The 144,179-nt window shown below is 44.1% G+C and overlaps 6 long non-coding RNA genes and 1 pseudogene across 10 annotated transcripts; 2 read left to right on the top strand and 5 right to left on the bottom strand.

Moving 5' to 3' along the window:
* Positions 1 to 22,731: 22,731 nt before the first annotated feature.
* Gm33968 lies at positions 22,732 to 27,610 on the bottom strand. Of its 3 annotated transcripts, none has more exons than XR_378871.4 (3): positions 27,484 to 27,610; positions 23,941 to 24,032; positions 22,732 to 22,910 (listed from the first exon to the last, which is right to left on the bottom strand). It is a non-coding gene; the product is annotated as a predicted gene, 33968 (long non-coding RNA). The 3 variants fall into 3 exon arrangements; XR_870324.2 differs by lacking the exon at positions 27,484 to 27,610 and adding an exon at positions 24,660 to 25,279; XR_870323.2 differs by lacking the exon at positions 27,484 to 27,610 and adding an exon at positions 24,664 to 25,279.
* A 12,763-nt stretch (positions 27,611 to 40,373) lies between these two features.
* On the bottom strand, positions 40,374 to 46,520 carry Gm8268 (annotated as a pseudogene).
* Positions 46,521 to 55,430: 8,910 nt separating this feature from the next.
* Gm40489 lies at positions 55,431 to 59,116 on the bottom strand. Its single transcript, XR_870325.1, has 3 exons — positions 59,079 to 59,116; positions 58,328 to 58,405; positions 55,431 to 55,575 (listed from the first exon to the last, which is right to left on the bottom strand). It is a non-coding gene; the product is annotated as a predicted gene, 40489 (long non-coding RNA).
* An 859-nt stretch (positions 59,117 to 59,975) lies between these two features.
* Gm46038 lies at positions 59,976 to 91,163 on the bottom strand. The gene is made up of 3 exons (XR_001778545.1): positions 91,098 to 91,163; positions 90,262 to 90,364; positions 59,976 to 60,602 (listed from the first exon to the last, which is right to left on the bottom strand). It is a non-coding gene; the product is annotated as a predicted gene, 46038 (long non-coding RNA).
* Gm39160 lies at positions 75,082 to 85,399 on the top strand. 2 transcript variants are annotated; one of them, XR_870327.1, is made up of 4 exons: positions 75,082 to 75,108; positions 75,567 to 75,904; positions 84,858 to 85,035; positions 85,202 to 85,399. It is a non-coding gene; the product is annotated as a predicted gene, 39160 (long non-coding RNA). The 2 variants fall into 2 exon arrangements; XR_870328.1 differs by lacking the exons at positions 84,858 to 85,035; positions 85,202 to 85,399 and adding an exon at positions 79,911 to 79,964.
* Positions 91,164 to 92,244: 1,081 nt separating the features above from the next.
* Gm39159 lies at positions 92,245 to 107,339 on the bottom strand. 2 transcript variants are annotated; one of them, XR_870322.2, is made up of 3 exons: positions 105,080 to 106,373; positions 93,137 to 95,175; positions 92,245 to 92,822 (listed from the first exon to the last, which is right to left on the bottom strand). It is a non-coding gene; the product is annotated as a predicted gene, 39159 (long non-coding RNA). The 2 variants fall into 2 exon arrangements; XR_870321.2 differs by lacking the exon at positions 92,245 to 92,822 and adding an exon at positions 107,019 to 107,339 and having other exon boundaries at positions 94,452 to 95,175; positions 105,080 to 105,241.
* A 3,877-nt stretch (positions 107,340 to 111,216) lies between these two features.
* Positions 111,217 to 128,877, top strand: Gm33910. The gene is made up of 5 exons (XR_378870.3): positions 111,217 to 111,310; positions 117,794 to 117,889; positions 119,576 to 119,708; positions 126,097 to 126,144; positions 128,587 to 128,877. It is a non-coding gene; the product is annotated as a predicted gene, 33910 (long non-coding RNA).
* The last annotated feature ends 15,302 nt before the right edge of the window (positions 128,878 to 144,179 follow it).

Raw genomic sequence — 144,179 nt, 5'->3', positions numbered from 1 at the left:
TTTTTCAAAAGGACACACCAAGAAAGAGGCTGGGTTCCTGTTTCATCTGAAACCTAGAACTGTATGCAGATATGTGTTTCTGGCTGTCTATGCATTGTGTCTCACAGCTATGAGACATTAGGTCTGGTTGTAACATACTGAGGTCATACACTGAGGTCACTGCATCAGGCACAGGTCTGCACCACTGTCTTTCTTAGAGTTTCTGTAGCTGTGATAAAGCATCCATGCCCAAAAGCAACTAGGGAGGTCCCTGTTCTATAGTTCAGGAAGGCAAGCCCTAGAGATCGGAATGGGTGGCGAATGAGCACTGTTCCACCTTTTATTATTCCATATCCACGTAGACCTTTTTCCATAACTAGAGTTTTAAATAACAGCAGTAGCAAGAGTGTGGTTCTGCCTAACACAATCCTCCCTTGTCCATATGAAAGTGTCCTTCCCCTCTTCCCAAGTCTAATTGGGCACATGCAGCTCTGGGTGATGTTCACCCTTCCCATACAACAGTCAGAATACTGCTCATAGCCCAGTGATCCAAGGCCTAAAGGCAGTGGGAAAAAGGCATAAGAGGCCAGGAGATGCATATTCTTTCTCAAACATGTATCTTGTGGAAAGGAAGGATAAAACAGGCGGCTCCTGCCGTCACATTCTGACCAGGCAAAGCACGAGAAGGCATAGGAGCAGGAGGATCGGCAGGCGGGGCCACCGGTGATATCCCGCAGATATTAGGAGTGGACATGCCTCTGTAGAAAGCCCCAGAGCAGTCACCAAAAATCAAAGGGGACAAGGTGTGTAAGACCGCCCCGCCTGAGAGTCCAAGAGGCTCTAGGAAGACTCTGCAGGGAGCTAGATCCCTGCACTGTTAGGAGAAGAGCCCGCAAACTCATGCTGAAAGTCACAAAACAGCTAGTGCATGCGCTCTCTCATACGTGGAGAAAAATACGCATGCTACTGTGGAGATTGGCAGGAAAACGAAGAAAGGTCTTTGTGGAGGGCACGGGAAGGTAATAGAACACAGGCAGCAAGTAAAAAAAAAAAAAAAAAAAAAAAAAAAAAACGGAAGCAGGGCGAGTGGGGGTGGGGTGGAACAAGGAGAGGCAGGGGAATGGGGAGGAGGCTAAAATGCCAATCGAAACCTAATACACTGTAAGCCTAGGTAAAAATCACAAATAAGGGCTGGCAATTTTTGTCAGTTGTTTTCTTCATTTTAGTCACCCTCACCGGGATGGGGCGACATCTCATTATATTTCTAATTCATGTTTCACTGATTTTTAAGGAAGCTGAACTTCTTAAAGTTTTATTGCCCGTTTTAACTTTCTTTTGAAGCTGGGAACTTCAACTTGAAGTAAAACTGCTAGAAGAAAGCACAGTCATTGCCAGGTGTGGCAGCTTATGTCTTGAATCTCAGAACCAGAGGCAAGTGGATCTCTTAAGAATTCAAGGCCAGCCTAGACTACATAGTGAGTTTCAGAACAGCTAAGGCTACATAATGAGAACCTGTCTCAAGGAAAGGAAGAAAGAAAGAGAGAGAGAGAGAGAGAGAGAGAGAGAGAGAGAGAGAGAGAGAGAGAGAGAGAGAGAGAGAGAGAGAGAGAGAAAGGGAGGGAGGGAGGGAGGAAGGAAGGAAGGAAGGAAGGAAGGAAGGAAGGAAGGAAGGAAGGAAAACAAAAAAGAAAGGAAATATAGGCAATGCTCTATAAGACACAGGCACAGGAAAGGGCTCAGTGAGATAAACACACACACATATATGTCTATGTGTGTGTGTTTATACCTATATGTCTATGTACATATACCTATCTATCTACCTATCTATCTGTCCATCCATCTATGTATGTATATATATGTATGTATGTATGTATGTTGTCTTCCCAGATGGGTGTAACTCTGGATCAGGGTCTTTTCTCCTACCTTGATATATACATATATACATATATACATATGTACGTATGTACGTATGTACGTATGTACGTATGTACGTATGTACGTATGTACGTATGTACGTATGTACGTATGTACGTATGTACGTATATACTTATATACGTATATACATATATACATATATACATATATACATATATGCACATATGCACATATGCACATATGCACATATACACACATACACACATACATACATACATACATACATACATACATACATACATACATACATACATATATATATCTCAAGGTAGGAGAAAGACCCTGATCCAGAGTTACACCCATCTGGGAAGGCAACAGGTCATAATGAGGTCTGGCAGTTTGCACTGACATCTACTCTGTTCCAGAGGCTACAAGAACCTCCCAGGCCCAGAGAAGCTGGGTGATTCTCTCTAGCTCACACAGGCAGTGAATGAGTAGCCAGTACCTCTCAATGTGATGCAGCACAGCAGACAGCAATGGAGTAACTTCTAGGGAGTAATGCCTACACTGGCTTCCCTCTCTGGCCAAGACAAGAGCTTCTGTCTGAGTACAATGAAGTCATTTGATTTCCTCGTGCCTTCCAGGAGGCAAATTCTCCTTTCCTGTCATCTGCCTCTCAGCTGAACTTTCCTGGCTAGCAGCAAAGTAACAAAAAAGGATTTTTCTCTTAGAAATGTATCTTAAGTGCTGTGTGGTAGCCTGGATAACTAAGTGGAGGGCAGGAGACCTGACTTCATCTCTTGGCTTGCTAGTGACTACTTCGGCCAGTGACTACTGGGTTTTGAGCAAGCTACTTCATTCCCCCCCCCCCCGGGGGGAGGGGGCATTGGCTTCATCTGCAAAATGATAGTGTTCCCTTGGCTCTGCTGTTTCCCAGCTGAACCCTGGAATCCTGGAATGCTAAGGAAACCTGGTTTAAGCCGCCTGAGGGACAGTTAAGGAGAAGATCAAAGGGCTAGATGTAGTTCCTCGCTATAGCTTAGTTTTACATATTGGGGTTCCCAAGCTATAAAAAATCTTAAACCATCTAAAGAATTATCTAGACCCTGATAATCTGTGATTCCAAGAAACTGGTTGATGGTTCTAAAGATAGCCTATGCCCGCATGCCTCAAATGAATATAATTTTAGTTGGACTAAAAATAAAAAATGCTAGTTTGCTCTCTCTCTCTCTCTCTCTCTCTCTCTCTCTCTCTCTCTCTCTCTCTCTCTCTCCCTCCCTCCCTCCCTCCCTCCCTCCCTCCCTCCCTCCCTTCCTTCCTTCCTTCCCCTCATAACAGCTTAGAGAGAGTGGATTGACTGAGGAAAAATATTTTGTGAATAGGGAATTATGTGGCTTTTCTGCCAAGATTTATTACGTAAAGATGATTTGTCCTCAGCAGCCCCAGCCCCAGTGTGAAGCTTTACTGCATGTACATCTGCCTTAATGCTGTATGTTCTGAGGTTCTGATAGGCTGGGCTCACACACAGTCCTTCGTGAAGCTTATTAGACCTTGCAAGGAAGTCGGTGGGGAAGATGAAATTAATATTTCTTATTGACACCTCTAGAATCTTAGGAAGTTACTAACCCATAAGAAAAATGCCTGTTACTGTGACAGCAAAGGCTAGCTACATTACAAATACAATTTTAGAGGAGTTCCCTAAGCAAGTGGATCTACCCATTGTTGGTCCAGAACAGCTGTTAAAAGCTCTGGTAATATAAGAACTGTAAGGAAGCTGACATTCTCAAGCTACATTGCTTGATATCACTGGAAAATGGTTTCCAGGGCTCAGACATTTGGACTAATAAAATATAAGGGATGAAAGGAATAGAAAATTCAGATAATTGAAGTTTTTCTTCTTGTTGTTTGTAGATCAATGAGCACCCAGGAAGGTCCCATTAGGACTGTCTTCAAGTGAGGAAAGAGGTGGTTTCTGGTGAATTAGATCCTTCATCGTTATGTCTTTTGTTCCTGCAGAAATAAGGGATGAGTTGTGCACGTGTCCTTTTCAAGGTGAATGGCTAAAGAAAAGAAGGAGAAGGAGGGGGAAGGGAGGAGGGGAAGAGGAGGGGGGGGGAGGAGGAGGGAGAAGGAGGACGAGGAGGAGGTGGAGAACATGTGGAGAAATATGAGCTGGTAGAATTACTATTAGAACATCACATCTATACAAGATTGGGTGTTTAAAAAAAAATAACCTTTCCCTGTGTGTGGTGTGAAGAGGTACTGAGCCTTAGTCAGGTGTGATAGCTCAAGCCTGAAACCCAGATTTGTGTAGGAGAGGGCTAAGACAAGAGATTGCCATGAGTTTGGGTTTAACCAGGGATCCACTGAGCCTCCACCTTTCCTCTCTCCAGACAGTGCTGAAGGAACCAGACATCCCTACTGCTTGGCTTGTATATTCTGACACTCACCATGCTACCCCCTCTTTGAATGGTCCATTTGTTCTTTGAGGCACCAGTTATACTGATGCCTGTATATTCTAGGCTATTTGGAGAACTTTCTGGTGCATTCTCAAGTTTGATTTTTCATTTGTTTCTTGTCTCCTGGGCTGGGTATGGGACCCAGAGCCTTAGGCTTACAAGGGACGTATCCCACCAGTGAGCTACCCTCTCTACCTCAGTTTCTGGGTACCTATCCCAATTTGGTTGAGAATTGAAGAATCTACATATTAAAGAATTATGGAATAATAAATGGGTCTCCCCAACTATTATATCTTCCCTAAATTTACTATATAAAATCTTAGAAACAAGCAATAATAAATGACTCCACATTCTTTGATGTTTGATTTTTCCTTTCTCTATGTTAATTTTCTTTTTGACCCATTTCCTATTTGACTTTGAGCATAAAGAGAGCCATGTTGTTAGAATAATGCTCTCCCATGTCCCAGCCCTGACCACTAGCAAGTTTCTACAAGGCAAGAGGGATTAGAAACAGTTACACATTCTCTTCTCTCTTTCCCATTGATGGACCCATCATGTGGGTTGACCTTGAGTTAACCTTGACCTGACCACTTTCAGCCTTATTTTCCCACCTGCAGAGAGGGGTAGATAAGGGAGTCTTAAATCTTCACCAGTCCCATGTTCTCAGGACGCTTCCCTCAGCTTAAAGAATCTGAACTTACATGTACTGCCAATGGCTTTTGTCTCTGTATGCTCTCTTCGGTGGCTGCCTAGTCATTTTCTAGATACCTGAAGCGGAAAGGTAGGGTTTCCTGTGGGTTTCATGTCAGTTGCTCTCTGGGCCATTTTCACTCTGCTTTTTCCAGGATTCGGTCTCTGAGCCATCCCTCAAACACAAGTATTGTTTTTTGTCCTGAGAGGCTTGCAACCCACACAGAGTATTCTGATTAAAAATGTGCATTTTGAGAAAAATGTGAAGTTACACCCTCATGCAGTGGAAGAAAGGATCTCTGTTAAGTCCCCACAGGCAGGAGAATGAATCTCCTGTTAGATTGTCCATTCCACCAGTCCTTCCTCTGCCAGGGGCTAGCCCAATACCCAGTTCTCTGAGGAAGGCAGTGAAGGGTATGGAGTTGGCAATTGTGAGGCCAAAAGCTTCTTACTTTTGGCAATTTAACTCTTTCTTTAACTCTTTGCTATTCTGTGGCCAAAAGCCACTGGGTTCTGGCAATTTCTCCCCTGATAGCAGCAGGGGATTAAGTAAAGAGGCTTAGTTACCTGGGCTCTTTTCTCCCTGGCTCAAGGGCCCCTTGCTGGCCAGGCAAGATGCTCAGAATTCATTAACTCTTTGTGAGACAGAGAGAAAAGAAAAGGAAGAAAAGAAGAAAGTGAGGCACACACACACACAAACACACACACACACACACACACACACACACACACACACACACACAGGTACTGGTTGGGCCTAATCATCTGTTTCATCAATTTCACAAGTGCACATGCAAGGTTTTTTGTTTGTTTGTTTGTTTTTTGTTTTCTTTTTTTATTGGGTATTTCTTTCATTTACATTTCCAATGCTATCCCAAAAGTCCCCCACACGCTCCCCCACCCACTCCCACTTCCCCACCCACCCACTCCCACTTCTTGGCCCTGTCGTTCCCCTGTACTGAGGCATATAAAGTTTGCATGACCAATGGGCCACATGCAAGATTTTATATATACACATATACCTACATATGTATGTGTGTGTATGTATGTGTGTATATATATATATATATATATATAGAGAGAGAGAGAGAGAGAGAGAGAGAGAGAGAGAGAGAAATATATCCCTACATAAATTTGGTAGATGGAGCAAAGCCCCAAAAGTCACTCTTTATTTCTTCTCTCAGCCTTTTTAAACCTTCTACCTCATAGATAATATGTTACACAAAAGTGGAATTACAGAAGGATGTCGAAAGTAAGTTCAAAGCAGTGTTTCATTCCATAAGCTCATTACAAGTTCAAAACAACAATTTCACATAACCTTACTTTATCATAGTGCACACCTGTGGCTTCATCCTTGGACCTGTCCTAAAATGAATGTTTTTCCTTGATCACAATTTGTTCCAAGACTCTTCTTATTATAATTTATGAAAGCTCATTGTATTCCTTATTATGTAACCTTTACTTATCATTTTATAAAGAAGGAGCACATTCTATTCTTGATTCTAACTTTATTATGTCTTTTTATCAAAACAACTAAAACCATATCCTTAACTTTTTTTTCCTAAAATTATTTGAATCAAGTAAGGAGTGCCACAAAGTCATTAATTCATCTTAACAGCATTAACTCAGGAAAGTTCATCTTCATGTTGCTCTGTAGGAAATTTGCCCAATAGGCTGAGCTGATGCCCAGGAATCATTAAGCTGTATAATAGTGGCAGGAAAGGCATGCGAGCAGAAAGAAGCAATCTGGAATGAAGTCTCTGGGGCTGTGCTTTTCCAGAGTACACCTAACACAGCCATGCAAAAATGGACCTAACCATTTATGGTGAATCTCCAGGAAGCTAACTTGGTTATCTTAGCCTTTCCTAGATGGTTACTGTCATTCCTCCAAACTTCAGAATCCACGCTGAGCAGAGGAACTTCAATTCAATTCAATTCAATTCAATTCAATTCAATTCAATTCAATTCAATTCAATTCAATTCAATTCAATTCAATTCAATTCAATTCAATTCATTCAACTCAACTCAACTCAACTCAACTCAACTCAACTCAACTCAACTCAACTCAACTCAACAGAGGAGCCCTATGGTCACAAGAACAGACCTTTACCTACCACCTGTTAGAAACTTCAAAGGGGAATTCACTCAATTCAGCAAACATGTTTAAAGGACCTATTATATGTCTTGTCTGATGCTCAGTGTCATGAAGGATCGATAAGTAGTGTATGGTAAACTCTTAATGAATCAGATGTGATTTGGATCAGGTTTCTAGAGTATACAAACGCCAGGACCTATTTGAACTCAGAATCTTCATCTGAAAAACAAACGTAGCTGGTTTATGATGACTTTGAGAAGTAAGGCATGCACTGCACCTGAGCAATGCCTGATTCCAGTCAGCCCTGAATAACTGATAGGTACTATAATGATCAAAAGTGGAAGATGACATTCATTCAATGGTCCTTAATCAAGAGCCTTTCATATCCCAGACTCTGTTTTAGGACACTGGAAGTTCATTGCTAAACAGGCATTGTACTGGCTGGTTTTGTGTGTCAACATGACACAAGCTGGAGTTATCACAGAAAAAGGAGCTTCAGGTGAAGAAATGCCTCCATGAGATCCAGCTGTAAGGCATTTTCTCAATTAGTGATCAAGTGGGGAGGGCCGATTGTGGGTGGTGCCATCCCTGGGCTGGTAGTCTTGGTTCTATAAGAGAGCAGGCTGAGCAAGCCAGTAAAGAACATCCCTCCATGGCCTCTGCATCAGCTCCTGCTCTTTGACCTGCTTGAGTTCCAGTCCTGACTTCCTTTGGTGATGAGCAGCAGTGTGGAAGTGTAAGCTGAATAAACCCTTTCCTCCCCAACTTGCTTCTTGGTCATGATGTTTGTGCAGGAATAGAAACCCTGACTAAGACAGGCATCAACACTGTTCTCACCAAACTTGTCTCATGGGAGATACAGTCTGTATAAGATAAAGAAACCTAGAAATATACAGGGCCAAGTTATGGTAGGTGCTATGAAGGAAATAGACAGTGTCTGCATGTGCTTGTGAAGTTCATGTGGTCACAACCATGTGGGTTTGTAGAAAAAGAAATACGTGTGTGTGTGTGTGTGTGTGTGTGTGTGTGTGTGTGTGTGTGAGAGAGAGAGAGAGAGAGAGAGAGAGAGGGGGGGGCAGAGGCCCAGGGGAGGGAAATACTCACCAACAGGAAACTTGGGTTTTGTTACATTATTGACTCACAGTATTTTAATGGTTGAACATTTATCTAGAAATGTCTGCCCCACATCTTTTCCCTTACAGCCAGGTAAACAGAGGCATGGAGAAACGAGTTGCCTCCAAGCATAAAATCAAATAAGGAGAGTATACTCTTCAGAATGCCAAGGTTTTGTTTTTCTGTTATAGCTTCATATTTCTTCTAACATCTGTCAGAATACCTAGGATTTTTCTAATTACATAACATCAATGTGCCTTTTTCTTTTACCACCAAGGAAAAGGAGGTTTAAGGTTGAAGAACCTATGAGAATCCTACACATTTTAAGCGGTTTGAACTGGAGCCAGCTCCCACTTCCTCATCCACACTTTGCCTTTGAATGCTCCCCATTGCACGTGGATTATGTTGCAATCACATTTTCATAAAATTCTCCCGGGAGAGCCTAGAGTCCAGGGTTGGCTCAGCAAGCTTAATGATCCAGCTGTTAGACCCCACCATACACTGTATATAACATAGACCTCTGTGCCAGGTTTGCCAGGCTACTCATCCATAGCAAGCCAGCAGGGGCTCTCGCTAGGGACCTGGATGCTGTCAACAACACTTGGACATGACACAGAAAGCAGTAAGGCTCCAGCTAACTCTGAGGGAAGCAGATGTTCTAGATGGACACAGCAGGGGCTTGAATGAATCTGGGTTTGAATTTCCATTCTACTGCTTGTTAAAAATCTGTTAATTCTGGCTAGTAAAGTTTTTGTGAAGAGGAGGAGGAGGAGAAGACACTTTCCCTTAGAAGCACACATGTAACACTCTGAGATAGGCAATGTTTCCAAACATGAATTTCAACCTCTTTTCTTCCCCGAGGGAAGACGGTACAAGCAGAAGAGGTTTAATAGGGCAGTGGGCTGCATCAGAGAATTTCCTAGAGAAGGTATTTGTCATAGATGAAATGTCCCTCCCGTCTCCCAAGCTGGGAAATACAACCTCCCCTATGCTTCCAGTTAGTAATCATTATCTGTGGTAATTTGAATGAGTCCATTCCCCACATGCTTTGGTATTTGGCAATACTGTTTTGAGTGACTTAGAAAGTGTGCCCTCACCAGAAGTCATCAGCAGGGGTGGAGTTTAGAAGTTTCAAAACCTTGTGATGCTCCCAGTTTGCTCTCTCTGCTTTCTTCTTGGGGCTCAAGGTGTGAGTTCTCAGCTCTGTGCGTTCACTCCGCCATCATGTCTAACCTCAAACACTTTCTTCTATACATTGCCTTGGCCATAGTGCTTTATCATAGGAATAGAAAAGTAGCACACCAACTTTGCTGTAGTAATTAATATCAATAATTCCATGGTGTTTATGGACTGGGTACTTGCTGACTGGCATCATCCCTTAGTGTATGGTCGTGGTTTCTTTAGTAGACAAATGAATGGGTTTATATCTACAGACCTAGGGCGCTTAGAGTTCTCAAAGGTTCTCCTCCCTGTCTACACTGTTCTCCTTGAGATTTTTGGCAACCATTCTGTAAGTGTCACCTCAGTCATTATTTCCTTTTGGCTTATGAGACCTTTCCTGACCTAATGAGTAACATGGAGAGCTCTTCCCTGTTGGGAAACCATTGCACTATCAATAGCTAGAGCTGGAAACTTCTGGAAGGGCAGAAACCATGCCTCATTCAACTTTGTACTTCCATTACCCATAACACTGGTCTACAGTAAAGGAAAAAAAGTAAAAAGGAAAGGAGGTGTGGTATTTGAATAAAAATGCTCCCCCCCCCATAGGCCCAAAGAGGATAGCACAATAAGGAGGTGTGGCCTTGTTGGAGTGGGTATGACCTCATTGGAGTGGGTGTGGTCTTGTTGGAGTAGGTGTGGCCTTGTTGGAGTAGGTGTGGCCTTGTTCGACAAGTGTGTCACTGGGGTGGGGGTGGGCTTTGAGATTTCATATGCTTAAGCCAGGCCTGGTGGCTCACTGTCTCTTCTTATTGCGTGAGGATCCAGAAATAGTACTCTCAGCCCCTTTCAAGCACCATGTCTGCCTGTACTCTGCCATGTTTCCCGCCATATTGACAATGGACTAAATCTCTGAATTGTAAGCCAGCCCCAGTGAAATGTTTTCTTTTATAAGGATTGCCATGGTCATAATGTCTCTTCATAGACATTCATAGACATAGGTTCAATAAAACCTTACTAAGACAGAGGGAGAAGGAAAGAAGAAGATAATGGGGAGGAAGAAAGGAAGAACAGAAGAGGGAGAGACAGGGGTCAGGGGGAGAAGCAAGGAAGAAGCTGTTACTACTTAATTAGTCAATGCTAGTATTAACTTTCCTCAATTTTGGTCCCTGGCCCTAGTTCTCATTGCCCCATCATGGGAAGATCAATTTGAGTTCAGATTCAAAAACAAAATGACCATTTTGAGGTGTTAGAGGAGACAGGTATGTGCCCTGCTCAACCTTGAGCAGGCTAAATAGACCTTAAGTGTTTGTCATACTTGGTCTTCCACCGGTTAGCAAATCTAGGGAGGAGTCTTCCAACCTTGCACCTGCAATTTCGTACAGGAGCAGACTGGCTGCTGAGCTTGCTTTACAATGTAATCCAGCTGAAACAGGATGGCTCTGTGGGCTCTCCCTATATAAACGCAGTGCTAAACATTAAACTTTGAGCCTTGATCCAGTTTTCCTCCTCACCAGCTTCCTCATGTCCTGTGTCTCCCCGTTGCTCCCTGCTCAGCCTCTCCCAATGCCTTTGTGGCCTTAACTACTCAGATGAAGACCAGCAGAGATACTCCCACCCCTAGTCACCAGTCAGTATGTGCCAGGGTTCCTAGGGATTGGTTGTGATCCCTTTGGCAGAAAACACAGATATTTACATTACAGTTCATAGCAGTAGCAAAATGACAGTCATGAAGCAGCAACAAAATAACTTTATGGTTGGGGGTCAGCACAACATGAGAGACTGCATTAAAGGGTCAGGGCATTAGGAAGGGTTGAGAACCACTGGTCTACAACATGACTTCCCTAAACACCTTATTATCAGCATTACTTCCTCTGTTACATCATTCCTGACCCATCCCATCCTGAAGGTCAGAACCAAAATGAGGCTGGGGGAGGCAGGAGAGGTGACTGGAACATAAGCTTTAAGCAGCAGCACTCACCCTCCAAGGTTGCTCCTAGGCACCTGACTCCCTCAGCTGTGCCTTCATCCTGATGGGGTGACTTCCTAAATCTGCCTGAGATGCAAAAGCTCTCTACACTAGAGTTTTCCAATTGTTTTTAATATTTGGAAGGGACCTCAGGATGATATATAGAAAACCCTATTGCTGAGAGAGAAAATTCATAGGGAAGAGGTTTTTTTTTTTTTTCTTCTTCATCTCAAGCACAGCCAGTTTTATGGCCAGTGATTAATCCCTTTATGAAAAAATAGCAATTTGAACATTGGCAAGAGTAATTACACCTTTTCTTTGTGTGGTAGTTGAGCATTTCCTGCTGTAATAATTCAGGTGAGTGCCTCATTTGGGGAAGCAGAGATGTCAGCACACCATTAGTTTCCTGTGCTTTGGCCCATTTGTTTCCTCATGAACTCCATCGGGGGTCTGCTACCCATGATTCATGGCACACATCAACTTAGGTTCTACAGGGCATCACCAAGAAGGGCCTCCGCACAGAATACATTTCTCAACTTGGTGACAACTCAGTGACCCAGAGACTTGGTCACAAGGGTCTTTAGCTGTTTCTCTCTTCTAAGATTTTCAAGGCCATTGTATCTGGAAATATAAAGTATGGTAAAGGAAAAAATTCTCTGTACCAAGGATCAGACCTCTTGGATCCTTATTCCTGCCTTGGTGTTTAATTTTTCTAAACTTGACTTTTTATCTCCTCATCAATACAAGAGGAGACTGGCTGAGAGTTATACCCATAAAGAACACACATCAACTAGAAAATTCCATGGACCCTCTTGACATGAGCATCAGGCTAGCTCTCCTGGCTTTGTTTTCTGAAAGATTTTTCACAATAGCAGTGATAGTCTAATTCACATCCAGGTGCCACACTGTGTGCTAAGACACTCAGGGTACATGAAAACCTTCTGTGTTTTAGTCTCTTGACCCCAACTCTTAGGACCTCTCCCTTCCTGCTCCACGGCATATCCCCTCCCCAAATCTGCACACCAGCTTCCCCTCTGCTGGGGCTGCTAACTCAAGCATGTTCAGAGGAGGCTTCTCCACCAATCCCTTAGCACCGTTTCCCTCCCACTAAGGCTTCTGACTCATCGGTGCACTGTAACATGTGGCATCCCAGTCAAGATAAAACTGTAAATTGTTTCTCTCAGTTTGTCCCTTCAGGGTACCAGAACTGTGATGGCAGCTGAAATTGGATTGTTCACAGGTCAGAGAACTCTTGATTTGACCTGGAAGTGTTCTTTAACTTGGACTTTTAACTCTGCTTGTGTATATTCACATATAAATGTATGAAATTACATACATACATGTATATATACATATATGTGTGTATATACATGTATGTATATGTGTATATATGTATAGATTTATATTCATATAAAATATGATATATCTATGCATATGTATTTATATTCATATACGAATATGGGATTATATATGTACATGTCTACAATAAGCCTAGCTAATGTTTACAATAATATCATTCTGTGGCTACAATTGCTCTACTTGTATCTGACTATTATCACTAAGCTTTGGGAGTTTTATTCTGAAGACTATGTTCAGAATGCTTTTCTCTGATGTCAGCTCTTCCAACTGCTTCTGGGGCAACAACATAGGGAAGGGTTGACTGGGTGCCAGTGGCAATGCCAATTAGCTCCTAGCAGTGTCTTCAGAGTCCTGTTTGGAAGCAGAGCAAAGCAGTCTTGTGCAGGAGAAAGTGCTAGGGAAGGAGCGACGAGTCCTGGGTAAGCGAGGAGCTACAGGGTCTGCGTGCTACTTGCATGTCCCCTTCAGGTGACATCTTGGCAGTCATTTCACACCACACAAGGCACAGTATGATACTCAACTATTGTCTGTGACACACGGAAGTCCCAGAGCATACAGTAATTCAGCAGTGACCACTGAATTAAAGAATACACTACTATGACCTTAATGCTGGAGCCCCCCTTCCACAGGATTCTGTAGTAAACGAGTTTACAATGAGTTTAAATTTTTAGTGAGGATGCAAGAGGTTTCACTGGACTCCTAACATTGACAGCACGGCAAGTAAAAGGAAACAGAGAGCCCGTGTAACCTGCTGCACCGTTAGGAAGCAAATAGCTTCACATAGGAAGTTAAGGCCAAGGCCCTGTTAGTTCCTATACTGACATCCACGTCATTCTGACTAAAAAAAAAAAAAAAAAAAAAAAAAAACTGGCAGGATCTCACTAATATGGAATGCACACACACACACACACACACACACACACACACACACACACATATTTTCCTGTGTTGGACACTCTACTTTCCAAATTTATGTAAATACAGCAGGACATGAGCTCCTTGGTAGGTAGTTGGGCCGTGAGCCTTCATGAATGTGTTGAACCATTCATAGACTAGTGGATTATCAAAGGAATGGCTTTGTTATGGAGCAAACTCATCTGCTCTAAGAGTATTTCTGTTGACTCTCTTGTGTTCTCATTTTTGTCACTGTCCCATGCCCTCCTTTACTAACTGCCAGTTCTTTTGAATTAAGATTTTAATCCAGTCTTGTGTCCCATGTAACTATGCTGATCACAGCCTTGTGGGCCTTTGGGGTTTAGACTGCATAATACAGTCTTTGGCTCCGCCCTCTTCCCCTGCAGAAACCTGGAGGGTAAATGACTTGTCACTGTAAAAATGACAGGGAAAGCTGTCTATCGATACTTAGCTCAAGGTCTCCACGTTTTTTGGCAGTGTATAATGTATATATGTTTGGACAAATGAATGCAGGCTGATAACGTTGTCAAGCACTTGGGGCTATGAAAGAGGGAACAGATGTGAGGGCCAAGGTTAGAGAAGTCTGGAAGCTTCCCACAGGAGTCAGAACTGGAATGTGCCGGAAGGTGTGTTAAGATCGACCTGGACAACCCTAGGGAATCAATCTGAATTGATTCAGATTCAGCCATCTGAATGGGGAACATTCTGTTGCTCAAATGAAAGTGATTTCTTTGAGTAATTATGGTGCCTCGGATTGGAGACACTACGGATAAATCTGCTTTAAATAGCAACTTTTAACTATCTCAATGAGCAGTCAAGAGAAGCTTAGTCACCACAGCCACCAACTGTTGTCACATACCTCAAGTGCATTTATGTGTACAGAAAACTCACAGCCAGTCTCTTAAGTGTACAGACTCTAACTAGCCGTCACCCGGGCTTTTGGACTTGAACATGGTGTGGAGGAAAATATGCTTTTTCTCTCTACATTAGATTTTTGTTATTGTACATTATGGGGACTTGTAGATGTAAAGTGACAAACACTGGTATGCCATTAAGATGATAGCCATAAAGAGAGACCAAGGAGTCAGCATTGGACAGTTAAATGTTAGTTACTTCTCTGGTTATTGTAGGGGCTGCTGCAGAGGAATAGAACCAGGTGCTTTGGACCAATATCATGGGGCTCAGATCTGGCATGGGGCAGAGAGGAAATACGGCAGAGAGCGATGTCTGGAAGACTCTGAAATTTAGAAAGATAAGGCAGAACCTGACAAACCATTGAATGGAGATGCTCAGATGTTTTCTCTCTTGGGGAAAGATCCACTTATCCAGTGCACCCTTCTGTGAGTGACAGCTCCCTGCTCTATACTCCATCGGCTAGTTTTGACCCTTAGGGGTTCATGTAAGCAGAAGTGGTGGCCATAGCAACTGCCTCCACCATGAGGTGTGCGAACAGCAACATCAACATCACAACTCTTCATTCCGAACTCTGAGCAGAGGTGGGGCTCTGTGTAGTGCAATTTCCAGCTGATGCTGTTGCTTTGTGTCTTAGGGTTAGACTGAGCTCAACATACACAGCTCACACCCACACATGCATTAGCGCTGAGAAAGAGGGCTAGTAGGTGCCCTTTCTGTGCAAAGGATACACATTCTAAGACCCCAGTGGATGCCTGAAACCATTGCTAGTACAAAGGTGTGTTGTATTATGTGTGTGTGTGATATTATATATATTACAAATGTCATATATGCATGGCAAGAGAAAAAAACAGGAGACACAGAACCATAAGCTGTCTCCTTTTTCTATATATATCTTTGATAAAATTCAAATTATAAATTAGGCACAATGACAACCCAATTACAATAACAAGGGACTAGAACAGTCCCAACCATTACTTTAATAAGAGTGATGCTTTTGTGGTCTCTCTCAATATCTTTTATTGAACCGAACTCGACTTCCATCTAGTAATGGTGCAAGGAGGCCTTAAAAGGGAGCTTCACAGCTTTTCTTTAGCATAACCGTTACTTGCACTATGGTTCTGGTGTTTTGGAACCCTCCTAACTACTAAGGATTTCCTGAAACTATGCCCAACGATAGTGTGATCGTCGAACCAATACCCAGTGACTACTAACTGAATAGTGGGCAGCAAGCGTATAAGCATTGTGGATGTGCTAAAGCAAAGAGACGACTCAGGTAGAACAACACAGGTGAGATATCTTCTCACTGTGAGGAGCGGGTGTGGCGGCAGTCCCAAAGGCGCCAGGGACTGCAGCTAAGTCGTATGACTTGCACCTGACTTCCTCATATAAACCACAAACATCTTGAGAGCTGCACAGGTGTACCAGGATACTGGTGAATCCATTTTGATGGAGATATGCCCCTGCTGCCCTGATTAGCTGAAGCTGCATGCCTGGTGAGGTGGCGTGGCCTGCTGTGCGTGGATGGGAACTGAGAGTATAAAAGAGTGAGAGGCCCAGGGTTCGGGGGAGATATAAACAAGGGAGATATAGAGAAAGAAGAAACAGGACTGAATAAACGTGTGCAGAAGGATCCTGTTGCAGCGTCATTCTTCCTGGCCAGTTGGGCTCGCGCAAGATCTCACCACTCAAAATGGTACGCAATTCAAAACAGATTATTTCCAGAGGTTTCTGTTTCATATTTTCAGACTGTGGTTGATCTCAGGTAACTGGAACAAACAAACAAACAAAGCAAACAAACAGAAACTGGGAAAAACATGAAAAAATGAACTGCAATTGATTGATTGGTCAGAGAATGGCTGAATATTTCATGCACTGAGAGAGTTCCCAGTAGTCTCCATCCTTGCCCGGCAGGAGTCCTCAGCTGCCTCCAACCTCCTAAGTGGATTCAGGTTGAGTTTCCTACAATTCTGACTCCTGAAGTGTCAGCTGAAGTGGGTGGAGCCAACACTGGCACTCTTTCTATTCTGTAGAAGCCTGACCATGAACACAGAAGCATTGGTAGTAGCCACTGTGAACTTAAGCCTCAGAAAGACATGCAGAGGACAGAGTCCATACCTAAGTGGCTTGTTGAAAACAAAGGCAGGAAGTGCTCAGACAGCCCGGACCCAGCTCTGACACACTCCATTCTGACATGCAGCATTCTGTGCATGCTGCCAAAAACTCGGCAGGGAGGAGGTGGGCAGAGGCCATGGAGGTTTTGTTGCAGTCTTCCAATATTCTTGGCTATAAAAGTAATGTGACCACACGATTCTTGCTCATTTCGGAGTAAAGCGCTCATAAAAAAAGTAAATTGTGAACATAAAACTGGTAAATTGGAAAATGGCCATCTGTCCTGGGAACACGCTAAAGAGGCAGTTTCCTCTAGCAAGAGACCATGTTGGGCTGCTCTATGCTGCTACAGTACCATGCCTGACCGACACATCGCTTAGGCCCAGCTGGAGAAGGGGTTCCTGAATGGGCATGTGGGAGCCTTAGGAATGAGGCTGGACGTGATCACTGTGATTTGCAGCAAATTATCAATATCCACATGGACTCCTCTCTGTTCAAAATGGGAATAATGATCCTTAATGTCGACAAAGACTGGTGAAGGGTTTTATGACTGGGGAGACAAAACTACAAGGCTGAATTTCATTTGTGATTACCATTGTTGTTATTGGCACCTGTCTTGTCTGTCTTCCTTTCTTCTTCCTTTCTTCCTTTCTTCCTTTCTTCCTTTCTTCCTTTCTTCCTTTCTTCCTTCCTTCCTTCCTTCCTTCCTTCCTTCCTTCCTTCCTTCCTCCTCCTCCTCCTCCTTCCCCTCCTCCTTATGAGGCAGAGTTTCTCTTTGTAGCCCTAGCTGTCCTGGAACTCACTCTGTAGACCAAACTAGTCTCAACCTCAGAAATGCTCTAGACTTTGGCTCAGGTAAGACCCTTGATTCCTTTGGTCCATGACACATGAGCGTACTTGAGCTAAAGACTGTTCAGTGCTCTGTTTTCTCAGGTATCTTAGGAGACAGAGGTGCTAAAAAGAAATTGGTAGATTGGTTCATGAGTCCTTTGGGTCCTCCACTGTGATTTCAGCCAGAGTGAGACAGGGGTCCTGGGTGCAGCTCTCAGTACTTTCATGGGACCTGCAAAGGCAGTGAACCCAAGCTCAGCCCAACTCTCACCAAGAAAGGAAACCTGCTCCCTGAGCCCGGCTTCCCTGAGTACCAGAGAAATGAATGACGGTTCCTTGTGACTCATTCTGAGTCAGACGGGGAAGGAAAACAAGGCCATCAAAGTTCAGCTTTCAAATGTGTAAAGATTTGGCCGTTTGATTTGTGACCAAGCTTGATCTGAAGAAGTAGAAGGGAAACTGTGAATGCTCCCTTCCCTTAGTTTATCTAAGCTCTTCGGGGGTAGGCTGGCTAGAGGCTCTAAGACAGTGGTTGTCAGCCTGTGGGTCAAAATGCCTTTAGCAAATTTCTATTTCCAAAATATTTACATTACAATTCATAACAGTAGCAAATTACAGTCATGAAGTAGCAATGAAAATAATGTTATGATGGGGGCCACAACAGCATGAGGAACTGCATTAAAGGGTCGCAGCACTAGGAAGGTTGAGAGGTGGGGGGGGGAGATCTTCCTGCAGAACCAGATGCTCACAGCCATCCTTAGTCAAGCAACACCTAGCCTGGTCCCACCTCTTTCCAGCAAGCATGATTGTCCTCTTCATCCGAGTGTCTTTGTTGCATTGAATCTTACCTACCCTGGTCTCTTTGGGGAGAACATGCTCTGCTGTACATTTATAGATCTCCTAGGTGTTCACAGGTTAGCATTTCTTCTAGGTTCTGCCCAGCAGTTACCTAGCAACAGCCTGGCTTGCCTTAAAAGGACTGTTTGGCCTCTCTCTCTGACCACCCCCTCCTGCCTCTCTCTGGCATCCCTGCCCACATCTTTCCACTTATTGACAGCCTGCCTCTTCTCTCCTCTCTCCCTTTCTCCTCTGTCTCTTTCTCTGTCTCTGTCTTTCTCTCCCTCCCTCTCTCTTCCTCTTTCTCTCTCTCCTCCTCCTCCTCCTCCTCTTTCTTCTTCCTCTTCCTCTTCCTCTTCCTCTTCCTCTTCCTCTTCCTCTTCCTCTTCTTCTTCTTCTTCTTCTTCTTCTTCTTCTTCTTCTTCTTCTTCTTCTTCTTCTTCTTCTTCTTCTTCTTCTTCCCCTCTCTCTGCCTCTACTCTCTTCTCACCCCCACTCCCTCTTTCTCATGTACCCAAATAAACTTCATCTTATACTAGACTGTCATATAGCTGACACCTCACTCAAATGGGCCCGCTAAGGCATCCCCTCCCACCACATCATAAAGGGTTTTACAAAATACATCACTAGGGACATCATAAAAAGTATCCAAAGCACGTGTCTTGACCAATGGAATTTACACTCTCACAGTGGAAGTCTGAAATCCAGGGGCTAGCAAACCCATGCTCCTTCTGAAGGTTCTGGGGAAAGGTGTGTGGGCCAGATCTTTTACTTCTCCATTGTAATAGCCTCAGATGTTCCTTGTCTCATGGAAAGTCGCTATCTCCCTGAGTCATTTCCTGGCATCTCTCCTCTAAGTATGTATTTTACTATATCCAAATTTCACTGTTTCTGAAGAATATCCCTCACATTGGGATTGGTTGGGATTTGTCCTAATCTACTCTTGTAACTGGATTACCTCCACAAAGACCCTATTTCCAAATAAGGTCACACTTCAAGTCACAGGTGCTAGCTTTTGGGGGCAGGTATGAGTTTGTACATGTGTGTGTGTGTATGGGGGTTGTCATAACTGAACCCATAGTGGAATATGAACTTTGATGACCACAGGTGGGACTCAGAGCTCCCTCCTGCCGATTCTCACGTACGTCCATATTCTCTCGAAGGAATTAAGTCATCTGGGCTTCATAGTATTTCTCTAGAAAGCAGGTATTTCTCTCACCATGCAAACTGGAAGTGATACATTTAGCACTGAGCACTGCAGAGATGGATCTGTTTGGGCTCAGAAAGGTCCTGAAGTCTGGGTGTGTTTTCACACTAAAACAGGAAGCTGAGTGTTCCTCTATCGGTGTCTGATGGGCTGAGCCTGTGGATGGTGTAAATAGTACTCAGGGGACAACTCTAAGCAGTGTGTCCTTTCCATGTTCCCACCCAGTGATGCCATCAGGACCTGCCTGGGTTGGGGCTGGCCCCTCAGGTGGCCGTGACTGAATGGAGTCCTAACCCTGACACCTGACATTGAGTCACATGGTGACTCGATGGTGACAATGGCATCCTATTTCTGCCATCTATTATATTTCGCTGGATTTAACTAACAAATATCTGCCTCAAATAACACTCCCTGTGACTGGAAAACCCTTATTTGCTCTTCTGCTACAAAGCCACCCAATCTGTTACAGATTTAAGACATGACCTATATGAACAAGTCATTAAACATAACACTACAGTTTATGTTAAAGGTAATTCATACTCAGTAGAGAAAATGGAAGCTGAATACTGTTATTTTATTTTCATCTGCATTTCTAAAAAATAAGCTTGATGTGAATCTGATATTCACTGGTACTTCCTACTTGCCTGGGTCCCACACCCACGTTGGCACACTTCATTCCTATAGAACTGCCGCCATCTCTGTGTATTCTGTCCATTCTGTGGATGGGTAAATACAGCCACGGGGAGGTTTGGATGCAGACCTGTCTCTGCACGTGTCAGTTTAACATCCATTTCTAAGTTCACCTCTTCAAAAACCTTTCCCTGATAAACTCTGGATCTAATGGATCTCCTTTCAAAGATCGTTTTACTTGAAGGCACTCTTTCTGTAACTTGTAAAACAAAACAAGAACAAACAAAAAAAAAACACAGATGTTTTTAAAATGTTATTTAAACACATGTGCTCATGCCCTCACCTCAAGTTAAACATATGAAGTAAGGAGTACCACTACATTTACAATACACAACACATTTACGTTTATAATAGCATAATGTTAATGGCAGGATGACTTTACCTGGGAAATCTTTATCTTGGAACACACACATCTGATTTCTCTGCATTGCTTTTGCAGTTGGAACTTTTTATGGATTGATTATCAATCTACTTCTCCAATCACAGGCTTGATTTGTCATACTATGGGCAGGGTGAGGGCTGAGCTTCTCAGGGATAGGGCAGAACTCTAGTCACATATAACTGTGAACCTGTGTCTTAGTCAGGGTTTCTATTCCTATACAAACATCATGACCAAGAAGCAAGTTGGGGGGGAAAGGGTTCATTCAGTTTACACTTCCATACTGCTGTTCATCACCACGGAAGTCAGGACTGGAACTCGAGCAGGTCAGGAAGCAGGAGCTGATGCAGAGGCCATGAAGGGATGTTCTTTACTGGCTTGCTTCTCCTGGTTTGCTCAGCCTGCTCTCTTATAAGACTACCAGCCCAGAGATGGTCCCACACACAAGGGGCCTTTCCCCCTTGATCACTAATTGAGAAAATGCCTTACAGTTGAATCTCATGGAGGCATTTCCTCAACTGAAGCTCCTTTCTCTGTGATAACCCCAGCTGTGTCAAGTTGACACAAAACTAGCCAGTACAACCTGTCATTGTGTTCAAGGAAAGGGGACGGATGGAGTCAAATTCCTCTATGGCAGAGGTTGGGCCATCTGGGATGAACTGACTCTGGTTTTGACTTCACCTCGCCTCATGAGGGATGCAGAGATCATGAGCAACAGGCCTCTTGGTTTCTGGTGCTCTCTCTTTCACACACACACAGGAGATGCTCACGGATTGCCAGTGGTGGATTGCAGTGAGTATTCGCTGAACTTCCTTATGAGATCACAATGCTTGGTTTCTCATGGCTATGATAGACTACCTGGCAGAAACACTGCTAGGAGGGAAGGTTTATTTTCACTAGCAAATTCAGGGGGGAGAGTCCATCGTGGCAGGAAAGCATTGCCCAAGCATGGGATGGGGATATGGCTACTGCTTTTCAAATGACAACCACACCAGGAAGCAGAGGACATGGCAGGGACGAGTCAAGGATACCATATCCCCAAGGACTCACCTCCAATGACTTACTTTAGCCAGGAAGCCCTATCTTCTAAAGGTTCTGCAGTCTCTCAAGTCAATATCACTAGATGGGGATCAAGTATCCAATCACAGGAGCCTATGGGGTACACTTCATTTCACATTAACCATACATAGGTATTATCACAGCCCAGGAATTGGGAAGACTATTTACTATTTGGAGTTTAGAATATCCCCCAAAGTCTCAGGGGTTGAGGGCTTGATATCCAGCTGATAGGACTATTGGGAGGGGGCACAAATCAGATGAAGTAGATCATTGAGGATATGCCCTCTAAGGGTATACCAGGACCCTGGTCCTTTATTCTCTGTTTGATGGTTTCCTTTACACACTTCTGCCTCTCCTAAGACAATCCAGGTCAAGCAACTGTGTACCAAAATTGTGAGTCAAGAGAAATCTTTCCTCCATCGAAATTGATGATCGCAGGCGTTTTGTCCCAGTGACTGAAAGCTTACTGCTGCAGCGCTTCCTGGTCCTTCCCTTGACTTCAGTCTCCAGCCTCACATTCACGTGTGAGACCAGCAAAACCACTCAGCATGCTGACTTGGGCAATTTAGATCCAGCAAAAAGAAAAAATTAAAGGCCCCTCTCTGGTGTGTTCTCACCTGTATGCCCATGAAATCTCGGGTTTGTGTTTTGTCTTTTGAGGCAGGTTTTCACACTGTAACCCAAACTAGGTTAGCTCACTCCGACCTTCAATTTTGCAGTAATTCTCCTGGCTCAGCCTCCTTAATACAGAGATAACAGGCATGAGCCATACTCCCCAGCATGAAGTTCATTCTATTCCAGCCTTCCTTAGCCTGGATGAAATGTGCATTTGTCGGATGAATTGACATAGAATCACAGAGCTATGCACTAGGGACTCCGTAATAACAATTTTGAATTCCAAGGAGCTCAGTGATTTGGGGAATGGTCAAAGAACAAAGCAAAAGATAAACGCCTCCTACTCACATCCTTCCTTCCGCCCATATGCAAGAAGAATGTGAAAAATTGCAAACTTTCCCTGCCCAAATCCTCATATTTCCCTCCCTTTTCTCTGCCCCACCCACTCCCAAGCACACAGATAAGAAAGAACTGGAATTTGCAAACCCTCAATGCTTCATTTGTTTCCCATCTGTTTCCTAAACATGCCCAAGCTTTTAGACTTTTAAAAATGTCTGCCTTGCAACCCCAGGCATGAGTGGCAGTCTCAGACAAAGCGACGGGGATGTTCTTTTCACTGTTGCATCTGTTCCCATGGTTGGATGTGGTTCATTTACCTGGAGGAAAAGGGACAGTGACCAGAAAAGAGGATTACAGTATATCCAGAGGCAATCAAGGGAAGAAAAGAAAGCAACTGCCAAGAGGGTATTAAAAGCAGAGCTATGCACAGGGGCAGCAAGCTTAGAGAGAGCGTGCAGGAAAGATCTTCCAGCAACAACTTCTAGACTTCATAAATTGGTAATCCTATCAGTCGCTAGGTGGTACAATTCTATTTCAGGCAATTTAACAAGTAAACAGAGCCTTCTGGCTTTGTTTACATTTTATTCAAAACATCACTAAAGGACTGTTTTTAATTGACAAATTCTTATGAAGCATCTCAGTCTAAGCTATGGGAAAAATATATATGTGTGTGTGTATAATGTATACACATTATATATACATTATATATTATATATAAAATATATTTATATATAATTTATATATTTTATATTATATGTTTTCTATTACATATGTACATATATATTATATTTTGCATATATTTCTTTTTCTTTTTGCTGAGGCTCAACCTCAAAACCTTGCATATGCTAAGTGTGTATTCCACCACTGAGCTATATCCTCCCAACCTGAGAATGCACATTCTAATTCTTTCTATACACATGCATAGAGAATATGGAGGTATCTGGGGTGCTCAGCATGGGGGCTTAGATGAACCCACAGAATCTGGTTATTGGGGGCATAAATGTTAAAGATAAATATGCAATGTTGGGTAATTGCCATGAGAGACAGCTGCTTTTGATGGGCATGTCTCTTTCCACCCCTGCAGAACTGCCCTGTTATTGAACTTCTGGGCAAAGATGGCAGAACAGCTTCATGCTTCTCTCCATAGCTGATCTAGATCCCTATCTACTCTCTGTAATTATCAGTTTTACTGACGCACTCCAGTGGCTTCATCACTGGGGTCCTACCTTACTTTTGGCCCCCTTTTCTCTCTTCAAACCTACCCCCCCTCCCCAGCCTGTGACTGCTGCTCTTCAAAGAAAGTTAATCAAACAAACAGTAAGATCAGCAATGTGGGACGTGACTCACCCTCAGTCCATCCTACCCGCTTATACATACACCACTCCCCAAAGAGCATTGACATGGTGAGTCATGGTGGTGGGTCTGAGAAACAGCAGTGGCTGGAGAAATCAGGACGATGGTGAGAGTGGGAGGAAAGAGAAGATCAAAATTCAATTTGTAGTATCTTTGTGAATGATTCATTGAAAGAGTTGAACCAACAGGGCTTAGAAAAGAGTATGATTCATCCTATACAAGGTGAAGAACTGGGAAATTTCCTTTCCCCATTTTGGCCCTGGTAATGAGTGTACAAAATGAGATCAGCCTTAAATGTTAAGGCAGAATGGTTTATGGACGAGAGTTCAGCTTTGGGAGTAGACTGATGTGAGTTCAAATCCTGTACCTGTCACTTGACAACTATGACCTGAGCAAATTAGTTGGTCTCTCTGATCATCCATGTGCCCATTTATATAGCTGGGATAATATGTCCAAGTGAAAGAGAAGGCTAAGGTGGGTCGTAGTGATAGACTGACATAATTCTCAGTAATTCATATTGTATTAGCTATCTATTTCTATATGATAAATTACCCCCAAACAGCATGGCTTCAAACAACGCATACTTATTATCTCATAGTTTGTAAAGGTCAAAGTTTCAGCTATGGTATACCTGGGTTTCTCTGTCTCAGGACCTCTCCCAAGGCCACAAGGTATGAAAATTCTGCCAAGGGAGGGTCTGTCTTTAAACTTACTCACATAGTGGTCTTTGACAAACGGGGGTTTCTCACTGGCTATTATCCAGAGATGCCAGTTCCTTGGCGTTTGGGTCCTTCCATAGAACAGCATAAGGTGTGGCAGTTGGCTCACCTTAGAATGCCAGGCAAAGAAGTGAGGGAAGATGTGGAGAAAGCCTCGGCTTCCTGTAACCTAGCTGAAAATGCTAGTGCGTAACTCGTGTGTTGTATGGTGTTGTGTTTTGATCTAGGTTTCAACTGTGACTCAGGCTGGCCTGTAACTTACTAGGTAGCCCAGGCTGGCCTGAAACTTATGGCACTTCTACTGGCTTGGCTGGCTGAGTTCTGGGATGACAGGTGGGAGCCACCACACTTGGCATATAGCTCATTACTTTCATCATACATGACTCAGTAGAGGATGCTCACACTGTCTGCTCTATGCGCAACAGGAAGACAATAACAGAAGAGAGAAAGCATCTGCTGAGCTACCTTAGAGGGCATCCATCACACTCACATACTCAATAGATACTCATCAAGGTCTACTGTGGTCAGGTATTATGCTAGGAGATTAACATATAAAAAGATATAAAGCAAGACATGATACCTGCTCCAGTGAAGGTCATACAAGGACACACACACACACACAGACACAGACACACAGACACACACACACACACACACACAGAGAGAGAGAGAGAGAGAGAGAGAGAGAGAGAGAGAGAGAGAAAGAGACGCACAGACAGACTGAGTGAGTGAGAAACAGACAGACAGACAGACAGACAGAGGTGAGTTCATACAAAATTGCAGCCCATGGTTCCAATGAATATGGGCCTGGCCTTGTTAAAAAATTTGTGAATAATAAAAAAAACAGAGAAACAAAAGAGAGAAGGAAGGAGGGAAGGAGGAAGGAGGAAATGAAAAGGTGTCCTGGAGTAAAGTCTTAAGATAATCTAGGAAAAGAGAGAGACAGAATATCCCACGCAGTTACCATAAACATATGTCAAGGTCCCAACTTACTGTAACACCCTTTAATTTTTAATCACAAATCAATTTACAGCACACAACAACCTGGAAAAAGTTACTCCCTTTGGGTACTGTACTGGTTGGTTTTGTGTGTCAACTTGACACGGCTGGAGTTATCACAGAGAAAGGAGCTTCAGTTGGGGAAATGCCTCCATGAGATCCAGCTGTGGGAGCATTTTCTCAATTAGTGATCAAGCGGGGAGGTCCCCTTATGGTGGTGCCATCTCTGGGCTGGTAGTCTTGGGTTCTATAAGAGAGCAGGCTGAGCAAGCCAGGGGAAGCAAGCCAGTAAGTAACATCCCTCCATGACCTCTGTATCAGCTCCTGCTTTCTGACCTGCTTGAGTTCCAGTCCTGACATTCTTTGGTGATTAACAGCAATGTGGGAAGTGTAAGCTGAATAAACCCTTTCCTCCCCAACTTGCTTCTTGGTCATGATGTTTGTGCAGGAATAGAAACCCTGACTAAGACAGGTACTTAGTTGTTGATGTTACTTCAGTCGATAGTCATACACAACCCTGAGACGTTATGTTCACAGCTCAGAAAAGCCTTTCAATGGATACTGGACTCTAGAGAGATGTCCTTTAAATGTAGACTCTGATACCACAGGTCGCATATTGCTCATCAGCACCAGTGTGAATTTTGTGGAATCTCAGAAGCCCAGGCTCTGACCCAGAGCTCCAGAACTGGGGAGGCCATGAATCGCCCAGGAAGCCAGGGCTTGTCCTCAAACATGCCTTCAGAGGGTGTGGGCACTGCTCACAAATTTGCATTTCTACCAAGCAGGGGATCAGACTGCACCTATGGTGCCACACTTTGAATAGTCTGTTCTAGGTTCCTGGAATACAAATGACTGGCTGCTCTGAGCTGCTGAGCTGCGTCACGGTCACTCTAGTTGTTGGGTTTGGGTTCTTATCAACACTCAACAGAGCCGAAGTGGCAGGCTCTGTGGTCTTCTCGATGTCTCTAACGTCATATTTGCTGTCCCCTGCCCTTGACTAACTAGCCTATTTCTGTTGGGTTTGTAGCTTCTAAATTCCAGATCTTATGACATTTTAATACTGAAAGTCCAAAAGCTCCCCTCCCCCACTGCCCATTCCCGAAGTCCCAACCACTTACACATCCCATGCCCTGGTTATTGTATCCTGCAGCAACAGCTTTGTCTAACTCTGCTCTCTCCCTTCCCAGTGGCTCAGGCAGCACTCAGCAATTCCCCTTCCTAGAACCCACAAATACTCTTCCTGCCTCCAAGCATCCTGGAAGATCAATAACTCAGCCTGTGCCTGAAAGATTTTTTCTTGCTCATTCTCAGAGACAAAGCTCGAATGGACATGCTAACCTAAAGTTTCCTCTGGTCCCCACTGTTCTACTCAAGGCCTGCCCATCCTTTATGCTCCAGTAGACTCTTACCACCAGTCTCTCTCTCTTCTGAGACTGGAGCAGAATTAATTTCTTGGTATATGTGTGCTGCTCCCTATCACGAGAGGTCCTTTAAGAGAAACGGCTGTGTCTAAACGTGGGGGAGCAGCACAGAGCCTGGCACCAGGCTTACATTAGCTTGATGAATGCTAATGAGATGACATGTTCCACTGGGTGGCACTTGGTGGCAGTGATGCTGAAATTGTCCCCTTCTCTTGAAATGGAAAGGCTGCAGAAGCTGGGGAATTTTTAATGAATGGTTATAGTTTAGGAAGCTTTTTTTCTTCCCAACAGTAATGTTGGCTTTCTGGTCAGCTTCGAAGCAATTAGAAATGGCATCCTCCTTCCAGTCTCTCCCCGTATTAAGAAAGACTCTGATCAAGTCCTTTCTCATGTCATACCTTTTAGGAATTTGGAGAAGCCTGTCCAAGCTGGGGTCCAAGGTTGGTAGCCAGAGCACTCAGGTCTGGTGCAGGAATATAATCTAGACTGAGAACCATTACCTCTGTTGTTGTTGTTGTTGTTGCTGTTGCTGTTGCTGTTGCTGCTGCTGCTGCTGCTGCTGCTGCTGCTGCTGCTGCTGCTGCTGCTGCTGCTGCTGTTATCCCTGCTAGGGAGCAAAACCAGGACATGGATGAGCTATGCTAGAAGCTTCCAAAGAGTCCATGTTCTAAAATGCTGACTAAAGAACCTAGAGCCTTTATCAAACCCAGTGGGAGCAAGATTTCCAGTGTCCAAGCTGGAACCCATGATTAGCCCAGCCTAAAAATAGCATCAGATCTCTCCCATAGATGCTTCCCTCTAATAGCCAAAATAACATAAAAAGCCACGAAGCCTAGTATAGCTCATGCAGAAACTATTTATGATTTAAGAAACTTTATTTACATACTCCAGGCCATATGAACAAATTTGAAAGTACACACTGCATCCTCTGGAGGAACCATAAGCATGAGGGAGATGAATCTGAACACCAATAAATAGACACAAGGAGAGAGGGAAGTAGTTGGTATGCCCCAAAAGATTAGCCTCAGGTTCTGCTGGCACAGCATCCTGGTATATGAGAACTAGCAGGGTTGCAATAATATCTTAGTATACTTTCTGTAGCTGTAACAAATCACCCGAGACTTGGTAGTTTAAAAAAGAAAGATCATTTCCCTCATAGTTCTGGAGGCTGGAAGCTGTCTGCAGGGAAAACTTCATACTGTGAGAAATGGAGAGAGCAGGTGGACACCTGTAAAAGGTGAGCATGGGAAAGCGTCACTGTATAATAAGCCACTCCCCCAAGAAAGACACTGATTCCCTACCCACCTTAAAGGCCCTCCTCCCCAGACAAAATTCCGCATGAGTTTTAGAGGGACAAATCTTAGCAGGTGGATGCAGCGTGTATGTTTAAATTTAGAGTACGTAAATAAAACTTCTTAAATCAAAAATAGTTTCTGCATGAGCTAGGCTAGGCTTTGTGGCTTTTTATGGTGTTTTGGATATAGAGAGAAACATCTATGGGAGATATCCGATGTTATTTTCAGGCTGGACTAATCATGGGTATTTGGACCCAAACATAAAAGCTCTATCCAACTTACAGAACAAGGCAGTAATGTATCACCAAGGCATACTTTCAGCTCAGTTGAAGGCTACTGGAAGTCACTAAGTATTCAAAGCTATATTAATTTAAAAGTTTCTTCAATAAAATGCTGTATATGTATATATATATATATATATTTCTTAAAGCTATCCCCAAAGAAAATTAAGCAATGAGTCATATTACTTACAAAAGTTTTTTTAAAAAAAAAAAACAGAATAAAATTCCTTTATACATCTTGCTGCCCACACATACTTAAAAAGAGCTGGAAGTTGGGAAAACTGTAATAAGCACAAAAATGACTAGGAATCGATTCTAGCCATCCCACACATCCAGGAAGAATGAGGCACTGGGAAAAAAAGTAAACAAGCCAACAACTGACATTCTTGGTATTGGAAAGGGCTGATGTAAATTCTGGGGTACAATGTCAATGCTATTGTATGTCAGGGTTCTTCTTCTTCTTCTTCTTCTTCTTCTTCTTCTTCTTCTTCTTCTTCTTCTCTCCTCCTCCTTCTCTTCCTTCTCTTCTTCCTTCTCTTCCTCCTTCTTCTCCTCCTTCCTCTCTCCCTTCTTCTCCTCTTTCCTCTTTTCTTCATCCTCCTTTTGTTGTTAACTCAATATTTACATACAGATTCAATTTCCCACTTGCTATTTCTTCCCTCTGCCTCTTCAAACCATATTGTTTTGTTTTGTTTTTTAGTGTTTTTCTTCCTAGGTCATCTGTTAGCTTGTCTTTGTGTTTGGAGCCAGGAAGCTCACTGGGCAAACAGAAGGGACTGTGATGGCTCCCACAGCCCCACTGGTAAAGCTGGCATCTGAGGGAGTAGTGTTTTCTCATTTCTAACTGTGTTTCTGTGGGAAGCTGTGTCAATGACTACCACGTTGTGACAACAGCCTCGGTCCTTAAGGCTCCCAAACAAACGACACTATTTTATGATACCATGGACAAGTGGGTGGGTGACTGTCCCGTTTGACTCCTTCTTGTGGTCTGTCAGGCAGGAGGCCGCTGGAGCTAGAATCATCTGAAGACTCGCCTGGTGTGCTGGGATGTCTGCTTTGCTCTCCCTATTCTCATAGCTCAGGGGCCTGGCCTTCTAGTGTCTTACCTGACAGCTCAAGCCTAAAAGTGCTAAGAGAGGCGTCCAGGCATCCTGAATCCCACATCCAGCATACTGTCACGTCAGCCCTATTAGATGAGGTGCAAGCCTAGCCCAGAGCTCACATGGGTGGAACAACATATAAATACGAATACTTAGATTCAGTTCACTGACACCTGTGAAGATGAACTCTCAGCTTCAGGGGATGAAGAAGCACCTAGGAGACTACAGAAGCGCATCTCTGGCTGTGTCTGTGAGGGTGTTTCCAGAGATGAGTGACTCACTGGGGAAAGATTCCCTCTGCATCTGAGCACAATTCCATGGGAGGAGGTTGACAGAATGAAAGGGAAGATGGAGGAAGTTCCCGCTTGTGTGGCATCCTCTCTGTTCTTTCTCTGTTTCCTAGTCACCATTATGTGGCTGTGCCATGCCTCCTTATCGAAGAGGAAAACCTGTGAAAGCGTGAGTGAAATAAACCCTTCCTCTTTCAAGGTGACTCTGGTCACAGGCATCAATAGCGAACACAACCAGTGTTTGGATACTATCTACTAGAGTGGAAATCATCCTAGCCACATTGTGGAAGGTCAAGAGATCAAGTTGATGGCACCACTTGTATTGGCTAGTTTTTATGTCAACTTGACACAAGGTAGAGTCATTAAAGAGGATGGAGCTTCAACTGAGAAAATGCCTCCGTCAGATTGGGTGTTAAGCAAGCCTGGAAGGCATTTTCTTAAATTAGTGACTGATACAGAAGGGTCCAGCCCATTGTGGGTGAGGACAATCCTGGGTTGGTAGTCCTGGGTTCTACAGGAAAACAGGCTGAACAAGCCATGGAGAGCAAGGCAGGAGGCAGTACCCATCCATGGCCTCTGCATCAGCTCCTGTCTCCAGGTTATCGGCCAGTTTGAGTTCCAGTCCTTACTTCCTCTAATGATGACTAAGATGTGGAAGTGTAAGCCAAAGTTGCTTTTGATCATGGTGTCTCATCACAGCAATAGAAACCCTGACTTAGACACCACTGAGTTCAGGAACTAATCAGTTTTGTCAACTAGAATTCAGAGAATACTTTCTTCCCAGCCCCACCTGCTCAGATTTTTACTCTACTTCTGTAGCACTGTCTCTACAAACATCTACAAAGTTTGGTTTTAAGCTTATGTTAGCCACAAGGTATCCATAGAAATAATAGAATTTTTCTTTGAAAGTAGGTTCCAATCAACAGAGAAACTGGTGATGGCTTGTTCTTTTTTGTTGGTTTGGTGTGTGTGTGTGTGTGTGTGTGTGTGTGTGTGTATGTGTGTGTGTGTGTAATTTTATGTATTTATATAGAAGAGAGTATCTACAAGTGAGAGGGAAAAATGATATGGCTTTTAAAAAATGCTTGTGATGGTTAATACTCATTGCCAATATAACAAATACCAGAGACTTATGGGGGACATCTCATCCAAAGCACTATAGGTGACATCAGCATCCATTATTCTGTGCTTCCTGACTGTAGATGTCATGAAACAAGTTGCCTCATGCTCCTGCTGTTACCATGTCCCCACCGTGATGGACTTCACCTTTAAACTGTAAGCCAAGATGAACCCTTCTCACCTAAATCATTTTGTCATACATTTTCTCTCAACAGCAAGGAAAGCAACTAATACAATATTGTATCCATTTTTCTGCAAAGGACATCAATTCAGTTTTTTTTTAAATGCTTGAATAAAATTCTACTATCTTAGGTCCTTTTCTGTTGTCGTGATAAAATTCCTGACCAAAGCAACTTCAGAAAGAAAAGGTTTATTTGAGCTCACGGTTTAAGCTATCGCCCACCTTATCAGGGAAGTCAAGGGAGCAACATCTTGAAGCAGCTAGCTAGAGTGAGACCAGGAGACCAGGGTTAAGAGCAGAAAGCAAGAGTGAATGTATGCTAGTGTTCAGTTCATTTTCTCCACCTTATACAGCCCAAGTACTGTCCAGGGAGTGGTCCCACCCACAAGTAAGGGTATCTCTCTTTGTCAGTTAATGTGCTCAGGATAATCCCCTACACCCCTGATGATTCTAGAATCTCGCAACTGATGATTCTAGAGTCTGTCAAGTAACAATCATCACTGACTGTCGTCACATCCAGTGTGATGCTTTAAACATTAGCAAGGAAGAGCAAGATAATTCATGGAAACCCCAAGCATCAACAGGTCAAGAGTTACACTAACTATAACTGGCCTATAAACACTAGCTAAAAGACAAATATTGGAAGAAAGAATTTTGAAAAGTAACCATGTCTATAGTGAGCCCAGTTGGTTATACACAGATTGAACTAAAAAGCAGGAAGACCCTTAGCTGTGCTGTATAGCACACACAACACAACATACTGTTTTATTGACTTTGATCTTCCCCTGAAGCGGACATGTTTCCTTTTGTTAATGCTTGCACTCGTTCATCACTGTGCTGTCTTGGTTGTATGAATCTCCTCACTCCTGACATTCTATTGCTTTTCACGTGCAGAGCCATTTGATGGCCTTAAATTTCAGCTGGCTCCTCCTTCACTAAATGGCATTGTTTTGAGATCTTTGCAGATCTGCCACTACAGGTTTTGATCAACACCTTTGACTTGACCTACATTTCTTCGTTTTGCTTGAGTGCTCTCTGCTTTAGGAGATCTTTTCCCCCCACTATTTTCTTGAGAATGTTTACTAAAGCATATTTATATATTTCCTTCTTTTAATTTTCAGGAATTCCTTTTCAATCATCTACACCTTTCATTTTCAGAAAAAAAAAATCCAGGCTGGAGAGATGGCTCAGCAGTTAAGAGCACTGACTGCTCTTCCAGAGGTCCTGAGTTCAATTCCCAGCAACCACATGGTGGCTCACAACCATCTGTAATGGGATCTGATGCCCTCTTCTGGTGTGTCTGAAGACAGCTACAGTGTACTCATACACATTAAATAAATAATTCTTAAAGAAGGAGAGAAAGAAAGGAAGGAAGAGAGGGAGGGAGAGGGGGAGGAAGGAAGGAAGGAAGGAAGGAAGGAAGGAAGAGAGAGAGAGAGAGAGAGAGAGAGAGAGAGAGAGAGAGAGAGAGAGAGAGAGAGAATCCATCCTGATTGTTTCTGTGAAGAATATTGATAAACCCTTTCTATGGTTTTCCCTTTGTCTGCATCCTTTGTTATGTGGGTCTTTGAGTTTGACCTCGATGGCTTTCCTGAAATGTATGGGAGCCCTTGGTTGCCTCCTCAACACTAAATGCTGTGGAGAAACTCCATGCCTGTGAGTGAGCTGGTCAACTATAGCATGCTTTCCTGATCTGCCTGGCCATTGCATGGTGCTATGATCTCAATGCTGTGTCTCTCCAAAATTCCTATGTTGCAGTCCACTCCCTACTGTTATGGTATTAGAATTTAGGGCCTTGGGGTAATGATTAGGTCACATGAACATAGGTTAAAGCTCTCATGAAAGCAAAGGCTCCAGGGAACCTTCATGTTGCTCTACCATGCGAAGACAGAAGACACTGTGAGGAACAAACACTGAATCAAGGACAGCCTTGACCTTGAATACCCTGGCCTCTAAACTTTCAAGCCATATATATCTGTTGTTTGGAAGTTATCCAACCTAAGATATTTTGTCACAGATGCCTGACAAACTAAGACTGGGGAATCCCAAATCCTTAAAGTCCATCTTGGAGAGTTGTTCAGCTTTCCACAGAGAGGACTCCCATAATCTTGCTCCTGGAGAGTCTTGGGATAGACTCCCTGCATCTGTGGTTATCTCAGGCCAGGCAGTGGTGGTACACGCCTTTAATCCCACCACTCAGGAGGCAGAGGCAGGTGGAATTTGAGGCTAGCCTGGTCTATTAAGAGAGTTCCAGGACAGCCAGGGATACACAGAGAAAACTTGTCTCAAACACACACACATACACACACACACACACACACACACACACACACACACACACACACACACACACACACTATGCCTGCACCCACTAACAGTCTTGTAAACTGTCTTCAGAACAGAATAAGCAGTTCATCTTCTCCCATAGAAGGACATTTATCCACCTAGATTGAGTGAGAAATTCAGTTCTTCCTGCTTCTTAAAGGGAATTTTAGGTGATCATGTCTATGTTTTTTGCCCCCCCTTTATGGCCCCAACTATTACTACCAATGTTCGATTTGGTCAAACATTGTAAGATTTCTTCCAGAAATATTAATTTACTTCTCAGCTTTTTCTATCACTTGTCTAGTTTCCTTCCTTCCTCCCTCCCTCCTTCCCTCCCTCCCTCCCTCCCTCCCTCCCTCCCTCCCTCCCTCCCTCCCTTCCTTCCTTTCTCCTTCCTTCCTTCCTCATTCCCTCCTCCCTCTCTCTTTCTTTATCTTTATTGGGGGCACAAAGATCCTGTACCCACAGATCATTAGTGAAACCAGGAAATGTTAAACACATGGGGTCTCTTCTCAGTGGAAGAGATAAAATACCTGTTTTCCTGCCCAGAAAGCTGGGAGTGGTTTTGTTAACGATCTGGGTGACCTTTTTGTTATGTGTGGAGGCAAACTTCACCCATGCACCCATGTTTTGCTATCTGTGGAGGCAGACCTCACCCAAATTCCCCGGAATGATTATCCCAGACTCTTCCCTCTCTAGACTTTTCCCCTATCCTTAGGAGAGATGTCACGTATACTTTATGGCCTGCTGCCCTGTGTGTTATCAGTCAGAGACCACACTAGTTTCTAGGCCTTTGATGTAGCGCCCACCCTCATGGTCACATGGACTTTGTTAAAGGAGTTTCTGTGTAGTCCCATCTTAAGTTTTATTGTGCACCTGGATTGGAAAGATTGTTGCCTGGAAACCTTTTCCCTAATTGTATTTCTGTGTTAAACATGCTAACCATGAACCACCTGTCATTAGACTCTCTGGAAGTCGAATCCAGGTCGATGAAGTCGATCTGAACCTGGTTTTCATTCTCTCTCCGCACAGTTCAATTTCCTGTCTGGCACCTGCAGGGACCCCTCACATCTTGTTTGAGTCTTGATTTCTTGAACTATCACCTTTTCCAGATTTTTCCCACTGACTCACAACTTTCTGCTGTTTTGGTTATCCCTCTGCCACTGCTTTGGTGGAACTTATTTGGTAAGGGGTGGATGGCTGATTGGTAAGGGATGGATGGCTGATTGATTGGTAAGGGGTGGATGGCTGATTGATTGGTAAAGGGTGGATGGCTGATTGGTAAGGGATGGATGGCTGATTGATTGGTAAGGGGTGGATGGCTGATTGATTGGTAAGGGGTGGATGTCTGATTGATTGGTAAAGGGTGGATGACTGATTGGTAAGGGGTGGATGACTGATTGGTAAGGGGTAGATGACTGATTGATTGGTAAGGGGTGGATGACTGATTGATTGGTAAGGGGTGGATGACTGATTGATTGGTAAGGGGTGGATGGCTGATTGGTAAGGGGTGGATGGCTGATTGATTGGTAAGGGGTAGATGACTGATTGATTGGTAAGGGGAGGATGGCTGATTGGTAAGGGGTGGATGGCTGATTGATTGGTAAGGGGTAGATGGCTGATTGATTGGTAAAGGGTGGATGGCTGATTGGTAAGGGGTGGATGGCTGATTGATTGGTAAGGGGTAGATGACTGATTGATTGGTAAGGGGAGGATGGCTGATTGGTAAGGGGTGGATGGCTGATTGATTGGTAAAGGGTGGATGGCTGATTGGTAAGGGGTGGATGGCTGATTGATTGGTAAGGGGTAGATGACTGATTGATTGGTAAGGGGAGGATGGCTGATTGGTAAGGGGTGGATGGCTGATTGATTGGTAAAGGGTGGATGGCTGATTGGTAAGGGGTGGATGGCTGATTGATTGGTAAGGGGTAGATGGCTGATTGATTGGTAAAGGGTGGATGGCTGATTGGTAAGGGGTGGATGGCTGATTGGTAAGGGGAGGATGACTGATTGATTGGTAAGGGGTGGATGGCTGATTGGTAAGGGGTGGATGGCTGATTGATTGGTAAGGGGTAGATGGCTGATTGATTGGTAAGGGGTGGATGGCTGATTGATTGGTAAGGGGTGGATGGCTGATTGGTAAGGGGTGGATGGCTGATTGGTAAGGGGTGGATGACTGATTGATTGGTAAGGGGTGGATGGCTAATTGGTAAGGGGTTGATGACTGATTGATTGGTAAGAGGTGGATGGCTGATTGATTGGTAAGGGGTGGATGATTGATTGATTGGTAAGGGGTGGATGGCTGATTGGTAAGGGGTGGATGGCTGATTGATTGGTAAGGGGAGGATGACTGATTGATTGGTAAGGGGTGGATGGCTGATTGGTAAGGGGTGGATGGCTGATTGATTGGTAAGGGGTGGATGGCTGATTGGTAAGGGGTGGATGACTGATTGATTGGTAAGGGGTGGATGGCTGATTGGTAAGGGGTGGATGACTGATTGATTGGTAAAGGGTGGATGACTGATTGGTAAGGGGAGGATGGCTGATTGATTGGTAAGGGGTGGATGGCTGATTGGTAAGGGGTGGATGGCTGATTGATTGGTAAGGGGAGGATGACTGATTGATTGGTAAGGGGAGGATGACTGATTGATTGGTAAGGGGTAGATGACTGATTGATTGGTAAGGGGTGGATGGCTGATTGATTGGTAAGGGGTGGATGGCTGATTGGTAAGGGGTGGATGACTGATTGATTGGTAAGGGGTGGATGACTGATTGATTGGTAAGGGGTGGATGGCTGATTGATTGGTAAGGGGTGGATGACTGATTGATTGGTAAGGGGAGGATGACTGATTGATTGGTAAGGGGTGGATGACTGATTGATTGGTAAGGGGTGGATGACTGATTGATTGGTAAGGGGTGGATGGCTGATTGATTGGTAAGGGGTGGATGGCTGATTGGTAAGGGGTGGATGACTGATACCACAGGCCTGTGAAATGATCAGATTGTCATTAGTGTCGCTCTGCTAGCAAACTAAAGGACCACAGGAGGACATGGGGGACACAACATTTAACTCAATGACACATGCCCTGACCAACGGGATGGCTGAAAGAAATTTGAAGAGCTAAGTAAAAGCACACTTCACACAGACAATGGTGAGGTTTTTAACAGAAGCTACACTTGATGGAGATGAGAGGAGGTTACAGTTCAGATAACAGAGCATCTCCCCAGAGCCAACTTTCCTTCGTGAGCGAGGACTTTAATTCTTTCTTATTGGTACCAGAATGAGTGCTCATGTCTGTCCATGGGTAGGAAGAACCCTCCTGGATGTTTCTTTTCCTTGTCTCAAACCTCTAGTCAAAAGTCCTTTCTTGCTTGAGGTAGTGACTCTGCCTCTCTCCAACAGTTAAAACAATTTGTTTATAGTTCCCGATCATGACCCAAGGCTCTATCAGTTCCAGGAAAGTTTAAAATGGAGTTAGGGAAAATGTGGAAAATAAATGTCATACTTTTATTACTTCGGGTAGGTTTAAGGAAATGGAAATAATCTTTCTCTGTGTGTATGCATTGTTTGTGATGTCTGAGATGACTGGAAATTCATTATGCTTGTAAGTCTCATTGACTAAATGATACAACCCAAGTTCTCAGAATAGGCTAAGTAGTAGACATTTGAGTGATCTAAAAAAGCTACAGTTACATATATTATTTGTAAGCAGAGGTTAGGTGTGTGACCTTTACCTTAGTTACTTGATAGAATATTAACAAGAGGCCATCTTGAAAGCGATTGTTTAAAATATCATATTTAGAGATAGAAAGGCCACGAAAAAGACATGTCTTGGATTTCTAGTCAAACACCCTTCCTGAGAAGGGTACAATGTAATGCTCAACTATTAAATGAAAAGTGCAAGTTATGGAGGGGAGGACGGGGTGGGAGGACTGGTGAGTTTGCTGTTTGTATTGAACATTAGGTTCTCCTTAGGATAAAATTTAACCACGGGTAGTTATATGCTGGAAATGAAATTATTATTAAAATGACAAGTAACAGATATAAAGTATAATCATAGTACTTGAGAAACTGTGGGAAACACTTCAGGTTAAGTCAGGCAGGGTTAAAAAAAACAAACAACTACAATGTTTGTTAGCTCTATGCACGACACTCAAACCTTAGCATTTAAGTAAATGCCTCTCCTTTGATTATGGTAACAATAAATAAAATTGTGTTTGCAACTGCCAACTAGGCTGAAATTTGTTAGTGGTTGGGAGCCCAAGTTTATGGGCTCCTTTATGAATTAAAAACACTTCCAATGGACCTTACAAAAGCAGGGCGGTCTATCAGCTCTTGAACGTTTGGCTTCCAAAGCTGTGTTTTCAAAGGTGTGTAACCCTAAGTGAGGTAAGTGTTAGCTTCACTCAGGTGGTTCCCACTTAAAATTACAAAATGGAAATGAAATCACCTGCCTTTCAGAACCACAAGGATGAGCAATGGTACCCATCTACCCATCTAGCTCGAAGCAGAGCAAACAAAGGATGCTGCAAATGGTGGTCACCGCTGCTGTGATTATCTTTAAAGAAATGTGGACCTCGGCTAAGGTAATTACAGTATCTTCACACTCAGGACAAAAATACAGAAATGAACAATGTGTTGATTACATTTCTTCATATAGGAAACAACTAACTTTTGTTCTATGACCAAGATGAATAGTTGACCATGGAATTGTTGCCGTTTATCAAGAAATTAAACCAAATCAAAAAGGGTTAGTCTTCATTCTTTATAACAGGAGTCTGATTCTATAGACAAAAGCAAAGACAGTTTCATGACAATCGTTCCAGAATGAAGGTGTTTTCACTTGCATGGTATTCTGGATAAAAAGCCTCAAGGTTTCGTCTCTGTCTCAGTAGAATTTCTCAGCCAGTGGATATGAAGTTTGTTTGTCTGGTTGGTTGGTTGATTGGTTTTGTCTTGCTGAGATCATACGGCATCTGCATACTCTGGCCTTTCACCCCTAACAGCTGGGCCATTGTGGGAAAGTGAGGTCTTGGCTCTCTGGTTCTAGGTGAAAGGTTTTGCACAAGTGTAATGTGGATATTCTTGTTGGGAAATTTAATTACAAAGGAGACTCCCTATGTTTTTGTTGTGGAAAAGGCTCACCAGTTTTGTTAGGGTAGGAATGCTTTTCATCACAGCCTCAATGGAAAACATAACTGGACATAGATAACTAGTGAAACACTTTTGGAAAATAATTTTAAATCTTATTGTACAGGCATTGTGGTTGTCAGCTTTCTGTCACTATAACAAAATAACTGAGGTTCTCGGGTTATAAAGAGAAAAGTTTTATTTTAGCTTACAGTTTTAAAGACTGTAATCCAGGATCCATTGGCTTCATTGTTCTGGGCTTGTGGCAAGTTGTCACATCAAGACAGGAATATAAATATGATGGGACAAAAATTGCTCAGCCTGAGGCCATGAAGCAAAAGAGAAGAAGAGGAGGGATCTAAGAGTCCACTTTAAGGACACACTTAATTCAATAACCCAAGGATCTCCCAGTAGGCCTCACCTTTATAGACCCCACACCCTGCTGATCTAGTACTTTTAAGAGAAATATGGGTGAGGGTAAGATCAAACCTTAATAAGTCTTAATAATATGCTCTTCATATGTTTATAACTGCCATGGTCTAGACACTACTCTCAGATAACGGTAAGACGTGAGCACTGACCTCAGTTCCTGACCTGGAGGGATTCAGACAGCAAGAAACAAAACAAGCATGTAAATAGTCAACCCGGTGTGGTAGGGTGCATGGAAAGAGAGGGGCAAGGCAGGTGCCAGGAGGATTTGACTCTAGAACTAACTGGCAGAGAACAAAGAGCGGTTGACTGATTAGAGGCAGAGGGAGAAGGCATTCCAGGTTCGGAGAGCGCAAAGGAAAGCACAGAGGAACAGCTACTGCTGTGTTTCAGTTCAAGTCTGAGTCAGAGAACCAAATGTTGTGTCATATAATAAGATAAGGAGGGAAGGAATATGTTTGGTGGATGTGTAGTCAGCTATGGGGGGAGGGGTGCCTCCAGGAGCCCATGCTGAGGCACCCCTTCCCCCTGAGGGACCAGCCACATGGGATAGAGTTTATTCAGGGCATGGGAAGGGGAGTTGAGGGGGGAGATAGAGAAAGGCAGAGAGAGAGAGAGAATAGAGGAGTAGAGGTCAGCCATGAACATATGGAGAGAAGGGGAGGAGAATGGGGAGGGGAGGAGCAGGAGAAAGGGGACAGAGCAAGAGCAAGAAGGCAAGAGAGAGAGGATGGGGTGTTAGTATTCTGTCTGGACTCCACCCCCACAGATACCTGGAAGCAGCCAGGTAGACCTGGCCCACTATAAAAGGGGCTGCTTGCCCCCTCCTCCCTCTCTTGTCTGTCTTACTCTCTTGCCTCTCTCTTGCCCCCTTGCTCCCCCTCTCTCTCCATTCCCTTCCCCTTCTCTCCACGTGGCCATGGCCGGCCTTTACGTCTCTACTCTCTACCTTGCTCTGCCTTTCTCTGCCTCTACTACTCTCTTAACTCCCCTCCCCAGCCCCTAAATAAACTCTATCTCATGCTATACTATCGTGTGGCTAGTCTCTCAGGGGGAAGGGATGCCTTGGCATGGGCCTGCCTAGGCACCCCCTCCCCCCCACACCTCACCATACTCCACCAGAACATACCTCCCCCCCATAGGTATATAAACTATTTATTAACAGCAAAGGCCCAGAGACTCATTTCTTCTTGGATACACCCACAGTACGGCCCCTGCAGCCAGTGGTCTTGGTGTGCTGACCGCGGACATGAAGGCCTGAAAAGTGGCACAGCCCCCTATGGGCTCGAATTTTCTTCAGCCGCTCCAGGTCCTCACGCAGCTTGTTATCTAGACCGTTGGCCAGAACCTGGCTATACTTCCTATCCTTCCCATCCTTCTATCTGTTCAGGAACCAGTCTGGAATCTTGTACTGTCGCGGGTTCTGCATGATGGTGATCACACGCTCCACCTATCCTCTGTGTGTTCTCCAACCCTCTTGGTGAGGTCAGTGTCTGCTTTCCTCAACACCACATGAGCATATCTCTGCCCCACGCCCTTAATGGCAGTGATGGCAAAGGCTATTTTCCACCGCCCATCCATGTTGGTGTTGAGTACTCGCAAAATGTGCTGGAACTTCTCAGGGATCACTAGAGACGTGGCGGCGGGACAGAAGTCGGCATGTAAGCCTCCTGTGGAAGAGCCAGAACATATCTTAATAGTTCTTTCTCTTTTTATGATCACAACAGGGAAGCAAGCAGTCCCTTTTATAGTGAATCAGGTATACCCGACTCTTGCCAGGTAACTGTGGGGCAGAGCTAGACAAAATGCTAATAGCTATGATGTCTATGCAGGAGACTTCATGGGACTTTGGTGCTAGAGAGTGAAGTAGATACTCCAAAAGAGATGAGAAACAGGATAAGGATTGTCTGCCCTTCCCAGAAGCATGAATTCCATCCATACAAGGCTGGAAAGCTGGGGGGAATAAAAGCCAGTGTTCCCCACTTAGGAGTCTCTTCTGCAAACTTTTGTGTGTCTGTACAAGGACATTTATTATAGTATTCTCTGTAAACGAATGAGCTGAGTATGACAGTTGTTTAGAGAGAACTAAACTAGCGAACAGAACACTAAGGCCATAGCCATCAGGCGTTAAAGAGCAAAGAACCTTTGTAAAGAAGGAAGAGGAAGGACTTCTGAGAGGCACTGTTAGATGAAGGAAAGGAGAAGAAACAGCAATTTGCATGGTGTGACCCCATTTGTGTAAGAAAACACTCAGTCTTTCTATTAGGCACCCCTGCTTCTCTCTGCATCACCTCCATTCTTTCTCCCTTTATTCTGCTGGGCTGGAGTGAGGGCCTATCCATCCTTTGAGGCTGAGTCCAGAAAAGGAAGAGAGTCTCGGTATAAACGAGTGGGGCGAGCCAAGAAGAAAATGTCAGCTTCTCGGGAAGAGGGCTTCATTATTGTCAGTAACGGTTACATTGGTTAGGAGGGGGCTCCCACCCTGGGCAGGATGGCCAAGTCAAAATGAAGTCACTGAACCTGAAGTTGCAGGTCACCAAGCCAGCAAAGCCAGTTAAGTTGTTTATTTAACTTTCTGAGATATCAACAGAATAAGAGATAACAGCCGGATCCAAACAAGCAGGTTTTAGTTGACGGAGTTTTGCCTCCGGTTTAATTAATGTGTTCCAGGAAAGGACCTTTGAAACCGACGCTGTTCCGTTTCTTCTCCAATTCTGCTTTCTTCAGGCTTCTCTGTTTATAAAACCAAATGTTCTCTGCTCAGTCTCTTTTGGTGTGTGTGTGTGTGTGTGTGTGTGTTGGTGCGTGGCTGTAGGGGTCAGCGCTTTACCCGCTGAGCTATATCTCTTCAGCCCATAATGTTGCCTTGACAACGGAGTTGATAGAAGGGCAATTCTTGGAAGAAAGGAAAAAGGAGAAAGCATGAGAGAGAAAAGGAGGGTACTGGCTTCTTTTATTACTAAATAAATCTTTGGACTTGACTTAATATAGATAGCATTATTATTTTGTAGCTTATTGGAAAAATACGGGATGGAAACTAAGTTTTAATTGCAACACTCTCACATCTACAGAACGCAAGTATTTGAAGAAGAACAAAATGGTGGAAGCAGACAAGAGAATATCTTATTCCAGCCAGATAGATGAAGGTTGACACCCGGTCAGAGGTCGCACACGTGCAGAAAGGGGGGTTTCTGAGAAATATTCTGGAGATAGGATGGGCGAGAGAGAATAAGAAGCCAGTGATGTCATTAACTGCCAAACAGGGTCGGTGCCTTTGCGTGCAAATTTCCACATTTAAAGGACCATAGGTGGCCACCCCTTTGACAAGTTGTCAATGAACCTTCGGAGTTTTGAGATCCTTTTTATTTTGGTCAGAACTCTGTACAGAAATATCTAAGAAGGCAATCAGGTTAACTGAATCACTTCTGTCTGGTTCTATCAAGCAAGCTGGAGTAAACTTGGTTGATTGCGACAGCAAACTGCCAGCAGGGTTTCCGTTCTCTATCTGTGATATCAAATGTGCATGCTCAGGAATGTGCCTGCCCTCAAAGCGCTTTCTGATTTAAATCTGCAAGCTTCCTTTGTTTGGGGAGGGCATTGCTTTGGGAAAACTCTAGGCTCTCCTTACCTGAGGCGATAAGACTTTCTGCTCCAGGTGTAAGTCCACTGTATTCTCAAGATTCGGGTTAAGGTGACTGTGGACAATCATAGACGAGGAAAAAAGAATCATCATGGTTGTGGTCAATGTCTGGGACACTGGACAGAGTGTGAATACATGGCAGGATGAGCAGAAGGCTGATTTGGGGAGCTGGTGGGGTGGGTAAGGTATTTAATGGAATTCAGAGCATGTTGATATCACAACTGAATACACTTGACTCCCAGAAGTGCTCTGATAAATCACTGATAAGAAAAAGGCTACAATCTATTTTACTACACTAAGGGCTTGATAGCATAGAAAGAAAGTGCAGAAGTCTCAAAACTCATAACAGCCAGTTGCCCTAGATATCACGTCCTACCATAAGGATATTTTGCCAACGACTCTCTACCTAAGATTCTAAGGGAGCTGAAATTTTCCTATTACCTAGAATCTGATAGCTGTCATATGTCACAGTGCTCAATAAGCACGGCTCATTTTTGTATTGATGCTAGTGTAGACAAGCTTATTGTGTGTCCATAATACAGAAAGTCTAGCCTGGTATCTATAGCACTTTAGAGTGATATTTTTGTTATTAATTTAGACATTTATACTATATATATTTTATCATATTTTAATGTTTTATTTTGAGATGGGTCCTCACCATGCATGTCATCCAGGCTAGCTTTAACCATCCAGGGCTCATGTGAATGCCTTATCTCAGGTTTTTGAGAGGCCAGCTGTAGGCACACACCATCACATCTGCAGCCACAGGCTTCCTATCCTGTCTTGAGGAGACTGTGCCCTGGAAAACAATGTGCCATATCTCCCAAGTTCAATGTTAACCCACATGTGCCTATGTATAGGGAAGATCTTGTAGACACACCAGGGAGACAATTTAAACAATGTTCACAATCATGTGATCTATCAAAATATGGAATTCCCCTTCAACATGATGAGTAACAGGATAAGTGCATAAACTATGGTATAGACAGTCACACAGAGATAGTCGTGACAGTTAAGATATATGAGGTATAGCTACCTAGGAAGTTTTGTTTTAAATATTTTATGCAGACCCCAAGTTAAAGGCAAAGTCTTCCACAAGACTCCCCTCATTTCAGATGCCAACTGTTGGCCTCAGGGTTCCTCGGGTCACCTGCATTTGTAATCACTGCTGTACATCTGATGACTCCCAGGATTCCTTTGGCTTGCTACTTTACTGTCATCACCAGTTCTCTAGAAGCTCGTACACAGGGAGAGATGGATGTGATCAGGTTTACATCCTTTCTCCATGAAACCAGTCTACTGGTCTTCCAAAAGACTGATGAATCCTTAACATTCAGAAAGGGACCCCTGAGTGAACAACTCGGAGCTGGGGATCGATACAAAAGCATGAGGAATTTATTGTTCCAGCATGCTCGGGTTGTCATCCTGCACCCGAAGGAGAAGTGGTGACCCTGGGCATCTGGCAAGTATTTATACAGTTTCCAGAGGCAGACTAGAACATCGGCAACAAGACACAATACGATTGGCAGAACAGTATGCCCTTTAAATTGATTGGTCTTTAGGGAATGAGGTAGTAGGGGCTTAATTAGCCTCTTCCTTCCTGCCTACATGCTCTCTGACCTGTTTCTTCCAGGAGGGGAGGGGTGCCTGGTGGAATTTTCCAATGGCTCTGAGCTGAGCTGACCTCTTCATCATCATATCCCATCTCTACGTCTGGCTCTTGTTCCTATCTTGAAGCGTACCCCTTCTAACTTGTTGAAAGTGTTCTTGTAAAAACCATGGTTTTACTAGCTGCAGATCATAAGTCTGTGCTTACCATCTCTGTGGGCGGCATACTGAGGCCATGATAAAGTGCATGACCTCTACCATCCAGGCTCTGTGCAAGCAAATGCTGTGCTGCTCTCACTATGAAGACATGTTCAACAATACATGCATGTATCAGAAGTATTGCATGTTACTTAATGGCATGTCTGTAGTTAAAACAAAAACTGCAGACCAATCCAGGCCCAAGAGCGTTTTTTAAATCTTGTATATACCCAAGCAGTGACACTGTCATGTGCTCTCAGAATGGAGAATGCTGACTTAGTAGAGCCACCTCAGCAATGACTGAACCCTTGGGTTCCCCAGCTCTACAAAGAACAGAACAGTTGGGACTGAACAATCACTCATGTTTCCTCAAACCATTCCTGGCAACAGTTATCTTAAGTCACATTTCCTGGAAATAGACCTCAGGACAGAGATTGGGTCTGCTGGATTTTTTTCTTTAATTAGGGAGTTGTTACACAGTAAAGAAGTCCTTTGACTTGGGTCCCTGGCATAGAGTTCCAAAAATCCTTGGAATTTCCTGAGTAATAGAAGTGTGCTTATCACACTGATGAAATGACTCAGGAGGGGCGTCAGACTGCCTTAGGAAGTGGTCTTACCACCAGACACAGCTGTAGGCTTAAAGGGTTGGACCTGAGCCTGTGTTCATGAAGGAGATAGGAGGGGAGAGACTGAGCTTAAAGATGTGCCCAGTGCTTTCATCATTCATATCTAGTGTAGACATGAATGATATCTCCCTCACCCAAAACTCTGAGCTACAAACTCAGTGGACCTTTCTGAATGTTAAGGATTCATCAGTCTTTTGGAAGACCAGTAGACTTGTTTCATGGAGAAAGGATGTAAACCTGATCACATCCATCTCTCCCTGTGTACGAGCTTCTAGAGAACTGGTGATGACAGTAAAGTAGCAAGCCAAAGGAATCCTGGGAGTCATCAGATGTACAGCAGTGATTACAAATGCAGGTGACCCGAGGAACCCTGAGGCCAACAGTTGGCATCTGAAATGAGGGGAGTCTTGTGGAAGACTTTGCCTTTAACTTGGGGTCTGCGTATAATATTTAAAACAAAACTTCCTAGGTAGCTATACCTCATATATCTTACCTGTTACGACTATCTCTGTGTGACTGTCTATACCATAGTTTATGCACTTATCCCGTTACTCATCACGCTGAAGGGGAATTCCATATTTTGATAGATCACATGATTGTGAACATTGTTTAAATTGTCTCCCTGGTATGACTACAAGATCTTCTCTAAACATAGGAACATATGGGTTAACATTGAACTTAGGAGATAGGCACACTGTTTTCCAGGGCACAGTCTCCTCAAGACAGGATAGGAAGCCCAGGGCTGCACATGCCCACAAAGACTTCCAATTTCCCCAAGTCATGTCACTTTTCTATAACAGAATGGGAAGAAAATAAAATCTCACCGTCGCCTTGATTTTTATTTCTCTGTTCCCCAGGGACGATCCTTATCTTCTCATATCTTCATTGGCCACAACTCTTCTCAGAATTATGTGAGTCTGGTCTGCATTCTCTTCCTTCCTGTGTCTACACTTTCTACTTAAGGCTGACTCCTGCCTCAATTCCTTTAGAGACACACTGCTGGTGGCACACACTTTCCTTCGACTTTGGTTCTGGAAGTGCCTTCCTTTCTGTCCCATCACTGAAAAGTAGTGTCACGAGTTCTAGGCTGGCAGGTGTCTGGGGTGCACTGATGATGTTGGTCCCTTTACTGACTCCTACAATTACAGCTGAGAAGTTGGCCGTTCCTTTGGTCGCTCCTTCAAGGGCGGCCACTTTCCTTCCATTCCCCATGTTTTAGCCAGTGTGTGCAGATGTGACTACGCCCCAAGCATGTGTGTTGTTTTCAGTTTTTAACCTAACTTTGAAATTCTAGACTCATTCTTGCATTTCTTCTGGAAAATTGACTGTCACCTCTTCAAATACGGCTGTAACCCCCATTTTTTTCTTCTGGTGCATTTTCAGTAATGCTATGAGGCTTTCTCTGCAGTGCCTGATTGCTATCCCACAGGCACATTTATCTCTACTGTCTCTGACTTCTGTTATGGGCGGTTTCTTTTGGCCTATATTCTAGTTTGTTAATTTTCTCTCCAGCTTGACCCGATAACGCTCATGCATCCACCTATTAAACCCTGTCTTGTTATATTTCTTACACATTCACTTTGTTTGATTTTCAAGACCTCGAGAAGCTTCAAAACTTGTTTCTTATAGGCACATGTGAGCTTATCCTTCGCTTCTTAAATATGCCAAATATGGATATTCTCTTCAGCAATTAATAACTATAACACGCAAAGTCCTTAATTGTTTCCTAGGGTCATTTGCTATGTTGACAAGCTCTAGTTGCCAATGACTTGCTTCCTGGTGTGCATATTTAATTCTTAGCTTTAAATGCTCATCGTCTTTGGGAATCTGTGAGGGTTATTCTTAAATTACATTTATGTATTTATGTATGTATTTATTTATTCATTTATTCTTGCATGTGTGTGTGCATGACAGCCACATACCCTGCCGTGCATATGGCAAACGTCTTACAAGTCACTTGTTCTCTTTCTACCATATGGGTTTCCAATGATTTCAATGGTTCTGAGTCTGTGGGTCATGACCTCTGTGGGGTTACCTATCAGATACTTACATTACAATTTATTACAGCAGCAAAATTATAGTTATGAAGTAGCAACAAAATAATTTTATGGTTGGGGGGGTCACTACAACATGAACTGTATTAAAGGGTCACAGCATTAGGAAGGTTGAGAACCTCTGGGCTCAACTCAGGATGTAGCCATCTTGCATGCTAAAGCTCTTGAAAGTCCATATAAAAGTGCACTTTTCCAAAAAGCTAGTATAGCATTTATGTAAGTAAGCAAAACAAATAGAAAGGATAGCACATTAGATTGCCAGTAGATACTAATGAAATAAAGATACTTAATTGTGTTAGCAAAATAACAACAAGAAAGAAAAACATATAGGAGTAACTCAAGAATTATGAAGGTATAGTACCATATGAAACAGGCTAAACATTTCTGTAGGAAGATTAAAAGTTGTTGAGTAACAATAGCAAAACATTATATGTTGAGTGGGAAGATTTAGTTTCCTTGAGGCGAAACCTTGAATCATTGTGGAAGAGAAAGATTATTTAATAAATGGTGCTGAAAAGCTAGGAAGTATTGAGTAGCTGACTACATATCTTATACTCTTCTTCAAAATAATTCACAGATTGATCAAAGTCAAAATTACCAAAAGAAACTAATTGTTCCCTCCAAATGGAGACATCATCATAAAACCGAAGTGAAACCTGACAGCAATGAATTTGACAACATAAAAATGGAGAAAGATTCTCTGCCTGGCAAAATTATTTTAAGCAACATAAAAAGACAAATGATTATGTGTGGGGAAAAAGTATTTGCAATTCATATCAGAGTCAGAAGGCTAACTTCCTACATATGGGAAAAGGCTCTTGCAAATGCCAACGAAAAATTATTCAACCCAAAGCAAATGAATAAAAGTCCCTTAACTCACAGTTCCCCAAAATACAGATGACACCGAACATGAATTGAGCGGTCACTCCTACTGATAGTAAGAGATATAAGGCCACACTGAAGTACCACGCTTACTCCATTGGATAAACAAATATAAAACAAATCTAAATTGTTAGTGAGGGTAGGAAGAAGAGGCTAATCCTGGATTGCTAGTGGGAGTGTATTTTGGTACAGCATCTTTAGCTGGCAGGTCAAAATAACTATATTTCTTTAAACATTCTCACTTTTTGATGCAAAATTTTCAACTTGAGGAATTTAGACCATAGATAAACACACACATCCATCAAATGATGAATATACATTTTAATTCATTGTACATACGGTGCTTGGCTATTGTTTCTGAAAGGTTAATGTGTTGGGAGACTTGGTCTTCAGTCTGGTGATGTAGTGGAACAGAGGTGTGTGGGTGGGTGCTAGGTGGGAGGTTGCTAGATTTTTTTTTAGGGCTGTTGCTGCCAGGAAGGATTCAAGTAGTTCACATGAGACCCCGAGTTAGATTTCATGAAAAAAATAAAAAAGTTATTGGAAACAACTTGAGACTGCAGAGATACTCAGTCAAGGGAACATGAGCTAGAGGCTGCAGAGATACTCAGTCAATAAGCTGCCGAGCTGGCAAGTTTGAGGATCTGAGTTCAGACCCCAGAAATGAGAACATAGTTGGTGTCGCTAGTTCTAATGCCAGGGAGGCAAAGTCAAGCAAGTCCCTGGGGATTGCTAGCTAGCCAGTCAGCACAGCAGCCTAGTCAGTGAATGTGCAGGGAGATAATCTATCAACAACAAAACAAAACAAGGTAGATAGCTTCCAAAGACTGACACCCAGTGTTACTTCTGGCCATATATACTCATGGGCACATATGTGTTACACACACTTTTGCACAAACACACAGAGAGAGAGAGAGAGAGAGAGAGAGAGAGAGAGAGAGAGAGAGAGAGAGAGAGAGAGAGAGAGAGAGAAAGGAAAGTGTTAGCTTGCCTCCTGGGCTGCTATCTAGCTTTCTGTCTTGCAATATGATTTCTTCCTGTCATGTGTGCTATTATGCCTTCTTTATGCCGTCTGCTAACTGGCATGGCTACATATCTTTGGCTCTCAGCATCTAAAACTGAGCTCAAGAAACTCTGTCCTCAATATACATATGGTTTTGTGTATCTCACAGTAGGCATTAAAAACAGAATTAAACACAGGGCCATTGTTAAGTTTTTCAAAATATCAAAAGGAAGCCAAATATGCATCAACAGGGAATGGTCTCCCTCTAAGTACCAGTGGGCATTTTCAGCTGTTGTTTGCAGGTTGGAGTTCAAATGTACTAGTATTGACTGGTCACTAGTGTATGAGTTAGACTTGGACAAGTTTCATGATGGATACCGACAGACACCCCCTTCAGATATATCTTACATCAGAGCCTAGCTCCTAAAATAAAGCCTACCTGGTGTGTGTTTCATTCAGTCCCTGTGGGTATGTATAAAGGATTCAATGTTTCATTTTGTCTGAACATCCCCAAGTCAAAGTGTAACCACTTTTCATTAGCTAATGGAAGGACAGCTCAGATAGATTCAGTATGTTGAAGCTTGAAAAATGCTGAAAGTCAGTGTACTCACACCCTGACCTAAAGGGGAGAGCACTTGAGAATAGCTTTCTAAACTGTTCCAGGGAATCCACTGAGTTCTTCTAATGCACTGGTTCTCAGCCTGTGGGTCGTGACCCCCTGGGGGGGTTGTCAAATGACCCTTTCATAGGGGTCCCATATCAGATATCCTGCGTATCATATATTTACATTAGGATTCATAACAGTAGCAAAATACTGTTATGAAGTAGCAATGAAATAATTTTATGGGTGGGGGTCACTACAACAAGAAAAACTGAATTAAAGGGTTGCAGAATTAGGAAGGTTGAGAACCACTGCTTTAGGTAATCTCTCTGGTTTGTATCAATCCCCAGTAAATAAAAGGAAGAAATAATGGCATGAATATATTACTAGTGATTACATGATTACATGTGTACTGCCTGGCTAAGATGATTACATGTGTAAGTGAAGCAATCGCTACATGAATAAAACATACAGCATGTGCATGTGTTCAGCATGACTTCCGACAGTCATGTTTCAGGACTAGGGACTATTCGGATGATGCTAAAGGAGGTTGCTAAGCAGGCTACTGGTAACTTTGGCATCCACTTCTTATCAGATACACCACACATTTTTTTTTTACAGATAACTGCCTTCTTTATGAACCTTTCAATGAAGGTTTTCATTAAAGACTAGGTCTAATTCCCTGAGTCTTAAATCAAAACAGAACAAAACAAAACTAATAAATTCTGAGTACTAAATATCACAACTACAAATTATAAAGCATGTGTCAGATGCTCCCAAACCTGGTATATAGGACATAGGACATGAGGTGTCAGACAAGACACAATGTTTCTGCCTTCAAAGAAACAGGCACACTTTTGTGAAGGAGACAAGCCAAGGAGACTGAGTGTACTTGTTACTTTGGTCTTAAAGGAAGTGTGTATGTTACTTTGGTCTTGCTCTGACCAAATGCCTGATAGAAACAAAGTTAGAGGGAAAAGGTTTATTCTGACTCATAGTTTTAAGGGTTGGAGTCGTTCCAACAGGAAGGCATGATGAAGTTGTGGGCGCTACTCGGTCCTACCACCAAGCAGCCCCCAATAGTCATGAGCCCATGGAGACATTGACATTCAAATTCCAGCAGGAAAAGTACATTACGATGAGTGTTAGGAAATAACTAAACAGGGTACTGGAATTCAAGCTTAAAGGAAACCCACTTTAGAGTAAGTGGCCTTTGAGAAAGACACATCTGAGCCAGAGGAATCCACTTCGGAGTGGATCAGAGTGGGCATCGTGATGAACATTTCCAAGTCTCACTTGAGTAGTATTTAGTCATGCATCTTCCCTCACAGCCAACAGGAATCTGGACTCTGCAGAGTGTGTTTGCCTTATAAAATATTCTACTCCATTTGAAGGTATTTCTGCCTACTTCCTTTTAGACGCAGACTGTGAGTTTTAGTTACAACTTCTTGGGATGATCTTTCTGACTCTCATCAATGGGAAGCTTGGCTGGAGATCTTTGAAGGGATTGAGCATGTGTCTCTGTTCTTCTTTGTGCAATGTTGTCTTAATGGGAAGAATGTTTTCATGTTTGTTGTGCAAGCAACATGGAACTTGAGAAACGTCCAATCGTGCAACAGTGTCCCATAATATCAGTAATAGGGTTGTTAAAGGAGTTAAGAAGGGAGCAGAGGTCATTGAGGTCCCACCACCACCAAACACACACACACACAATTTAAGCATGCTATGCTATTTCTTTTCTTTCCTTAATTTCTCCTCTGGCCTGAGTTGAATGAACTGAATTCACTTGCTTGAGACACAATGAAGAGCTCTCTGTTCTTCATTGAGACACATGCTCAATCCCTTCAAAGGTCTCCAGCCAAGCTTCCTTCCCATTGATGGGAGTCAGAAAGATCATCCCAAGAAGCTGTAACTAAAACTCATAGGCTGGGTCTAAAGGGAAGTAGGCAAAAATCCCTTCAAACAGAGCAAAATATTTTACAAGGCCAACACCCTCTGCAGATTCCAGATCTCTATTGGCTGTGGAGGGAGGATTCGTGACTCTAAGCACCTCTGAGTACTACTCAAGTGAGGCTTGGAAACGTTAATCACGATGTCCACTCTGACCCATTCAGAAGTGGGTTCTTGTAGCTCACAGGTCTCTTTCTCAGGATCCACTTACTCTAAAGTGGGTTTCCTCTAACCCTGAATCCCAGTGCCCTGGTTAGTGTCTTTGCCCACTTCATGTGTATAAACAGAAAGATAGCTATAACGTGTGATGACACAGACCTGAAATCCAAGCATTCAGGAAGTGGAGGCAGGAGGATTGTGAAGTTGAAGCTAGGAGAGAATGAGGGGAAAGGAACACGGGAGATAGAGAAAGAAGGAAAACTAGAAACTAACACTAGGGTTGAGTGGCATAAATCTAAACCCTGTGAGGAGTTTTTCAGCTTAGATGAAGTTTTCATGTTATTATAAACACTCATCAAATTGCCCCCCCCCCAACATTTAGCTGCTGGTCATCAACAGATTCATATGTGTAAATATTTATGCAAATATTCAACATGTGTTCACATGGCACATACATAGAAGTGACTCACTGGCAATCTCTGCCTTAGAATAGCTCCTGATCCTTGGGGCTATCAGCCAAAAACGATTCATCCTTGCCCTGGAACAATTTTTAAAACTCATTAATTAGGCATACAATTTACATCTTTATTTCTATTTCAAGGGCTGATTGAAATCTATTAATAACCGAAAATGCACTTGCATTTTTAAGTATCTCTAGCTGTTAGACGCTTTGCTTTCAGAGAGCACAATGCTCACTCAACACTAATTCCTAGGGTGCCCGCCCAGGGAGAAGGCTTTATGCAATAAGGCAATTGTCTTTGAAGAAATGGTTGAAGCCCAAGAAATAAATTTAATGCCTGCTGAGAACTTTGCCTTCTTCTCTTCAATTTAATTTGCGTTTTTATCAAAGTAAAACAAAGATTTTGAAAAACACCCAAAAGACTCCAAATCTTATAAAGCTTTCAAAACTCAGTTCATTACACCACACTCCTCAATACTGCCTCATTTAACCCAATTCTCTCTCATCTTGAATTTATATCTGCTTTTAAATAGTTCACTTAAATTTTTTATTTTATTTTATTTTCAATTTTAGGAATTTTTATGGCTTTTGAAATAAAGTCAGATTCGTTCTTCCTTTACAGTACCCTTTATCTTGTTCCTGCCTTATTTCATTGGTCAGGACTTCCTGCGTGAGGTTGAAAGATTTTACTCTGTTCTTGACCTTAGGGGAAAGCATTTTTCTTTCACCATGGAGTATGATGTTAATTGTGGAGCTTTGTGGATTCCTTTTAAGAGGTTGAGAGACTTCCCGGCTATTGCCAGCTTCCTGGGTCATGTCGGTGTGGTTGTTTTCAGTTGGCAATGGGTACTGAATTAATTTTGTCTGAATTTTTTTTTTCTGTATCTTTTGAGATGAGCATGTGGTTTTCCTGTTTTTGTCTGTTGATGTGGTGAGTTGAACTGATTAATTTTCTAATGTTAAACCAATTATTAGGTCACGGTGAGTGACTCTTTTAAAGTCTTCTGGGTCTGAGCTGTTAGTAGTCTGAAGGAATTTCTGTGTTTATTCACGATTAACCTTTAGTTTTTATGAAATATCTTGGCCATCTTGAGCTACCTGGCCTTTACTTGACTCGCAAACTATGTTTAGGAATAGTTCTGTCACCTCTCATTTCTTAACAAGTTTCTCTGAGATTGGTATTGTTCCTTCCCAAAACCATGGCTTGAATTCACCAGTGAAGTCATTTGAGTCCAGAGTTCTCTTGGGGAGGTGGGGGATGTAATTCTAATTTCTGTGGCAACTATTAGATGCCTTGAAGATATATTTATCGTCTACTGTCTTTTTGGAAGAGGTATGGTTTTTTGAATACTTAAAATTTTTCATTTATTCAATTTATTGTATAAAATTGGTCTGTATATCTACGCCTTCCCTTTAAATGCCTATGGTAATAGCCGAGGCTCCTTAAGAGTCTTCATGCCTGATATGGGTACTTCCCTTATTCTTTCCTTTAGTTTCTCTTATTATGAATTTATCAGTTACATTAACTTTTAAAAGACGTAAATCATTGCTTTCCTCTCTGTAGGATTCATCCATTTTTAAATCTCACCAATCGCTGCCTATTTTTATTAATGTGTCTCTGACTACCTTCGGCTTAATTTGTTCTCGTTCTAGTCTTAAAGCAAGAGCACCGAACATGAAGTTTATATTTTTCTAATAACGAGCACTTTAAGCTGTGAATGTCACTAGCCATTGTTTTAGGTAGCCCCGACAACGTTTGTTACATTATAGTTCTGTCTGTATTACAAAATGATTTCTAGTTTCTTTTGTTTGTTTGTGCCGTAGATGTGTGTGAAGCTGTGGGATCAGGAAGTGTGTGAACATCTAGGAATGGTGTGCCCCGCCCCAATGAATCCATTCTCTAATCATTATAAAATGGCTGTCTTTCCTCTCTGCTCTGAAATCACTCTAGCCACTCCCGCTTTGTTCTGATTGCTGAGTGTGGTATCATTGGCTTCAACTTTCAGCTTACGCATAACTTCGGTTTTAAAACTGACTTTAGCATCCCCCATACACAGCCCTCAGCAGCTGCCATCTTGCCCTAAGAAAGCTCGTGGAACCCCAGTGGAACTCTCCATGTTTTTGTGCTTATAAACCACTGGGGAGCCTCAGGATTCTATTCTGCTGTAGTAACCTACTCGTGACCATTTCTTTCTTTCTCTTTCTTTCTTTCTTTTGTTCGTTCGTTCGGTTTTGTTTTTTGTTTGTTTGTCTGTTTTTTGTTTTTTGTTTTTTCGAGACAGGGTTTCTCTGTGTAGCCCTGGCTGTCCTGGAACTCACTTTGTAGACCAGGCTGGCCTCGAATTCAGAAATCTGCCTGCCTCTGCCTCCCGAGTTGCTGGGATTAAAGGCGTACGCCACCACGTGACCATTTCTTGTAAAAGCTCCTGTCCCTGGTGGAGAACTTCTACTTCAGACTCTCGGGAATGTAAGCAGGCAGAAGAGCCTTCACTTCTAGGAAAGGCTACTGCTTTCTGGATGAAGTTCACCCAGGTTTCCTTGTAACCCTAGCTCTCTAAAGGTAACGCTATAGTTTTGCAGCTTCTCCAACACTTTTATATATCATCGGGCCGATGCAGCAGTCTCTTGCCCTACTTTAATCAGAAGTCAAAGCTGAAATTTTAATTATAGGAGAAGGAAACTAAATTCTAAATTCTGTTTCCTATTATCCGTGCAAGCCTCACCATTCCCAGATTGCATACACACCTCCCCTGCCTTTCCTAATCAGGCAGGAATACCAGGTCCTATTTTATTCAGCCGATATGAATATTCACATCATGCTAACTACATAACTATTGTTCATTTCTATGCCAACGTTCCCTCCTCTTAGGCCTTTGTGTTCCTCCTGGACTTATGATTAGAGACAGGAATACAGACTCCCAATCAAGAGCTCAAGAGCCTTTAATTTTCCTAAATCTTCCCTCCGTGCTCAGAAACATCATGACTCCTGCTTGTTTGCTCCTGGAGCCGGCTGTGCTGCTCCGTTTGGGATCGATTGTTCTGCGTCCACAGTGAAGCTTCGGTCCACTTCTCCCCACACTGAGCCTTTTGTCCCCTTAACGCTTTGTCTTCTTTCTCTCTGGTCCACTCTCTTGTTCAGTGCCACGTATCCAAGACAGCTTCCTTAGAAACAGCATTGTGAGAGATTAAATTTTAAGTCCCTGTATATCTGAAAAACAAAAAAACCCAAAAACCAAAACCCAAACAAACAAAAAAGAAAAAGACCCAGTGTTATTGGTTGATAGTTCAGCCCAGGATTCTCGTTTGGAGATCATTGTCCCCCTGCAGTTTGAAGGAATCTTTTTTGCTTTCCAGAATGACTGAAAATGTCATCAAAAGACATGTCTAGGCCAGCCTAGTGTCTCCTTAGTGTCCTCTCTTGGATTCTTTGCAATCATTACCTGCACATCTCTCTCTCTTGCTTTCTCTCTCTCCATCCTCCTCTCTCTTCCCTCTCTCCCTCTCCTTTCTTTCTCCAAGTTGTTGTTGTTATTATTATTATTATTATTATTATTATTATTATTATTAAAAAGAAATGATCCTTTTAATGGTATGTTCTTACCTAATGGGTCTGGGATATTTTTATTTCTCAGAAGGACTTTTAGAACTTTGAAGTTATTTTTTTAATTCAATCTTTTTTGTCTGCTTAAGCTTCTTCTAAATTATATATTTCCAGTTAAATTTGTGGCCTCTCTGAGGTAAGAGATTTCCTGAAGTGCTGGGTCTATTTCTAGATACTCATTAGAACATGGCATAATGATATTACATTTAAAAAGTAATTATAAACCTAATAATACAGGCACATTAATATATTTTATTTGTTCTGAAAAAAAAACCCACAAAGATCTAAGTATTTGTATACATACTATCTGTATCTATCTGTATTTATATCATCTCTCTCTTTACCTCTCTCTGTCTTTCTCACTCTCTGTCTCTCTCTCATATATATGTATATATATGTGTATATATGTATACATGTATATGTGTATATATATGTATATATACATGTATATGTGTATATATAACACATAATATCTCTCTATGTATAATATCTCTAATATATATATACACGTATAATATCTCTAATATATATATATATATATATATATATATATTCATGCAGTTGCCATCAACATTCCAGCAGAGTCTCCTTATGAATAGGCACAATTATTCTAAATTGTATATAGAAAGGGAAAAAAACCAGAGCATGGCTTTGAAAAAGAAGAACCAGGTGAAATGAATGAACCTAAGTGATTGACAGCTCATTATCAACTACATAACCAAGACTCCGAGGTGCTGGTGGGAAGACAGATGCATAGATCAACAGGACCAGAGAGTGAACGTGGAAATAAGAGTGCACACAAAGTCCCTGTGATAGTTAATCATCAACATCTTCACCATTTGGTTTAGAATTGCCCAGGAGATCGGTGAGACACATCCTGGTTCTGTCCATGCTAACTTTCCCAGGGAGAATTAACTGATGTTGAGAAGGCCACACTAAATGTGGGGCTAGAGGTCCAGATGAAGGGGGGGAGGGGGGGGGAGAGGGAGAGGGAGAGAGAGAGGGGAGGGGGAGAGAGAGGGAGGGGGGAGAGAGGGAGAGAGAGAGGGAGGGGGGAGAGAGGGAAAAGGAGAGGAAGGGAGAGGGGGAGGGGGAGGGAGGGGGGGAGAGGGAGAGAGAAGAGAAGGCTAGTGCTGACTGAACTAGCTGTCATGTGGTAAGCTGTATTACCAGCCTCCAGCACCACAATAAACTGGTGCTTTTTCAGCAAACTAACCCAGTGCTCCCAAACATATAGCATCAATTTAATGGCCTTTTTAGAAATTTCTGCTGGAACAATTGAACAGTCCTGGCAAACACACCAAGCAGCCATCCAGAGAGCAATCAAGCAAAAAACTCAAAATGACTTAGGCTTCGTTCAAAAGGCAATACTATGGAACTTTTATATGAAAATTTAAGGAGCCGGGCACTGTGATACACACCTGAGACCCCAGTGTTCCGGTGTAGGGGTGTGGTAGCAGGCGCAGTGTGAGTGTGAAGCCAGTCCGAGACACTGGGCTGTATATTAAGGCCCAGGGTTTTGTTGTTGCTTTTGGTTTTGTTTGTGTTTTTAAAGCACTGGGCAAACCTCCCAGGATTTTGAGGGCAAAAAGTTCATTGAAATGATGCAAATAGAGTTCCATAAAATGAAAAATCGGTAAGTGGGACTTTATCACAATTCTAAAAATTTAAAATTGTTCTATAAAGGACCACGTGAAGAAAATGGACAGATGAGCTACAGGTTGATGGAAAGATTTACAAGTCACATATCTGTCCCAAAACCAGTATATATGACATACTTAAAGAACCTTTAAAACTTAGCCTTTGAAGAAAATCCAACAGTCTAATTTTAAAATGAACAAAAGACGTTGAAGACAAATTTCTCTGAAGAGACTGTTCAGCTGTCGAAACAACAGGCAATTTTCAGTACTGCTAGCTATGAGGTCAGTACAAACGAGAGGTCACATGGCACACAGGTGAAAATAAAAGGAAATTATGGAGCTGGAAAGATGGCCTCGTTGGTAGAACGTTTGCAACATGAACATGAGGATCTGAGTTCGGATCCATGGCGCCCACATAAAGGCCGAGCACAGCAGCACACATCTGTAATTTCAGCTCTGGGGGAGCAGAGACAGGAGGATCCCTGAGACCCCAGTGCTCCGGTGTAGGGGTGTGGTAGCAGGCACAGTGTGAGTGTCTAAGACTGTCTAAGCCCAAGTCAGGTTCAGTGAGAAACTCTGTTTCAAAGAATAAGTTGGGGTCTGGTCAAGGAAGATATATATCCAACATCTACCTCTGGCTTCCGTGCACCTGCACAAGTGTGTACTTACACATAAACTCCTCCCCCGGTGCAATGTAAAGACAGTTCCAGATGCTGATGCGACACACTCATATAGAAATGAGTACAACTGTGTGTGAGAACAATATCTCTTTAAAAGTTAAGCATATAGTTACATTATAGACCCACAGGTACCCCCCCCCAGGCATTTATCCTAGACAAACAAAAACCTATATTTACAAAACTCCTGTACACCAAAGAGCGTATCTTCAGAACTGAGTCCCCAACTGGAAACAGCTCAAGTGTACTTTAGTGGAAAAAAAAAAAAAACTCTGTGGTACATCTCTAACAAGGAATATTATTTAGTAACAAAAATCAACATGTTGCAAGTATTGCAACTGGCAACAATTCTTGGAGGGTCGTGCTTTATAGGAAAAGGGCTGGTTCACATGGTTGCATACCATGTCATTCCATATATATAACACCTTGCAGAGATAAACCACAGAGCTAGAGAACAGTGGTTTCCAGGGATGGAGAAGGGCAGGGAGGGGTGTGGCTGGGCCAGATGAGGATGCTTGTAGCAGAACGCTAATCTGGTGGAGGCACTGTCATGTCCTGCTGTGAAAGGTTACAGTTGGCTGGCAAGGTGCCCTGCTGGAGGAATGTGATGCAGAGATCCCTCTGCGTCCCTAAAACTAAAATGTTTGATTTGAGAGAAAGTAGAAGGAAGCAACGCAAAAGAAAAACATCGCAGGCAATTTGCAAAGCTCACAGTTTCCATGAAGACTTTTAAAGGAACTCACCTCTGAAGTCAGTTCATCTCCTTCTTCAAATCCTAGTGCTGGAGTGGGCGCTGGGGCTTCAGCTTCAAGTTTGAATGACCTTGACTCTACTATGTGTGTGTGCCCACAGCAGCAGGCTAGGCACTGCCCTGCTCCAGGAACTACTACTGCCCTCAGACAGACTCCAGTCTAGGTTATCTTGAGGTCCACAGTCAAAGCAAACATTTTGTCCTCGATCAAAGCCACTTTGTCTAATCCAAGCAGCCCTAGATCTTACAGATTACTTGGCAACTATTCCCCATACCATGACTCTGGAGATCCGTCATCTACAGACTTTTTGATGTTTCATTTTGAGACACAGTCTCACTGGTACCCGAGGCTAGCTTAAGACATACTGTGTGACCCAGCCTGTAAAATCGTAGTCTTCCTGCCTTAGCTTTTGAATGTTGAGATTACAAGTGTGCCCCACCATGCTCAGATGCTGCAAGGTTTTTAATAACATTTCCCTCCCAATGATGCATTTTTTTTTACTATGCTCCCCCAATAGACAGTAACAGTATATCACAATGGTATCAACAGTGGCAATTTAAAATCAAGGATAGCAGATACAAAGCAAAAGCCCTCACAGAGTTTTCCTCCCCACAAGTAGACCATTCTGTGTGTACACCCTAGGAGGCCATAGCTGTACACATAGCACCTTAACCCAATGGGGAAGTGCCAAACTCTCCTTACAGGACATGAGCAGATGCCATATATATTGGTGATTATTTGTGCTCTCTCTCTCTCTCTCTCCCCCCCCCCGTGTGTGTGTGTGTGTGTGTGTGTGTGTGTGTGTGTGTGTGTGTGTCTTCAAGACAGGCTTTCTCTATGTAGCCCCGGCTGTCCTGGAACTTGCTCTGTAAATCAGGCTGAACTCCAACTGCCTGCCTCTGCCTCCGAAGTGCTGGGATCAAAGGTGTGTGCTGCCACGAACTGGGCTGAGCCTTGCTCCCTTAAGCTACCTCGTTGCTGCCTGATAGTCATCCTGTGTAATAGTCATTATGTGCGTGCATATCTCAGAAGATTTAAAGGCCCAGAGTACATGGATTTTAAGAGCCTGCATACATACAAACAAGCTTTGACTGAGAATCAGATGGTGAATTTGCAAGGTTTTCTCACACTAGGACTGGCTTCGAGGAGGCACAGTTTCTTGTCAAGATAGTAGGGCTTTGTTTCCAGAGAGCTAGGTATTCCCAACGTTAGCTAATGGCACTCCTCAAGACATGAGAGTCTACTGTTAGGGTCTTAAGTATTTATGTTTCTTATACCTGTACATTTCATATACATTCTCCAGAACTCAATACACAGAGGCAAGGTCCTTCTCTGGGGTCGTTCTTAAACTCTCCAGCAACTGAAAGAGCAGCCACGGTATCTTGTTTCGTCATAGTTGGGATTTCTCTTGCTATGTGTTGAATGTTTCATTCTTTGCCCTTTGTGTTCTCTCCTTTATGGCTCATTCCTTTTTCCCGTGTCGTTCCGCTGTCCATTGAGGTCTTGAAATGTTTCCTGTTGATTTTTAGTGATTGAGATGTTAGATAGTGAAGGAGTGTGTGTGTGTGTGTGTGTGTGTGTGTGTGTGTAAGCAATTGAGAGGTGCTCCCTGTTAAACAGCTATTCTGTTGTGGTTGGGGGTAGAGTGGGTTAAGCCAGGCGTTTTACTTCAGCCTTTCCAACAAAAAGGGAAAAGCGGGAATTGCAGCGCCGCTGAACAAAAATGATTTCCACACTCTCCTGGTTCAAATGAGTCTTTTTAGTGCCCTGCTCCCACCCCCTCCAAACACCAAGATGGGACCTTCTCTTTATGCACACAATTGTTCATCTCTAACAATGCACTTCTGCTGGGAAGGGACCCAGCGCTGGAACCTGAAGGGCTTCCACTAGGCTGGCACAAACCCCTTTGCCATCTGATTTAGAGAGGGTCCTCTCTTCTGTCTAGAAAGACATTGTTTTGCTTTGATTGAAAGGTTGATAGCAACCGCGGTATACATTCAGCGACTCGCTGTGATGTGGGTGGCACTCTCCATTGTCTCTACTGATTATACTGGCTGGTTCTGAATTGCGTTCCCACACTGAGGCGCCCCTATGGAAGACACGGACACTGAGCATGCCACAGACAGCGGTTCAGAAAGCTCCATTAGAGCCTCTCTCCGCTCTGCCTCCATTCACCCTCTGGGTGGTAACAGGAAAGGGCTTCAGCATTGAAGAGCACGAGGAAGGGAAATGAATGACCAGAAACTCAGATGGGAAAAGAGATGCTGACACAGGCCCGGGGAACAAGTGACCCTGCCCCAGCAGAGAAAAAGACTGGCAGTTTCAGGGCTTGTGGCTCTAGGGTGAAGCACGTGAGCACCCTTGGGTTGGGGCTCATCTCAACGTTTAGGGTTTGTTTTTTACTTCAGGAAACAAGCTTAGAGAGATTTCAAAACAACCTGCTTCAAATGCCTCGCAGTGTGTGGGTAAGAAGGGACTGGCCTTCATGTTCCCTCTCACAGCGTGCTACTTCTCAAATGTGTTATTTTTCCTTCACCGTTTTCTCCTCAGACCTTCTCCGTGGCTTGAAATGAAAACTCAACCTTTGGAGCCAGCAAGGCCTCTGTGGTCCACAGAAGGCTCTCGGTGCATATTGATCAATAAAGACCCTGTTCTGTGTCTCAAAACCAGAGAGCTTCAGGCCCTCTCCAAACCAGTCCTATATCAGCTGTACAATCTCAGGGAAATCCCTGACAGAGGTTCCTGACAGGGCTCTCGGGTTCCCTTTCTGTAAAATGGGGATGGGGATAATACCGCCGGGAGGAAGGGGGCGGTGACTGAGAATAAGGTAACGCTTATAGGATAGCTGGCGCCATGCTATTTTTAAGTCAGGCATGAGCTAATTCTTCAAGAAAGGGAAGTAAAGACATGGAGGAGTAACTTGGCCTTGAAGTGTTGAAATCTAGGATGTCTACAGTCTCTGGCAGGTGAGACAGTACCTCTTTCTGACTCCTCCATCATCACCTAGTCATGACGGTGCAAGTTTCAAAGGCCCGGTGAACATCATTCGCTTCAAATGCAGTATCTGAAGATGTTGGGGTTTTTTTTGTTTGTTTGTTTGTTTGTTTGTTTTGTTTTAATTATGGTAGGAACTAGAGAAGTGATTCACTGGATAGCATTTGCTCTATCAAACAAACCTAAAGCAGACTCGGTAGCACGCATCTGGAATCTCAGTGCTGCTGTGGTGGCATGGGTGGTGGAGACAGGAGAAATCTCTGGGAGCTCTAAGGCCAGCTAGCCTGCCAGCAGTCAGATACACATCGGTAGGCGAGGCTGACCTCTGATGTGAGCACGGGAGAGTGTGTGTGTGAGTGTGTGTGTGTGTGTGTGTGTGTGTGTGTGTGTGTGTGTGTGTGTGATATTTGAAAAGGAAGCTACATATGCAAGGATTGACTCTCTTCCCTCTTAGCCCTGTGAGCTGGACAATCTGTTTCACAGCCCAGCATTGCTTGCATAACAAAGGCTTGGGACCATTGACTGCCATCTTTCTGGGATTGATCCTAAAGAAGCTAGTCCCATGGTTGAATTGGATCGCACGACTCCAAATTGAATTTAAAACAAAATTTAGACAATACCTAGGGCTTCACGGTAGCACAACCCACAGGAGACACTGTCAACTGGTATGTCCACAGTAGTGAGTAAATGTGCTGCGATAGCCAAATGTTTTCTTCGCAGATGCTATAGCCTTCATGATCTATTTCCTTTCCAAAGCTCTGCTCAGTAGCAGCTATTTCTAAAGGGAAATCCATATTTCTATTGTTACCACTGCAGTATATAGTTCTAGTTAAACTGGAGTTTTTGACATTTAAGGAGAAGAGTGCCCCCTAGTGGAGGTAAATCCAATCCAGTGGTAGCCAGCAGGCCCCAGCGTTACAACCTATTAACTAGGACTCTCATTTGGGAGACTTCTATAATTCTCTTCCCAAAGACATGCATGGCTTAAGGGTCTATCACAAGATAGATGCTTTATTAGGAATAACAAAAAGAAGGTGGATGTTGTGTTTCCATGAAGGGTACCGACCATGTGGGGGAAAGGATTAAGAAAAAGATGGTGGTTGAGAATAGGCCTAGACAAAGTAAAATGGATCATGTCCTAGTTAGCTTGTCAACTTGACACAAGTGAGAGTTATTTGGGAAGAGGAACCTCATCTGGGAATACGCTCCCTTCAGCTTGCCTGTAGGCAAGTGTGCCGTGTATTCTCCTGATTCATGAATGATATGGGAAGGCCCAGCAGGTGGTCCTGGGTTGTATAAGAGCACAGGCTAAGCAAGCCATGAGACAGAAAGCCAGTAAGTGGCATTGCCCCCATGGCCTCAGTTCCTGCCTAAAGTTTCCTGCCCTGGGTTTTCTCAGGAATAGAGAGTAAAATGTAAGGTGCAGTTAACCTTTTCCTTCCCAAGTTGCCCTTGGGTGTGGTTTTTATCACAGCAATAGAAAGCAAGCCAGGCCAGGCGACAGGCAAGACCATACTTCTTCTTGCTTGCGCTTGATCTCAATCTCTCTCTCTCTCTCCCTCCCTTCTTCCCCCTCTCTGCCAGTGTGTGTGTGTGTGTGTGTGCTACATGTGTGCATGTGTGTGCAGAGGTCAACGGTCAACATCAGACGGCTTCTTCTATTGCTCTCTACTTTATCTTTTGAGACAGGGCTTTCCACAGAACCTGGGGTTCACTGCTTCAGCTGAGCTGACTGGCTAATAACCTCAAGAGATCCTCTCACCTCTCCACCAAGTGCTGTGGTCCTCAGACACTGCTGTGCACAGCGCCTACCTGGGCACAGAGGACCCAGGAGCAGGTACACATTCAGTGTCATTCTGGTTATTGTCTAATATTTGATTCTGAATGTGGGCAGAACCTTCTGTAGTGTAAGTTATATTCAAATTCAAGGTGCCAACAGTAAATCAACTTGCTTGCAAAATCCCTGGACACTTATCCATCCCCCCCTGCCCTTCTGTAGTACAAGGCTGCAATCTGTGCTTACAGGTTTGTTCTTCAAAGTTCTTTAGTAGCAGCACACGGTGCCCAGAGTTTGGGACACCTCAGCTTCCTTTGCCCTAGTATCCGACACTAAATAAGGCACAATTTCTGCCCCTAATAACTCATGACAAGTAGAGAAGATGGTAAATACATTTCCCTGGCAGGCATTAATAATCAATGACAGAGTTCATGGGCAGCTCTTTTTGTCTTTCTTAATGTAGTGATCCATGTGACTCTTACTTATTCATCTCAGTTGGAACTAAAAATAGACCCTCTCTTCATTCTAGCAGATTCATTCATCCCAGTATAAATTCATTAATCGCAGGGCATCAAAGGTGTAAAGGAAGAAAAAGAGGGCATCCTAGACAGACTCCTTACTATTCTCGCCTAAGCTGCCTCTGTCTATGGACTTACCTCTATATGAATGTCATCTTAGGATCACTATGAAAACTGCTCATTGTCTGAGGGCTGCCCCAGCTGATGACTGGGAAGGAGAACACCCAAGTCAAGGGTCTGTGTGAGAAGTGAGACTGACTGCAGAGGGTGGGAAGGCTGCCATCTCTAATTAGAAGGCTCGAAGGAAGCCAAGCTGTGTTTTAGGGAGGATTCCAACATCTGTGCTCTGCTTCCTTCACAGGCAGCCTGCCCCGAGGGCCCTTTAAGAAGAGGCTCCACACTCACCTGGTACACACTACGGTTGCTTCTTCCAGCTTTACATCCTTGAATATGGTCCAGAATTGTATGTTCAAATTCTACCTTTGGCCACAGAATGAGTCTCCCCAAACCCCAACCCCCAGTGGAAAAGAAGGGAACAGGTTCTCTTTTATTCCCTTTAATTTATTTATTTATTTATTTTACATCCTAATTGCAGCCCCCTCTCTCCTCCCACTCCCCCTCACACAGCCCTTTCCTTCCCCTTCTCTGAGAAGGGGTAAGCCTCCAATGGGTACCAACCCACCCTGTCTCATCAAGTCACTTCAGGACTAGGCACATCCTCTCTCACTGAGGCCAAATGAGGCAGCTCAACTAGCGGAATGAGATCCACATGCAGGCAACAGAATAAGGTAACAGATAAGCCCCCAACTCCAAGTTGTTGGGTGGGACCCACTTGAAGACCAAGCTGTACATTTGCTACATATATTTGGGGGACCTACGTCCAGCCCATGTTTGCTCTTTGGTTGGTAGGTCAGTCTCTGGGAGCCCAAGGGTCTAGGTTAGTTGACTCTGTTGGTCTTCCTGTGGAGTTCCTGTCCCCCTTGGATCCTTCAATCCTTCCCACAACTCTTCCACAAGACTCTCTGAGCTCCATCTAATGTTTGGCTCTGGGTCTCTGCATCTGTTTTGGCCAGCTGCTGGGTGGAGCCTCTCAGAAGACAGTTATGCTAGGCTCCTGTCTGTAAGCATAACAGAGTGCAAACTTGTACAACCACCCTGGGAATCAATTTGGCATTTTCTCAGAAAACTGGGAATAGTTCTACCTCTAAACTCAGCTATAACACTCCTGAGCATATACCCAAAGATGCTCCACCATCCCACAAGGACACTTGCTCAACCATGTTCATAGCAACTTTATTTGTAATAACCAGAAACTGGAAACAACCCACAAATCCCTCAACCAAAGAATGGGTAAAGGAAATGTGGTAAATCTACACAATGGAATACTACTCAGTTCTTAAAAACAAGGGCATCATTGAAATTTGCAGGCAAAAGGATGGAACTAGAAAATATCATCCTGAGTGAGGTAACCCAGATACAAAAGGACATACATGCTATGTACTCACTGATAAACTGATATTAGTCATAAAGTACAGAGCACCTAGGTGACACTCCACAGACCTCCAAAATGCTAAATAACAAGGAGGGCCCAAGGGAGGATATGTGAATCTTACTCGGAAGAAGAAATAAATTAGTCATCAGAGATGGATAGAGGGAGGAAACTGGGTGGGAGAGAGCAATGGGGAGGGGGGTGAATTGGGTGTGGGGAGAGAGGTCTTGGAGAGTATGAATGGAGATTGGCAGCAGTTAGGGTGGGGGAGGCGAGCATCTCAAGGACATGCGAGATGGGGGGACGCTCCAGGGGGTCTATGAGGGTGACTAATTGAAGCTCCCAGCAGTGGGGGATATGGAGCCTGAAGTGGCCACCTCCTGTAGCTAAGCAAGACCCCTACTGGAGGGATAAGGACACCATCCCAAAATGTGCCCTGCCTACAAGAAATGCAGGGACAAAGATAGAGCAGAGACTGTAGGAACAGCCAACCAATGACTGGCCCAACTAGAAACCCATCCCATGGACAAGAACCAATCCCTGACACTATTAATATTATGCAGTAGGAACTGATTGCAGAAGGGTATGGATTCTTAACATGATTTCTTACCACTAATACCTACCCTGTTACCAAATACTGATTCTCCACAGGGTGGGATAGTACTCAGAAGCAAATGAGCATCGTGAGAGGACCTCCCATGCCCTACATCTATTGTCCACGGTGTCGCTGGCCAGTCTCCTAGATTCTGGAGACTTTTGCTTAAGATCTTGTGTCTAGGATCTGAAGTTGAGAGCAGGTTGTTTAAAACCCTCTCTAAGTTTGTTTTCCATACATGAAAAATGAGAGGTTCAGAAAAGCCGTGGCCCCAGGGTGCTCATGTGCTAGGGCAACAAGATCCAAAACTGCCAGTCTTTCTTTCTGCTGGGGTGGGACTACCTGTTCCAGGACCCAAGTCAGAACCCTTTCCCATCTGAGTTTCAGATCATTCTTTCCCTTCTTCCTACCCCTCAGTGAGGGAAGCCCTTTGCTGCTAACATTTATTCCTAACATTTATCTTTGTCACATGAAATGATGCAACACCTTAGTTAAGACTTATTGTCCTTCCTAAAGTTTTATTTATGTTTTAGTTCTCTTTAAAGAGCAATTGGAAAGGATCTTAGGAAAAGGGTCTAATACACCAGATATTTAATAATGAGCTCACAGCAGAACCACCCCTTCAATGCTCTACCTGACCCCCCTTTTTGCTTAAAGGCTGATCTAGTCTATAGACTGACAATTGAAGAAAATCTACACGAAACACACTCAATAAACATATTGGACCAACCTTGGCATGCTTACTTCCTGGGCAAATGCCCCACAGTTTGGAGACATTCAAGGACATCCCCACTCCGCAACCAGGCTCACTTTTCCTTATTAAAGAGGAACAAGCAACCTCCCTGTGTGTGTTACCTGCAGGTAAAGCCATGCCTCCATCCCAGCATTCCCAGGGAACAGGAGAGAGGCTGGGATCCACCCCCACTATGCTATGTTTGGAGGCAGTAGTCAGATGGGGAGGAAGTCACGAAGGAACGTCTGAATCAGATGGTATTTCACCCACCACACAGCCTGGGTGACTTGTGTTCTCATCCACACAAGTCAAACAGTCCTCCAGGCTTGCTAAAAGCGACCCAAAGAGGCTTGGGGTGACAGGGACATCCAGTCAGCATTGAAGATAGGGGAGGTGGGATGGGAGGGTGGAGAAAAGGCAGGGCATACTGTTGGTAGGGGAAAGACAATGAATTCAACAGGTTTTCCTCTCAAGGTTAGAAGGGGACAGATGGAGAGGGTAGAGGTAACTTTCATTTGGAACCCCACCCCCACTCCTTTCTTCCCTAGGATTCTCCACTTCCAGATCCCCTGCCCAATCACAGATTCCTCTCCAATGCCTGCAACCCGAGTGTGATGGTTTGTATATCCTTGGACCAGGGAGTGGCACCATCTGAAGGTGTGGCCTTGTTGGAATAGGTGTGACCTGGTTGGAATGGGTGTGTCACTGTGGGTATGGGTATAAGATCCTCACCCTAGTTGCCTGGATGTCAGTCTTCCACTAGCAGCCTTTGGATGAAGACATAGAACTCTCAGCTCCTCCTACGCCATGCCTGCCTGGATACTGCCATGCTCCCACCTTGATGATAATGGACTGAACCTCTGAACATGTAAGCCAGTCCCAATTAAATGTTGTTTTTTATAAGACTTGCCTTGGTCATGGTGTCTGTTCACAGCAGTAAAACCCTAACTAAGACACCAAGAAAGCAATTTCTGATAGGCCCATATAGGAACCAAGGTGAAGGAATTTTGATATCTGGGTTTCTGTGTACCACCTAGCTGAAGGTATCTCTGAGTTAGCTATTCCTTATATGGCTTTATGTCCCAGCCTGCACTGGGAACATACCAATCTCTTGATAAGGATCTTTTGATTCGAATGGCTCACCCAGGATTAGGAACTAAGGAAGTGCTAACATGGAACCTCCCTTGAAGAATTCCATGGATTATTACCATCAGAATCTTCATGCCTGGGACAGATGAAAACCTACCCCAGAAGTTCGTCTGAGAACCCCACAGGCAGGCACTCCAAGCTACTGGGGGAAAAGCTTGTTCTATTATTATCAGAGTCTAATAATTCTTAGATGGCTGTTATAGCTGACTCCCCAACTATGTGATGTGGTTACCCCACATAGAGTGGACCCCCCTGGACGGTCAGCAGACTTACTCTATTAAGAGGCAGCCCAAAGCAAGTGGAGAGTATATGGAGAGGAGGGGTTGAAGGGAGGAAAAGGAAGTGGGGAATGTTGTAATTATATTCTAACTTCAAAAGATTAAAAAAGACACAGCTTTTTTAACTTTCTTTGGACTCAAATTTTTGTTTTGGTATTTCTCTGTTTCTAGGTATTTTGTTTTATTTTGTTTGGGATGTGATGGTTTGGGTTGTTTATTTGTTTCTTTGTTTGTTTGTTTTTCCTGTTTTGTTTTCCAGACGAGGTCTCACATCTCACTCTGTAACCCAGGCTGGCCAACTTGCAATGACCTTTTGCGTCAGCCTCCTGAGTGCCAAAAATACAGGCCTGAGTCACTGCACCTGGCTTCGTCTGACTCTTATGTCACATGAAACCTCTACTTTATCAAGGGCCAAAAAGTATTTGTATAACACACCTCTATCAGGGTCACTTCATTCCTTGGGGACATCTGATAGGTATTTATTTACATACTGGTAAAGACATAGATTTATAACTGAATGTTTTATATTGTAGGAAATGTAGGTTGTTTTGGGTTGAGAATAATCTGGACAGATTCCCTTATTGTTAACATTTATTCTGATTAAAGAAAAAAAATAATGAGGCTAACAAAACCTTCCCACCCCTCGCATGTCACACCCAACCTTCCAAGGGCAGCAGGAAGGCTGTGTACCAGCTCTGCTGCTACAGAAACCTCCTGGCACAAAAACTTTCAACCTGGGGACAGAAGGCCAGAGTCTGATAGAGCACAGGAAAGTATTACAAAGACTCTGCAGCTGGACTGTCTGGGTACTGGCTTGGTGTGGGGGAGCAGGTGTGTGCTAAGGGGCAGTCCAGAGTCCCCTGATGGTCACAAGGATTGCACAATTAGCACTGAATGGCAGCAGGTGACCATATCTGCTATCTAGAGTATAGTCACACTTAGGGACCTGGGACAGACTGACAGTTTTTTATTAAAATGTTTCCATGGATAAAGAAACAATAGTTATTATGTTGTCCCCAAAATGCCCATGAAAATTGATGCTGGGCTCCAAGTGATTCTAAGAAGGACTGAATCACAGAACTATCTACTCTCAAAGTGCTGAACGGGAGACATCGTGAGGCAGTGAACTAATTGTCTGTTACTAATTGTCTGATACGGAGAACCAATCAAAAGCTCACATTCTCATTTTCTCTATATGCCAGGAACTGCTCTGAGCCCTTTTCAAGGACTAGAACATGACACCCTTAGAATAACCTGAGGTATAAGCCATTACCATTCCTACACTAGAGCTGGGCAGCCAAGGCAGAACGAGCCTGGAACATCACAGAGGACCCTAGCCTTGACCCTAGCCTACTGTTTGTATTGCTTCTGGGTTCCATCAGTGTGGTATTCTTGTCTTTTTGAGATGGGGGTCTCGCTGTACAGCTGTGACCCCCAACTCCTCATGTAGATTGTGCCAGCCTCTGATTTGCAATAAATTTCCTGAGTGCTGGCATCACAGGTGTGTGCTATCACTCCCAACAAGGGCACAATCTTGATGAACAGTGTCACCATAAGACTCTAAGCCCTACCCCTGGCCTCTCCACTACCCAGGATACTTTAGGGCAGTGGTTCTCAATCCTCCTAATGCTGTGACCCTTTAATATAGTTCCTTGTGTTGTGGTGAACCCCCCCACCATAAAATTATTTTTACTACTTCATAACTCTAGGTTTGCTACTGTTATGAATTATGATGTAAATACCTGTGTTTTCTGGTGGTCTTAGGTGACCCTTGTGAAAAGGTCATTGAAGCAACCCCACGAGTTGAGAACCGTTGCTCTAAGAATTCCCAGTGATTCACATTTGTGACCTTTCCTATAAATGGGTCTGTTCGTATTACCATTGGTGGCTTCATCTCATATTGCCATTGCTAGATCCATCTTTTCCATTTGGTTTAGCTTCTGTTAACTGATGAGTTACAAGAACCTTAATGAAAGTGGTAAGGTTAGATTGGGAAACTGACAGAAGCATGAGCTGAGACTCTGAGGAACATCCTCCGCCACAAGCACGCAGGGGTTAAGGTGGTACGGGCTTAACACACTCTCTCCCATTAGCAATGCTGTGAATCCCAAAATACTCTCTCTGGGTCCCCACCTCTCTATGATTTTGGAATCCCAGAAACAAAAACCATCTCCCGTAGTCACCTCTATGGCTTCCTAGAGCAGAGCTGACTCTTCACCTCTCACGGGAGACATCGGTATCAAGGAGCGGGTAAATCCTAGACCCCATTACAACCAAAGCCTTCAATGCTCTTCTGGAACAGAGAAATGTGTGTGTATGTATACATCAAATTCCAGTTCATGAAAAATAAAGACCAGGGAAATCACAGAGAATCAGAGAGGTTAAATCATTTACTTTAGACCACACAGCTATGCAATAATGTCTTTCTTTCCCTAACATGAAGCATAGGGGCTTCTCCTTAAATGTGCAGTTATCTGTCAGAACTGAGGAAGATCGGGGAACCTCTATAGCTTCTGTTATGCACATAGAGAACAATCTGCTGTATACACCCCACAGAACTATTGCACGATGACACCAAATCATGTTCTTCCCTCCCTTCTACTGTCCCTCCAAATAAATCCACTGGCTGACAAGGAAATTGTCTCTTTTCTCTTTCCCTCCCTCCTCTGTCTCACAGATTTTGAAATGAAACAGCATGGTGACTTAGCCAAGGTGCGACATAGACAGACTTAGACTGGGCTAGTGTGTCTCACCAGCCAAGTAAGTTCTGGGGTTCTGTTTCCAATGTCTGTGTGTTGCTGTGGCTATTAACTGCCTCCTGTGTGTGTGTGATAAGAAGAGAGAGGTTGAGGCTGAGGTTGGCGGTCAAGGCCATCCTGGGCTTCATAGTAAGAGCTTGTCTCAAAGAATCCAATTGAAAACCAACTAAAGCCAACAAAAACCCCAAACCAAGCATACAGAGGAAAAACTGGGGGTCTGGGTAGGATCAACCTCCGCTTCCAAAATAAAAGCTGTCCAAGGCTGCTCCACACTGGTCCAAGGCTGCTCCACACTGGTCCAAGGCTGCTCCACACTGGTCCAAGGCTGCTCCACACTGGTCCAAGGCTGCTCCACACTGGTCCAAGGCTGTTCCACAGTTGTCCAAGGCTGCTCCACACTGGTCCAAGGCTGCTCCACACTGGTCCAAGGCTGTTCCACACTGGTCCAAGGCTGCTCCACACTGGTCCTCATCTTCTTACTCCTCTCACTAAGCAGTCACCTTTACCCATAACTTCCAGAAGGGAGGGGTTTCTTCTTTCTCAAATAATAGTTTTACTATTTTTACTAGTTCTACAGCGGCCAGTATCCACAAGCCTCTATGCCTTTTGTCCTCTCCTTTTCCATCAACAACTTTCCTATTCTTTTAATCGCCCATCCAGTTCAAGGATTGACTTCTTGCCTCTGGCATCTCCTTTGCCTCCCGGTATAAATCAGAAAGCATTCTTTTCTGGTTGGTTGGACAACCAACTCGCTTGAGGCTAAACACACTCATGAATGCCAGTGTCTAGGAAGCCTCACCTCCTCTCTCCAGGGACAGTGGCCCCGCAGCCACTCTGAATGTAAACACACACGCACACAGGCATGCATGCACAGCGCACACCCTGACTTCAGCAATAAGCCATTGGCAGAGGACCCTTGTGCTTTGGCTCAAGCTCTGTTCTCTCTTCAGAAATCCGTGTAGCCATTTCCATGCTTATCTTCCCATTTTCCATCCCTCCAGCTTCCTCCGTAGTGTGTATCCACCCTCTTCCCACAGTTTTGTCAGCCCTGACCTAGACCCTCTCACCTTCACTCCTTCCTCCCCCTGACCCCAGCTCCGAGTCCTATACGTATATTGTTTTTCAGGATTTCATTATAGTCCACTCTCTGTATTCTTTTAACTAAAATTCCCTCTGGAGGCATAGCTATAATTTTTCTGCATCCATATCTATAACTGCCATGATGCTCTGGCAGCCATGAAAGTCAATCCCAGTTCTTGAGTCTGGTACTGTGGTACTGCACAGTTTGACACGTCCTCATCCAAACCAGTGTCTTTCTAGAACATTCACTGTGTGCTTTCCCATTATTACCAGCCAGCTAAGTATGGCAGTTTTCAAGGTTATAGGGAGAAATGATAATAGAGTCACGGACTCCATAATGATATTTTTGGCAAATGACAGACACATTATGACAACAATCCCATAAGATTATATTGCCTAGTGATGTTGTGGCCATTTTGTTTGTATAAAATACATTCTGTGATGTTTATACAATCACTAGGCAAAGTCTCCAAGTGATTCATTTCCTAAGCCTTGGTCCCATCCTGAAGCTTCACACAACTACATACGTATATGTATACTTGATTTTTTTTTTAACCTATCCCAACATGAACTCAGAACAAAGTCGGGCTTTTTTTTTTTTCAAGTCCCTTATTTAAAGAGATGTTAAATGGAGAGGAAGAAAATGGATAAGCGCAATTACTAACCAGGATCATTTCTGAGCACGTCCTGTGCACCCATCACCAGACTAAGTGTTTACATGTGCTGGCTTGTTTAATGTCACACGGAACCCGTGAGTCACAGTCATGGCTCATTGACAAAAGTCACGCTACAAAAGATAAAACTGGGCACGGAGGAGGTTAAGTGACTGCCTGATGCTGGAGCCCAGGAAGCAGTCAGTGAGGCTGAGCAGGCACCCAGATGTGTCTGACTGCTAACTCCTTGAACCGACCTTTCTGTTCTGTCTTAGCAGTGCCAACCTGTGGAAGGACTGGGGTGGAGATGGCACTGTCTTCCACTGTCATGAGGACTCAGCCTTCCAACTGCCCACCAGCAAGGGAACTGGAAATCCCACACCTTAGCCAAAACATGTGGGAGTCTTACTTAAAATACCTGCTTTAAATAAAGAAAGGGAACGCTATGGTAAAAAGACACCTCTTTTAGTAATAAGAGATCTGGTTGGGCTGGGCATGTGGCACAGGGATCGGGCACTTGTCTGACATGTGAAATTCTGAGTGTAATCCCTAACAGCAAGGTCCAAACGGTGGCTATGGTTAACAATAACACACTGTATGCTTGAAATCCAGTGGTCTCCTCACAGAAAATAAATAATTTATAAAGGGGATGGCTATGAGGCAATCATTATTTTACTCAGCTTCATCATAGGACTCTCTCCTGCAACACATGGAATCAAACCACCATCCTCAAACATGCGCAGTGTTACTACCAGTCATGCCTCAATAATGCTAGAGGTATCCCCAACTTTTATTTTGCTGCTGTTAATGGAAGACACTGTAGCTCTAATGACAAGACAACGGTTAGGCTCGGCATGCTTAAGGTACTTGTGTTGGGTAGGATGTAAGTCTCCTCTCTAACGACCTTCGTTGGAATGCCCCACCCCATTCTCCCTTAGTCCTCACTGTGACCCCGTAGCTCTCCCGAGCCTCATCCTTCAAAAATAAAGTGAGGTCTCCAGCTAACAGGACGTGCCAAGGTCACACTGCTTGTACACAGTTTGAACTGTCCCGTGCTGCCTCGCATTAACACCACTTATTCCTGGGTACAAGTCATTGTCTGGTAAATCTTATTTCTGGCACTTTCATGGTACTGGTGACAGTTACAGCACTTGAGCCTCAGGGAGCGATCACTGCACAGACTCATTAAACCCAGAGGATTTGCTGAATCCAGAGGTTGACCCACCGTGCAGAAGGGCTCCATAGAGGCTTTTGTGTGTGTGTGTGTGTGTGTGTGTGTGTGTGTGTGTGTGTGAGGGTATTTGCTATAATGTGACTTTATCTGAACATTGAGCCCTTCTGAAAATTCCACTTCAAAGAAAGAGTCCATCCCTGCCCGCCCTGGTTGCTTCTTTGCAGCTGGCATTCCTGAGCCAATCAGAGATTACTGGAGCTTCTCTTTCAACTTCAGAAAGGCAATGGAGGGATCCAGGCTGTCCACCCACCCCTTCCCTGGCAGATGATACTGGCTAGAGACTCAGGTCTCTTCCCTGGGTCTAATCAGATATGCCATCTGGGTGTCACAACACTTTCTGAGAACCACAACTTGGGAGAGCCAACCAGACTTTCTCAGGACCAAAGCCACTGTAGGGCTTAACAGCTCTCTCATTTATTTGATGAGGACACACAGCTCCCACGGGAGAGCCGAGAGGAAGGAACAACAACAACAACAAAAAAGAAGCCCAAGCAGAGTCTAAGATCACACTTCCCATGTCCTTAAGCCTACTTACAGTCACCCTGTCTACCAAAATTCCTCACCCAGAGCAAACGGAGCCAGCACACAATGGTCATGTTTACAGAGTCCAGGAGGAGGCATAGGATAGAAGTATAAAAGGGATTTCCTTATCACCACTCCCCCATCCCCACAAAACACACTCACACACACAGAGACATACAGGAGCCCACTTTTCCTTGTTGCGGTTACTAGGCAACCCAGCGTGAGTCATCACATCTCCAGGTAGATTAGCAGAACCGAGAATGGCTTCTGTTTATTTGTTAAAAGCTTTGACCCTTCTCTTCTCTTAATAGCTCGGGTTTGATGTCGATAATATCTACATAGTCCTCTTCCCCACAGAAATCCTGAAATTGGTCGGCTTAGCTCATTTAATCTTAAAAAGCAATTGACTCCTCCACCCCCTGCCCCGCCCCGCCCCCTCTCCCGTCCCTGCCCCTCCACATCAGGCCAGGATAAAGAATCCAGAGTTTATGCTAAAATTAGCAGGGATTAGAAATGCTGCCTGAGCTATGAGGTGACGATTAGAGACCACATCCCCTGTGCTCGGGGCAGAGGGCACCCTGAGAGGCATCTGGTCTGGGAAGGCAGGCCTTCCAGCTGCCGGACTCCTGCTGCATCTAAGGAACCCGGCATTGAAGAGACCCTGGGGGAGCAATGCTCTTACAGAGTTTCTATTTTAGGCCCTGGAAGTCTTCACAGCTCATTGGCTCTGCACCCCAAGCAGGAAGGTCCTCAGAGGAGGACCAGACGTTGGAAGACTTTACCAAAACCAGGAATAAGTCGGCAGAGAAAAATAAGAGGCGCCATGGGAGCTAAGCACGTGTGCTGAAAAAAATTCAGGGGGCAGAGCTCGGCGAGTGATGCACCCCCTCATGAGTTCAAGACCCCAGCTCCAGTCTCTGGCACCCACGTGAATGTTGGGTGAGTGGGGCAACCCACTGATAATCTCAGCCATCAGGCAGAGACAGAGGATTCCTGGGGCAAGCTAATGAACTAGACCAGCTGACTCAGTAAACAGGTGAGAAAGCTTGTTTTAAAACATACAGTGTGAAACGAGGAAGGGAAGCACCAATCCGTCAGCCTTGTACAAGCCACAAGCATGCACGCACACACACACACACACACACACACACACACACACACACACACTTTAAAGTAAAGCAACAATTGCCACCTAACTGTAGAGTATGTCTCTCAGGAGTTCCCCTTGGATCTACTCATGGGTAACTCAGATGCCTTGAATGTGAGCCCTTACTTAGATGTAAAAGGCAGGCACCAGTTACTGAGCTTGCCCTGTGTCTTTTCAGTAGACACAGGTATGAAACCAAATCGTTTTCCAGGAATCTATTAGTAGATGAAAGCCAGGGCTCTGAACACATGGAAGAAGAAAGATGGATGGGTTCCTGGGCCCTCGTCAAGACAGCTTGACAGACAACCCTGTGTGGCGGTCAGCTTTTAGTCCCCAGGACAAAACATCTAAGCCAAACAATTTATAAAAAGGAAGGACTTCTTTCTGTCACACTTTTTCCGGTTCCAGTCCATGATCACTTTGGCTTTGTTCTTTCTGAGCCTGTGCTGAGATAGACCATCATGGTAGGGAGTGCATGGGTGTGCAAGCTGCCAGTGCATGGGCTCTTGGGAGAAAACGAAAAGAGCGTGGAGCCAGGGCCTCAGTATTTCTTTCAGCCTTGCACGGTTGGCACCTCCTCTCCCTAGGCCTTACCTTCCTAAGTCTCCACCACCAAACAGTGGCACCACAGGCCAGTGGCCACGCCTCCAGTGTACCACCCTTTAAGGCAGTACTCCAAACTCTAGACCATCACACCCTGGTTCTTAAACTTCTGTTCTTGGTACAGAACTTGGTTCAGTTTTGTGAAAGTGGAGGCATTTGACCTTTCAGCAGTTCGGCTGAAGGTAATTGCTATTTGTGGATAAGAGGAAAGACGCATAAACAATTCCACCACAGCTTGCCTCTCCCCACCTCCAAGGCTAACAGCAGCCAGCCATCAACGCTTTTCATCACGTCCCCTTGCAAAACCACAACAGGGATGGGCAAATGATCAGCTCTTGAGCCAAGCCACTTGCAAGGAGCCTGTAGTCATCTATAGCTACTGGAACAACCGATAAAATGTTTCCAGATCTGGAGAGAAAGAAGTATGGTTTTTGAAAGATTAGTTTTTGAAATTTTTCATTTTTATAAAACTTTTTTGAGACATGGTCTCATCAGCTTCTCTCCTAGGTCCCAGCAGCCCTACCAGAGGCCTCATTTACAGATGAGACTGTAAGGGTCCATGGAGGGACAGTTTCTCAGACACACTCTTTCAAGCGCACATTCACTGACAGGCACAGGTAGACGATTTTAATGGTCTTCCAATTTCCTTCTCTTCAAATGAGAAAAAGGATGAGAAGAGACGCCACTTGGTCAGTAAGATGTGATGCCCTACTTAAGAACAGAAACAAGATTCTTGACGGAAATGCACTGCACTCGCTCAGCTCTGGTGTTTGAAGGGAGAGAGAGGTTTCCCTTCGATGTCATTATTGTGTAAACATCTTGTCTAGCTGGTTGTTATATCAACAACCACCACAGAGGTCTGTCAGAGGATAGAAAAGCAATGTTTTGTTCCACCAACACTTTGGTACGCATAAACTGGCATCGTCAGCGCCAGTAAACAGAAGGCTTTGTCCATAGGTGCCCAGTGTCCTGGGGTGGGAATGAGACCCATTAAGGCAGGGGTTTTCAACCTGTGGGTCACGCCCCCTCCAACAAACTTCTACCTCCCAAAGTGTTTACATTACGATTCATAAAGATTAGCCAAATTACAGTTATGGAGTAGCAGCGAAAGTAATTTTATGGCTGGGTTGAGGAGTCACCTCAACATGAAAAAATAGTCGCAGCGTTAGAAAGGCTGAGTTTGCATCAAGGGATGAAAGAGGAAGGGTAAAGACCTCAAAGGCAGTGTCTCTTACATCATAGCTATGTGATGGAAGTGTTGCTGAACTGCAGGGTTGCGTTCCCAGATTTAGCCACCCAGTAGCAGGATTTAGCGACTGTCTCCATTTTTATCTCTTCTGGGACCCCATGACCTTGACTAATCCCCTGGAAGCAGGAGCCGCAGAGCCTTTGGTCTGCTGCGACACTCACTCTCCAGGAAGAGGGAAATGACCTTAAGCCTTATGAAATTGCCTGCAGCAGCTCTTGGCTCCACTCTGTTCCATTTGGGAGGTCTCTCAGCACCTTGACATTTCCTTTTCACAGCTGCTCTTACCAGCCTCACTCCCTACCTCTTTGAAAAGGTCTCCTCTGCCACCTTTGAATAGAAACTAAAAATACCAAATTAGACATATCCCACCACGGTGAAAATCTCAGTCCATCTGAGATCAATCACCCGGAGGCTTGAAGAGGCAAATTTTTTTTTTGTATTTGTTATTATGTTCCGTTTTTCAGAAAAGGATCATTTCATCTCATGGGGATGGATTTGCTCAATTAAACCCCAGAAACCAGAGTGAAGTCTGTTCCAGCCCTTCCTACCTATGTCAGAATTATAACTAAAGAATTGCTGTGTGTCCGTGGGCATTACATTTTGGAACCAACTGGTAGCATCCTTGATATGAGCACAGCTGGAACAGTTCCTTTCGTGAGGTGCCTGGCATGACCCGATTCTGGTTGCAGTGGGTTTGAGTTTCCTCCCTCTGCCTTCTCTTTCCAAAGCACTAAGCTTGAGGCTTGGAGCTTGTACCTGCACCCTGCAAGCTCTGCCCCAGGCTCCAGCTCCATCTATCTCACCCTATATGATTTATCTCACTTTTGTGGATTCCTCTAAATTCCAGCTGTTCTCCCTTCTCTCCTTAATGTGCGTTTTCTCCTGCTGAAACTGCCTTCAGGCAGCTTCTGGAATGATCTATTTCCCCTTTCAACTCTGTCATCAGCATGCTGCTAAATGAGTCCTCCTAAACCCCAGCTTGGCTGGGGACTCCTGTGGAAATATATCTCTTCCAAAACTGAGCCTGAAGAAGAGGGGGATGTTTAAACATCTCTCCGGGGATTCCTGAGAGCAGAGGGGAGGCTGCAGGGCTGGGTGGAACCTGCACAGAAGCTCCAGGGTTCCCCAAAGAAAGGCAGATGGTGTCCGGTGCTGGACTGAGAAAGAATTGTACTATTCTCTTGTTTATATGCTTGATAGTGAGTGACATGTTTAGGCTCTGCTGTGTTGGCTCCTGCTTCTAGAAGGCTCCCTCACAACCAGAATTTTATACTTGTCTATACTTGGCTGTTCAGAAAGAAGGACTGCAGTGATATGGGGTCATGTCAATATGCATTTAGGTGCATTCAGTGTCATTTTTAAGCAAATAGAAGATAGAGGAGCGGTTATAGAATGGGGAATACTCTAGAGTCAGACTATGCTTTATCCAAACATTGACCAAAACATTCACACGTGTGATCCTCATAAATTATCTTAATTCTCTAAAACTTCAATTTCATCATTGGTAAAATGTGACCTAAAGTGATTTAAAGGATATCCATGCTATTACACTCCTGACTTTAGAGATGATACAGAAAGCAATTTGCCCAACATCTAGCAATGGCCATAGATCTTGGCAAATGTGAGGGACTTGGGTGGCTGAAGTTTCACTGCTTAGGTTCTGCCACAGAAGAACAGGGATACAGAGACACCTGAGACACCCCCCACCTCCCACCTCCCCTCACCCCCACTTTATTTACCTCCCTGGTTGACCATGGCTATCTATGGAGACAGTGGTGGTTTGAATAAGAATGGTCCCATAGGCTGTTCTAGTTGACTGCAGATCAGCACTATTTGACAGGATTAGGAGGTGTGGCTTTGTTAGAAGTGTGTGTGTGGAGGTGGACTTTGAGTTTTGTGTTCCCCCACTGCCTGTGTATCAGGATGTAGAATGCTCAATTATTTCTCTAGCACCACACCTCCCACACTTGCTGCCATGCTGACAATGGACTGAACATCTGAAACTGTAAGCCAGCCCCCAAATTAAATGCTTTCTCTTGTAAGGGTTGCCATGGTCATGGTGTCACAGCAATAAGGCAGAACACTAGGACACCGCCCAAAGATCGTGAAGACTTGCATCTGACATCGGGAAATCGATTCCAAACTAACTGGAAAACTTCATCTCTGCTGGCTAGCTTTCATAGTTCCAGAAGGTATTATGTCAGGCTAATGGGAGGGAAGAGAGAAGTGTGGTCTTACCCAGGGCTGGACCCTGTGTGCTACATTACTGACCTGCCAGGCAAGGTGTACCCCTGGCGCAACAGTAGCATGATGGTGAGGAGAGTAAGCTAGGCTCAAGCAACACTGAATAAGAGAGGACAGAAGGTACTGAAGAGTGCTATAAAGTGCTGCCCTCCAGATGTGACATGGCACCACACTTGTGAACTCATAACAGCTATGGTTCCCTGCATAAGATCAAGTCAATTAAACCACAGCATGAGGCCCCTCCCCTGGGCAAGGAGCTATTGGAAGTTGATAGCCACTGGGGTAAGGAGAGTCACTTTTCTTCAGGGGCATGGCCACTGTTTGGTTGCCCATCCTCCACCTCTGTGAAAACACAGGAAGTCGTGAGTGGATTCTGTGGATAGTTAAAACAAGCAAGATGATGTAGGCTTGAGAGAGGGGATGTGCTGATGGGGTGTGGAGAGGAACTGGAGACAGAAGTGGAGGGATGGATGTGAGCTAATGCATTGTACACGTGTACGTAATTACCAAAGAATACACTTAAAGTATGTTCAACATGAATTCCTGCACCTATGCGATTCTCTGGGGGGACCCAGGTTGAGCCCAGCATCCAGAAGATGCCATCAGCCTGCCCAGTTGACCATCAGAGGACCAACAGAGACACTAGAATGGAGCAGACATTACAGACTTGAGGTGCTGCAAATCCTTATGGAGATGAGGTCTTGGAAAAATATTCACCCAGGGTCACTCACTCTGGGCAGCCTTGCTGGGTCCCTCAACTAAGAAGCAGCTGGGCCAAGGCAGGCCTTGGCCCGCTGCCCACAGTGCCCTGAGCTCCATGTGCAGGGCTGGTTCACAGGAAGTTCCAGGAGAGTGGGGCTGTTATTATATTCTAAATGCCTTGGGGAGTTCGAACGGGAAGAAACCTCATGGTAGAGCAAATTTGTAGAAACAAAATGTGACTTCGCCTCTGTTCTGAGTCTTGATTCCGGTTTTATATAAAAGGAAGCTCACTTGCAAGTAATTAGGGGCCAGAACAGATGGTTGAGACCAGGGTATTGCTTCCCAAGCTGGCTAGCTTTTAAATGGAGGGATAAAGGCAGACAGTCTAGAATAAAGAATTAATTTGATATTTGCCTGTGTTCCTTGAAGGCATCATAAACTTTTATAATTGCCTGTATGATAGGAGTATCTCTGTATTAATAGGGGGTCCATAGAACTACACCCAAACTTGTGCCAATGAGAAGAATAAACTCTAGGCTAGGAGGGAGGCCAGTGGTAAGATTAGAGGATTCGGGGAGGTAGGACAGTTTTACATAGAAAGGAGTTGTGTAGTCAGTGATTTAATCAATCTTACCTGCATAGTGAGCCCCTTTAAAAACTCTGGACATCAAGACACACTGTCTCTGTCTGTGTTCTATTGCTGTGAAGAGACACAATAGCAACAACAACTCTTGTAAAAGAAGACATTTAATTGGGGCTGGCTTATCTTTCCAGAGATTTCGTCCATTGTCATCATGGTGGGAAGCGTAGCAGCATGCAAGCAGACCTAGTAGTGGAGAGGTAGCTGAAGGTTCTACCTCTGGATCTGCAGGCACCAGGAAGAACAAGAGACACTGGACCTGGCTTGGGCTTTTGGAACCTTGAAGTCCCATCTCCAGTGACCCACTTCCTCCAACAAAGCCCTGCCTCCTAATCCTTTGAAATAGAGCTACTGCCGGGTGACCAAGCATATCAAATCTATGAGCCCTGAAGATATTAAACCTTTGTGTTTGAGGCTCTTCTAGATTGTGTAGGGCAGGGACTCCAAAATGAGTACCGCTGCCTAACCGATGTAGGTGACTGAGTGACCAACGTGAAGAGGGGGTGCTGCACATCTAGTTGGGACAACTGGACTGACCACCTCATCCCCTCCTCATACATCACTACAGCTTTTGCCACAAGTCCTTTAAAAAAAAAGTCTAGCCTACCCTATCCTATCCACCCCACTTCCAGGGACCTCTTTGGCTATGCAAGGGCTCTGCCTCTTCCTCTTCTCTTAAGCTCCCTATAATGAAATAACTATTTCTAAAACTCACCCTCTGTGGTCTGTGAACTTCATTCTTTGAATTTGAAGGTCATGAACCCCAAAAAAGCCACTGGTTCAAGGCAGCTTTCATAGCTGTCAAGTCTCCAAGGGCCTGAGTCCCCCAAGTTAAGCTACCTAAGAGCCAAAAGAGACTTTGTCACTCTCAAAGACACCCTAGTCTTCTGATATTAATTTCACTATAGTGGATCTCTTCACTGACTTGGGTCTGATTAGTCAGTAATAAAACCACCACAGTAGTAGCATGCTGTTCTGAATTTTGTGAGTCATCATATTGCCTGAGGCAATAGATAGAACATCACCACCTTCAGATTTGAAGCTAGTTCCTCAGAAGTATGGGTAGCCTGGGAACCTGGGAGCTTGTGGGAGGCTTGCAGAGCACAGCACTGTCACCAGCTGCTGTTGTGTGTCCCCTCTTTGCTTGTCTGAGCATTGTCCTTGGCCTCCTTTTCTCATAGCCTCCTAACTCAGAGGTCGCATCTATAATGTCCTCTCAAAACCTCCACCATATTCTTTATTCATAAGCTTCAGTTATTCTGTACTGACAAAAATAGAGGAAATTATGTAGATTAGACATTGTACCGTGCTGGAGCCCATATTTGCATGTATAGTCTCTTTAAGGACCTTGCGCATTTGGCACGTGTATCTTTAAGGATTTCAAACAATATGTCGCCTTGTGTCTCCTCTGGATTAGCAATGGCTCTTACATATTTTCTTCATTATTAGAGAGGCATGTCATAAAATGAAACTGCCATTAAAGTGAAAGGTACATCTTGATTATCTCAGGGTCAGTATCCTTTCTAGGGCACTGGGGTAGGGGAGGGGCAGCAAGAGTACCATCGGGATGGTGGCCACGGCCATGTTAATCATTCAGAGTTCAGAGGAGAGGCCCAAATCCTCAGATAGAGAGATAAGGTGAGAGTAGTACCCAAGCTGTGAAAATAGTCTGGGCTAAGCCCAGAGCATTTTTCCCTCTATTCTATCACTAGGCCTAGGCTGGAAGCTTCTAGCCTCCATACAATCTAATCTTCCAAGCTGACTGATTGGATCCAGCTTCTCTTGGCTTCTGACTGAATTGCTCTGCTTGACCTCATACTAACTTTGACAATATGTTCTAACCTTCTGGTTCCTTCTCATTCTCTGGCTCATTGTGTCTAGCCTGTTCTCTCTGCCACCTGGTAAAGCTCACACACACACACACACACACACACACACACACACACACACACACACACAATCTCAATCTCTCTCTCTCTCTCTCTCTCTCTCTCTCTCTCTCTCTCTCTCTCTCTCTGCTCTTAAGTACCCTCTATTCCCTGTGCTAGTCTCATGTGAGTTGGGTGCATCCTATCTCTGACTCATCCTGTCAAATCTTTCTCTGATTCGTCACCTTGTCTGCCCTTCAACTAGACATCACTTTCAAATATGGACACTTCCTTCTACAAACTAACTCTACCTTCATTGTTAGAGATTAAAGGTATGTACCAAGGGTTTTGTGAATTCCAACCAGATCATACTGTAATCCAGGGCATGTCTGCATTCTGGCCAGATTATATGGACCTAGAGGTCTTTGGATGTGACCCCTTGCCAGAGCAGCCATGTTGCTGGATTAAAATTCCTCTACAAATGCACTGGGGGAAATAAGTGGAAAGGAGTTGGGGAGAAAATAATCAATTGGGCTGGAGGAATATCTCAATCAAACAGAAACATAACCACCAAGCCTGCCTAGATGCCCAGGGAGGCACATGGGGCCAGATTTTACCATGGCAGGCTTCTTGAATACCATCAGCTGGGCTCTCATTGGTTGTAGAGGAAGATGAATGGGGACTTCAACACATCCAGCTGGGGAAGACTGTGTCAGATGAAGAGTGATATGAGACCAGGTCTGGCTTGGATGAACTCTCCAGCTCCCACATCATCTGTCACCAGATGCAGCTTGTGAAGTGTGTGCATCCTAACACTCCCAGCTCACCTGTGGACTTTAAACAACTGAAGCCATTTGTATCCTGTGGGATGTAGGAAAGTGTTAGCACCAAGCTATAGCTCTGGGTAAAGGAAGTAAGAAAGAGGGGACTTAATGACTCTTTCACCTTCTCCCTCATCCCTAACACCATCATGTCTCTTTTTAAGAATGACTTTTTCCCCTCTGCCTTGTTACCAGTGAACCAAATGCACTAGAAAGCTACAAACTTTGAATGCACCTTCAAAAATAAGGCCTGGGGAAATGGCTTAGTGGTTAAAAGAATTTGCTAGTCTCTCAGAGAACTGGAATTCGCTTTCCAGGATGGTGAACTACACACAACTATACAATTCCAACTCTAGGAGAACTGATATTCATCTTCTATCACCTGTACCCAGGTACAAACACACACATGCATGTGCACACTGCACACACATGCACACATATGCCCATATACACATGTGTGTATGCATATATGCATATGCATGAATACATATACATACACCAGAAACTAATAGACCTTTTTTTAAAAAAACCCTCACCACATAGTTCCTAGTATGAGTAGTACCGGTGAATGTTAATGGAAATGGTGGTAATTAGTTCGAGAAGTAAAGATTTACAATGAACAAATCTCATTAAGATGTCACCTGTGTGTCAAATTTAAGCCGAATAGACACAATCCCAGTGCCCTTATCCTACAAATCCATGTCTTTGTGGACAGAAATGTACTTCAGCAGATACTAAGGGAGAAAGAGAGCCGAGTAGGATCTGCCAAGAAGCATATAAGCACCATCTTTAAGTGCCCGTCACTGCCCACTCACCGAATGGATTGGATAATAGCAAGGAGAGCTGGTTCGATTCTAAGGAAGAGAAACCACACTGGAGAGACAGGAGGCAAGGTGAGTACTTACTTTTTACGAGCCTGCTATCCAGGGCTCAATATTCATATTTCATATTATCAGTCTTGTCCTCTCCTTTTAAACTCAAAACAAAGCTCCCCACCTAGCCTTTAACTACATCCCCAGTAAAAGCATGCCACACCCTCCCTCTCCCTCTCCATGTTAGCTGTCCTAGCTCGTGACAACAGAGCTGCTGGTTCAATAATCTCCTGGTTGTGTCTAAAAGTTGAAACTTGGGTTTTGGAAACATGCAACCATTGCAAGGACTTCAAAACACCAACAAAATAAACAACAAAGCCCAACGACTACCTCTTCACTGCAGAGCATCCTTCCTTTCCTTGGCATCAGCCAATAGGGTGTAACTTAGAGGCCTTAAATAAATAAATAAATCTGAATAACCCTTCACAGAGGAATCTCGTTCTTTCCCTCTCTTGACTCCCAGACCACCCCCAATTTCCTTATTGAGCTTCTGATTGGGCTTCTGGGTCAGCAGAAGGTGAGCGGCTCCCTGTGTGGGGGAGGTGGAGTGGTTGTGAGATGTATCTTGCACCAACTCAGCAAATGGCACCCCAGCTGTCAAGGGTACGCAGCATACCAGGCTGTGATCAGTAGGAAGGACAGGGTGTGTAGCTCTGACAGGTTGCAGTATGAAATAGCCAAGGCTTGAGCTGTGTCTTTCCCATCCTGTTTGTTTCCTGACATGAATCTGTTCCGTTGGCAGGCCCCAGAACAAGGCTTCCTAATAGCGTTGTGGGGTATTTGTTGAAAGGGGTCATTTGCCAGGAGTTGGTGGGGTATGAGTGAGGGGTTGAGTGCTCTGAGTCTGAAAGGCTATGTTTTTATTTGTTTGTTTTTGCTTGGGAAGAATTATAATCTGGCCTATGGAATACTGCTGACATTTCCAAAGAAAATAGCTAATTGAATCATGGATGTAAGATAAAAGCTGTTGGCTAAAGCTGTTGGCCTTTTTTTTTTTCTTACATAAAGAGAAAAGATTCAAACCTGACAATCTTGACCTTTGGAAAAATGCAGAGTAATGGAATAGCTTGGACCTGTCCCCTAACAGCACAAAGCAGCATGTCAGGATTGGAGACAATTTGGATGGCTTTCACACTACGAGGAACTTTGTAGCCTCAGTCCATTAATTTATTCAGCGAGCGCATATTAGCTTCCAAGTCTAGTAAAACACAGCTATCATGACAGTTTTCTGTCACCATGGCAAAAAAAACAAACAAACAAAAAAAACCAAAAAAAACAAAAACCTCAAGATAAGCAAGTTAAAGGAATAAAAGTTTATTTCCTCTCACGGCACCAGATGTTTTAGTGCAAAATGGTCACTTAGGTATGTTACATGATGCTTGTAGCTTGTGGGGGATAGTCCATGGTGGCAAGAACTCACTGGTACAGCAGAGCTACTCACACAATAGCAGTCAGGAAGAGAGAGAGAGAGAGAGAGAGAGAGAGAGAGAGAGAGAGAGAGAGAGACAGAGACCAAGGGTTCCAATATCCCCTTCAAAGCTGAACTCAAGTGTGGTCGTTTGAATAATAATGACCCCCATAGGCTCATATATTTGAATGCTTGGTCATTAGAAAGTGGCACTACTTGAGAGGGATTGGGAGGTGTGGCTTTGTTGGAGTGGGTGTGGCCTCATTGGAGGAAGTGTGCCACTGTGGGGGCGGGCTTTGAGGTCTCCTATGCTCAAGCCAGGCCCAGTGTCTCTCTCTTCCTGGTGCCTGAAGTTCCAGATGTGAAAGTCTCAGCTGCTTCTCCAGCAGCAGTTCTGCCTGTGTACTGCCTTGCTCCCCCACCATGACAATAAAGGATCAAACCTCTGAACTGAAAGCCAACTCAAACAAAATGTTTTTCTCTTATAAGAGCTGCTGTGGTCATAGTATCTCTCAACAGCAGCAGTAACCCTAAGACTTCCAGTAACTTCCTTCCATCGGGTTCACTTCCAAAAAGTCAAATCACCCCCCAACAATATCACAGGCTAGTGTAATGACCAAGCCTTTAAGCAAGGGAGACTTTGGAAAATATTTAATATATACATATATATATGGTTGATTTAGTATCAACTTTTAGAAGAAACTTCGAGACAAGCAAACAATTTTTTTCCAATATGAAGGGGAAAAGGGTATTCTTATAATAAAGAAGTTTTGTCTACCACAATCTTTGCCTACCACATATACCCTAGTTTCTATTCCATATTTGGTAAGAGTCAGCAGCCATCAAAGTCCCATAAAATGATTATAAACGGTATGCATTTATTGTCAGACACTAAATGATGGGAAGCAGTAGTATCAGCCATGTAGCATTTTATGCGTGCAAAGTGCCTTAGCATTATCTTTTATGACTTGTTCTACATACCAGTGGCGTGGGGGATGGGCTGGAGCAGGCTCTCTCAGGCTTGGGGAATGGCGGCAATCACAGGCTCATCAGTGTCCTTGCTAAATGCTCTTTGCCTCCAGGTTTGAATGAAGGTCATCACGTCTTACAAATATATATGAATGATTCAGATTCAAATCTCAAACTCTGACTTTCGAAGGCCGCATCCCTGTGCAGCTGCCAGGATGAGCCGCTGTAGGCTTGACCCACCCCTTTTAAAGCCTTCCTCAGGATCAATAGCTGTTACCTCAGTAGCCCTGGAATTCCATTTCACCCCCCCCCATCACATTTCTCATTGCTCAAGGGCAGCCAAAGGTTCCCTTCTGTCTCCACCCCTTTGTGTTCCAAGAAAGCAATCAGTGGGGTGACTATTGTGTGCTTCCAAGTGCTACTCTTTTGGGAACCACTGCAGTAGAGAATCATCCCTCCTTCTTTATAACAATCTCCTGAAAGTCAACAGCTAGGGCGTGGCTTTGGGGCATCAGGAGTTAAGATCTGATCAAGAAGCACTCCATTCTCTCTTTGTTCCAATCCTCCAAGCATGAACCCTTGAACACTGAGTTTGTCCTGAAGGCTTAAAGTGGTTCTCAGTCTTCCTAATGCCGTGTGACTCTTTACTGTAATTCCTCCTGTCATGCTGACCGCCAACCATACAATTATTTTCGTTGCTATTTCATAACTAATTTTGTTATTGTTATGAGTTGTAATGTGAATATCTGTGTTTTCCGATGGTCTTAGGCAATCCCTGTTTTGCCAAAGGAGTTTTGACCCACAAGTTGAGAATTGCTGGCTTAAAGGGACTAGTCCCCATCCATGAAAAACAAGGTCTAGAGGGGACAGGCCAGCTGGCCATAGCTGTGGGCATTATGAATGCACTGGGGGGTGAGGTGGCACAGCAGGGAAGACACCTGTACCAGCTCTGAGGGTCAAGTGAGGATTCTAGACTCCAAAGCCTTATGACTCCATTCTTTGGCATTATATTAGAAATGACATTGTACTTGGGATATAGACTTGGGATCTAAAGAGCCAAGGACGGTGCCTTGGAATGGAGAATGGGCTGCAAAGCAGTGCCTTCAAGCCTACGACACAATTAAGGAAAGAGAAATTCTTTCTGTTTGATCGTGACACAGGTCCCTGTCGTAAGTATTCCCTGCAGCTAAGTATTCCCATACATCTCCTGACAGTCAATAAGCAGCCGGACAGTGCTCAGAGCCAGAGAAAGTATCAGCCCCCTCACACAGCCCAGTGGTCAGGACGAGCTGAGTTTTAAATTACCTCAACCAATTTCACAGCTAGCCTCAGAACTGAGGTCAGGGAAGGGGGTCAGGAAATAGTTTTCTTATTTAACCTGGTGTGTGACTTTTGCAAGCCACTTGACTCCTTTGAGCTCCCCTGTCTCATTTAGCTTACATGTACCCTCATGTGCCTCAGGTACCCAACCCATCTGTGCAGAGGATGCAATCACACCTATTGCATGTATGTAAACTGTTGAACATACATAAGTGAAGTCCATGACTGTGTCTGACGTTTCTGCATGCTCATTGGCTCCTGCCTGGGAATTCCTGCCAGGTACAGCAGACTGTCTTAAAGTGTTCCCTTCTTTTGCCCACCCACTGTCAGACTTCACCTGTAGGGCATATGGGACTGTGCTACCAGACAGGCATAAGAACTGCTAAGGCTGATTGAGCTCAAACCCTGGCAATCTCAGAAATCAGAGGACGGCAGGAGTAGAACCACTTCCTATCTGTCTCTGTACCTGGTCTGGAACACGGAACCACAACACCCAACTGAGAGGAGCATAAGCAGTTAGTAGCGTAGCACCTGGAATTCTTCCCCATGCAAATGAGGTATCTAGATAGCCTTAGCCTTCAGCCAATGACCTTCCTTTCCTGGGTATTCTCACTTCCTTCCTGCCAGAGGTATATAATCCCTGGTTCATTCCGAATAAAGTGTATGCACCCAATAAAGCAATATAAACAAGCTAAAATCATCTCCGAGAGCTGCTTCATTACAGGGTGCCACGGGGAAGGCACTCACCTAAGAGTCATACTTAAGACTCCCTCCAGTACTCTGTGCTCACTCTCAATCAGGTTGGACCTTGCTCATCTCGGGCTCCGCCCACCTGGTACCCAGAGAGGAGACTGGAAACCACAACATTCTTTCCAGTTCCCCTTCCTGTCAGGCGTGCAGCCCTGAAGGAAAACACGGGCTGTGGGCTCCCTGTTCTGTCCTTTGCTGTCTATATAGTGTCCAAGAAGAAGTGACAGCTACAGAAATGCTTCCCGCAGAGTCCCTTTGTGGTCAAATCACATATTCCCTGATTGGGACTCTAACTTCTACAGGGTCTAAAGCAGGATCGCTACTTTTGTATGTCCGTGAGATCACATTTGTTTGCTAAGGCTGCAAAACTCCACAACCTGGGTGGTTCAACTAATAGACCTTTATTTCCTTACAGTTTGGAGTCTAGAAGCTCAAGCATGTCTTGGACAATGTCCTCTGCGGTCTTGACTCTGTATGTGTCTGTGTGTCAGTGACTGTCCTAGCCTCTCTCCTTCTAAGGACACTTGTCATCTTAGATTAGAGCCCGTGATGACTAATTTCATCAACTTGACAAGATTGAGAATCACCTAAGAGTCAAACCTTTGGGCATGTCCGTGAGGGACCTCTAAGACTGCTCTAGTTGAGGTGGAAGACCCACCCTAAAAGCGGGTGACACCATTCCGTGGGGTGGGCTCCTGTCTGAGGAGAAAGGAGGACATGAGCTTAGCACCTGTGCTCAGGGCTTTCAGGACAGATGCTCTGAGGAAAGAGCATCGAAACCCATCCCCATAGTTACCCACCTCTCACAGATTACCATCCCAGTGAACCAGCTGTGTCTTGAGCACATCCATTATAGCTCAATGCTCTTGATGCGGTCCTGATGCTGGCGGCACTGTCGTCTGACTGTGGAGATAATGTGCTGGCTCAGACTCCTGCTGGCCAGGACTCTGCAGTGACACACTGCACCTTCAAACTGTGAGCCAAAACAATGCCCCCTCGGGCTGCTTTTATCTAGTTTGTGTCCTAGTAATATGGAAAAAAATTAAAGCAGGACTCAACCCTTTAAGTATCTGATCTCCAATACAATTATATTCAGGGGCACTGGAGGTTACACTTCAAATTACGAACTCTAGAGGGAACATAGTTTAGCCCATAAAATGTTCTAGTCAATTATTTGAGAAGGGCTTACTGAGTGCTGACATGATAGACAGCACATATGAACAGGGCATGGTCAAGGTTAGTGTTAAGGAGCTGGTTGTCTTAAACTCGATGTGTGAGCCTTCCCAAGGGCAGACAAGAGTATATAGGAGTGGGGGTGGGGCATGAGTCTCTTATTGCTTGAATAGCTGCAGGTGTGCAAAGTGGGTATGCCAGACTACCTTCAGGTATGAAGAAAGGCATCCCCCTGCTGAGGGATCCCAGTGGACACAATGGTAACTTGCCTCTGCGATGCCCACTGACAGAGCTGTGCTCTCTGCACTATCCTGGGGCCTCCACTCCTACTGGGATCAGAATTGAATTGATGATCTTAATCCAGTCCAGTCCCTGGGGATTCTATTCGGGTGATCTGAGCTGAGCTCAGAGATCTCTCCTGTCCAAACCTGCCGCAGGGATCCCAAAGAGCTCAGCCACTTACCAGCCACGGCAGGCTGGAGCCCTGACTCCCGGCCTCACATCCCAGTTTCCTTCTTTCTTCTCACACTGTTCCTATTCGACAAAGCACAGCTTATTTAGCTTTTGCCTCTTCAAACAACCTACAGCACACAGCAGATTCCTGCTTTGTGGCAGCGCCTCCAGCATCAGAACAGAGCCCAGGGCATTGAGCCATTTGTTGAGCAAACCAGTGTGCTTAGGGAAACTGTTAGTTACTTGGTAATCTATGCCAGGTGGGTAAACATGGGGGTAGATTTGGACACTCTCTCCTCAGTGACTCATCTGTACTTTAAATATTGCAGAGCCATGCCAAGGTCCAGCTCACTTTGCTCTTCTCTTTGTCTTAAGAGGATGAGGTCTTCATGGTCTGTGTAGACACAGGATCAATTTCCATCGCTTTCTGTTGGCTCTACCAACCAGCAATGGGGAAACAGAAAGCCATCGACCTATGAAGGAATAGCCTCCGCTCACCCCTCTCACCCACAGCTACAGGGGTATTTATCACATAACTGGTAAAATCTCTGCAGAAACTAGGTGTGCAAAAATTGTAATTTTTTCCTTCTTCCCCCCTCCTCCATCTTCATCTTTTCTTTTCATGAGCAAAACCTTGACATCTTTTGAACATACCGTGCTCATGATTACAAATATAATGTAAAGAATGCTGTTCAAAAAAATGTTCCCATGAGGGTTGGAGAGGTAGTTTGGTGGTTAAGAGCACTGGCTACTACTTTCTTCTGGAGGACCAGGACTAGGTTCCAAGCACTCACACAGCAGCTCAATACATTTGTAACTCCAGTTGTGGGAGGGTCTTACTCCCTCTTCTGTCCTTTGTGACCATTGTATACACATGGTGCAGACACATACATGGAGGCAAATACTCATACATAGAACACATCAATAAATAAACCTTTTCAAACGCACAAATATATGAGTTGCTTTATACATACATATATATTCACGTGTAGATATTGAATAAATATACAGTCTTCTACACACACACACAAATCAAGAATGAAAGAATATACCAGTAGACTAAGATTTGAGAACAATGGTGGTAACTATTTAACTAGGTTTTTCATAAGCATATATTATATATATATAATAAAATTAACAATGTTTCCTTATTTTTAAAGAACAAAACGTTTATTTCACAATGACATGTCACAATCAGGTTTTTGGGATAGAAAAAGAACATAATCGTCTTCTTGAGGGTGACTCTGCCTTCCACTTTATTGTTTGCTCTCTGTCGCTCACTCAACCAACTGAACAGGACAAACTGAAACAGTGACACGGGGTCGCCCACGCTCGTTCCTATTGCACTGCTCCTGCCAATGATTGACCATCCTAAGGGCGTGGCTGAAGACTGACGCCCTGCTGCGCAGGCCTGCCCTGAGAAACTGGTCCCCCGCATCAGAGCTGCTGTGAAACCTCCGAAGCCTTGCCACAGCTGCTTTGCGGCTTCCTGCTTTCTCCCCAGGGAGAGCATGTCTATGTCTGCCATCTGTCCCTCCTCAGGGCTCCATCCAGCATGCTCCAGGATGTGCTCTAGCGCCCTTCCGTCCTCATCCACCTGGGCTCCTGCTTTGTGTTCTGGGCTTGTGGCACGGGCCCATAGGACTTTTAGGGAGTGGACTATGGACACCATTGTGTGCGGGGACCAGTTGGCCAGCTGGTAGATGTCTCCAAAGGGCTCTGAGCTGATCTTCCCCTTAAATAGAAAAATAGATTTCTCCTCTGGGGAGTTTCTCTACTCCGTCTGGACACATCTTCTGGTCTGCTCATCGTGACTTGGAGAGCATACCGTGAAAACTCCTCTTCAGACTAACCAGCCGTGGATACCCCTCCCGGGTCCTCTCCAGCACACGTTCATAGCTTTCCCTCCTGTGTTTGCATCTCCATGCTTCTGCTCTGACTCAGACTCGGGCATTGCTTCCCTCATCTGCCCATTTGAATCTCATCCATTCTGCAAATCCTCTCCCAGAGGCCATTATCCCATGACTTCCTGCCACCACACAAACTCACCTTTCCCCCTTATACGGAAATTCTCACATGGTTTGAATATATGCAATTTTCTTAAAAAAATGACAGTCTCAAATGCAAGGTAAGAAGAGACAAGCCCAGGTGTCTGACAGCCTCCTCTCCCTATTCTAAAAAAAAAGAAAAAGAAAAAGAAAACGGCAAAATTGGCACTTAAATTCGGGAATTTATCTTCTTTCTCTGACGGAAATGGTAGACTATATCACCGTGGTGTCCTCCAGACACTACCTAGACACAGTGACAAATTTTCAGGAAAACTGCCTCAGAGTCTCTCCTCATGACAGGAAAGAGTAGGAGTTGGAGATAATGAGGTGCTCCATCAACAACTCAGAGTCTAGACAGAGAGATTTCCCACACAGGGTAAAACAAAACTCTGAGCCATAGCACTTTCTCAAAACGGGTTATGGTAAAGGAAAGGGTTCTACGCTGGCTCCTGGGCAGGAATGCCTGGCTTTGGGCCTTTCTTCTTGTGGAGGGCTGGAAAGGGCCCAGAAGTTATTTGCCTCCCATGGAGAATTTCAGCTCTGTAGGTCTCCGTTCTCCTCAGAGTCACTGGCTGCCAGCCCTTGGGGACAGAGGGAGCATAGTTCACAAACAGGGTTCCACATGGCCCTTGAGTATGGACAATAATGACATCCCAGGACCAGCTTTGAGGAGGGTTATGTAGTTTTGAGGATGGGGGTGGGGACATCCAGGGTGGGCAAAGGTCATTGGCTGAAAGCTAAGGTCCTGAGATACCTCATTATCATGGGAAGGCGTTCCCAGAATCTCAGGTGCTAGCTGAATGGGTTCTTATCAGGAGAAAAGAAACTGAACCTGTAATCTCTTAACAAAGGTTTGGTGACATTCTGAAGGTATAGGGTGTGGGGTCTGGGGTCCCCGAGGTTGAGAATAGAAAGCCTCACTGACAAAGGGAGTCTGCTATTTTTGCACCAAGCTTAGAAGGCTATCTGGACAATGGTAGACTTCAACCTTAATTAGCAGGGCAACAAGCACCCCTGTTTTAAGCCCCTCAGCTCTTAGCCATCCTCTGTCCATTTCTTGGGACCTTGGAGTCCATTTCTGACACAAGGCAGGCTGCACTGCCCTTCTGTCTGTCCTCTAGGAATGTGCTGTGATTTTTGTCCTCTGATCTCCTTTCTCGGTGCTAAACTGTGATGGATTTTGACTTACCATTGTTGTTTGAGGATCACCATAGAACATGTTTAAGTGCTCAATCAGTTGGTTTTATTTGGAAGACCCTTGAATGTTTAAGAAGGCCAATTTCTCAAGTCAATTACCATATACAGTAAGATTTCAGTAAAATTATAAAACAGGTATTTTAATAAAATCATCTCCAATTTGTTTGAAAACAACATGAGACATCAAATAAGAGTAAAAGCCTGAGAATTAAAGGAGAATGGACCTTTAAGGCCAGATATGAAAACGTGTCCTTTTGGCCCCCACAATAAAAACAAAGCGAACGTCAGCAAAAACTGCACTGGGTTTAATAGTGTGGTATTAGTGGAACAGCAAGGAAAACAAAAGAAGATTTAGACACTCAAAGGAATTGACTTGGATGCTCTGTTAGTCAACTTCCCTGAGCAAATTCAACCTCAGAGAGGAAGGTTTACCTGGGCTCATGGTTTCAGAGGTGTCAGTCCATGGCCTCTTGGCTCTGCTGTGTCTGGGCCCCGTGATGAGGCAGAGCGCCATGTCCGAAGCACAGGGTGGAGAGCAAAGCCACTCGCCTCACGGGATCCAAGGAGCAAAGAGAGAAGGAAGGGCCAGAGACAAAATGCACCTCTCAGGCTACCAGTGACCCGTCTTTCTCTCCAGCTAGGTCACATCTGCTAAGGATTACACCACCCAATAGCATGAAAATTAGGACTCTATTAGTGGGCTAATCCACTGGCAGTCCTCCTAATCCAGTAAGTCCCAAAGGCCTCACCTCTGACCTCTGTTGTACTGAACACCAAGCCTTCCACACGAGATGCCAGGCAACTGGTCAGGTTAAGGCCGTAACAGATGTTCTTTCAAAGCGGCTAGAGAAAAATTAAGAATGATGATGGGAAATGATGGCAAGCTGTTTGAAATGAAGAGAAAACTAAGTTGTAGAACTCTTTACATTATAGTAGACTATATTGCAAACAGACTGGATGCGTTCTGAATTTGACCTTTGCTCTAAGGAACCATGATCAGTATGGCAACACTGGAGGTAGAGGAACATTTTAGAGGCGGAATCTACTGGCACATTGTCATAACTCTTCTGATGCTCTGGCTATTTACTCGGGGACGTCTTATTCCTGAGAGCTTTTATCATTGTGATACCATCTACTATGATGTGACTCAGTGGAAGGGGCCCTCACCAGATGCAGTGCATTGTTGCTAGACATGTATCTCACCTTCAAACTGTATGACTAAATGAACCTTTTTTATTTTTAAATGACGTAGTCTTAGGCATTTTATTATAGTAGCAGGAAACAAACTCTCTCTCTCTTTCTTTGTCTCTCTCTCTCTCTCTCTCTCTCTCTCTCTCTCTCTCTCTCTCTCTCTCTCTCTCTCTCCCTCTCTCTCATGTGTCTGTGTGTGTACCATACTTTAATGGTGATTACCTTTTGGTGGTAGCAGATAGATAATTTAAATTTTCTCTCTTACCTTTTATATAGTTTACAAATTTCCCATACACAATCTTTATAGACAGAAAACATACTTTGTTGTATCCAACCATTTTCATAACTGGATTCTTAACTAGATTTCCAGTTCCCTAAGGCCCTTTGTTATCACACAGATCCCCACCCCCACCTCCCTCTACTCCTGCAGCCCAGTGTGATGATGTTAACACAGCAGCCCCCGTGAGGTGAGGTAGGCAGTTGTTCACAGGCTGCCTTCTTGAGCTTCCTTTACTTGTTGTTTGAATCCAAAGCATGCTTTAGAAATACTAAATTTCATCTGAAATCCATTTTTAAAAATCTGAGTATGAGCAATATTACTGCCTGCTCCGTGGCAGGAAAGGGGAGGAGAGAGACAGACAAAGAGGGAAGGGAAGGGAGAAGAGAGAGGAGAAGGAGGAGGGAGGGGGAGAAGGAGAGAGAGTAGTGAAGGAGGCGTGCTTAAAAGGGTTAATTTCCAGCCCTGTAGGCCACCTGTTCAGCATCTGCCACATGGCCTTCAATTCAGAAGGCTCTGAGGTCACCAACTCAGGAAAGGGATTTTTGTGTCACAGTGACTAGACACACAAAGACAGGGCCAGTGCAAATAAGACATTCCCGTCCACAGATAAACACTTCTTAAGCAGCACAGACAATGTTGATAGCCTTTTTCCAACAGGACTTTTTTTTAAATTTTTCTTTGTAATTATGTTTTTATTGACTTTTCAAAGGAAACAACATATAATTGACTAAAAGAAACCGAGGTAATAAAAGCAAGCCAGAAACTGTCTGGAGGACATGCATATCTAAGGCATGATGCCTGTAATAGGAAAATCTATTCTATTGTGCTGAGATTATGTAATTACCTACACACACTGCTTCGGCTGTGGGGGGAGCTGGCTGCTGGGACGCCCAGTGCTGTGAGGAGACCCAGCCATTTTTCCAAATGTGTACATCCTCCTGTATTGTGAACTCTGGGTCTCAACAGCCCTTAGGAGCTCTGAATTCTGACTTCTGCATCAAAGAACTCAGGAGCATGTTAGTGGTGGTGGTGGGGCAGGGCCATAAGGGGTCCTCAGCAAAGTATTTAAGGAGTTGTCCTGATAATGCTGCACCTCATATCAACTACTGGACGAACACACACACACACACACACACACACCTCAAATAATCAGTACATAGAAGCCAGGATCCAGTGACATAGTTAGCAATGTGGCCTTGTTTTCAACATGCTTATCAGTATGGTTTGATTAGCCAATCTGGAAGGCTGATCAAAACGATGAGTAGAGTTCAGAAAAGAGTGCTGGGCTGCAATATGTGCATGCTCTGTCACCCATTATTGAAGGATTTTTCTGTTTCTCAGGCCCCTGATTCTATGGCTTTGAACAACCAGGCAGCGATGTTGAAGAGAGTGTCTGTCGTTCTCTTCAGACACTAGGGTAAGGAAACGTTCAGAACTCTGACCCTGACGAAATTAGGAATGGCAGGCCGATCTGATCTGTGAGCTAATTATACCTACTATTTTCGGGACAAAACGGCACTCTAAACTGAGCTTGATAGAGTGGGATGAAGAGCTGAATATAACAAGACGTTTAGTTTCCATACATGTTCGACCCTGCCCTTAAGCCTGGAGGTCAGTTGTACAACCCCGAGAAAGATGGGCAGGCAGTAAAGAATGGCTTTGTAAAAAGGGCCAGGGGGACACAGAGTACCTTGCAGACCCCAAGAAATGACTCTTCGGCTGCACACACAACCGGCAGACCAGAAAAAAGTAGTCTGCTTCCTTTTGCTTGGATTAGAGTCCAGCCAGAAGGCAGTCTAAGGGGAAGAAATGAACACAGGTATTTCCAGTATATTAAACGCATGGACTCGATGCTATGAGACGGGAGATACCTGATTGGACAGCATGTTACCAAAGCATAGGGGAGAGAACCCTTCTCAGCATGAGCATGCTCTAAGCTCTGCAGACAGTAGTCCATGCTCGCCCATCATGCTGTAGGTTCAGCAGCCTTTGACAGCCCTGAGCTCTTCAAAGGAATGGGGCCCTGTGCCTGGAGGCCATTCTGTAAGTCTTGTGTAGGCAACCATTTCCAGTCCCAAGTAGTCAACCCTTAACATACTATATGGACACAAATATGGTGTGTGTGTGTGTGTGTGTGTGTGTGTGTGTGTGTGTGTGTGTGTGTGTGTGTGTGTGTGTAACAATAATAATTATCAAAGAACACATGAGCCCAAGAAGGAGTGGGAGGGGAGGGGGAGTTGGAGGGCAGAGAAAGGGGGCACGTGAATGGCTGCCAATACAATGTGCTCACATATGAAATATAAATAATAAACGAAAAGAAGCATTTTCCTATCTTTTCAGAAGTCCCTTCTCTTCGCTCGGATACCCTTTAATGAGGGTGTAGCCTTTCACAGGGCTGCGGCTTTTACTGATCTCCCTGCACAGGCGGTAACCCAAGGAGGGAAAGCCTACATGTGATGGCCCCAAGGATCTGTCTGTATTTCCTCCATGGGCAGATGGCTTTCTAGGCTTCACTGCTCAAGAAAAAAGAGAAGAACTATCAGGAATTGTAGTGATTATAAAAAACAAAAACAAAAACCAACCCTACCTCGTGGGTACAGAGACCACAAACCCTAGAACCTGCAGCTATTCCCTGGGCATTCCCCCTCCAGCCACCACCCCCATCTCTCTTAGATTTCAGAGTTGAATAAGAAATGTCAGGAGAATGCCGCCCAGTACTGGGATGGGGGCTGCTGAGACCTTCACAGTCCAAGGATAAACACAGGGTCCCTTTCAGCGACGTTAACTTTTAAAGAATATTCAAAGTAAACTTTCTTTACATTTTAAAATGTTTATTTGTTCTATTTTGTGTGTGTGCATGTTTTGCCTGTTTGTATGTACGTCTGTTCACCAGGGGCATGCCTGGTGTTCAAGGACGTCAGAGAGGGCCTGTGCAATTGAGTACCTTAGTTGTAAAAAGTCATTGCCCAGACTAGCATTGTGGCACCCCCCCCCCAGCCCCGCATGCATTCTTCTAGCAGCTTTATAGCTTCCAATTTTGCATTTAAGCATTTAATCCAATTTGGAATTCATTTTTTGGACATGGTGAGCCTGGACCCAACTCTACTTTGAATGTGAACATCCTTTTGTCCCAACCTCATTTAGTGAACAGATTCTTGCTCCTCGATGTATACCCCTCACACCTCTGTCGTCACGTTGGACTTTCCTAGACTAGCGAGTCTGCCAGCGTTTACGCCCATGGGACACTCTTGTGACCCCAGCGGCTTTGAGATCTAGCGGCATGATCACTACAGTTCTGTTCCTCTCTCTCTCTCTCTCTCTCTCTCTCTCTCTCTCTCTCTCTCTCTCTCTCTCTCTCTCTCTCTCTCTCTCTCTCTCTTCTCCATATTGCTTTGTCTGTTCAGGGTGCGGTTTTGTTTTTCTTGTTCTGTAAGATGCGGTAGGGATCTGTAGCTTGCTGTGGGCAGTATATCAGCGGCTCGTCTCATTTCTGTGGGGAAATGCCTGATGCGAGGAACTTAAGGCAGGAAGGGTTTGTTTTGACTTAGCGTTTTTGAGGATCCAGTCTACTGTGGCAGCAGGAGCTGGAGGCAGCCGTTCACGTGGCCACAGACGCGGAGATATGAACGCTGGAGCTCAGTTCACGTTCTACTGTAGATTCAGACCGGCACCCCAGTCTGGCACCACAGGGCTGTCCACACCCAGGGTAGGGCTCCTTTCCAACTCCCTCAGAGACACCCCCAGAGGTTTAACTCCTGTGACTCTGGAGCCTGTTAAGGTGACAGTCAACATTATGGACCAAAAACATTAATTCTTTCAATTCATAAACCTGAAATACATTTGCATTTAAACTCCCTCTATTCTCCCACGGGCAGGCCTTGGCATTTTCAAGGGGCCCTGAGCCCTACGTATACTGGATCGGGTTAGTGCAGGCTGAAGAAAAGAAGTCTGGCATCAGCGAAGGAGAGTTTATAGACCAGGCGTCCAGGAGGGGAGAGATTAATTGTTAGGCTCTTACACTGGAATGTCAACAGCTAAGTTCTAAACACATCTATTCTCTCTGCACAGATCTATTTTTAAAGAAATCCCGTTACAGGCTTCCTGAATGGCCCAAATGTTCCTTGGACAGCTTACAGATGTCTAGCTCTGTCCCTCTTCACATCGGCAAAGGGGCCAGGGAGTGAGCTGCCACTGCCACCTCAGGGGAAGTGCAGAGATAAAGCCAGAGTTACTGAAATAGGAAACAGATTCTCCTCCCCCTCCCCTCTCCCTCTCTCCCTCCTCCTTCCCACCCTCTCTCTTTCTCTCTCTGTGTGACTGTCTTTCTCTGTCTCTCTCACACACACACTCACAAGCACATGCACATAGCAGGGAGAGAGTGCACACATGCATGTGTTTTCAAAGTAAAAACTAGCTACCAGAAAGACGCTGTGCAGGACAGGAAGGTGAAGATTTTCTAAAAACGACCAACCTTGACCTTTGCTCTGACCTCTGCTGTTCCCCAACAACCACTGGCCCAGCGCACTTTCCCATCCTCATCTCTAGTCCTCTCTGCTCCCCACCCCACCTCTCTCTCTCTCTCACACACATACACACACACACTAAATATAAATAAATAAATAAATAAATAAATAAATAAATAAATAAATGTAATTTCTATAAAACTAAAGACAAAAAAAGACCAATTATTGTTCGGTTTGTTTGCTAGCTCAGTGAAACAGGGTCTCGTCCCGTAGCCCAGGCTGGCCAGGACTTCCTATCCTCTTGTATTGTCTTCCTGAGTTCTGGAATTACAGGTGCATGGTACCACTTCCAGCATCTCTGTGGCAAGTGACATTGTCATCTAAAATGCACATGGCTGCCGCTCTGAATGTGAGATGATGTTTGTACTGCCTGGCACACAGTATGCATTACAAGATTCGTTGCCTTCCAGGGGAGGGAGAGCAGGGGTATAATATCCTATAGCCCATGGGTTATCCTGTGGGCCCATAAGTTATCCTATAAGCCCACAGTTGCCTTACTTGCTCACTGTTCATCTTATATTCTCCATTTGAGTAATTACTCTTTTTTTTGAACCTGGCAAAGGTTTTTCTTCTTTCCTTCAAATTGCTTCTAAATTTAACCAGAGCACCTTTTGACTCTTGCTTAGAACGGATTTGGCCTCTCAATATAATACTTACACCTAGCACAGAAAAATACAAAGCAAATAAGACAAGTGATTAGCACAGATTGGTGGCCTGGGGTTTGTTGTTTTGTGTTGTTTTGTTTTGTTTTGTTTAAATGCAGTTTTAGATAGACTTTTCCTGCTTGAACAACAAGAAATCTAAAGTTGAGAACCCTGAAATAAGTCTATGAATTACTTCAAGTTTTCAGCACATGGTTGGGTGCATCTGGTGGTGGCATGGCATTGAGGACCTAGCCAATGGCATGTCATGATGGTTCACAGGAACCTTCTAGAAAAGGAGGGAGGATGAGTTAGGGTGCTCCAAGGCAGGAATAAAATAGAACATGAAACCATACAGCAACTGTTCGCTGTCACAGGAGACAAAGCAAAGGCCTAGACAGGTAAGGATGCCTACCTAATCCTGAGGGACAAAAGTCCATGTGCCATTGTTTCCTATGAAATGGCCTTCGATGGGGCACTAAGAAACACCATGGTCGATGAGGTGCTACCTATTTCTGCAAGGCTCCTCTCTCTTCTTTATTCTGGTCTGGTCTGGTCTAGTCTGGTCTGGTCTGGTTTGGTTTGATCTGGTCTGGTCTGGTCTGGTTTGCTTTTGAGGCAAGGTCTTTCACTGTAACCCAGGCTCTACTTTCAGGGGACGATGTCCTGCAATCTCCCCTCCCCACACTTCACACTGCACTTCATGACAAGCATGGCAGACACTTACCTGTCTCCCCTAGGAGAAGGTACGCTCCTCTGTCATCTTTGTCTCTGGGTGTTGAGCACAGTTCTTGGAACAGCCTCTCCAGAGAACACATTGTCTTAATAACAGCCATGCTCCAAAGCTGGGGTTAAAGGTAGCCTAGCTTTTCCAAATCTTACCTTCCTGTCTGAAGGTACCCATGGAACAGAACAGGTTAAGAGTGCCACACGACCAAGAATAGCATACACATTAGTGTTGTGCAGTCCCACAACACAATAACCACTTGCAGTGTATCAAATATTCACAACCATTTAATTCTGCAGCAAGTCTGCAGACTAGACATTTGCTCCTCCATTTTTGTACATAGTGGAGCTAGGCTCGTCCATATTAAAAAGTGCAGCCATGGGCCAGGACCTTGCATGGCACTGCTGTTAAAAGTAAGAACCTGCTATTTAGTCACTTTTGCCCTGCCTTTGAAATGTGGGTTTTTCTGCTTATGCAAGCTGAGGCTGGAACAGACAGCTTCAAGCAAAATTGTCACAGTGGTTCTCACGAACAATACCAAGGTGAGTTGACTAGAGTTCTATTTGCAAAAAAGATTAGGGTGAGATTTTTTTTTTTTTGTAAGCAGAGGGAAATGTGCTACTTAATAATTAAGGCCAAGATCAAATTTGGGTTGACAAATCTTAACCACACATTTATCGTGAACAGGAAACCATCTCCTCCAATGTTAACCACAGAGCAAACCAGCTATGCAACAAGAACATTCCGGTTCACTTAAGCAGAAATCAAGGGCACCTGCTTTAAAATGCCCACCGGTGGGCATTTTTGTTTGTTTGTTTGGTTTTTTGGTCAAGTAGATGATTTTCCTATTTCTTATAGAGTTGGGCATATTTATTTGGACACAGATGGAGGCCACAGAACAGGACAAAACTCCAGGGGCATGTGTACATGATGGTGGGCTTCTGAGCTGGGAGCTGTAGCAATGCTTGTGGGGTCTCAGATCATCACATCTTAGGACTCATCAGGAATATTTGACTTTCCAGTTCTCACAAGACACAGCAGCCATGAGGATAAACCAGCACTCAAGGGGCAGTTCTGAGGGTAAACTCAAACGAAGAGGAGAGCCCAGCATGGTAGGGACACAAGGTGCCAAGAAATGTCACCCACACTTCAGGAGACCTCTGAGACCCAGGCACTCCCAACAGCTGGGAGACTGAGATTCTAATACTGCAAGATTCTCAATGAAGGTTCCGCAACTCCACCAGAAAGATGAGGTTGGATACTGTTCTGTGGAATAGAAATGCCAATCCAACTATTACAGGCACTTCTCAGGAGAGCAGTTCTCATGTCACTGGGCCCAGCTTCTATGACATCTTGGATTTTGTTGTTGTTAATTGTTTGTTTGTTTGTTTGTTTGTTTGTTTTGAATTATTCCTCTGGACCAATGTCTCATCCTTTCCTGACTATTGTTTATCTTGGGTTGTTGACACGTCCTTTGTCTCTTTTCCTTTGGCTTCCGATTGGGTTTGGTCAATGAGAGGGAGCAGCAGAGGGTGAGAGGAAGGAGAGGTCAGAGCGTTTGTCTCTGGGACACTCCTGACAGCCATCTCCCAGTGACTGCCAGTCTGTGGCTCCAGGTCCAGCCCTCAGTTGTAGCACTGACTTCCCAGGGCGCAACAGCTCTTACTGTTGCCAGTTGTCTGATTCTTCACCTCTACCTGTTGATCACCCCCTGTCTCTGGCCACCTCTTCAAAGGCAGCCATTTTTGCTAAGCTCTCTTCCATTACCTAGTCTGAGTAGGCCACCTCAGGGGAAACCAATCTATACAACTAAGATCGACTTTGATTTCTGAATGAAAGCTGAATTCATGTGAAAAGCTGGTTATCCTTGTGGCGAACTCTCTGACTTCAGGCAATCTCCACACTCTCCACAGAAACAAATACAAAGCCACATGCCCTGAAGGCTTCTGACCTCTGTAGCCCTCAGGTCAAGACCTTTTCACTTCCCAGTCTCCCTAGAAAGACATCCTGCAGTGCTACTCTGCTTTATAGACCAGTATACCCACACTGCTTTGTGTCTTAGAACCCTGGCAGAATCCTTGCCCTTCCTTCTCTTTTCACTCCACCCCCTTCCTTCCTTGCTTCCCTCACACCTCTTCCTCCTCCCTTCTGCTCTTCCTCCTTGGCCTGATTTTGCTCCAAGTGGTCCATCAAGGAATTCTAGTGTTACCTCTTCACATAATGACACTTTTAGACATATGAAGGAGTCAAGCAGTAATAGTTAGTATGTTGATTTAGCCCAGCCCACAGGCAGAGATTCAGGTTCCTAGGAAAGAGACAAGAGGAAATCCTAACAGCTCTCAAGCCAGAGCAGAAACCTAATCACAGACTTTGGATTGAAAACCAAGACCAAAACCAGTTTTGATTTCTAGCGAGCATTATTGAGCATCAGTAGAAGGTAGCTTGGAAGCTACTAGTGTGGGGGGGTCTGCTGTCAGAACTGGAGCTTCTCCTGAGCTGGTGGATTGAGGTGTCATGCACTTCCTCTCAAGAAACTGAGTCAAGGCGGTTTGGTAATTTGAACCTGTCCATAGATCATTCAAGATGGAAATTTCTTCAAAGGTGGTCTAACACACAGTACTTCTCCACTCAGACCCGACATTGAGAGATAAGGATAACTCCGTCAGTAAATACTTGTTGTGGGAACATAAGGATCTTAGTCCATAGAAGCCACACAATGATGCTTTATCCTTGGGGAGGCAGAGGCAGACAAATCCCTGGGGTTCTTGCTCCAGTAGTTCTGATCTAAGCATAAACCAAGACTCCCAAGCTTGTCCTCTGGCCCTACATACACACACACACTCACACACACTCACACACACTCACACACATACACATACACACACTCACACACATACACATACACACTCACACACACTCACACACACACACTCACACACACACACACTCACTCACACACACACAGAGAAAGAGAGATGCACACACACAGAGTACATACACACATGCACATACATATATGTGCACACACACAACACATACACATATGGACACTCATATGCATACACATGCACACACATACATGTATACATACTCACACACACAATAAACAAAGCATGAGTAGCTTTATATCATCATATTATATAATCCAAGACTGAAGTAAGGATCAACACTAGCTATGTAATGAATGCAAACCAGTAGGGAGTGTATAGAAAGGGTAAGCTTTGGGAGTAGCAAACCACCATGTAGCTTTTAGCATTACTATCAAACACAGGAGAAACACAAGTGACCTAAACACATCTATTCCTTCAAAGCAAGCAATTGAAGGGAAACTACAGATGTGAACAGCATTGAAAATGGTGAAAACAATTGTTTGTATAGTACTTACCTTTCCTAAAATACTCCCATCAGAAGCCAGGCAAAACTGAGTACTAGCTCGGTTGAATATCTCACTTAAAGCACAGATAGATGAATCTGTGCCATGCAGACAGATGGCTCAGGCTCAAACATCATGGCTAAGCTGTGACTAGCCTGTCATTCATTTTCTTGCCTGGGGACCAGAGAGAAGCTGTGTTGAAACTTAGGTGTGGCAGTTAAAAAAGCAATGTGTGTGACTGTCCCCTTGCCCAGCGCCCTCCTCAGGAGAAGCACACATTGCTGGAAACGCCAGTCATTCCAACTTAGGAGGACATGGAATTAGTAACAAACCATACATGACTAATGTATTGGCTGATGACATTCCAATTTACTTATCGAGTTATCTCCATGGGTTACGGGGACACTTGTACAAATGACCTAATTGTTACTTTTTCCCAACAATTACCTGAGAGGACATGGCCTCAGTGCCAACTCTGTAATCCACCCAATGAGGTGAAGCTCCGACAATGACATCACCAAACATCAGCTTTCAAATTAGCTCAAGAAAATGAACTGATGTAGCCATGTGTGTAAATAGTTCTCTACCCTGCTCAGTCCCTTACTTTTACATCAACCCAATGATAGGCTCTTAGCATCCCTGGCATATATATGTACTAATTAACTTCTAACTCAATCCTAGATGATTAAATAACAATATTATGCAATTTTAGGGAGTCCTTTTATATTGGGCAAATCTTCAGACATCACAGCTGACAAACATTCAACGATTAACATGTTTAAGTCACCATGGCTTTTATTCCTCTATAATTAATCCGCTCAGCATTAACTGAGAGGCACAAAAACAAACTGATGCTCTAGGCCACTGAACATCAAAACAATCATGGATAGTTTGAGCCTATTCAAATGAAGAGGAGTGGAAAGTTCAGATTTATCATGATCGCACCCCTCTGGAACTCTATTCCTTTATCACACTATTTCTGCCTGCACCAGACCTGAGTTCCATCTCAGGAGGCAGCTGCAGCTGTCATTCATAGCTTGAAACCCACAGGGCACTAGTGCCAGACCTTGTGATTTGCAGAGGAGCTGTTAGATTGATCTCATTAGGAGCAGGGATGCTCCCTCAGAGGAAATAAGCCCATGATTCCAAACACTGTGGTGATCACTAAGACAGTCAGGATGTGGGACAGCCAAGGCAGAGATTAAGAAGAGATGGTGTAGCCGAGTAGTGGTGACGGATGCCTTTAATCCCATCAGGCAGAGGCAGAGGCAGAGGCAGAGGCAGAGGCAGAGGCAGAGGCAGAGGCAGAGGCAGAGGCAGAGGCAGAGGCAGAGGCAGAGGCAGAGGCAGAGGCAGAGGAGGCAGAGGAGGCAGAGGAGGCAGAGGAGGCAGAGGAGGCAGAGGAGGCAGAGGAGGCAGAGGAGGCAGAGGAGGCAGAGAGAAGCAGAGAGAAGCAGAGAGAAGCAGAGAGAAGCAGAGAGAAGCAGAGAGAAGCAGAGAGAAGCAGAGAGAAGCAGAGAGAAGCAGAGAGAAGCAGAGAGAAGCAGAGAGAAGCAGAGAGAAGCAGAGAGAAGCAGAGAGAAGCAGAGAGAAGCAGAGAGAAGCAGAGAGAAGCAGAGAGAGAGAGGCAGAGAGAGGCAGAGAGAGGCAGAGAGAGGCAGAGAGAGGCAGAGAGGCAGAGAGAGGCAGAGAGAGGCAGAGAGGCAGAGGCAGAGGCAGAGGCAGAGGCAGAGGCAGAGAGGCAGGTAGGTCTCTGTCCATAGATTTTCTGGTCACTGGTTACCCATGAACAATTTTCTAAAAGGTAAATGATTTACTTCATGGTATTAAAAACAGAAACTGAAAGTGAAAGGTAGGATGGTTCTGGGTCTTAAGATACCCACCCCCCTCAACACATATGCACCTCACACCTGAATTTGCCTCCCAGGAATTCTCAGAGATAAACACTCACCTTGAGGAATTGTCTGGGTAACTGAAAGATGGCTACGGAAACCCAGGGACACTCACCCTGGCATGGCCCACCTCCACTGAGCACTGAGTAAAACATTAATTGTTTGCACGCAGCCCTGAAACTGGCCACTATGGCTGTCAGAAGAGAGCCAAATAAGCCATTCGACATGCTGCTGGGTCAGAGCAATAGCAACTTCACAGGTGAAATGCAGCCACCAGAAAGTGAAAATATCCCAACGTTTTCCATAGACCCAGAACACAATGTAAAGACTATGCCATTGGAGGAAGTGGGCAGAGAAGGGTGAGATCAATGTCCCCGTAACCTGTGACATGGAGGATGCTTACAGTTTTGCTCTGAGATGCTTTGCTGGAACAACACTGTTTATGGTCCCAGTTGCTGCCATAGGGCTTAACAGGAGTCGTGACCACAATGGATATTGAGTTGAATATCAATGGAAGCCCACACGTCACATCTTTTTTTCACCCCTCCTGTAAGCTCGTACCCTAGAACCCACTCACCTTTCCCTGTCCCTTGGCTATGCTCCTGTTTCTTTAAACTTGGGAAGGACAACTGAAAATTTCCTATGCTCAGTGGGTTTCCTTCTTACTACAGGAAGACATTATTCTTCAGAATTCAATGCCTATGGCTAGACTCCTGTGTTTCAGCTCTTCACTAAAAGCTTTGCTTTGATAAAATAGTTCTAATCAGAATGTCAGTTATCACCATGGAGAAAATTATTCCCTACAAATCTCTCTCAGAATATGATGGTCAGGTCCTGAGGGGACATGTCTGCTGAGAAATAGCAATAGTATTTTCACAAAGAAATTGCTACTCTAAATGTACTCCAATCCATTCTTTCCATTTACTGTGGCAAATTCCAGTGTGAAAACAATTTGTAATGTAACAGACAGTGTGTGAGCAGTGCAATCCAACAGGAAGTGAGTTTGATGTTCCTTATGCCCATCGTCTACTTGATTGATACCTGTTATATGAGTTAGTGTTCTCTAAAGGAACAGAATGATAGGATGAATATATATATAAAGGAATTATTATATTGCCTTTCATATAATGAATATATACATTAAAATGAGATTGTTATATTGGCTTAAGTAATACTGTCTGGGTAGTTCAGCAACGTCTATCTTTCCCAGAGAGATTGAGAATCCAATAGTTGTTCAGTCCACAAGGTTAGATTTCTCAGGAGCCCAAGTCTGGTGCTGAAGGCCCGAGGATTCCTGGAGAGCTGTTGATCTTCAGTTGGTATGGGAAGCCTGAAGAGTTGGTTCAAATATTTATGAAGGACTGCCACAGTAACAGGAAAAGGGGAGGAAGAGAGGAGAATTCCCTTCGTCTATGTCTGGGCTGCTGCCAGATGGTGCCCCCAAATTAGGACTTAAAGTGAGTCTTCCTGCTTCAACAATCTGACCCAGGAAATCCCTTACAGGAGGACCCAACAGCTTGTGTTTTAACAGATACCTGATCCAGTCAACTTGATAATCAAGACTAGCAATCCCATGTGTTTGGTCAGCATTCAGAGAGGCAAAACTGAGAGACTGAAATACAGTGGTGTTGGGAGAATCTCTTGTGCACTGTGTAAAAGCATCACCTGTCAATAAAGAGCTGAACAGCCTACAGTAAGGCAGGAGAGAATAGACGAACCTTCCAGGAAGAGAGGAATTCTGGGAAGTAGTCAGATGTGGGGATTTGCCACTGAGAAGCAGAGAATGCAGAGGAAGTCAGGTGTGTGAAAGCCTCTGTGTCCTTATTTGGGAACTGGGAAGGACATAGAAATGCCCAAATGGTTACAGAGTGGGAGGAGAAAAAAAGGGGAGAAAAAATTTGCTAGGGGGAATTGGTGTAAGGGGCTGGCAAGTCTGAAATCTCTAAGCAACCAGACTGGCTAAAGGCTCAAGGGAGAGCTGATGTTGCCAGCCAATTCTGAAGGCTTTGTGGACTAGCACCCCCTTTCCTCTTTAGGTACCTAAGTCTTCTCCTTCCTATGATCTTCAGCTGATTGGATGAGACCCACACAGGTTATGGGAACTGATCTATTTTCTAAAGTCTACTGAGGTTAAAGGCAGGTATTTGCCCAAAACCTTGGTTCAAAGTCTAGATGGGATGATGAAAAATTAACCAAAACAAATAGTGATAAAGCTGAAGGAAGCATTGCTGGTCTGTCTGCCAGATGCTATCCGCTAAGCTATCCACAGAGATTTGCAGGGGCTCTGGCCTGGCTGGAGCGACCAAGGATGCACTCTCCAAAGGGGAGAGGAGAGTGGGATCAAGATGGCCACTGCTCTCTTCCTCAGCTGCTGCTACTCTAGAGCTGCAAGGTGTTGCTACGCTGCTTCAGACTCAGCATTTTAAAAAAGCCTTTTCTACTTCTTCTGGCTTACTAGCTAGGACTGGAGTGTGATTCAGGTGAAAACACTTCTCTTGACATCACGTCTACTAAAGAAACCACAGACATGCCCTAAGAGCTCACCAGTGACAGACAGCTGGAGTGCCACCACGGTGGGAGGTCACAAGGTTCTCAAGGCTGGAAGGAAGAATAAGGTGGAAATTTCTGGTTTCTTTGGAGACTCGGTTACAATGATGTTTTGCTAAAGCAGGCTGATAAAAAATGTTTTGCTGAAGCAGACACAGGTGAAAGGATATTTTGCTATAGCAGACATGTGAAAGGACATGTGATTCTGAGAAGGAATATAACACAGACAGTGGGAGCTCAAGGGTTGGTTCGCTTTGCTCCACCTTGCCAGTCTTTTCTGACTTCACACATGTATTCGCTCACCTTACACTGCATCCTTGAGCTTCACTTGTGGCAACTTCATAGACAGAAACTTGCCAAAGAACTTCTTGTGAGATTCCTGCAGCTTCTTGCCACTTCTGAGGACTTGGACCAGTTGGTGAGCCTCGCAGTTTCTTCTGGATTGAACTGCTCTTGCTGATTCGTGTGTGGTGTCTGCCGAGTGGAGTGCACTACAGCTGCTGCTTTGTGTTTGCTAGTAGGCTGGACTGAGAACAACAAAGATTGGAATCGCCCCAAAGAACTATTTCTAAATGGTTCTACTTCCCCTGTATCCCAATAACCTTTCTTTTCCACCACCTCTGGTGGGTAATAGGCTAGAGAAGAGGTTGAAGCCTTATTAAAGTAGGCTATGAAAAATATATAAGCGTGACCTTCCTAGTCACATCTTATTTACACCCAACCACAAACCAGCTATGTACTATCCAGAAGGTTCTGTGTTGCCTTCTAGTTCAGTCCCTTATCTGGGAAACTTCCCTTAGCTTCAACATCCAGAAGGCTTGAACCATGGCCCTGTTAAGGATATTCCATAGTTTTGAGCTATTTTGAAACTGTAGGACCCCTCCCTCCTACAGCACACTCAGGTGCCTCAGCCTGGTGTTCAGTCCTTGCATCCTCCTTCTCTGGAGCTGTCTCTTTTCTCACACATCCATTTGTCCTCTAATAAACTGGACGATCCTTATACTCAACCCCAAAGAAATGTCCCCTAGCCACATATTCAGCAGGGTCAGGGGCAGATAGACAAGAGGAGAGACTGGTTACAGCTAGAAGGACAGTAACAGACTAGGGTAAACACTGCTTATCCACACGACCTTGTTGCTGGGGTGATCTATGCATGTTTGCACTATTTAACAGAATCTGGAGCCCAGAGAGGGGAGCAATAGCTCTGTGGGTCACACAGTAAATGAGAAACATAAACAAAATTTGATCCCTGGTTTCTCCAGTACCAAAGCCACGGGGTCTCAGAGCTGCCAGTGAGATGGGGGCCACATAAACACACAGGTCCTTACCCCGGGGTGCTTGCTCTCCTGGCATGAAGACCAAGTTAGGATTAACACTCAAGAGTCCTGCGATTATCTCAACTTGAATGAGGTGCTTGTAGAAGCCATTTCCCAAAGTAGGAGCTGAGGGCTGAAGTCTGAGCTGTAAGCAGGAAGCCAGCAGAGAGGATGTGAATCCCGTTCGTTAAAGCCAGTTCCAGAGAAGAAGTATGATTTCCTATATTCTATGTCCTTCCAATTACCTTGGCCTATTATAGACACCGCAAGCATATGACTGTGTGCACAGTTGGAACTTTGAACCATTTTCTTTTTAGATTTTATGTGTATGACTGTTCTGTTATATGTACTAGTGCCACATGTATACTTTCAGAGGTCAGAAGAGGACATAGAATTCCCTGGAACTGGAGCTACTGATGGTTGTTAACCATCACGTTGGTGCTGGGAATCAAACCCACGACCTCTGCAGGAGCACATGATCTTAACAGGTGAGCCACTTACAATGAGGCATAGTAACAAGTGCCAAAAATTTCTGTTAGCTCACTGTTTTTGTTTGTTTGTTTGTTTGTTTGTTTGTTTTATCATTAAAGAATCTGCACACTGTTGACTTCATCCATAAATAGGACTTCTTGACTCTCTCATAATGTGTGGACCACATGACAGGCATCAAGTTTTCAATGTTTAGAAAATGTGCGCGTGAGTTGGTAGGTAAGCCAGGATAAGCAAGGTGGACCCCAGGACCTGGATGGCACTGACAGATACATCCAAGATAGAGTATATAGGGGAGAGAGGAACAGCAGGCTTAGAGCTGTCAAAATGATTTACAGAAGACAATGCTATGAACGAAATATCCCCTGAAGCTCATGTATTAAGGAACTGGTCCTCAAACGAGTGATGCTCAGACTTTTGGAAGGTGTTTGGATCACAAGAGCCTTGACGTCATCAAGGGAGTAGCCCATTTGGGAAAGAGGCTTTATTACAAACACATTCTCCTTCTATCTATCTATCTATCTATCTATCTATCTATCTATCTATCTATCTATCTATCTATCTATCTATCTATCTGTCTGTCTGTCTGTCTGTCTGTCTGTCTGTCTGTCTCTGTCTGTCTCTGTCCCTTTCTGCCTGTCTCTGTCTCTGTCTCTGTGTGCCTGTCTCTCTCTCTCTGTCTCTCTTCCTCTTCTCTGGGGCTGGAGAGATGGCTCAGAGGTTAAGAGCACTGGCTGCTTTTGCAGATGACCTGAATTTGGCTCCCAAAACCCACACAGAACAGTTCACAATCATATTTAACTCCAGTTGTAAGGAAGAGATGTCCTCTTCTGGTCTTCTCAGTCAATGCATGCACATGATATAAAGACATACATGTAGGCAAAACACTCATATACATCAGGAAATAGATTTTTAAACATTCTCATTCTGTGCTCCCTCCCTCCTTCATGCTCACCATGAGGCAAGCAACTCTTCATCATGATGTTCTGTCTCTCCACAAGAACAAAAGTAATGAAGCCTGCAAGCCATGGGCTGAAACCACGAACAGAAATGTCTACTCCTTTAAGCCTTTTGTCTCAGGTATTTTTGTCATGATCACAAGAAACTGGCACACACACACACACACAAAGAGAATGCACAGCCTTTAATGGACCACTGCAGAAGGGGATGGTCCAGTGATGGATCACCCACTGATGTCAATAGGGTATCTTAAGAAGCAGAGCCACCACCATCAACACTGACAACACATTCGGATGTTGGAAAGAACCCAAAGGTTCTATTTGACCTTTGTATGTTTGGCCCCATGCATGCCCCAGTCACTGAAAGAGGAGCCCATATGATACAGCTGCCTACTAATGTGTCAGCTCATTTGTAGCCAGCAAAGGCTGTCCCTGGCCTATAGGAGGGATTCTCTGAAGCAAGCCAGAATTGTAGCCTCATTCTGCCCCATGTCCTTTAAGCCTATGGACAAGAGGACCCATTTCCTCAAAAATAAAAACCCCTGAGACAAGAATTTAGTGCCTTCATGGGTGAGTAAAATTAATTTACTAAATAGAAAAAACTCACAAAGCAGAAAGGGGGGTCTGATAAACTGCAATTCATAAAAAAACAGGCTGCAAAAGACACAGCTAATGGGATAAATTCCACTGGAAGCTGAGAAACACTATGGACCCCTCTGGGATCCAATCCCTAGTTTCTTAGGGCAGGAGTAAGTAGAGAAAAAGTTCAGTTATATTTGTTCTTAAAATGGAATTGCTGTACATTTTTATGAGTCCCACATTAAGCAATAAAACAAAAAAGAGAAACAGATTCATGAGGTATATCTAATCACTCTTTGCAAACATTATTTCACACAAGTATTTGCAGTAGGATATTTGATGCCAAACGTCTTTAGAGAGAGGGAGAGAAGGGGAGGGGCTTCGGTACTGTAGGTCATTAAACTGGTTTGGAATACAAAATAGTGGACCCTGCCACCAAGAGCAACAGGAAACAAAACAAACAAACAAAAGAAGCAAGGATGAGCTGAGGTCACTCTGTCCATAGAGATTCAGAGATACTAGTGTGAGTTCCCCAGACCACATTCTAGGCATCTTGAGTCATGACCTAGTTCCTTATGTTTCCAAGGGCCTTTCTTGAAAACGCTCTCTGGTTTGTATGGAACACTGGACCCCATATATAGTCTGTTGAGACAGCCCCTTAAGTCAGGTAGCTCTAACCCAAGTGGAATCAAATGTCAAGGCTAGGATTATGGAGCCTGCTACGGAAAAGTCCATATCACATATAGCTACCCTGGGTGGTGGACAACATTCTTCCTTGCGATGATCAAATGCATCCCTGCATGAAATGTTTTGTAGATCTCTTCTTATTACTCACTGGCACTCAAATTCTTGCTAATTTCTTAAAAAGCCCTGATAAGGATCGAGGCCAGGACCATGCATGCGCAGACCATAGTTGAGCTAGTTCACAAGCAACTACACTAGATCCTGCCTGCCTGCCTTTTTCCTTCCTATTTTACACTCACAAAGGAGACTCCCTTTCCAAAGAAATGCTATACAGGACATCATTGTGAGTGGTGAACAATACTCAGCTGTTTTGAAATTAAGCAATAGCTTGCTTATTTTTATTAAAGATGACTTAAAAATGAACCGGGAGTTAGGAGTAGGACATCTCTTCCGTCAAATCAAGAGGAGGCTGGGGCAGTGACGGGACCTACTTGGGCATCCTCTCCTCCAGGTCTCTCCTAACATTTTGAGCTCCCCGTCACCAACCCTGGTCCAGATGCTAGAAATCCAGGGTTCTCGTCCCTCTTCTACCATCCCACATCTGTGGCTGCTTGGATGCTGAGGCATCTGCCCTTCCCTTAGCTGCTTAGAATTCTCAGTGTCAGCTGGGAAGTGGTGATGCACACCTTTAATCCCAGCACTTGGGAGGCACTTGTCTTGAAAAAACAAACACACAAACAAAAGAATTCTCGATGTCTTCTAGTAGCTGCTCCTACCAATGTTCTCTGGGGATTTCTCCAGCCTTCCATGGAAGAGACAGGGTGGCAAATGCTTGCTCCATCTTTACCATAAACAAACAAATGCACTGAAGGTGTGGAAGTAGAAAAAAAAAAAGCATGTTGCTCCCTAGTCCAGAAAGTTCTCTTGCACTAGAGCAAGACAAAGTTGAAGGCAACGATGTCAGATGGCAGTCATTGGAGTGGGTAGGAAGCGGCAGAATGAAGACCTAGTGAGAGTAGGTTAGACATGATGACTGTCAACTGTGGGCCCTGAGTTCTGTGGAAGTGTCCAGATTGTCTCCCTGGAGGGAAAACATGAAGAGAAACAATGTACCTGATGCATGTCAGGGTTTGCTGCTGTTATTGTTGTTTTTATTTGTTTGGGTTGTTTGTTTGATTACTTGGTGTTTTGGTTATTTTCTAAGCAAATGTGTACACAGATACTTCTCCCAGAGACCAGAATGGGAAGACTTGAAATCTCCTCCCACATTCCTTTGTAAGATTTGTGGTAGCTCAAAATGACCACGGTTGTAAAGAATTAAGTAAATGTGTTCTTTTCCCAGAATTTGCCTCACTGCAAGGTGTGCCAAGAGATAGTTCTCTGATTGTATAGAAAAGCCCACACAATGTCTCCGGTCCTTAAGTCTGCCCCTTAATGTCGCTAAAGGTTAACCAATGATAAACTGTCCCCCAAAATGTATAAAAGGTGTGTGCTTTAGGTACTCGGGGTCGCTTCTATCCCCATTTCAGAACGATCCCAGCATGCTGGATTAATAAACCTCTTGCTTTTTGCATCGATCTCTGTCTCTGCGTCTCTGTGAGTGGGACATCCCGGACGTAAGGCTTTTCGGGTCTTACACCTTCTCTCCTGCTCTGCCTTTGGGTTGGCACTCAGACCAAGATATTCTCTGGCCTCAAGAAATGCAAATGAGCCAACTTGAAAGCATCTGGAAGTTTATTACACTTGGTCTCTCTGCCCTTTTTTGATGGGAGACATTCCAGGCAAAACCAGCCATACTCTTAAATTGTGAGGAAGTCATTGCAGGGGGAGGGGCAGTATCATGGGTTGTATTATGGTGCTTTTTTTTTCATATAGTCCCCACAATCACAAAGTTATGTACTTTAGCCCAGCAGTCTCCCTTTCAAGGGGTTTGTCTTGTTGATATATTTAGCTCAAGTGCAGTGATGTTGTTGGTCTATGAATTACAATAGCAAAAGACCAAATATGATATACCTCAACTAAGTGGTTAAATGAACTTTATTTGAATCCATGTCATTGGTAACCTGTTCACGGATTTATTGGCTACGCGGGAAATTGGTGCACATATCTTTTGAATATGTGCAGCTATTTCCCAATATGCCTGTAGTGTTCTATCTATGAGACGAACCTTTCCCCCAGCCATGTTGGCATGTCAACTGCTACGGGCTTCTGCAGGCAGCCATATTGTTGAGAGTTCATGGAAGCAGCACCCCCGTCCTATCCAAGAGATTCTCTTTCACAGAAGTCCTGTTTCTGTGTCCTCTTCCCTGTGTTCTGTCAGCCTTACGTGTTGAGGACGAGTTACAGCTGTCTCGTTTGGGGCTGGTACTTCCATAGTCACTGACTCTCCACATTTTGGCAGATCTCTCTCATAACCCCCATCTGCTGCAAAAGGAGGCTTCTTTGAGGAGGGACAAGGGATACACTTACCGCCAGAATGTGTGACATGGAAGGACATGGAAGGACAGCCTAGTACTTCTTCATGTTAAACCCTTTCGGGTGGCATTTCAAATGTATAAATGCTTTAAAGGAAATACAGAAGCTCTGGTTTTGCTGGACTTTTTGATAAATAAATAAATAAATAAATAAATAATTTTTAAAAAGCTAATAATTAGAATGTTCCTTAGCACACTTACAGTCACTGCAATATTTTCTTGACTTAATTTTGCTGTAGGTACCCACTCCATGCAAGGACACCACTGACATACGCACACATGTCTAACCAGCCCACACGTCACTGGCTAATGTCTAATTTGGTCTTTCACCAACTTACAAATTCAGTTCTCTCTCATCCTCTTTCACAACTAAGTTAAAAGAGATGGTTCATCACCCTGGATGGTGATTGTGGGTGATTTCCCTGTTAACTTAGCACACGTGTATTTTCTTCTGCCAAGAGTGAGGATAGAGAACTGGGCCCAGAATCCATTTGGCTTAGACATGAAACCAAGACGGTGGTGTCCTTTACATCAGTGGTAGAGTCGTCCTCATATTTCAAGCCATGTGTTTAACTTTGTATAGAAAATAAATAAAACTAAACGTGATAAGAAATCCCGGAAGTAAAGAGTCCACAGGATGGAGAACGAACGCACTTCTGGCAGGGACAGAATGGGACAGAACCGGTGGAAAGAGTGAGTCTGCGGGCAGGAGAAGCCGTTTCCTTTTGCGTTGCTTGCTGCAGGTTGACAAAGGGAATGGAGAAGCTTGGCGATCTGCTTGGCGATCTCTAATTTGAACCAAATCTTTGATACATTGCGGCCTTCGGGTGACATTCTTGAACAGGAACTGCCCTTGCCAAGCAACACCTTCCTTTTCCCCCAAGCGCCCTGCTGCTTATTCGCTTGGATGTCTGAAATAATACTGACTCAGAACACTTGGCTCTCATAGAAATGAAGGGAGAGAGGCTGAAGAGATGACTCAGTGGTTAAGAGCACCGAGTGCTCTTCCAGAGGACCTGGGTTCAATCCCCAGCACCCAGATGATCGCTCACAACCCTCTGTAACTGCAGTTCTGGGGAGATTCGACACCCTCTTCTAGCTAGCTGCTTCTTCCTCGGACATCAGGGAATGCATATGGTATATTGACATTCATGTAGGCAAAACACCCATGCAGATAAAAATAATAAACACTTTTTAAAATTAACAAATGAAGAGTAAGTAGAGGTCTGAGATTTGGGTTGTTGTTCATTCTTAGTACCATAGTTAGGTCCTAAATCCTGCCACATTTAGATCCTCAATGTCCCCAAAGAGCTGCCATTGAAAGAAACAGCTGTGATCTCAAAGGAATAAAATAAATAGTTTTATTCTGGAGCAAATGTGAATGCCCATGGCCTGGGAACATACATTTAGATATGTTCAAATATAACGTTCCCACATGAAAGCAGCTTTGTGGAGTTTTATAGTCACAGAACAAAGAAAGCCATAAATCAGGGCAATTTTAAAATACATTAGCGGGCACATCAGAGGGCCAGTTAGAGCAAGATGAAGAAATCTCTCCTATGCTGTCTGGTAACATTCTTAGCTTTGGGGCTGGTGGGAGTGAGGGATCTGCTAAGTTAATAGATTCCAAAAGGATTTTTTAATCTATTAGACATAGGATGTTAGTTCTGACATAGAGGTGGGTAAGCAATGACTGTTTAGGGAGCTAACACCAGCTAGAGACGGGTAGTTAGGCCCAGGACCTCTCCACATGATTGAAGTTCTAATCAGTCAATCTGTCTTTCAGACACAGCTGCTTTCCAGGAATTCTTGTTCACACACCATGTATTAAAGCTGTGGTGCCCAGCTTACTGCTTTTTGAAGAGGATGTAAACTATAAGAGGTAAGACCTAGGGGAAAATCTTTTGCTCACCAGGGATGTATTCTTGAAAATGATACTGGACCCATCTCCTCCTTTTTCTCTCCTAGCATCTCAGCCCCTGGGTAAACAGGCTTCCTCCACACACATTCCTACCACACTATTCTACCTCACCTCAAGTCCAAAAGCAACAAGACCAACTGGCCATGGACTAAACCTCCAACACCACAAATCTTTCTTCTTTTTAAGTTGGTTACCTCCAGTATTTTGTTACAGTAACAGGAAGCTGAAGAACAGGTTTAGGCAATAGAAAGCCAGATGTGTTTTGATAGAAGTTTTTAAATACTTAACTAGAAATGATGACACACGTCTAGAATCCCAAAACTCATGAAGCTAAAGCAGGAAGATAGCAAATTCAAGGTCAGCCCACACTTCATAGAGGGTTTGAGGCCAGTCTGAGTTAAAGCAGCAAGATTCCAATTAACTTGGGAATTCTGAGCAATGTTCCTGATTATTCTGCTGTCATCCTCCAATTAGAACTATTCCAGAGCCTGCTTTTTATTATCAGCAGCATTTATTTCTCTTTTCATGGCTTCCTCATTAATAGAGACCCTCAGCTGTCTGTGAAATCTCCAGATCCTGACCTAGAATCATTCACTGAACAAAGTTTTGCAAAAGGTGTGGTCTGCATAGCTCGGGCTGTAGATGCTGTTGGGAAAGGGAGTTGGCTGGGTTTTTAATGTTTTGCAGAGCACATGCAAAGATTTGTTAACACCACAGTCGGTCAATTGAAAACATTCCCAAATACCCCAGGCTGCTGGAATAAAAGCTAAATATAGGAATAGATTCCACATGTGCAAAAACTCAAAATAGCATCAAACAAGAGACGGAGCACTGTCTTGGCTAGATCCTGTCTGTAAATCTTACCAAACAAGCAAGAAAATATCTCCTAGTAGATCTTGGCCCAATTTAGGATTCTGATACCTCCATTAATTGCTGTGATACATATACGTGTTTATAGAGAGATGTTGTAGATTTGTTCTGTGAGTCGTTAATGACTGGTCCATCATTCAAAATGCTACATGAACACTCTTCCATGGCAAGACGCTAAGCAGGTACAGAGAAGGTTGTGATGAGGCTGAAGAGAAGGGACTCACATCACTTTTGGTGATACAGACTTGTAATTCCGGTGCTTAGAAGATAGGGAGTAAGCTTAGGATTTCAAGGTCATCTGCAGTACAGTGAGTTCAAGGCCGGTCTGAGTTATAGAAGACTCTGTCTTAAAACCTAGAAGAGGATGGAGCAGGTTTCTGAGTCAAATGACTAAGGACAGGACCCTCAAATTCAGGAAGTCACTTTGGAGTGGGAAGTTTTCCATTGCAGCCAGGAGAACCAGAGCCATCCAGTTGGGCCAGCCTCTGATGAAGACAAGGTTGCTTCAGTGGTAAGAATAATGGTGACTTGGCAAACTGGGCACTGCCTACTGCACCACCCAAAGTCTCAAAGCTGCAGCAAACACAGTTAGGAATTCAGCACAGAGAGTGTGCAATAGAGACAGTTTCTAAATAGTCATCACCCCACTAGCCTTGGCTTCCTTGGGAAGAGTGAGGACATCTGGCCAAAGTTACTACCACTTAAAATTCTGGTACCAAGTGACCCACTGTCAGGACCATTTTGAATGGCTGTCAGATGTGTGTTTTCCAATTCCAGAGGCCGGGATAGCTGTGGGCAGTGAACATGACTGCTGGTGACTGTGTGAGTTGATACTATAATTCACAGGACTGTCACCCTTACTTTCACCTTTAACTACGACCCCACTACTTCAACTCTTCAACTTTCACAGGTGAGCCACCTTGGGACCTGGGGAAGGGCCATGATTCTTCCTAAAGCTGCACAGAGAAGTCAGGTCCTGTGTGTCCAAGCTCCACTCACAGCTAATCCACAGACCATGTACACAAGAACTTGAGAGAATAGGAACTCGGAGAAAGGAATGCTTTAGAAAAATATGGCGTGCTGTGGCATGCCCCAGAAGGACTGAGGTTGGTGTAGCTGAGGCTCCTCCGCTGCCTGAACTCCCCAAAGCAAATTAAAGGGGAAATATTTTGAAGCCAGTGGCATTCTAGAGGTAATTTATGAGCGCTGAGAAGGCCCAGACATTCCCATGTTAGGAAAATGAAATTGGTAAACATCTGGATTTGTATCTCACGGTGGACTCATAAACCTGACTCTGTGGGGTGAGATGGGCTGTGGACTCTAAGCACAACTTCTGGTGACTCTGTGAGCCCGTGCTGGCTGTGGGCACAGAGCTGTGCCCTGCTGTTTTCAGGGTTCAGCTGTGGGCAGGGAACATGGCTGTTAATGACTGTTCTGACAGTGCCTGGCTGTGGGCAGAGAATGGCTGTGTGCTCTGGCCTGGGGAGACTATGAAGGTAGCAGAAGATTTCCCGGGCGCTTCAGAATCACTTGTGCAGATTGTTTTCTGTCCTTTTTTAGAAGGTGGGTGAGCCAATGCAGGGTCTCCAAGTCTGGCTCCTGCCTGTAGCTCTGCTGTGTTTCTGAAAGACACCGACTCTCTGAGCTCTCAGAAGCATGCAGAAAAGGTCTAATAGCTAGTTGCCCTCTCAAGCAGAGTCTCATCTCCCACATGGCTGCATGGCTGCTTTTCAGACTCAAAGAAAGGCCTGGTATAAAAAGCAACCTCAGCAGTAGCGAGTCAGAAGCAAGGACCATCTTCACAAGTGCCAGGACTGTTCATAGCTTTGAAGATGGCTGTTGCTCTTTTCACCTGTCAGGGTCTCAGTTTCCCTTTCTATAAAGTGGGACTAATTAGCCTTTTCCTACCTTAACTTTGAATCCTAGCATTCCATGAGACAGAATCACATCAAAGCCATTTTCCTAATTTATTTCAATGATCCAGGTTCTAGGATAGCATCAAGATTATAACCTTAGGTGCAGTCACATCCCTCCAAACAAATGCAAAACAAAACCAGTGGGACCTCAGAAAGGGCCCGGAACAGGGCTTGCCTTCTTTACGGAAGTCCCATCATGTGCTGGCCACCAGGCAGCTCACCTTACTGACAGTGGGGCAGTTGGCTCCTTCAGAGCTCATGTCGATTCCCCATTGGCCCAAATCATGTCGATTCCCCATTGGCCCAAAGGCTGTATCAAACCGTCCATCTGCACCTCCATGCTGGTCTCTAGAATCTGTTTCCCAGGTTTGCGCCTCCTCGCTCACACACACCGCCACTCCAGTTCCCATATTTTAGATCAGTTAGAAACATAGATTCATCCTGTCTTGTCTGCAGACTAACTCCATTTTCTTTCATTTAAGCACTCCAAATTTTGCTTTGACAGTTTCAAGCAGGTGTATAATACATTCTCATAACCTACCCTCTCTTGTCTCCCCCCACCCCCCTATCCTCCCTATAAATCTCTTCCCCACATTCATGGGGTTTTCCTTTCTTTTGTGGTCCACTGAGTTTAATCAGGTCCATCTGGGTGATCATGGGTTTGAAACTCTCCACCAGAGGCTGCTGGGCTCCCTGTAGGTACAAAACTAAAAAAAAACAATGACTATCTGCTAGTAGCAAATAGTTCAGTGGGGAAGGGTAGGGCCCCTCCCCCATCCATGACAAACGGTTGACAGAGCCACTCTTGTGCAGGCCCAGCACAGGTAGCCACAAATATCTCATCATGGTTGCAATGACTGTCATGCTCAGATGGTGTCTGCAGCCCTTCTCCTCGGTATCTGGATCATTCCTTCCTTCTCCTCCCTCTTCATCATGATCTCTATACCTAGGAGAGAGTAGTACTGGTGTCCTGTGTAGGGCTGAGCCCTCAACCAACATCCATTCTCAGCTCCCTCAGTAGCCATGAGTTTGTACATTCCCCACCCCGTCCACCACAAAAACAGGCTCTTGTGATTAAAGCTGAGAGTGTGGCATTCGTCTATGGGTATAAACGTAGATATTTGGAAAAACTGGTTTAATGCTGAGTCAGTCTCCTCAAACAACAGCAAGCTCCCACGTAGTGCCTATGACCTTCCCACCCATGTGAAGTTGAGTGGGTCTGCAGCACCAAGCCTGGATTCCCTCCTGTGGAGCATGCCTCGAAGCCAATCACACAATCCTCCCGAAAGAGCCTTAGCCTCAGAGAAAGGCAGATTAAAACAACTTTGAAATTCTATCTCATCCCAGTCAAAATGCCATCCTCAAGAATACAAACGACACAAATGCTGCTGTAGATGGGAGGAAAGAGAGTCCCCCATTCACTGCTGGCACGAGTGGAAATTAGCACAGCCAATTCGGGTATTCAAGAAAAATTATAAATAGATCTAGCATGTAGCCCAGCCATTCCGCTCTCTAGGCAAGTCCCCAAAGGACTCTCTGTCCCCTACAGAGACGGTTGCACATCTTGCTTATTGCCACTCTGTTCAGGAGCTGGGTGTGAAATTAGCTTCCATCAACTGAAGAATGGACAGTAAAAACGTGGTATAGAAACACAATAACGTTTTATTAATCTGTAAAGAAAATGAAATTATAACAACTTCAGGCAAATGGATAGATCTGGAAAAATACATAGCATGAATCAGCCAGGTCCCAGAGGACAAACATCACATGTTTTCCCTCGTGTGTGGGTCCTAGCTTCGCATCTTCAGCTGCCTGTGTTTAACTTGTAGTAACTGTGGAAGCCAGGAATCTAGGAGAGGGATGTTGTGACAGGCTTTATTAAGGGAGTGGGGACAGTAAAACACAGGTAAAACTTTTGTAGAGAGGAGACACATTGGAGATTTAGCAGGGAGAGTCGGAGACAGGAAAGACAGCAGGGTAGGAGAAGGGTCAGCCATAATAAAGGGAGTATAGAAATCTGTATGCAACCCCCACTGTCTGGTAATCTAATTAAAAATATAATTGTTAGAGTGAGAAGGCAAATACTCTGCCCATCTAGAAGTTCTCATACCAGGTGTGGGATACTTCCATGTGAGGTGTGTGTCAGGGAGATCCCTGAGGTCCCCTAAAATCAACACAGGCTCTTGCTATCCCACCTTGGTTGCCCATCAGAGTTAGATCGTTAGACTCTATAGCTGAAGACATCATACACCTTAGTTAAAAGGCTTAGAGAAACCAAGCTGGAAACTTCCTCCTTGCTGACTAACTTCCATAGTGCTGGGAGATACTGTGCAAGCTGTGGGTGAAAACAGACTGGGACTGTCTCACCCAGTCATGAATGCAATCAACTTCAGTACCGACCTGCCAGGCAAGATAGGTTGGCTCCAAATGTCTGTTTCAATGTATGCTTGACTTGGGTTATATGTACGTCAGTACAGAAGCATAAGCAGAGAATTTGTTCTATCTCTGTCATTCAGCAAACACGCTGGCTACTTTATCTGTTTGGCTACCTCTGTCACAGATGTTTCTTAGACTGTGTGGCCCATAGGCCTTATGGGGTTTGTGGGAATAGGGGTGGGGACAGAGATGGAGGGAAAACCCAAACCAAACCAGGCCATTCAGACCTTGTATCTAGATGCTTCCTCAGAACACAATCATTGGTGTGTCACAACCCCGTTCTCTCTGTCATCAGTAACTGGGAGGACGTGCTGAGCTCAGGGTCAGCCAGTAGAGGAGCAAATCACTGAGAAAGAACCTCACTCTCTGGTACTGGGAAAATGGCTCAATAGATGGAGTGCGTACCTCATAAGCATGAGGACCCAAGTTCAGACCCTCAAATCCCACTTAAAAGCCAGGAGTCAAGCCAGCCCACGTAACTCACACAGGGTGGCCAGGGAGGCGGGACAAAAGCTCACACCCACATGGCTCTAGTCTACCTGCACTGTTACTGTGGCCAAGTGTGTGTTTCTAGCTCTAGAAGGATTGTCAGAACTGGAAACTGGGGTTTGAACACTACCCTGGCCTCTGAGTGTTTGCTTAACTCCCTCTTTTGGCTCCTTGGTGTAGGTAGAATGTGAAGAGACTTAAAAGTCAACTCAAGACACCCGAGACCAAGTTCTCAGCACAAAGGAGATTTATTTACCACAGAGGGACAAAGGGCAGAGACAAGGGACAAAGACAGAAGATGGAGGAAAAGGAAGAAGGGGAAGGGAACAAGGGATGGGAAGAAAATCAACAAGGGAGAGGGAAAAAGGGGTACTTCATGGGGAGGAGGTGGGGGGGGCAATGACAAAGAGCTGTCTCTGGATAGAGAGAAGACAGATGAGGCCCATAGGAAAATGATATTTTACAAAGATAAAAGAGGAACACCCCCTGTTAGGATGAGGTGTTTAATTTTAATTGGGCATGTTAATTAAGTGAGCTGAAGGAGGCCTTTTGATTGCTGGACTTCAATATGTTGATAGTTGAACCTTGGTAGTCAAGGAGGAGGAAGTAGACAAATAGGATATAGACCTTGATGGCTAGCTTTAGGAATGTCATCTAATAGTTTTTAGCAAGGCAGTGGGAATGGGGAATAAGGGCCAGGCATGCCAACACCATGTTTGCCATGCTAGGGCTGGCTAGAGTCACTCCATAGTGTTCATGATCATTATAGTTTCCAACTGGAGTTTCCACTGCACAGACATCCTCAGACAACCTATGCCTGCCTCTAATGCGTGTGGCATTTCACAAGTGCCATTGTGTCTGCCACCAAGGAATGCTGTATGGGTGGCCCGGTGGTGTCTCTTTATAGCCACTGAGCCACAGGGAAGAAACAGAGGATACTGCAGCTGGAAGGAATTGGATCAGACCAAAACCACAGCAAAACAACAGACTTCCCTAGGGTGGCAAGACAGGAGTGCAGGCTATGAGGGACAATGTGTTAACAAAGTCTTGATATTTTTAGAATGAGCAAACAGCTTCCTCTTGGGTACTATTGGAAAACCAACCCCGCTTATAGGCTCAGGAGTAGATTGGATGTCATTTCAGTGTCCTTCCCATTCCTAGGACAATGACAGGGTCTCCATTGGAAGGTCCCTCTGCCTCCATTATACCAACTTCCAACAAGTCTCCTATGAATGCCTGATAAGGTCCACACATTAAATTATTATCTTCTTATTTTATGCGCATGGATGTTCTGCCTGTGTGTATGTCTATGCACCACTTTCAAGCATACCGTCCAGAAGCCAGAACTGGGTGATGGATCTCCAAGGACTTGAGTTACAGACAGTTGTGAGCTGCCATGTGGGTGCTAGAAATTGAATCAGGGTTCCTCTGGAAGAGCAGCCAGTGCTCTTAACCACTGAGCCGTCTCTCTAGCCCCAAGGTCCACATTTTAGGCAACTCTAACTTTTTCTCTCCCATCCAGCTCTCACTACCAACTCATTTCACCAGTAATCCATATCCTCACTTACAAGAGAACCCCTAACGTCGAGACGACACACAATGAGGAAATCCCCTCTTCTCTCTGAACTGCTACCCTATCACCAAGCACGAGCAGCTCCACATTCCTCACCAACGCGTCCATGTCGTCCAACCTCTCTGCAGTGTTGATGGATCCTAAGAGCTGTCCTGCTAGATGCCCCACAGAGGCTTCCTGAGCAACAGGCACTCTTCCTTGACCTCCACCCACTCAAGGGTAGGAGGAAACTACCAAATGGCACAGCCAGCTGAGCAGTAGATAGACCACCCAGGTCTCCCAGTCTGGTAATGATCAATGCCCGTGCAGCTTGGTCATAGACCAACTCACGTTCTTGTAAGATGTTTGAATTTCAAAAAGCTTTTTTTGTGAGAAGAGAGGACACGAGACAAAGCCATTTAGGAAGCATCACCCCCATTATCACCTTGACAAGTCAGAGTTTCTTTGCACAAGAATGTGTGTATCCCCAGAAGGTATGTGTCTTTCAGCTGTTCACCTTCTGTTTGCTCTCATGGTCATTTTCTTTATCCAAGGAGAGGGAACCAAAGGGCACAAACACTACTTAGTGACTAGCACTCTGCCTGGGAGCTAGCCCTGGCCTCTACTCTCTGCCACCATTACCCATATGTTACACACAGGCCGGAGTATCTTCCTAACCCATGCTCCTCATTGGACAACATGGCTAGCTCCTCATGGGTAGGCCCAGGGTAGGTAGGGCCATGTCAGTAGCCTGCAGATGAACCGAGTCCAGCATCTTCTCTAACTTCTGTCTACCAACATGCCACCAACAAGTTTAGAGGAAACAAGCTGGTCACTTGGGATGCGTCTTTCAAGCAAACCGGAACCTTAGTACGCTGCCCTCTGTCTCTGTTTTCTGTCCACAGTGGTGTGAAGAAGTGCTCTCTTGTGATCATGATACTCTACCCAAGCACGTGAGTCCAAGAAACCATGGGCTGAGCCCTCTGGAGCCTCCCCTAGCTCAGAATGTGCTTCCATACCCAGTAGACCTTGCCTACCCAGAGCCGCTTTCAGAGTTTCCCCCATCCTTCTCATTAGCAAGTGCTTCTTTGTTCATGGGATTTTCACTTCAATGTCATCTCATCTTTCTGTCTTTGCTAACTTCGAGTTAATTAGGCCTTCTTCTCTCCTTAGATCACTTTCTTTAAACTTCATTTATAATACAGTCCACATTGTACTTTACAGCTGCAATGTGTCACACACAGTAAACTGTTATGACAAACAACTGAAAAAAAACACGTTTATGACACAATAACAAACATCTATTCTTGCTCGAGTGTGAGCCATTGCTGGGGACTCTCCTCCTCGTGATGACTAAAGGATGGAGACAGCCTCCCCTTCATACCTCTGTTGTGACTAAAACTTCGGTGTTCATCACTCCCACTCAGACCAACAGTGAAAGTGGGCAGGGAACATGGAGCAGGGGGTTTGAGGCTCCAAGCCCAGCCAAATCTCTAGCTCTCACTCTGGGACAGGTATGTCATCATATTTACTGAGCATACTCCTCATAGGACTCTCAATTTCCTATCATACTGAGCCATTCAGAGCCTAGAAATGTCTTCAAGAGAAAACCAGAGATGAATCTGTTCCACACTCAGTGAGCAGTTAGGTCTATAGCCAGTGCACTTGAGAACAGGAGGAGTTGAAAGGAGTCCTCTGTAAGGTTTGGGGTATCAGCAAGAATTTTCACATAATGGATGAACTGGCTGATGTAAAACAACCGGCCTGTGTCCATACTTGCCATTGTTTGGTCTTAATAGTCAATCAATCATCATGATCACAACCTAGGAAATTAAATTAATAGAGAAATCAAAAGGACCTGTCATATTTGCCATTAAATAAATGAGATGAGCAATTTCTTAGGAATTTTAAAAATTATTTCCCTCAACTCTGTAGCACACTACTGAAGAAAACTTGTCTCTGAGAGACAAGTAATGATTACAAATCAAATGGCTCTGAGGTGTAGCTTCTGGGTAGAATACCAGTGGAGTACCTGTGAGGCCCGAGGTTTGCTTCTCAGTACACACACACACACACACACACACACACACACACACACACACACACACACATAGACATACATGCACACTCACACATAGACACACACACACACATAGACACACACACTCACACACATAGACACACACACACTCACATAGGCATACATACACACTCACACATAGACACACACACACATAGACACACACACACACTCACACACACATAGACACACACACACTCAACTAGTTTTACCTTTTCTCCCCATCAACCTTAGAATGATTCTAATAATATAGCTCTTAACTGTAAATTAAAAACATTAAGTTCCCAGAAACATATATCAATTGATATTTTCTGAAATCAAGACTACAAAAGAATATAAAAGAGGGATTCTGATTTTAGCCAGATATGTACAGATGGTGCAAGTCCTTGTCTCTTATAAAATGAAACAAAAACAAACCAAAAGACTTTGAGACACAGAGAGGCTCATTTCTAACAAAGAAAATTGCTTTAAGATAGAATCAGCTTATGGCTTATTAACTTGGGATTGTTTTATAATAGGCAAATACCAAAGTGATATCTAGTCATTGAAAATTCAACTTGGCATAGTGTGTGTGTGCGCGCATATATGAATGAATGAGTGTGTGTGTGTGTGTGCAAGTTTGTGAGCACTGCTGCTTATACTGGACTGTAAGCCCAGAGCCTCTTACTATACTGCTGAGCCTCTGCAATTGAATTGATCACCTGAGTTATCAGTATGCTGGGCAGTGGTAGTGAGCCACAGCTCCCAGGAAACCCCAATCTCACAAACACACACACACACACACACACACACACACACACACACACACACATACACACAAGCCAGCACTCCCAGGGTCCTCTACTGCTAAGATGTACTCTTCACACAAGTGGCTTAAAAACATTTATTTACCTTCCAGGTATTTTTAACTAACAGTGTGTCTGTTGGTACACAGCCCCATCATAGTGACACTTAAAGAGTTTGGTGAATCTAAAGAATAATTTAAGCTTGGATTTCCAAAGCCTCCATATTTCTCATACACCCTGGATATTAAGCCACAGATCTGATGAGGAAAACTGAGAAGGGTAAAGGGGTTTGGCAACAGACACAATGCAGATCACAAGGTATGCATGTCCATGCCAGGGCTGTGGGCCTTATCTTAACATAGCTCACTCTACTTCATTCATTCCATCTGTTAACTAGTTGAGCTGATCCTTTCAATAATGAGTATGCCTCATTGGATAGTTTCCAATGGATGGTTTCCTGTCTTCCCCCTATACAGCCTCTGATTAGAATTCAACTATTCACATATTTTTCTCTCTTTGACAATTCCAAGGTCATGCTACAGGAAGGACTCTGCCTGCCTGCGAACTCAGCAAGACTTCTCCTGCCAAATCCCCTCATGGTGTTACTTCTTCCTCGTTAACCTACCAGGGCAATTTTACATTGACTTATGAGCTTCCCTGGTGGATAACAGCATTTCCCACCAGAATCCAGGCTTAATGAGGAGGGGACCATGTTCAATTTTACCCATGGAGAGACTTATGGTGCCGATCACCATGCTGAGCACATATTAACACTTAATAAAAAAATATTCCCAGTGAATAATAAAAGTCAAATTATCAATAAAGTAATTAATCAACACAACATATTTTCTTGTGTTCCTTCCTGTTTTGAGATGCTATTACAGAAATTCATCACATTAGATGGCCTGTCAAGTGGAGAAGTTTTTCTTTCTTATTACGCTAATTTATGTTGATTCATTTTATGAGAAGAATTCCAGGAAAATGATGAGCCAGCCTACACTGTCTTTATTCAAGATGACAGAGTGTCTGACTATATGATGGTGTTGTGGAAATGAGGATGGCAGAGAATAAAGCTGTAAAAGACGATGAAGCTCTGGTAAAGTCTTTGGGTTAGAGCCAAAGGACCAGGTACTACAGGTAGGCTAGCTTTAGCCAGCAGCTTGGTCATGAGGAAGTGCTCTCTTCTCTGGAGCCCTGATTGCTCATCTGAGAGATGTGAGGGATGATCAAGTCTTCTGTCTTGAACAAGTGGCAGTGTGTCAAAAGCATGGCCACACATCACCATCTCCTACAGTTCTATAGTTTTCCTACAAGGAAGTGTTTGTAGAACTAAAAGCCTTTCCTTCTTCATGGCTATATTTTTTCTTGTCGTTCTTAAGCTGTTACTTGTAATGAAATATACCAAGGAAAATGTCAGTCTTTGTTAGGTGTATCCTTATCAAATCCCCTGACACTCATTTTCCCTGATCAGGAAGGAGAAGACTGCCAGTACACTATAAATCGCAATGGCAGCTTTTACAAAACAAAAGCCTCCAAGTCAGGGGTCATCCACCAGCCTTGGATACAATCAATCAACTGTACTGAGCCATGGGTCTTTAATTTAGTAAATATTTGTTTAGGCTGACTTACTCCCATAGAGTGGTTGTGTGGTTCTCCTAGGATAGCATTCAAGAGAAATAATTGGAAATATAAAAGATGCAATAAGCATGCATTCATTGCAAACGCCTGGAAGATGCTCCAAGGAGTAATGACAGCCACAGGCATCACGGTGCCAATTACAGGTATTACGTCTCCCAGCAGCCTTTTAGTGACAAATCCCAGGTGATTAAGATCTCAAGTGCTCACTCCCTCCTTCTCTCGAATCGTTCCACATCTAACTGTTCATGTGGTGATTCAATGATTACTTAGAAGAAAAAAAAAAGCTACTGCCTACCCTGCAGGCAAGAAAGGACTTAAACCCACATAAGGAGCCCCGCCAGTAAGGAGCTATCAACAGCAAATGGGCAAGAGTGTGCTAGAGAGATTCTAGTCTGGAGCACTGGGTAGATTGAAAAGGCACTGTTTACCTGAGGAGACCTGTGGCCTGCTCTGGTTCAGTAGCTGTAGTCACACTATCAAAGACCCATTCCTCTGAGTCAAATGAATCCCAAAACGTGAGTTTTAAATCTTACATATCTGGTGAATTGATTTTTTAAAAAATAAAGGTGCCAAAACCATTCAACAGGAGAAAGGACAGTGTCTTCAATTAATGATGCTGGGGAAACTAGATATCTATATGAAACAGATGAGACTGGTGTTTTCTTTATGACTATAGGGAAAAACTAACCAAAAAAGGAACATGATCATTGAACTGAAAATAAAAACCTTCTGAAAGAAAGCAGGGTATCGGGCACATTCCCCTAATGCCAGCCCTGGAAAGGTTAAGGTTAGAGTTTATGCCAGCCTGGGTAATCTGGCAAGACTCTTTCTCAACATTTCCCTACCCCCTCCTCCAAAACAAAACAAAACAAAACAAAACAAAACAAAACAAAACAAAACAAAACAAAACAAAACAAAACAAAACAAAACAAAACAAAACAAAACAAAACAAAACAAAAACTAAAAGAAACCACAGGGTAAAGCTTTATAACACTGTAATTTCTTGTTTTCACCCAGAGATTCAGGCAGAAAAAAAAAAGAAAAGAGAGAGAGAGAGGGAGAGAGAGAGAGAGAGAGAGAGAGAGAGAGAGAGAGAGAGAGAGAGGGAGAGGGAGAGAGAGAGAGAGAAGAAATAAAAAAAGAAAAAGTAATTCATTGAATGTTATCAAAATTAACATTTCCTGCACACCAAAGGGCAGTATCTAAAAAAGTAGAGTCGGTCTGTAGACTAAGAAAACATGCAGAAGTTGCATTTGTGACAAAGGATTAATATCCAGTGCCCAAGAAGATCTCTCATAACTCAAGAAGTCAAACATTCCCATTCAAAAGCAAGCCTGAGACTTGAGTAGACACATCTCCACAAATGAATGGCCTGGAAGCCATGAAAAGATATTTACTATCAGTGGCCATTAGTGGAATACAAATCAAAACCACACAAAGAGACATTGCACGAACACTAGACCATAATTATGCAAAGAGCAAACAAAAAATAGGATGGGCTACAACGTGTTGGCAAGAATGTGAAAAGGCCCAAAGTTTTGTACCTTGCTAACAGAAAGCTAAAATGGTGCTCCCACTCTGGAAAGCACTTTAGCAATGCCCCAGAAACTTACACATAGAATCACTCTATAATCTAACCATTCTACTTGATGGTATCCACACCAAAAAGTGAAGAGAAAGACTCAACAGGACACTCAGATTCAGCACTCTCTTGTGTTCGTGTCTGTTTGTCACTAGCTGACTCCTTGCCCACCTGAGTACCAGAATTCTGACAGAGTCTGCCCATGACAAGTTCTTACCTTTGACTTAGGACCTTGGAATATTCTGTCAGAATCTCCTTGTGTAGCCTTGGAAATGTAGACCAGACTGGCTTTGTACTACAGAGCTCAGTCTATTTCTGTTTTCTGAGCAGGATGAAACCAAGCTCCTTATTTTGAGATCTGTGAAAATTAAAAAGATCAAATAGAAAGAAGCAAAAGAAGGGGCCAGAGAGATGGTTCAGTGGTTAAGAGTGCATATTGTTCTTTCAGAAGACCTGAGTTCAAGTCCCAGCACCAACATCAGGATTTGACTTCTTTCTAGAGTGTGAGGCACTGTTTTTTTTTTTTTTTGCAACAGTGTAGGATAATTAAAATGTAATGGACCTTGGTTCCCAGATCCCTCCGAGACTAGTCTGCCCAGGTGAGAGTGTGGACTACAGAAGCTAACAGCTTCTGGGACAAGCCGAAGCCACACAGCTTCTGAGGCAGACCCCATGTCGGGCTCCAGACATCTGAGCACCTTCCCTGCCAGAGAAGAGGTGTCCGCTCGGCCCAGGAGGGCTTTACCAGAGCACCTGGGGGAGCCACCTTGGTTCCCAGATCCCTCTGAGACTAGTCAGCACAGGTGAGAGTGTGGACTACAGAAGCTAACAGCTTCTGGGACAGGCCCTGTTTCAGGCCTTCATCTTCTGCCAGGAGGCAGGTCTGAATGCCAGATATCTGAGCAACTTCCCTGCAAGAGGAGAGCTTGCCTGCAGAGAGTGCTCTGACCACTGAAACTAAAGAGAGAGCTAGTCTCCCAGGTCTGCTGATAGAGGCTAACAGAATCACGAGAGGAACAAGCTCTAACCAGAGACAACTATAACAACTAACTCCAGAGATTATCAAATGGAGAAAGGCAAACGTAAGAATCTTACTAACAGAAACCAAGACCACTCACCATCATCAGAACCCAGCACTCCCACCTCAGCCAGTCCTGGGCACCCCAACACACCCGAAAAGCTAGACCCGGAGTTAAAAGCATATCTCATGATGATGGTAGAGGACATCAAGAAGGACTTTAATAACTCACTTAAAGAAATACAGAAGAACACTGCTAAAGAGTTACAAGTCCTTAAAGAAAAACAGGAAAACACATCCAAACAGGAGGTGGAAATGAACAAAACCATACTAGACCTAAAAAGTGAAGTAGACACAATAAAGAAAACCCAAAGTAAGGCAATGCTGGAGATAGAAACCCTAGGAGAGAAATCTGGAACCATAGATGCGAGCATCAGCAACAGAATACAAGAGATGGAAGAGAGAATCTCAGGTGCAGAAGATTCCATAGAGAACATCGGCACAACAATCAAAGAAAATGCAAAATGCAAAAAGATCCTAACTCAAAACATCCAGGAAATCCAGGACACAGTGAGAAGACCAAACCTACAGATAATAGGAGCAGATGAGAATGAAGATTTTCAACTTAAAGGGCCAGCAAATATCTTCAACAAAATTATAGAAAAAAAACTTCCCAAACCTAAAGAAAGAGATGCCCATGAACATACAAGAAGCCTACAGAAGTCCAAATAGACTGGACCAGAAAAGAAATTCCTCCTAACACATAATTATCAGAACAACAAGTGGACTAAATAAAGATAGAATATTAAAAGCAATAAGGAAAAAAGGCCAAGTAACATATAAAGGCAGGCCTATCAGAATTACACCAGACTTTTCACCAGAGACTATGAAAGCCAGAAGATCCTGGGCAAATGTTATACAGACACTAAGAGAACACAAAGCCAGCCCAGGCTACCATACCCCGCCAAACTTTCAATTACCATAGATGGAGAAACCAAAGTATTCCATGACAAAACCAAATTCACACATTATCTTTTCACAAATCCAGCCCTTCAAAGGATAATAACAGGAAAAAAATACAAAGACAGAAACCACACCCTAGAAAAAGCAAGAAAGTAATCCTTCAACAAACCTGAAAGAAGACAGCCACAAGAACAGAATGCCAACTCTAACAACAAAAATAAAAGGAAGCAACAATTACTTTTCCTTAATATCTCTTAATATCAATGGACTCAATTTCCCAATAAAAAAGACATAGACTAATAGACTGGCTAGACAAACAGGACCCAACATTTTGCTGCTTACAGGAAACCCATCTCAGGGAAAATGACAAACACTACCTCAGAGTGAAAGTCTGGAAAACAATTTTCCAAGCAAATGGTCTGAAGAAACAAGCTGAAATAGCCCTTCTAATATTTAATAAAATCGATTTACAACCCAAAGTTATCATAAAAGACAAGGAGGGGCACTTCATACATACTCATCAAAGGTAAAATCTTCCAAGAGGAACTCTCAATTCTGAATATCTATGCACCAAATGCAAGGGCAGCCACATTCATTAAAGAAACTTTAGTAAAGCTCAAAGCACACATTGCACCTCACACAATAATAGTGGGAGACTTCAAAACATCACTTTCATCAATGGACAGATCATGGAAACGGAAACTAAACAGGGACACAGTGAAACTAACAGAAGTTATGAAACAAATGGATTTAACAGATATCTACAGAATATTTTATCCTAAAACAAAAGGATATACCTTCTTCACAGCACCTCATGGTACCTTCTCCAAAATTGACCATATAATTTGACACAAAACAGGTCTCAACAGATACAAAAATATTGAAATTGTCCCATGTATCCTATCAGACCACCATGGACTAAGGCTGATCTTCAAAAACAACATAAATAATGGAAAGCCAACATTAACGTGGCAAATGAACAACACTCTTCTCAATGATACCTTGGTCAAGGAAGGAATAAAGAAAAAAATTAAAGACTTTTTAGAGTTTAATGAAAATGAAGCCACAACATACCCAAACTTACGGGACACTATGAAAGCATTTCTAAGAGGGAAACTCATAGCTCTGAGTGCCTCCAAAAAGAAACTAGAGAGAGCACACATTAGCAGCTTGACAACACACCTAAAAACTCTAGAACAAAAGGAAGCAAATTCACCCAAGAGGAGTAGACAGCAGGAAATAATCAAACTCAGGGGTGAAATCAACCAAGTGGAAACAAGAAGAACTATTCAAAGAATCAACCAAACGAGGAGCTGGTTCTTTGAGAAAATCAACAAGATAGATAAACCCTTAGCCAGACTCATTAGAGGGCACAGGGACAGCATTCTAATTAACAAAATCAGACATGAAAAGGGAGACATAACAACATATCCTGAAGAAATCCAAAACACCATCAGATCCTTCTACAAAAGACTATACTCAACAAAACTGGAAAACCTGGACAAAATGGACAAATTTCTAGACAGATACCAGGTACCAAAGTTAAATCAAGATCAGGTTAATGATCTAAACAGTCCTATATCCCCTAAAGAAAGAGAAGCAGTCATTAATAGTCTCCCAGCCAAAAAAAGCCCAGGACCAGATGGGCTTAGTGCAGAGTCCTATCAGACCTTCAAAGAAGATCTAATTCCAGTTCTTCACAAACTATTCCACAAAATAGAAGCAGAAGGTACTCTACCCAATTCATTCTATGAAGCCACAATAACTCTGATACCTAAACCACAGAAAGACCCAACAAAGATAGAGAACTTCAGACCAATTTCCCTTATGAATATCGATGCAAAAATCCTCAATAAAATTCTCCATAACCGAATCCAAAAACACATTAAAGCAATCATCCATCCTGACCAAGTAGGTTTTATTCCAGGGATGCAGGGATGCTTTAATATATGGAAATCCATCAACGTAATCCATTATATAAACAAACTCAAAAACAAAAACCACATGATCATCTTAAAGCATTTGACAAGATCCAACACCCATTCATGATAAAAGTTTTGGAAAGATCAGGAATTCAAGGCCCATAACTAAACATGATAAAAGCAATCTACAGCAAACCAGTAGCCAACATCAAAGTAAATGGTGAGAAGCTGGAAGCAATCCCACTAAAATCAGGGACTAGACAAGGCTGCCCACTTTCTCCCTACCTATTCAACATAGTACTTGAAGTCCTAGCCAGAGCAATTAGATAACTAAAGGAGATCAAGGGGATACAAATTGGAAAGGAAGAAGTTAAAATATCACTTTTTGCAGATGATATGATAGTATATATAAGTGACCCTAAAAATTTCACCAAAGAACTCCTAAACCTGATAAACAGCTTCAGTGAAGTAGCTGGATATAAAATTAACTCAAACAAGTCAATGGCTTTTCTCTACACAAAGGATAAACAGGCTGAGAAAAAAATTAGGGAAACAACACCCTTCTCAATAGTCACAAATAATATAAAATATGTTGACGTGACTCTAACTAAGGAAGTGAAAGATCTGTATGATAAGAACTTCAAGTCTCTGAGGAAAGAAATTAAAGAAGATCTCAGAAGATGGAAAGATCTCCCATGCTCATGGATTGGTAGGATCAATATAGTAAAAATGGCTATCTTGCCAAAAGCAATCTACAGATTCAATGTAATCCCCATCAAAATTCAAACCCAATTCTTCAACGAATTAGAAAGGGCAATCTGCAAATTCATCTGGAATAACAACAAACCTAGCATAGCAAAAACTCTTCTCAAGGATAAAAGAACCTCTGGTGGAATCACCATGCCTGACCTAAAGCTGTACTAAAGAGCAATTGTGATAAAAACTGCATGGTACTGGTATAGCGACAGACAAGTAGACCAATGGAATAGAATTGAAGACCCAGAAATGAACCCACACACCTATGGTCACTTGATCTTTGACAAGAGAGCTAAAACCATCCAGTGGAAAAAAGAGCATTTTCAACAAATGGTGCTGGCACAACTGGCCGTTATCATGTAGAAGAATGCGAATTGATCCATTCCTATCTCCTTGCACTAAGGTCAAATCTAAGTGGATCAAGGAACTCCACATAAAACCAGAGACACTGAAACTTATAGAGAAGAAAGTGGGGAAAAGCCTCAAAGATATGGGCACAGGGGAAAATTGCTGAATAGAACAGCAATGGCTTGTGCTGTAAGATCGAGAATTGACAAATGGGACCTCATAAAATTGCAAAGCTTCTGTATGGCAAAAGACACCATCAATAAGACAAAAAGGCCACCAACAGATTGGGAAAGGATTTTTCCTATCCTAAATCAGATAGGGGACTAATATCCAATATATATAAAGAACTCAAGAAAGTAGACTCCAGAAAATCAAATAACCCCATTAAAAAAAATGGGGCTCAGAGCTAAATAAAGAATTCTCACCTGAGGAATACCGAATGGCTGAGAAGCGCCTGAAAAAATGTTCAGCATCCTTAATCATCAGGGAAATGCAAATCAAAACAACCCTGAGATTCCATCTCACACCAGTCAGAATGGCTAAGATCAAAAATTCAGGTGACAACAGATGCTGGCAAGGATGTGGAGAAAGAGGAACACTCCTTCATTTTTGGTGGGATTGCAAGCTTGTACAACCACTCTGGAAATCAATCTGGCGGTTCCTCAGGAAATTAGACATAGTACTACCGGAGGATCCCTCAATACCTCTCCTGGGCATATATCCAGAAGATGTTCCAACTGGTAAGAAGGACACATGCTCCACTATGTTCATAGCAGTCTTATTTATAATAGCCAGAAGCTGGAAAGAACCCAGATGCCCCTCAACAGAGGAATGGATACAGAAAATGTGGTACATTTACACAATGGAGTACTACTCAGCTATTAAAAAGAATGAATTTATGAAGTTCCTAGGCAAATGGATGGACCTGGAGGGCATCATCCTGAGTGAGGTAACCCAATCACAAAAGAACTCACATGATATGTATTCACTGATAAGTGGATATTAGCCCAGAAACTTAGAATACCCAAGATACAAGATACAATTTGCAAAACACATGAAATTCAAGAAGAATGAAGACCAAAGTGTGGACAATTTGCCCCTTCTTAGAATTGAGAACAAAACACCCATGGAAGGAGTCACAGAGACAAAGTTTGGAGCTCAGACGAAAGGATGGACCATCTAGAGACTGCCATACCCGGGGATCCATCCCATAATCAGCCTCCAAATGCTGACAGCATTGCATACACTAGCAAGATTTTGCTGAAAGGACCCTGATATAGCTGTCTCTTGTGAGGCTATACCGGGGCCTAGTAAACACAGAAGTGGATGCTCATAGTCAGCTATTGGATGGATCACAGGGCCCCCAATGGAGGAGCTAGAGAAAGTACCCAAGGAGCTAAAGGGGTCTGCAACCCTATAGGTGGAACAACAATATGAACTAACCAGTACCCCCCCCACACACCGGAGCTCATGTCTCTAGCTGCATATGTATCAGAAGATGGCCTAGTCCGCCATCATTGGAAAGAGAGGCCTATTGGTCTTGCAAACTTTATATGCCTCAGTACAGGGGAACTCCAGGGCCAAGAAGTGGGAGTGGGTGGGTAGGGGAGTGTGGGGGTGGGGATGGTATGGGGGACTTTTGGGATAGCATTTGAAATGTAAATGAAGAAAATACCTAATAAAAAAGGGAAAACAAAAAACAAAAACGTAATGGACCATTGTCAATAAAGTAGAAAAAAAAAAAAGAAAGAAAGACTCAACAGACACTGGTGTCCATAGTGAATAACCAAAAGGTAGAAACAACCCACATGTCCACCAGAGGACTAGATAAACATAATAGAACAGACATATATTCTGGAATACTGTCATGACACGCTCTAACATAGACAAACCTTGAGGATACTATACTAAGGAAAATAAGCCAGACACCAAAGGGATAAATGTGAGATCATCTAATTCTATAATAATCTTATGAAAAAATATAGAAACGGAAAGTAGAGCCGAGGTTATCGGGAGCAGGAAGGAGGAAAGAAAGTAGAGTTGATATTTAACGATATTTAACAGTGTAGAGTTTGTGTTTGGGATGGTAAGAAACTCTGCTGGTGGGTGAGGATAACAATGAGCGTGCAAAACTGTGAACAGACTGAGTGCCTCTGAGTTCCATACGGGAAATAGTTAAGATGATTAAAGTGGAAGGGAGCTCTAGATGTGATAGGAAACTGGTGTCTGTCACCTGTTAACAGATACTTGGTGTGTTGTGTTCACTTGCAGATCTTCAAACTCCGGAAGGGAAGGGGAACTTATGGGAAAGGGCTAGCGCCTGGCTTTCCCTTCGCCCCTGCAGCCCTCACTCACGCTCATCAATCTAAGCTTCACAACAGTCACTTCTCTTTTTTTCCCCCTCTTTCAAATATTTCTTGGAATGGCGAGTAAGGATAATAAGCTCCGGCACCCCCACATGTCTGGATAAATGAGATGCCACCTCAGCCTGCAGTCACTGCCCGGCTCTCCCAGCAAAGAGCAAAGTGGAACCTTAATTAGCTTTCTGAGTAAGTTGGGGTTGGGAGGGGTGGGAAGACACAAATCCTTGAGGGTTGGAGCAGGTAAGGCAACACAGGCAGAGGGATGAAAACAAAGCAAGAAGTCCTTTAAAAACAGCTGAGTCCCTCTGCCCTGCAGGGGAAGGATCTACAAAAGATGCTGGCTCAACCGGACATCTCCAGAGAGGTTCTCAGGGACAGGCATGGTCGCCTTAGTCTTCCACCCATGAGGACGGCATTCATGTTCCACGACAGAGCTGCTGTTACAGAGGCACGTTCCAGATGTCCACTAACAATAGGGTAATTCTCAACATCTGGGATTGTGATCGCAAGAGACCTGCCAGCTTCACAAAGAGCCATCTGAAGGAAGCCTTGTGTGGGTGACAGAGTGCCGCAGACCATGATGAACCAAGTGCAGCATCCTCCACTTGCCTGGCTATTCCCAGTCATCCTTTTCTAATAAGCAAGGACGGTCTTTGTTCAGCTTTCTCATCCTCCCTCCATTGAGTCTGAGAGGGAACCAGTAGTGGAGAGAGGGGAGGGAGAAAAGGAGAGGGAGGGGAGGAGAGGGAGGGGGAGAGGAATAAAGGATGGTTGTGGGAGACATTAAAGAAGAAACAGGACCTGCTATCTAACACATAAACACAAGGAAGAAAGAGTCAAGAACAAAATAATCATTCCTTCTAGATCTCTCCACCTGCCCAGCTTCCATCAACACATATATATTTTTAAAGTATTATGACACAGGTCTACAATTCTCCCAGCAGGCTGCTCATCTTTAGTGAATATGTGTGTGTGTGTGTGTGTGTGTGAGAGAGAGAGAGAGAGAGAGAGAGAGAGAGAGAGAGAGAGAGAGAGAGAGAGAGAGAGAGAGAGAGAATGAGTGTGCGTATCTGAGTGTGTATGTGCCTGAGTGTGTGTGCGTGTGAGTATGAGTGTGTGTGTGAGTGTATGAGTGTTGTGAATGTGTGTATGAGTGTCTGTGTGAGTATATATGTGTGTGTGCATGCCTATGAGTGTGCATGTGCATGTGTGTGGTATATGAACTTGTATGTGTATGTGCCTAAGTGTGAATGTGTATCAGGCAGAGGTTGACTTCAGATGCCCTGTTCCATCTCTCACTGCCTAATTCCTTTGAGACACCATCTCCCCCTAAACGTGGAGTTAGGCTGGGAGCCAGCAACCCTCAGCTCCTGTCCCTACTCCTCACAGTATAGGTTTGCATGAAGCCATACCTGATTTTGTTTCTCTGCTGTCGTTTTGACACGGGTGCTAGGATCTAAACTCGGATTCTCAAGCTCACACAAAAATATTCCTACCCACAGAACTACCTTTGCATCTGTCCCACCTTACTTCCTGAGACAGGTTCTCTGAACCTGGAACTCATCACTGGCTGGACTTCCGGGCCAGCCCCAGGGAGCTTCCTATTTCTACCTCCTCAGCGCTGTAATTGGAGACATGCACCACTTTGCGCGGCTTTTATCCGTGGGTGCCGGGAATTCAAACCCAGGTTCCAGTGACTGCATAGCAAGCACTTTACTGATAATGGTCCATCACTCAGTCCCAGATTATTCATCATTAACGCACCAGTGGCCTGGACAAGAAGATGCCAGTTTTATCTCAACCATATTGAAATCGCCAAGGGATGTATTTTGGGGACTTACCAAAGAAGTTCTACTTTTTTCAAACATTTATTTACTTGTGGGGGTGGGTATGTGTGTGTCACGAACTCAGATGGCAGTCAGAAGAAAATTTACGTAATTCAGTTCTCTCCCCCTACCATGTGGGTTTAAAAAAAAATGAATTCAGGTGGTCAGACTTGGTGGCAAGCTCTTGTGCTCACTGAGCCGTTTTGCCAGCCCTCAAGGCAATTCAAATATTCACCTGGAAGAATAACTTTAAAAGTGTATTGATAATTTTTTTGCCTAATTAAAATGAAAAAGATAGTAGCCTCAGAGGGAATTAAAAAGCAATACAGTTATATATAGAGAGAAAAAAAATGTGGTGATTGTTGAAACAGCGTGGAGAGCTTTATTAAAGCTATTGTGATTGAATGCAGACTAGGTAATGGGGAGGTAATGGAGGCCTCAACTCCAGATGTAACAAGGATGACTGGCAAAACATGACATAGGCTGAGAGAAGGAAGCGGGGAGGGGGCAGCTAGAAAATGCCACCAGGACAACGAGGATAGGCAGACTCCTGCTGAACAGTCTAGAGGGCAGACCAGAGAGACCAGACAGCAAAGATGAGAGAGAAAGAATGCCACCACGTCCAGGACCCTCTCGCTAAACTGACATAGCAGGAGTCTTAATAAGATGTCCCAAGAACCATAAGCCTGTGTAGGTCTTGTTAATTTCGGTGTGTGATGTTCTTATGTACATATTGTATGTTTTTATAATAAAGTTTATAATTAAAGAATCATAAGACGGGGTGGTGTTCTGGAGAGACGACTCAGTAGTAAAGAGCACTTGCTTTCCTGCAGAGGACTTGGGTTAAGTTCCCAGCACCCACACGATGGCTCACAACCATTTGTAACGCCAGTCCCAAGGGATCTGAAGAGGACACCAGGCAGGCAAGTAGTACATATATACACATGAAGGCATAATACTTACACATAAAATTAATTGATTGATTAATTTTAAAAATCCAGATGTCGTGGCTCAACCTTTAATTCCAGCACTAAGGATGCAGAAGTGGGCAGATCTCTGTGAGTTCAAGACAAGCATGGTCTACAAAGTGGGTTCCAGGACAGCCAGAGCCACAGAGTGAGATCCTGCCTCAGGGAAAGAAAAAAAAACCTGACTAATTCCTGACTGTGTCACAGGTAGCAGGACCAGTCCACTCCCTTGCTGGGCACACTTTCAAGCCAGGTGGCGAGCGAGCTCTGCTGCCCAGCTGATTCCTTGGATGTTAAGCAAACTTTAGCATTACAATTTGGAGAGGAGGGGGTGCCGACCCTTCCATGCCTGTTCTATTGTCTATTGTGAGCACTGTGAGTAGGTGAACAAGAACCACTTAGAGTTTGTACTCATCTGTAATAAGAGATACAGGAAGAGGATTCTGAGAATATCATGAAAAGCAATGCAATGAACTGGCAGGTCTCCTTCAGCCTACTGGTCATCTGTCTTAGTCAGGGTTCTACTGCTGTGAACAGACACCATGACCAAGGCAACTCTTATAAGGACAACACTTAACTGGGGCTGACTTACAAATTCAGAGGTTCAGTCCATTATCATCAAGGCAGGAGCATGGCAGCATCCAGGCAGGAATGGTACAAGAGGAGCTGAGAGTTCTACATCTTTATCTGAAGGCTGCAAGGAGAAGACTGACCCCCACATGGCTAGAAGAAGATTCTCATTGCCCACCCCCACAGTGACACACTTCCTCCAACAAGGCCACACCTCCTAATAGTGCCACTCCCTGGGCCAAGCATATTCAAACCACCACATCCTCCAACATTGGAACTGCCTGAAGCAAAGACCCAATGATGTAAGCAGTCAACTCTGAGGATAAAAGCCATAAGCCATGGACGGCAAATAGATACAAATAAAGAGAAGACGATGGAATGTTGATGGTGGTGTGAACTCCACATGCCTGTCGCTGAACAAATCTACTTAAGTCTCTCATAGTTGGGATTTCTTAAAATTATTTATAACCAAAGACAACGCCAGTTAGGATTCTTCCCTTTCCCCACAGACGGTAGAAGGGACAGATCAGTTCCCTGGCACGATATAGGGACCTCTAATTTTTACGGTGCTTTTTCAAGTGGGAAAGGACTTCACACAAGGGGGAAAGTCATGGAGACAGTAACTCATCTTTAAATTTGTTTTGTTTTACTTTGTCTTTTTGTTTGTGGTTTGTTTTTTGTTTTGTTAGGTTCAGGATACTGCACCTGGAGAAACAGAGAATAAAACTGTAGAGTGGCCATATTTCAGCATGGTGGCTGTCTTTGTCAGGGTTTCTATCCCTGCACAAAACATCATGACCAAGAAGCAAGTTGGGGAGGAAAGGGTTTATTCAGCTTACACTTCCACATTGCTGTTCATCACCAAGGAAGTCAGGACTGGAACTCAAGCAGGTCAGGAAGCAGGAGCTGATGCAGAGCCATGGAGGGATGTTCCTTACTGGGTCCTCCCTTGGCTTGCTCAGCTTGCTTTCTTATAGAACCCAAGACTATCAGCCAGGGATGGTCCCACCCACAAGGGGCCCTTCCCACCCTTGATCACTAATTGAGAAAATGCCTTGCAGCTGGATCTCATGGAGGCATTTCCTCAAGGGAGTCTCCTTTCTCTGTGATAACTCCAGCTTGTGTCAAGTTGACACACAGAAACCAGTCAGTACAGTCGCCTTGGACTCTAGAGTGCAGTGTTCAAGGAAAACCAGCTCAGGTCTCCACTTAAAAAAATCTGTGGCAAAGCTGTGCTGCTTCCTTACCTCAGCCATGCCAGGCTTGGTCAAGCAACATGCTTTACATGGAGATGCTCTGACCTACCATTAGTGAGTACCTCAGGCATGCTGGCTGGCTTGGCTCTCCTTCTCTGTGATTAACCCTAGGAGTGTGCACTGGCCACTATCATGGAGGGAAGAAGAAGCATGCAGTCAAGACCCTAATCTTCAGCTCAGAGGAGAACCTTGACAGTAGATGTACACAGTCACAACCATTAAAATGTGGAGGTTACTCCCCTGTGCCTTCCCAGCTACATCTGCGTATTTAAGACAAAATCCCAGAGCAGTTGAAAAGGGACCCTTCTTTCTGGCTCCTTTGTTGCTCTGACATCATCTTCTACTGCTCTTTTGGTTCGTCACCTGCCCTCAGTGTGCCAGCCTCTTTGGGTCTCTGTGGACATGCCAGCTGTGTCTCTATCTCAAGACTTTGCACACACTTTGCACATCACTTACCTCACCTGGGACATTGCCTCCATGGTCCTGAGTGACCACATCTGTTTATTTCCCTCAGATGTTTAAGGAAGTCCTCTGAGGAAAGACATACTCAGTTGTCTGGTTTTAAATGGCCACCCTAGTGCCTCCTAGTCCCTTCTTTGATGTCTTTTTCGACTTAACACCTGCCATTGTCACATATCCACCTATCCTTTCCCCACACCAAAGTGTGGGCACCAGAGCATAGCCAGTCAAGTGGGACAGGGACAGGTGGATGGCAGGCTCTCGCTAATTATGCATAAGGAAACAAATGGCTATAAATTAATTCAAATCTCAAAATAAAAACCTGCGTAAGTAGCTGTTTCATTTTAATAAAAATTCACATTTTGTTTATTAACTGCCTAAACTCTTCAAATGACATTTCGTTAAAAATAAAAGCAATACAGATGGTTAAAAGAAGGTAATTCAAGTTCCCTTC

The sequence above is a fragment of the Mus musculus genome, chromosome 8 (genome assembly GCF_000001635.26).
Source record: "Mus musculus strain C57BL/6J chromosome 8, GRCm38.p6 C57BL/6J".
NCBI lineage: Eukaryota > Metazoa > Chordata > Mammalia > Rodentia > Muridae > Mus > Mus musculus.
Note: the sequence above shows the minus strand (reverse complement) of the source record. Positions and strands in the feature narration are given on the sequence as shown.